Source organism: Nuphar pumila, chromosome 2 (assembly GCF_984573655.1).
Source record: "Nuphar pumila chromosome 2, dmNupPumi1.hap1.1, whole genome shotgun sequence".
Lineage (NCBI taxonomy): Eukaryota > Viridiplantae > Streptophyta > Magnoliopsida > Nymphaeales > Nymphaeaceae > Nuphar > Nuphar pumila.
The window spans coordinates 138653865-138775451 of NC_143250.1; the positions used below are offsets into that span (position 1 = coordinate 138653865).

General features: G+C 36.9%; 2 protein-coding genes across 3 annotated transcripts; both read left to right on the forward strand.

The window, feature by feature from the left end:
- Window positions 1-25094: 25094 nt before the first annotated feature.
- LOC149847303 (uncharacterized) lies at window positions 25095-35302 on the forward strand. Of its 2 annotated transcripts, XM_089996921.1 has the most exons (3): window positions 25095-25442; window positions 27795-27866; window positions 32885-35302. In XM_089996921.1, the coding sequence occupies exons 1-3, from the start codon at window positions 25433-25435 to the stop codon at window positions 35023-35025; spliced, it is 2223 nt and encodes a 740-aa protein (XP_089853047.1). In that variant the 5' UTR covers window positions 25095-25432; the 3' UTR covers window positions 35026-35302. The 2 variants fall into 2 exon arrangements, with proteins under 2 accessions (XP_089853047.1, XP_089853048.1); XM_089996922.1 differs by lacking the exon at window positions 27795-27866 and having other exon boundaries at window positions 25103-25442.
- A 9507-nt stretch (window positions 35303-44809) lies between these two features.
- LOC149847304 (putative alkaline/neutral invertase D) lies at window positions 44810-105557 on the forward strand. The gene is made up of 5 exons (XM_089996923.1): window positions 44810-44988; window positions 45336-45819; window positions 47805-48236; window positions 79229-79787; window positions 105071-105557. The coding sequence occupies exons 2-5, from the start codon at window positions 45403-45405 to the stop codon at window positions 105364-105366; spliced, it is 1704 nt and encodes a 567-aa protein (XP_089853049.1). The 5' UTR covers window positions 44810-44988; window positions 45336-45402; the 3' UTR covers window positions 105367-105557.
- The last annotated feature ends 16030 nt before the right edge of the window (window positions 105558-121587 follow it).

Below are 121587 nucleotides of genomic sequence, written 5' to 3' on the forward strand. Positions count from 1 at the left end.
TAATATGGAAGAGGAGAAGGCTGCAGCGATTGGCCCCTTGTTCTCACGTAAGTGAAGGGGATGTAAATATGGCAAACAAGATATGTTAGAGAGAATATGAAGAGAAAGAGATGTCTATGGGAACACAAGGGAGGGCCACTAAGAGAGATGACTCAATTGGAAGGTTTGGGACTTTACATTGCCAATGCTTGCAATCCTTTGCACTACCCAATACAACATTAATATTACATTTACACTTGCCAATACTGCATTAATACATTACTATGTAAAAGGACAAAAATACCCCTGTATGTGTAAAATGAGGAAGTGCCTTTGGTCTAACATTGGGCTCCTTTTGTCTAAGAAAATATATACTTATGCAATATATGTTTTGGAATGAGAAGGCATAAAATTAATCCATCACTGTACTCTCTCGTCTCTCTTTCCCTCTCTTCTTGCTCTTCTTCATCCCGACTTCTTTTCTTCCTTCTCTTGCTTATTTTCAGCATGAAACTAACCAGAATCTAATCCATTGATGGTTAAGAACCTGGTATCAAATGACTCGTTGGCTTCCCCCTTTAAGCAGTAACAGTCAACATTATATTTGAAATGATTGCTGGAACCTTGTCCAGAATCCAGATGGCACATTGATCTTAGGAGCATTTAATGTTTGGCTTAGAACTTGCTTCGAGGATAGCCTTGATTAAATGTTGCATTATGCTTTAGAACCAGTTAAGCCTAGCAACTTTATGCTAGGCATGCACCCTTTCAGTTGTTTTTGTTTAATATGTAAAAAAGAGAAGCTCTTGATTAGACATTCAATTATTTGGTAGATCGTGCAAGTGAAAAAGCAACTCTTAATTAGATATTCAATGGTTTGGTAGCTTGTGCGATGTTAGGGTACCATGGAATCATTCTATCGTGTCTGAGGTTCAGTGTAGGCAAATCAAGTACAACATAGGTGGAAATAAGAAAAGCAAAGGTAGATATCATAAAAGAGCAATGAAGCGATTTGAGATCACCTTTTAACTTGCAACTCTTTTTCCTATCCTAGCATTAGGTGCTTCTCATATGTAACAGATGATCTCAAATACTGCCAAGTTCTCCCTTGAACAACTTATCTGTTGTATATTTACTTGTCAATGCTAGATTTACAATAAGCTAAATTTTTATTGGTACCTGGGCTAATGCCACTGCCTGCATAGTTTGGGCGGTTGTAAGTACCCAGTAACATCTGATAGTATCTTAGGTAAGCAATTCTCAGGAGATTTTCTGATAAACCTGTGAACTTGGTTGTTCATATGGATAAGAAAAATGAATTGCTATCATTTTGTGGCTAATATGATTATGGGAAATTTTTGTATAAGCTGGTAAATATTTTTAAGTCTCCTATCATGCCGTCCTTTTTTTTTATGGTTCATGTTTTGTCTAGATTTTATTGACACCTTATGGTTGTTTGATGGATGCAGAGGCATAAGCAGATGAAGAAGGTATTTATTATTCTCCACGATGAGTTGAAGGTAACAATTTTAGCTTTGTTATCCATCATTCTCTGTTCAAATTTCAATTTGTCCACTTCATTTCCCACTTACTGTATTGTTACCTTCTGCAGCAGCAACTCAAAAAAAGAATAAAGGACTATGCAACAGTATATATGAGGGGTCCATCCCTGAAATAGTGTCTGCCTGTAATATTTCATTTCTCTCTTTTTTTATGCTTTTCTTTTCTTTGTTCATGTAAATTAATATTAATGTGTACATTGTCATTTTTGTTTTTATTTGCTTGTGCTTCTTCAATTTTTATCTTGAAGAAAGTCCACAAAAGTGAGCATTTTGTAGGCATCATGGCACTCCAATTGTAAATATCAATTTGTAATTTGTCATCCCATCATTAACAAAGTTCTAGTCAATGGTAATCGAACTAGTAGTCTCCCTACAAGATTATCAAGAAAAGTACAATCGACTAAATGACAGAATTCAGTTGGTGATTCTGTTAAATACTCATGGTAGTGGGTAATATTTTGGAAGATCTTGTTTGCAGTTATATTGAAAATTTGGTCGATCTTAAACAAATTCATTCGTGAGAATATTGCCATCTTACATGTTTGCAAGGAAATATTTGAAAAGGTTGAATTGCAAGGAATGAGAGAAAAATTCATGCATTTGGATCTGGGGTGCTCCCGTTTTCGGTGTTTTGCTAGTTATTGATATTTGGATCATGTTTTTTCAATAAAAAAATGTTTCAAGTCTTGAAGGTTATAAAGTTATGAACTGTTGATTTTGAAAATCTTAAAAAACCTATTATCGGTTGATACGAGAGCCAGCTCTCAAAAAAAGAAAGCATTGCCAAAAATGCCGAGGGCACATGGGTTCACGTTTACTGGTGCACATGATGATAACAATTGGTAATGGTGTCATGTTGCTTCTAAAAGTCACAGGTGCAGGTTGTTTTAACTCTAAAGAATCTCATAGTTGTATTCAACATGCTCCAACTGCCAGGGATTGGCTCTTGAATCATATCTTTTTGACAAAAAAACATGATATGAGTTCAACAAAATATCGCACATTGTCATTGATTTTTAAACCTTATATGAACATGTCTGCTTGTTGTAGTTGGATGATCCAAGAGCTGATTCCCACCAAGACAAACACATAGATCACATTTGTAAGATTAGTTTCATGAAAAACAAGAAAATTGAAAAAGTTAATAAATTTTTAAGCATTTATACATTATGGCCTCATGATGAAGTGCCGAAAATACCCAATGCACGCGCGCGCGCGTGTGTGTGTGTGTGTGTTTATTGGTGTTATTGAAGGCACTAAACTATTGAGATAGAAATCAAAGGTTCAAGCTTTATCGACTCAATCTGACTGAATATGTTTATTATGGTTTGTTTGCTAAGGATCAAACCTTGAACTGTGTTATTTTGATCTAAAAATATAATTCTTGAGTTGTGAAATTTAAGTGCATTGTAGGCTGTTGATTTTTTAAGCTCTTTGTTATAAACCCACACTAATGTCGATGGTTTGGACATGAATATGGTTCATATTGTAATAAGTGTTGAGTTTGGGATTTTTTGAATTTGATGTGTTTGGGTAGAGGTCCAAGTAGGATAATGGATTGGATTGTCAAGATCCAGATCCATTTAATTGAGAGGTGTCTCAATAAATAGTCCCATTGTAAAGAGAATTTAGAGTATTTCACCCATTTAGTTGAGAGGTTTCTAGTTGTAAAAGTCAATTGCCCATCATAGTAGGTCATGACCGCATCCCAGCAACTACAGTACGACTCATAGCAGTGTTTTCAGGGGTGCACCGAAACTGTGTAACAAATTGCCTCATACGAGGCCTGTTGCAGCAGAAATGTTAGCTAATAAACCTCTTCTATATGACCACCATATTCTTGATGGCCTAACTCTTTCAAAGCTAGATGACCCAAAAAATAGTCAAGGGTATGCACCAAACATGCTCAATCAAGTGGTGGCGTTCAGCAAATGAGGACACTCATGGCTGGAATATGAGAAAAGATATGATCAAATGTCTGCACACAAGCTATTGGATGCAATGCCTAGGAGTGGTATTGTGTCGTGGAGATCTGCCACTGCTGAGAGTATTATAATGGGTACTTGTTCATTTGTAAATTAGGCACCCATTTTCAAATCAGTAGCAAAAGGCAGAAGCCTGAAGTTCTGTGTAAAAAGCAAGATGGGAAATTGGAAGATGTTATTGTTACAGTACCCAGGTAGGTTATGCCAGCCACCTGGGGCAGTTACGGGAGGAGATCGGCGTTACCCTCTCCCACGAATGGAAAGAGGGGAGAGGGAAGGGGGAAACGGCTCCCTCATTAAGGAAAGAGAGGGGTAACGCTACCCCTCACCCATGGCTATAAAAGTCATGGGTCTCCTCTTCCTTTCCTTATTGTTTTTGGCAAAGAGGGGAGAGAAAGGGCACACCCAGAGGATAAGGCACGACAATGAGGGACGCCACCGCTGGCCTGGTAACTTCTTTTTTTCATGTCTTTGAAATAAAAAACAAAGGACATCGGCAACCACACGGTTGCCCATGATTTGCAGAAGCACAGGGACAGTGAGGATCTTGTGCCTGCCACTCACAGTAGTGGTGAAGGCAGGGAGGGTTCCCTCTGTCCTCGCCACTGACAACTGGCAAGTTGCTGACGACAGGAAAGAAAATGCGAAAATGGCAGGGGGGGGGGGGGGGATTGGTTTCCCTTGCAACAGCTGTAAGGTTGGTGGAGGCGACTGCAAAGCATAGACGAAGTAAACCCGAGCATCGGGCAAACTCGGTCTATGCTTAACAACAGATTGAGTCGGTCGTAACCCTCGGTCTAGGCATGACCCAGACCAAGCCACGTCAGCAGACGATCAGGTCAACTCGGTCTGGTAGATAAGATCTTATTTAATTCGGTAGACTGACTTGGTTTGAATAAACTGAGTCGGGTCTGATTTGCATTTGACAGACCGTCTCGGTCTTAACAGACCGAGTCAGGTCTGATTTGCTTTTGGCAAACCGAGTCAGGTCTATTTTAAACAGATCGACGTAATCCAGATCAAGTCGGGTCTGCGAATATGGACATGTACACAAAGAGGTGTCAAAATTGAGAAAGTGAAGACCTCGATTTTCTAATATGAGTCAGATATGAGTTTGGATCCAACAAATCGAATCGCGTGTATAGAAAGTAGATCCAAAACTAATTGGATCTAGTTGCATCTAGTCCAAATCTAAGTCTTTTTCATCGTTGATACCAGACTTATGCCAAACTATCATGAAAAGGTCTGGATCGAGCTCCAGTCAGGGTTATAGCTGAAAACTTAAATGATTTGCTTTGGAATAATAGTGGATTTGGATCCATAATTCAATTGCAAGATCCAGTTAGACTAAATCTGAATTGTAACGAATGTGAATTAGGTATAGTAAAGACAAAATAGATTGAAAAAAAATTACATAAATCCAAAAATAGTTGAAGAAATAAAAAGACCATTTTGCCCTTGATATGCTCAATTAGTAAACAAGACATAACTTTTCACCTCAATATCGGATTCAAATGATTTTTGAATCCTTGGATTCTTCTTTTCGAGTAGCATCCATTAGCATGGGATATAATGACAAACTCTGAAAGAACAGAGTCAGAGTTTGATTTTAAAGCCTAGGGGTATTTTCGTAATTTTTACAAAGACAAGATTTTAAATGATGATACAGGATATTCGTTTATTTCAAATCAAAACTTACGAGAAGACTAAGGTTATTCCTTAAAGTTCAAATTTAAGCATTTCAGGTAAGTGAACATTTGCAAATTTCTCCTTAGTTAAATAAAATACATGTTAGTTAGTTTAGGCATCCTTCAATGTGATTCCAGGTATTTTAAGTATGTTAGTTTTATCTTATTTTGAATAGAACAACAGTTTAACATGCTTAGGAATCCATAACCTTAATGTTCAATATGATGCTTACGATAATACATGTTATATGTTTCTTAATTTGTGACATGATTTAAATTATGAATGTATCTTGTGTAGAGAAAATCATGATATTATTATATGTAAAATATTGATGTATGATTTTGATAAACGTGTAGAGTTTCAAGATAGAATTTGTCCTGAGAATGTCACACTTATGCCTTGGGAGGGGCATTGTAGGTGTCATGATTTAATGAGTTGACTATGTGGTGGGTTGTTATCCTTAAATATATGATACATAAATACATGTTAAAAGTAGTTGGTGAATATACATTGATGATTATATAAGCCGCTAACTTTAAGAAATAAAAGTTTAATGAATAATGTGCATAGGATAACAATACAGAATATGATCAGGAACTTTACTAGTGAGGCATGGTCTAGGGCATCGTTTGAGGTGTGTATCTCGTTCATACCTTAGGAATTGCTCATAAATTCTTAGGTGACCCTTAGGGATTAAAACATTGCCCACTAGACTCATGTAGGATGTAGCATGAACCATAAAATCTTGGGGCAGGTATAACTCCTCGACACCTTGGGGGCAAGTATAGCTTCTTGAGTACCTTGGGGACAGGTATAGCCATCCAAACTCTTCAGCTAGCTATTGATGAGCACTTTGTGGCTCCCGACTTGCAACTGACGAGCAACTGCAGCTTTTGTATCTATATTCTGGGCCAGTTTAGACTATGTTGTTGTGAGCGTTTCGTATGTCTGAAAAATATCGTAAACTCATAGTTGTCTACACGTGTTGTTACACCCAAGGAGGCTATTACCAGAATAGCCTATTAGAGTAGAATATGAGTATCTACTTTGAGAATGATGATAGAGACACAATAAAGGGGGTAAAATTCATAAAGAATATGTGCTTAGTTAGCAAACTAAACTAAAATTAAGAGTTTAGAGTTCACTACAGTTGTAACGGTCATGTCTAATTTGTAAATGAAAACTTACTGAGTTATAGATTCACACTCGCTCTTCGTTACAACTGCAGGTTTAAGGACTGCAGCCAACAGGAAGAATTGACCATGGACTTTTGAGTGAGCTGCCACCGGACATCACAACATTTAAAGTATCATTCATTTTATATTTTTGATTTATTTATCTTATGTAATTATGATATTTTTATTTGGATGGAAATAGATATTATTAATGGATGTATGAACCTTTAATTATTATGATTTTTTTTTTGCATAGTTTTGAAGTTATTTTGATAAATTTTCTCTAGGAACTAAAATCCACAAAGCCAGGCTTGAGAGGCCCCAGTTTGGGCCATTGCAATTGGTATCAAAGCCAGATTTTGAAAAAAAAAAAAACAGATTTTGAAAAAGAAAAGAATGTGAAAAAATTAAATATTATGGATTAAGGATTATCAAGATTATAAGGTCCTATAAAAAGAACAATTTGAACCATCAAGTTAATCAGTGGCAATGAGTCATAAGAAAGTTCACGTAGTTGGTTAGATCCTAAACTTATTGAGTGTTTCGTGTTAGCAGGTATGGACACTAACAGTAGTAATAGCAATGGGAGCGACCGAAGGAGTGATAGGGATATAGGAATGAGTAGGCATCCTGAAGTTATTCACATAGACCAAATGGTCATTGTCCTCTCATTTTTTGTGACAGTCATTATGGATGTGATCAGGATAATCGAGAGTATGACGCCTTCCACTCCTCTCCCAGTTCCAATCGTGATTACAATCAATGATTGGGGGTAACGATTCAAAGTGGAAGGGGTAACACCACCCCAACCACCACTCTTTGAAGGATAACCAGCGTCACGGGGACGTCCTCCCTATAGGCATGTCAGGAGAGGAATAATGATAAACCATAGAGGTGGGGGTGCATCGGCTTGTTGTGCAGGTTGTGGTAGGCCCTGTTGTGGCCACTACAAGACAGGGTCAAGCAACGCTACACCTAACAGTAGCGGGAGAAGAAGTTAGGAGCAACACAGAACATCCTATCATGAGGATGTTAGGAGGATAATAGTGCAACAAGACAAGAACATTGTTGTCCCAAAATAGGGACAAGCAAGAGGACTATTGCAGTCTCTTCGGGGCATGTCTCTACCTAAGAGAGGTAGACGACATATCAATAGGCATGCCTACCTATGTGCTTTTAGAAACACATCAGCACCAACACATGTTAAGTTCCTTCAGACTTCGAGGACGAGGAGGAACCCACGTACACCTCGAGTATCCCTACCCCTTAAATAGGTTCTATGATAATCATTGAGTATTTTGTAGTCAGTTAATAAATGACTATTGTGGCTCAATTGTTAGTATGGATTCCAGGGTTGTATTACGAAAGAACTCATGAAAATATTGTAAAGATGTTGTTTAATAAAATAATAGTTTATATGTGATGAATGTGTCTACTTGCATAAATGTTAAATGACTAAATAAGAATAATTATTCAGTAGTTTACTCTACTCTTAATTGCAGTATGAGGACTTGTCAAAGTACGTCATACCAGTCCAGGGGCTCCCAAGCAAGCAGGAGTTGAGCTGGCCCTTATCAAGCAAGGCGAAAAGATAAGGGTTCTGTAAGAAGGGGTACTGAAAGCTCAAGTGGTACAGTGTCTCCACAAGCATCAAGAAGTCTGCCTCCACGGAGTATGGGAGCAGAAGGTGAAGGAGCTTCACCAACTTCACTCAGGCAAGAGCATGCTACAGTAGGGAATGGTGTGCCTCCTGACTATACTACAAAAAGAATTTTGTATGAGCTATTACAAAATTCACTGCAAAAGAGACAGAAGCAAATAGCATCTGGAAGCATTTCTTGGGCACAAAAGTTCATGAATATGAGAGTGCCCACCTTTGATGGAACTCCTAGAGGAGAGGCGGCAGAAAAGTGGATGATGTAAGCAAAAAAGGCACTAGATGCAATACAATGCCTGAGGACCAAAAAGATTGGGTGGTAGCATCCAACTTAGTTGGTTATATAGAGTACTGGTGGTGAACTATCAAATATGTCCTGGATAATGGAGAGTTTGTTCCCTGAATAACTTTCAGGAACATGTTATACATATAGTTTTTCCCCAAGATCAAGAGGACAAAAAAAGAAGAAGAGTTTAAGAAGTTGAAGCAAGGAAACATGAGTGTGGCGGCCTATACTGTCAAGTTTAATTCATTGTCTAGTTTCGCAAAGGTGTTAGTATCTACAGAGAAGTAGAAATGCAAGCTCTATAAGTGTGGACTAAAGTCCAAGATTTTGAGAATGGTGGGACCACTGCAAATTCGAAAGTTTGCCAAATTAGTGGAGATGGCATCTCGTTACGAGTTTTGAGATGCCTGAACAGCAAAGCTGAAGACAGAGGCGAAGCCAAAGCAAGTACAATGGGGATAGTTCAGTTCGTCGTCCCGTGATTTCTCTAAGAAGAGAAAAAACAACCACAATTTTCTGAAGGTGCAAGAAGGAAGCAGTAACAAAACAACAATAAGTAGAAGAAAAATAAGCTTGAACAACAAGAAGCAAAGAAGCCCCGGTACCAAGGGTTACTTTCCGAGAATAACAACAATTGTAGGACTTGCGGGTTCAAGCATGAAGGTTGTTGTGATGATAAGAATATCAAGTGCTATAATTACAGACAGATGTGACACATCGGTAGAAAGTGTCCTCAGCTAATGCAAGAAGATGAAGCAAAACTCAAAGACAAACCAGTTACTCCAGTTCGAGTTTATGCGGTGACTCTGCAGGAAGCTCTGGCTAACCTAGACGTGGTGGAATGTACACTTCTAAGTTTTGGTGTTAGTGCTCGTATTCTTTTCGACTAGGGTGCAACACATAGCTTCACTACCCCTAATTTTGCAGTATTATTACTTTTTTCACCTACATCTCTAAAGATAAAATATCAAGTAGACACACCAGTGAAAAAGACCGTTTGTCTAGATAAAGTTACCAAGGGATGCATAGTACAAATTGAAGAACGTCTATTGTCGGTAGACCTACTGATATTGGAATTTAATAGAGTAGATGTTATCTTGGGCATGGATTAGTTATCTAACCATCATGCGATGATCAATTATCAGAAAAAAAGTGTCAGTTTTTAACACCTTGAAGCCCCAATATTCACCTTTCGAGGTATTAAAAAGCTAGTAAAGCTAGCAATTATTTCATGTCTTCAAGCCAATCGTTACTTACAGAAGAGTTGTCTTGGGTATTTGGCTTATACGAAGATGAAAGTTGGTGATAACTTTTCTGTCGCAGAGGTAGATATTATGCAAGAGTTTATAGATGCTTTTTCTAAAGAACTTCTAGGACTTCCACCAGATAGAAAAGTCGAGTTCTAGGTCGATCTAGCTCCTATCACAACACCCATCTCTATTGCACCATATAGGATGGGACTTGCAGAACTTAAAGAACTCAAGGATCAGTCATAGGAATTGTTGGAGGTTAGATTTATTTGACCATCGGTGTCACCTTGGGGTGCACCGATCTTGTTCATAAAAAAAGATGGGTCAATGCGTACGTGCATCGACTACAAGAAATTGAATGCAGTGACAGTAAAGAATAAGTATCCACTGCTAAGGATAAATGATTTATTTAATCAACTCCAAGGGACAACCTCTTTTTCTAAGTTGGATCTACGTTCTGGGTATCACTAGTTAAAAATTTGTGAGGAAGACGTGGCCAAGACAACTTTTCTCTCAAGATATGAGCATTATGAATTCTTGGTCATGCCCTTCGGTCTGAAGAATGCCCTAACTTTATTCATGGATTTAATGAATTAGGTGTTCATACTATTTTTGGATAAGTTAGCAGTGGTATTCGTGGATGATATTCTCATTTATTCGGCCAATAAGAAATATCATGAAGAACACTTGAGAATAGTTTTGCAAATACATAGACAACATAAGCTATATGTTAAGTTCTCTAAATGTGCGTTCTAGCTAGATTAAGTCTCATTTTTTTAATATATTATCAGTAAAGAGGGAGTGATGGTTGACCCAGCAAAAGTGAAAGCGGTGACCAACTGGTCTACACCCAAGAAAGCCACAGAAATTCAAAGTTTCTTGGTTTTATCTAGATATTACAGGCACTTTTTTGAAGGATTTTCAATATTAGCAGTCTCAATGACCAAGCTGACAAAGAAGGATGCGAATTTTGAGTAGAACAAGAAGTGCGAGCAGAGTTTTAAAGAAATAAAGAAGCAATTAACCATTGTACCAGTGCTAGTTTTACCTTTTGACACTAACAGTTTTACCGTTTATAGTAATGTGTCACATGATGGATTGGGTTGTGTCCTGATGCAGCATGGCATGGTTATTACATATGCATATCGACAATTAAAGGTGCACAAGATGAATTACCTAACTAATGATCTGAAGTTAGTAGCAGTAGTGTTTGCACTCAAAAATTAGTGACACTACTTATATAGAGAACAATTTGAGGTCTATACTGACCATCAAAGTTTAAAATATTTGTCCTCCCAGAAGGAATTAATATGAAGCAGAGGCGATGACTTGAGCTACTCAAGGATTATGATTTTAAATTAAACTATCATCTAGAGAAAGCCAACGTGGTAGCTAATGCACTTAGTCGGAAAGCAGAAGCAGCCACAAGAATATCTGTGTCAAACCTATTGCTCAGCATTATGGAGCAAAAAGAAAAAGTGTAATGCCTACCAGGTCAATTGATGTTTGTGAAGACGACCTTAAGGTTTGAAATTTGGGACAAAATCAAGGAGAAACAACCCTTAGATCAAGAATTGGAACGAATAAGATCAACAATATCTAAAGGTGAAGATCTAGATTTCAAAGTTGACGACCAAGGTATTCTAAGATTTGTGAAGACGACCTTAAGGTTTGAAATTTGGGACAAAATCAAGGAGAAACAACCCTTAGATCAAGAATTAGAACGAATAAGATCAACAATATCTAAAGGTGAAGATCTAGATTTCAAAGTTGACGACCAAGGTATTCTAAGATTTTGAGATTGAGTATGTATTCCTAAGGATAAGGAACTTAGGAAACAACTTATGGACTAAGCACATCATGTCAGGTACTCCATTCACCCTAGCAGTATAAAGATGTACAGAGACTTGAAGGATAATTTTTGGTGGAATGGAATGAAGATGAACGTTGTTGATTTTGTCAGTAGATGCCTTATATGTCAGCAAGTAAAGATTGAACATCATAAGCTGAGTGGACTCTTGCAACCACTACCCATTCCTGTATGAAAGTAGGCGGATATAACAATAGATTTTGTCACAGGATTTTCAAAGACCAAGGAAGTATTGAATGTAATCTGGGTGATTGTCGATAAATTGACAAAGTATGTGAATTTTCTCGCATGCAAAACAATGTGTTTCTTTGAGCAGTTGGATCGCCTCTTTATTAGGGAGATAGTGAGATTGTACAAAGTGTCAGACTCTATTGTATCCAACAAAGATTTGAAATTCACTTTCAAGTTTTGGCAAAGTTTTCAAGAAGCAATGGAGACTCAATTGAAGATGAGTACAGTCTTTTATTCTACGACAGATGAACAGTCGAAAAGGACCACCCAAATGCTAGAGGATATGTCACGATCTTGTAAACTAGAGTATCATGACTCTTGGTACGAGATTCTGCCATTAATAGAATTTGCTTATAACAATAGTTTTCAGGCCAGCATTGGTATGGATCCCTACGAAGCTTTATATACGAGATATTGTAGAACGCCTCTGTGCTGGGACCGGGTAGGTGAAAGGAAGACTTTAGGACTTGAACTGGTTTGACAAATAGAAGAGCAGATCAAATTCATCTGTGAAAGACTTTTAACAGCTTAAAGTCATTAGAAAAGTTATGCAGATAAGAGGCGACATGGATTGGAGTTTGAGCAAAGTGACCACATTCTCTTGAAGATATCACATTTTAAAAGGGTAATGAGGTTTAGAAAGAATGACAAATTAAGTCCAAGATATATTGGATTTTTAGAAATTTTGAGAAAAATATGATCTACAATCTATCAGTTGGCATTACCCCCATCATTATCTAATATGCACAATGCATTTCACATATTCATGTTAAGGAAGTACATGTCAGATCCTTCACATATACTGGATACAGTAAAATCAATGTTGGATATCAAAGAAGACTTAAGTATTTATGAAGAACCAATCAAGATCGTAGAATTCAAAGAGCATAAATTGAGAAAGAAGGTTATTCTGAAGGTCCTGGTAAGATAGAAGCACCACAGTAAGAGTGAACCTACATGGTAGTGCATAATTTCTTCAGTTATTTCTGAGTAAGATTCGGGATAAACCTTCTTTTAAGGAGGGTGAAATTGTAACGCCACCCAAGTAGGTTACATCGACCACCTGGGGTGGTTACGGGAGGAGATCAACGTTACCCCCTCTCCCTCTCCCACGAATGAAAAGTGGGGAGAGGGAGGGAGGAAACAGCTCCCTCGTTAAGGAAAGAGGGGGGGGGTAATGCCTACCCCTCACCAATGGCCATAAAAACCATGGGTCTCCTCTCCCTTTCTCTATTGTTTTTGGCAAAGAGGGGAGAAAAAAGGGACACCCAGAGGAGAAGAGAAGAAGGCACAACGACAGTGAGGGATGCCACCGCTGGCCAAGTAAGTTCTATTTTCCCATATCTTTGAGAAAAAAAATAGAGGACACCAGCAACCCCGTTGTTGTTGGTGATTTGCAGAAGCGTAGTGACAGGCCGCTCATAGCAGTGACGAAGGTAGGTTGGGTTCCCTTTGTCCTCACCACTGGCAAGTTGTCGGCAAAGGAAAAGAAAAAGGGGAAACAACAAGGGTAGGGGGCGAACCCTGTCGCCTGCCGTTTGTGGTGAGGAGGCGCAGAGGAGTCCATCTCTCTGCCCTCATCGTCGGCTAGTGTTAGCAGCCTGAAACAACAAAAAAAAAAGCAAAATGCGACGGTGTCGCTACATTCAGATGGACAAAAGAAGGGGGGGGGGTCTCCTGCAGCAACCGTCGGCAACCATAAGGTTGCAGGAGGCGACTGCATAATAAAGATAGAGTCAAACCGGGCATTGGGCAGACTTGTGATATATATATATATATATATATATATATATATATATATATATATATATATATATATATATATATATATATATATATATATGTGTGTGTGTGTGTGTGTGTGTGTGTAGGGGAGGGGAATGGACATGTCCACGGAGAGAGGTAAAAATCAAGAAAGTGAAGACCTTTATTTTCCAATACGAGTCAGATCTGGGTTTGGATCAAAATTAGATCCAAACTCAAAACGAATCGCATATACAAGAAGTGGATCCAAATTTAATTGGATCCAATTGAGTTTAGTCCAAATCCAGGTCTTTTCCATCATTAATGTCAGATTTGTGCCAAACCACCACCAAAAGGTTTGGATCGGCCTCCAGTCAAGGTTATAGTTGAAAACTTAAATGATCCGCTTTGGAATAAGAGTGGATATAGATCTAAAACTCAATTGAAAGATCCAGTTAGATGTCCATGGAGAGAGGTAAAAAACAAGAAAGTGAAGACCTTTATTTTCCAACACGAGTCAGATCTGGGTTTGGATCGAAATTAGATCCGAACTCAAATTGAATCGCATATACAAAAAGTGGATCCAAAATTAATTGGATCCAATTGAGTTTAGTTCAAATCCAAGTCTTTTCCATCATTAATGTTAGACTTGTGCCAAACCACCACCAAAAGGTTTGGATCGGCCTCCAGTCAGGGTTATAGTTGAAAACTTAAATGATCCGCTTTGGAATAAGAGTGAATATAGATCTAAAACTCAATTGAAAGATCCAGTTAGACTAAATCTGAATTGTAATAAATATGAATTAGGTATGGTGTAAAGAAAAAATGGATTAAAAATTTTTACATGAACCCAGAAATGGTCGAAGAATAAAAAGACTATTTTGCCCTCGATATGTTCAATTAGTAAATGAGGCATAACTTTTCACCCCGATATCGGATTCAAGTGATTTTTGGATCCTTTGATTCTTCTCTTCAAATAGGATTCATTAGCAGGGGATATTATAGAAAACTCTAAAATATCAGAGTCAGAGTTTGGCATTAAAGCTTAGGGGTATTTTCATAATTTTTATAAAGATGAGACTTAAATAATGATACAAGATATTCATCTACTTCAGATAAAAACTTGTGAGAAGTCTAAGGTTATTCCTTAGAGTTGAAATTTATGCGTTCCAGGCAAGTAAATATTTACAAATTTCTCCTTAGTTAAATAAAATATATGCTAGTTAATTAAGGCATCCTTCAATGTGATTTCAGGTATTTTAAGTATGTTAGTTTTATCTTATTTTAAGTAGAACAACTATTTAGCATGCATAGAAATTCATAGCCTTGATGCTCAGTATGATTTTTAAATACGATGATACATGTTATATGTTTCTTGATTTATAACATAATTTAAATTATGAATGTATCATGTGTGGAGAAAATCATTATATTACTGCATGTAAAAGATTGATGTATGATTTTAAGAAATGAGTATAGAGTTTCAAAGTTTCGGGATAGGATTTGTCCTGAGAATGTCACGCTTATGCCTTAGAAGAGGCATTGTAAGTGTCGTAATTTAATGAGTTGACTCTGTGGTTGGTTGTTATCCTTAAATATATAACATGTGAATACTTGTTGAAGTAGTTAGTGAACATACATTAATTATTATATAATGTACTAACTTTAAGAAATTAAAGTTTAAAGAATAATATGCATAGAGTAACAATATAGAACATGATCAGGAACTCTACTAGGTGAGGCATGGTCTAGGGTATCGTTTGAGGTGTGTACCTTGTTAATACCTTGAGAATTGCTCATAAATTTTTAGGTGACCCTTAAGGGTTAAAATATTGCCCACTAGACTCATGTAGGATGTAGTATGAACCATAAAACCTTGAGGCAGGTATAGCTCCTCGACACCTTGAGGGCAGATATAGCTCCTTGAGTACCTTGGGGGTAGGTATAGCCACCCGAGCTCTTCGGCCAGCTACCGATAATCACTTTGTATCTTTTGGCTTACAACCGACGAGCAACTGCAATTTTTGTATCCATAGTCTGGGTCAATTTTGACTATATTGTTGTGAGTGGTTCATATGTCTGGCCAATGTCGTAGACTCTGAGTTATCTATAAGGGTTGCTACGTTCAAGAAGGTTATTTTTGAAATAGCCGTTTAGAGTAGAATATGAGTATCTACTTTGAGAATGATGATAGAGACACGGTAAATGGAGTAATCTATAAATAACATGTGTACTTAGTTAACAAACTAAACTAAGATTAAGAGTTTAGAGCTCACTACAGTTGTAACGATCGTGTTTATTTTGTACATGAAAACTTACTGAGTTGTAGACCTACCACTCTCTTGGTTACAACTCTAGGTTCAAGGACTACTGCCCATAGTCTTTTGACTCAGCTGTCACTAGACATCACAACATTTGAAACATCATTTATTTTACATTTTTTATTTGTTTTGCTTATATAATTACGACATTTTTATTTAGATAAAAATTGTTATTATTAGTGGATGTATGGACCTTGAGTTATGAAAAAAAGAATTTGGCATGGTTTTGAGGTTATTTTAGTAATTTTTTTCTAAAACTAACGTCCACGAACCCCAGCTCGAGAGGCCCCGGTTCGAGTCGTTGCAGTTATACATAATCTTCAGCACAGGTTGCAGTGATGGACTCTAGTTTAAACTCAATTGAGGTGATACAGTTACAGCTCAGTCTCAAAAGGGCTTTGACGAGGAAGGTTGTGCTGAAGACATGCTGCAAGTGTCTCTTCATAAGCAGAAAATGAGTGTGGATACTATCGTTGTTTTTGTTTTTGTTTTTGTTTGTGCAAGTCTCACGGTTGAGAATACTCATTCGGTTGAAGTTGTAGGTTCAAGTTCACAAGTACCTGTAGATGTCATGATGGTGATAACATCTTATGGAACCGTACTTGTGCAAGCTATGGATGCAAATTACTAAAATAACTATACAATGGAATAGCTATACAATGGAAGGACATGCCAACTGATTTAGGATGGTAAGGTGTAGTAATTATACCTTGCTGCAAGCAGCTCTGGTACAACAGAATAGATCAACTACAACAACAGCTAATACAGTATCAGAAATTAAGTTGTGGGTGATTTCGAACAGCAACAACATAGCCACTGGAAGGAATAGTCAGTTGAGTACTGTTGGGAATGTAGTACAAGGTGTTAGATTCCTGATGCAAGCCACAGCTCTAGATTTGAAGTTGAAAGATACCAACCTTTTAATTGAGTATGCCCAACTACAGCAACAACACATACAGATGCAGATGCATACACTCTTAAAGATAGCAGTCCCAATACAATAATCACAATCTTCACGAGCACAATAAAGTAGATGATGGTGGTGAGGCTAGAGTTGTCAGCTTGACGAGATGCTTCCAAAGAAATGATCAAACTGCTTGAGAGGGTCACAGTAGTGGAACAAAAAGGAAGCGTCTTATGCCATCTCCCAGTAGTGCTAGCAACTCGAAAATGACAAACACCAGCAGCCCATTGTCAAGCTCTGCTCCAAAGGTTGATCTCTAACAAATTGACTATGGTGAGCACGTCTGTTGGGTTCTATGTCCCAAAGACATGTGGATACGAGGACACGTTGCGGATACCAAATGAAAGTTTTTTTTTTTTTTATAATGGAACACAAGGGCATGGAATTTTTAAAATTTTAATTAATAAAAACTATTTTTAATATTTTAATGTTAAAAATATATTTTGATTGAAACAATACTTTAAAACATTAAAAATAATTAAACAATATTAAAATATGAACCATACATGCATGTCTGTTTCTGTGTCCACGTGTCCCAGCATGTCAGATCGTGGCACCAATGATGCACTACCAAAATGGTGTCCCGTGACATAGGTAGGGTTAGATTGAGTCAAAACCAGTGTTGTGAGAGGCGTACGCCTCAGTACCTGAAGCGTATGCCTCAGAGGCGAGGCGCACGCTCAAGGTACTGAGGCATTGTTGTGATGCGCTTAAAGTAAATATAAAAAGTTTCTAACCCAAATCTGGGATTTCTGGGTTAGAAGCAGCCATGTTCACCATAATAATGATGAAATGTTTCACTAGTGCGAGACGTTGAGTGTGATGCCACATATTTTTACGATATTTTAAATAATACCATGGAGTCTCATGTTGTGAGAGGCGTATGCCTCAGTACCTAAGGCGTACGCCTCAGAGGCGAAGCGCAGGCTCAATGCCTCGCTTTGCCTCATCGCATTTAACAACCTTGGTCAAAACAACTTACACATATGGGTTTCAACTCATTAATGCCTTATGCACATCAACACCAAAGACTTATCCTCTCTCTCTTTCTCTCTCTCTATATATATAGGAAAATAAAAAACCTAAAAAAAGGCACGGTGCTAAATAAAGTATGATATTAAATTTTATGTGTTCTTTTTTATTCTAACCGCACATATATGGTCTATATGTTTGTTTTTGTATTGGAATAAGTTCTTGAAGCATTTGGTTCTGATGCATGGATAAGTTCTTACAAGGTTTCAAAAATCAATTGCTTACAATTTTCATAAATTTTTTAGGCTTCAAATACCATTTTTCATAAAAAATGCATGATCCAAGTGTCGATTTCTAATAAGTCAATCATGCTAAACACATCTATATGTGGTCAGAATTTCTAAAAAAATATAAAAAATCCAATATCATATATGTTTCATTTAGCGCGTTGCTCATTTTGTAGATTTTCATTTCCATATATATATATATATAGATAGAGAGAGAGAGAGTACTAGTGGACGCCCTTCTGTCAAACTAATGTCGTACATGCTGGACACGTCCAATTTCTTCTTCTTTTTTCAAGATTTTGGGACTTTAGCTGATTTGGTGAGCAATCCAGCCATGGAACTTGTGACCATCTGGTCTCAAAGGTCAGAGTGAAGGAACAAGAAGGAAATGACAGCAGAGAAAGCAATTGGTCTAATCATTCATGGGGGGCTTGGGCAGGCTCTTCTGTCATCATGTCACCAACTTCTTTAACCTTGGGGACAGGTAAATGCCGGTACTCACATATATAGCTCTTTTCACTTTCAAGCGCGTGATTAGTGGTTCCGAGGTGCTAATTATCATCCTGTCTAATTTTTTAATACACTGTAAACTGCAAAAGATGATTAATTAAGCACAGTTGGCGAAAATCCGATTCACATTTTTCATACTTGTTTTTCATGATCGAGTCTACCCCACAGCTGCACTGCACTCAAACATGGAGGAGAAAAAGAAGAGAAGCAAACAGATTGGGAACCCGAGTGAGCTGTGATGGTTCCAGTGCTTCTAATCAAAGTTATGCTGTATCATCATGAGAATAAACATGATCACAAGCAATGTTGTCAGTATCGGTATCTGCCCTGTATCGTTTGGCCAATCGATTCACATGAATTGGCCGATACCTATACTCATCAAATGAATCGCTCTGAATCAGCCAAAAAATAATTAAAAAACATTGCGTGTCAATCAGAACGTGACATGTGTTAAAGAAAGTCATTAAAATATTATTAAAAGATAAGTTTAAGTATTTTTTATATTTATTAAAAAATAGCCGATTCAGGGGTGAAGAGTATTGATTTTCTACCGATACGATAAGTATTGGTCGATACAGGCCATTACCCACTGATACTGACAACATTGGTCACAAGTATTGGTGGGTGGGTCAGTGTTTCACGATGTGGTACCACTGTCCTGATGGAGATCAAGATAAATGTGATAAAAAAAAAAAAGTTGGATTGCCAACTACCATCTTTTAAGGGTGAGAACCGTAAGAGCCCACTAGGAGTTTACCTTGCAAGGAGCAGGCTCGTTAAGTGACCCGGTTCTCGGTGAGGGTTCCTCAATCGATCCCCATCATAAGAAAAAATGGTGGGAACCAAATGGAATCTGAGAGGTCAAAGGGAACAACTAAGAGCTAAGAATTGATAATTCTTGAAATATGTACAAACAAATGTGCACCTAGAAGGACTCATGCATGACTGTTTGTTTGGTATTACATTTGTGAAATAAATGGGAAATCTAAAATATCACATACGCTGCATAACGGGTGTTGTTGATACCCCCACATGAAATTCAAAAATCCATGAAAATTTCACAAAAAAAAAAATTCACAAATAAATTGAGAATTTTTTGAAAAATGTTAACAAATCAGAGATTTTCACATTTTTAGAATATTTTGAAGATTTTGTTATGAATTTTTGCAATTTTTTGTAATGTTCATAAATTGTTGGGGAACTTTTGAAATTTTCAATATTTTTTTTGTTATTTAATAGTATTTTTAAAAAATCTATAAAAAATTACTCGAAACTCACTTGGCCCATGCCAAATTAATCATATTTTTGGGCTGGAGCAATGAACCTATTTGAAATGACTCATTTCATGCGAGAGAATCTTATTTGTGGATCTTAGACCTATGAATAGGGATACTTTTGATAATCACAAAGAAAAAAGTAAGTGACTTAGACAAAATGATAAGTAATTAACTTGGATACAAAGGAATAAAGTGACTTAGAAAAATCTTACTTATTGATAACCTTGAATCAATCAATCAAATATTATTTAACACTAATTATGGGGTGCACCGGAAGCACCTACTTCCACCTAATAGAAGCTTTAGATTTTCAATTTTTTTGAACTTTTTGTGTCAGACCCTATAGATATGATCTATAACCCCTATTTAGTTGGTTTTTTAAGACATTTAAAAATCAATGGCTCACAATGTATCAAATTTTCATAACTTAAAAAATTCTATTTTTATGTCCAAAAAACATGATCCAAAGAATGTTTTCTATCAAATAAACTATGTTGAGTACATCCATGAGGTCTCATTGAGAAGATACAACCTACAACTATGATTTTTAGTATGTGGGAGTAGGCGCCCCGGGAGCACCTAGGCATTACTCATTAATTAATACATAATTAATCAAACACTACTTGAAAACAATTCTTTAGTTCAGAAACTAAATGCTCCTGAAAATTCTTGTGTGCTCTTTTATTTTGACATGCTTGACCACCATAATTGAATGAGATATGAGGCTCATGCATTGATACAAGTTATGCGTTGAGATGAAAGACAATTACGAATAAGCTTGGTGAGTCTTGCTCAAAGTTTTGGTGAAGGTCATATACTTGAACAAGGAGATCTAGCCTGAGTATCTCTAGAATTTATGGATTAAGGATTTTCTACAATTCTTTGTGAATTTTTGAAAAAGGTTTAAGAATTTATTAATATTTATGTGATTTTTTCTTAACACTTTTTAATGTTTTCATGAATTAAAAAAAATATGGATGTTTCAGAATTTTTGTGTTTTTTTAATTTTACAATTTTTGTAAATTTTCAAAAACTTCTATCAATTTTTAGACTTTTTATGAGTTTTTGTGATTTATCTAAAATTACCAATAAAATTGCAAAGAACTTTTGCAATTTTTACTTGAATTTTTTGAGTATTTTTCAAAAGTTCTATGAATTTTCAAAAACTTTTGCAGTTGTTTCCAGATTTTTCATAATGTTTATCTTTAAAAAAGCATAAACTTTTTTAGGATTTTTTAAAATTTTCATGATTTTTCAAAAAAATGTATGGATGCTTCATAATTTTTATGATTTTTTTGTGATTTTTCAAAAAAAAACCATGAACTTTTTGAGATTTTTTGAAATGTTCAATGGATTTTCAAATTAGCATTTTTGAAGAGAGTAGAGAAGAGGGACTCTTACCAACTGGGTGCTCCACTTTTTTGGTATGAGTTGCTAGTGCATGTCACCTTGTGTTGGGACATGCAGATTCAAAACTCAATGGTATAGTTGTGTAACTGGTAGAGGTCAGTCAGGCTAACTCCGGCCTGCCTTTAAAAAGAAAAAGAAAAAGAAAAATAAAAAAGACGGAGTAGGATCCCAGAAGTAAAAAGCCCAAAATACCCCGCTATGAGTGTCCAACAACAGAGACAAGAAGTCCAAAATACCCTTGAAATGATAAAAATAGTGATATTTTGAGGGGTAGTACAGTCAATGACTTAATATTTAGAAGCTTAAATTTCATTTTAACAAAAAACATAAATTTAAACTAGATTTTTATGTCATTTTTTCGTCATTTCTGTTGTTGGTCCTTACTCCTTTTTCTTCCTAATCAAACTTTAGGCTTTATGCATCCAAGCATTTCTTAAGGAGTAGCATTTTGTTGAAATTGCGCTCATTGGCTCCTCACTAGGGGTGGCAATCGGGTAGGGTTGGCGTGTCGGGTCGGTGGTTCAGCATACCTCAACACGTAAACGGGTCGGTTGTGGCAAACACAAACCCGACCCATTTATTAAATGGGTAACCCGACATGACACAGTTAACCTGTTTAATAAACGGGTTGGGTCGGGTAAATGGGTTGGTGGGTTAGCGGGCAGGTTGACAGGTCGGGTTCGGGTAAACGGGTTGGCGGGTCGAGTTCAAGTAAACGGGTTGGCAGGCGGGTCGGGTTCGAGTAAACAGATTGGTGGGTGGGTTGGCGGGTCAAGTTCGGGTAAATGGGTTGACCCGCCCGCCTAACCCGTTTATTAAATGGGTCAGCCGGGTAGGCGGGTTGGCATACCCCTAACCTGTTTAATAAACGGGTTAGGTGGGTTGACCCGTTTACGACACGAACCTGTTTAAGCCAAACCCGAACCCGCCTAAGAAGCGGGTTGGCGGGTTGTGTCAGATTTTGCCACCCCTACTCCTCACCTGTTTTTCTTTCATCACTGATTGCATATTGGCTGTCCTCAGGTTGGTAAAATCACCGTTGCCCACCAAGGAGTACCCTCAGCTTTGACCTTGCAGCAAGGGATGTCATCTATGGGTTTCGAACTTGTGACATCCTGTCAATTTGGTGACCTTGATAAGCTGTCCCTGCGAGATGAGTATGGGTGTCAATGGGTTGGGTTTACCTAGACCAAACCCGTAACAAACTCTATAGGATCTGGATATGATGATAAATAATACGATCTGATTAAGACCCGGGTACGAACCCGAAGGTCCGATTAATACATGGATCCGGGTATAGTTTGTGAAATTTTATACCAGACTCGGGCCCAGCCCGAGTTCCGATTAAAACCCACAAATTTTCAATGTAAAAATGACAAAAAATATTATTTTATCAGGTATGGCCCGGGTCCGTTTCATGTAGTTCATATCGGGTTTTGGTATGGTTTTTATTATGATGAGTCCGATTAAACTTGGGTCTAAACCTGATACCCTACCCAAAAATCGAGGCCAGGTCTGGTTCCACCTGGGTCCAAACCAAACTGGACCGGTTGACACCCCTATGATGAGTGAACCCTTGTGGGTCCTCACCTGTTTTTTCACTGTTAGTAACTATGGGTACAAGTACAACTGCCTAAAATCCAAAAAAAAAACAACTAAAAAGGTACCAATATCCTTTTGGTTGGCATGCACATGAAAAAAATTATATGTTCTCATCAGGACAAAGGAAAAGGCGGTGGGGATGGTAAGGAAAGAACCTTTATGGGTTGGCAACTGCATCAGGCAGTAGGGACCAATGCCCCCCACACTATTTGAGAGGTCAGTGGGTCCATTCCCACACACACACACACACCTTGTTTAATTATATTTCATTACAATAATGACTGATTAAATATAGATCACGACCCTACGACTCATTAGTCACATTGTCTGTGACCCACTTTATTTTCCAAGTGATGACTTATTGAGAAAAAATGTGCCCACAACAGTTTTTTTGATAAAAGGTATTATTTTTTAAGTTTTGAATATTTATAAAAATATTAGACAGTTAACCTTATAAAAAACCTGCTTGGATGCCCGAATAAGATGATCCAAGAGTCGGATTCCTACAAAATCAAGCGTGCAGAACACATCTCTATGATCAGATTTAAGGAAAACATGAAAAAGAACTTCCAAACGGTAAGCTAGAAAAGTGGTTGGCAGCTACCACCTACTCTCGTCATACATTAGGTTTAGGTAATTAAGTTTAAGATATTATATTTTAGGTCACTATTTAGGTAATTAAGTTTAGGGTTATTACCAACTTACCATTATAAAAGAAAATTGGTCTCTGGCTACGAACACACCCGTGTGCCAATGGGGTTTGATCGTTAGAAGTAGTATTCAATACTCGAACTGATTTTCTTGCTTTGCTTGGGGACTTCACTATTGCACAAGCAACTATTGTCAATTGACAATTAATTCTATCCTCACCCCAAATATATATATATATATATATATATTTATTTATTTATTTATTTATTTATTTATTGTCAATTAGTTACAATAAATATTAATTAACTGAAAACTATTAAATTAAGAAACCTAAGTCAAAACGCGTAAAACAAAAAAAAATGTGGAGGGAGCATGCTAGATGGGACCGCCAAGAAAGAGTAGCGAACAAATGAGAGCGACCCTCATGTAGCTTGGGTGAGCTCATTATTGGAGCCGTCCATCAATGCTCATACGTCATATGACACAAGCCACGCAGAAGAGACAAATGCTGTCGTGGGAAAGTGCTCTATTTACTGCACAAGAAATGCTGTTAATACAGACCAAGATATTATCGGAAAAAAAAAAATTATGAAAAGGGTCTCTCAGTCTTAGGGTTGCAGGCTTGCAGTATTATAAACGCCACACATATTTACTATATCTTGAAAATTTTGTCATTATACTTTAATATTTGTTATTAAGAACGTGATTTTTTGAGAAAAACCACTTATTTAGAAAATATTGTATTTTAATGTGAAATGAACGTATTAAAACTATTTTTTTTTTGTAATTTTGTATTAATTGTATGTTTATTATTTTATGGATTATATGTTTTTGACACCCTGTAACAAATATCGCGAGATTTATAAAAATCTTGTGATAATATCGCAAGAAATTGCGTGAAAGTTTAAAATGATAATTTCTAGCAAAAGTTTCAAACCGTGACAAATATCACGATATTTATGGTTTTAGCATATATTTATCCTAAGATTTTTTTTTTAAATGTGTTTTATTTATATTTTCTTATAAAAATGTTTTTTTATATTTTTTAATTTATTTTTTATTGCCAAGATTTTGCTGAAAAAACGTGAGATTTATGAAAATTTTCAAAATTTCTTTGTTCTCAGAAAAAAAGAAGATACTTTATAAGTTTCAACAAAAAAAAAATTGTAAGCATCGCAAGTTTTTTCTAGTGTTATCAAAATCGATCTGAATCAACTGTTTCAAATAGAATTGGCTCTTCGCCAAAAAAATAATACAGCAGTTTATTCGCCCCGATTCAAGAATCCACCATTTGTTGATTCAAAAAAATAATATAGAGTCGATTCTACATTAATTGATTCAGTTAAATGGCTTTGAAATATTTGTAAAAGAGTAAAATAAAATATTTTTTTTTTGAAAGGGCACTCCAAGATCTGTGGCTGACTGTGAATCATGATTGCAAGACGATTCGTACAAAGTAATAGAAGGGCAGATGGTATGGCTTTTCTGATTCCCAAGTACATGAGGAGTGTGCTCACGCAATCATGTCTCTTCAGCTGTAAACGAATTATGGTTTTGGCTTTAACGCTGTCTTTGTTCTTTTACCATATTCTACTTTGAAAAACAACAACTGATGAGGCGTCTTGCTCTCCCTTCTCCTCTTGACGGCCCAATTAGAGAACCTCCCACACAAAGAGAGAAGTAGGCAGAAACCCCCCTCATAAAAAGATATAAAAAAAAGTAAGTGGGGTGTGGGTGGTGGTGCAGCGGCAGTTGCATCGGAACGTGAGCGAGCGAAGGAGAAAGTGTTCAGCTTTTGGTCACCATGGTCGCCTCCTTTTGAGAGAGAGAGAGAGGAAGCAAAAGGAGCAGAAGATGTATAATGTTGCAAGATTAAGATCGATTGGGAGTGCCAAAATCGGGTATGGTTAGCGGGAAGTAGTAGCGCTTGGTTTCTGACTGATCGACTGCAGCTATTGGGTTCTGATGTTTAGGGTTCGGTCGGGCATTGTTTCTTGATCGAGGTTCCAGCATGAAATTAGGTCAGCTTTCGCCCTTTTTCCTAGTTTCCCATTTCGTTCGTTTCGATTTCGATCTGTTTTTCTTTCTATGTTGATGTTGGCATCCTTTATTGCGTCTGGTGTTTATGTTTTTTGGAGGATGGTGCTTTGTATTTGGAAGATATGAAACCCTTTATTGCGTCGAGTTGTTGATTTTTTGGAGGATGGATGCTTTCTATTTGGAAGACATGAAAACTTTTATTACGTCGACTGTTGATATTTTGGAGGATGGGTGCTTTATATTTGGAATACACGAAAATGATGAAACCCTTTATTACGTCTAATGTTGATTTTTTTTGGAAGGTGTTGATTTCTATTTAGAAGATATGAAACACCACTCCTCGAATTCTTCCTCTTCCGGATGTTTGGTGGGTGGTTACACTGCTTGGTGACCAAATGAGCGGTAGTTAGTTACTAGATTTAGTTACGACTTTGCTTTGTTTTTCGTTTCGCCCCTTTGGCTTCGTTTTTTGTGGCTCATTCGTGCATCCTTTTGAGAGGGGATGACCGTCACAGGAGGAGATAAGGGCAAATTTTTGTATGGGGATTCAAATTGATGATTTGGCACAAAAAACTGTGGAAGGCTTTGCGGCATCCCAGGGTTTTCCTTGTTTTTGGCCGTTAGACCATGCTAGAGAGGGCGTCTGGAAGTTGTCCAGTGGATGTATCAGGAAAAATCAGTAGTTGTTGCCACTTGGTTTTCATTTCTCCGTGTTCTGTAGGGACTATCTGCTGGAGTGAAAACGTCTATATTATCAGTTAGTCTCCTGAGTATTATTAAGAACTAAGATGAGTTCTGAAGTTGGGGATCCTTGCTGTCCTATAAAAATTACTTGAAATCTTGTTGCAACTGTCAGGTGATATGAGCTACCTTGCTGGATTCCTCCTAGTATAAACGTGCTGGTGCACTGCACCAAACTAAGAGAGAGAGAGAGAGAGAGGGGGATATCTATTTGTTGAAGTTCATTATTTGTATACATCAGCAACCATCGTAGGTAGAAACAGACCATGATAGAGACTCGTAGTCAACATTGTAAGAGAGAGAGAGAGAGAGGAATTCTAGAATAGAATTCTGTGGTAAAAATTATGATCATAATGTTTCAAAAAGGTTTAATTTTAAACATCTTTTTGCCAAAAAAATAGGAATAGGTTGATACAAGAAATTTGGCAGACTGTCCTTTTGAAAATCTAAAAGCACTGTTTGGCCACCAGTGCACAAAAAACAAAATTTTGTAATAATGATAACATCAAAAGAAATTAAAAATTCCCTAGCTAGTATGTTTGCTGAGATATGTTATTTCTAAAATGTTACAAGATTAACATTTGTTGCCATTGATGCCCCTGCTTCTACTGTAATAGAATGTGGGAAAAGAAAAAGGGAACATTATAGATGCCATCTAAATTATGTGGTTTGCTTTAAGCTTTCATTTGAAAACCGAAACTAAACGACACATAAACATGTAAAAAAGCATTAAAAACTTAAAATGAAGTTAAGAAATTTGTTGTCAAATATGGTAAAGAGGCACACTATCCAGGAAGAGTCATACCAATCAATTTATGGGGGGGAAATCTCGTTACTTTTGACCATGGTCATGAAACATGTAACAGTAACCATCATGTTGGAGAGAGAGAGAGAGAGACCAAACCAGAAAAATTGTTCTAGTTGGTAAACCTATTCTAACAAGCGTGTAGACCTTGCTTTGCTTTGGCATCAAAGGAAAAAGAAAAAAGAAAGGTGTAATAACCATACACATCATTATCATGAAATTAATTTCTTATGTATATAAGCAGCTTACCTTGTCTGCCAGTTCCATATGCTGTAGGAACTTGAAGTAACTGAGGGCCAATTAGATTAATGCAACGTAACTGGGTATCTCAGTTAAGTTGAATGGCTATTAATTGAAGTGGATCCTCCTTGGCTAGGTGAACAACTCAGAGAATACCTGTTTATTTTAGCAATTAGAGAGAGATTCGTAATTTCATTGTCAAATACAATCTAATGAGTTTTAGAGAAAACTGAATGTTTACATGCATCTATTGGTGAAATCATTCATGAGACATTTGTTGCATCAATAAATTTTCTTTATGAGAGCTATGATGTATCCATGAATTATGTTGGTTTATCTTTTTAAATGTAGACTTTCAGCAAATTATTCATCTTCAATTTTTGTTGGTTGATCTTTTCAAGTGTAGAGTTTCAGCAAATATTGTAGAATATCTGTTGATAAGAATAAGTGATTTGGTAGTTGTCATTGATATGTTGATAATGTAAGCTTCTAGTTTGATGTTTATATAATGCTTACAAATATAACTCGGTAATGTATATGTTTCTAGGATTCCGATCAAGAAAATTTGACTCATCCCCTGGGCAATATTTAGATGGGAGTTTTAGAAGATCTGAATCTGGTTAGTATGTCTTCACATTTATCTTTTACTACATGCTGGTGGCATCTTTTGAACACATTCAAAAGTGCATGTCTTAGAAAGAGTAAATTATTTCCTTCTGTGGGAATAGTAACTTGAACATGGAGAGTTCGTCAATGATGCACACAAGCATGTCCATTGGTTTGTCAATTCTGATTTTAAGATGCCCTTGCATAGTTATTAATTTGTTTTGTGATTTAGATATTTTTCTTTATGCATTCCTATCTATCAGAATAGGCTGCAACACCTTTTGCCTATAGGCGGAGAGTGAGAGTAAGTGTAAGTGAACCAAGGCTAATCAAATGATACTTTGGTCGGTCTATCTGGCAAAATTTTGCTGGCCTCCTTCCCTTACCCTTCATTAGTGCTTGCAATGGAGAGAGAGAGAGAGAGAGAGAGAGAGAGTTGAATGCATGCATTTGATTCCTTTTGCCTTCTAACTGGCTTCATTTCTAAAGATTTCATTCCCCAGTATCTGGTTGGATTTTTTATTTTTTTGCCTCACCTGTAGCAGGTATGCTGTGAGCAACAAACCACATGGAGTTGACCGTCTTACATCCTATTGGCTTTTAGATCCTATTCCACTATAGGAACCCAAAATCCTCGTTATAGTAATAGTTATGCCTGCATGTACTCCTATTAAGGTCAGTTTCCCTTGCTCAACTAGTAGCTAGCACCCCGCTTATATCTTGGGAGAATGATAAATACTGGATATTGGCTCCTATTTCCACCTCTATCAATCTGAAAAAAGAGTTTTCAGATCTCATTGGAAATGTTTTATGCTTCTTGGAGCTTTTTCTCATAACACCGAGTGTGACTCAAACCCATGTTTTGATTGAAAGTAAGATACTAATGCAGGTTGGTCCTTTCTAAATCAGATAGATTTATACGTGAAAGAGACTGACAGTGCTCATTTCTGATGGTGAATACACCAACTTTTATCAGCCATTAACTATTAATTTTTAATGTAGGTGGTTTTGGTCAAGGTAATTGTTCTTCTTAGCATCTGTTATTCTGGCACAAATCTTTTTGGTTCTTAAAAAAAAAGTTTGAGAAGGTTCAGTTGGGTGTTGGTTTTCTAGATCTACGGATTCCTCAACATCTTGCTGGCGAAAAAAGTTGATTTGTTTTTGGCAACCATGAGATCATGGAATAGATTGTTGGCTGATAGATTTTGATTCAAACATCGCAGTTGATCTGTGTCATTGTGGACTCGACCCGACATACTCTTGTTTACAAATGGATAAATACATAACCATCCAGGGTGAGGTGCCTAGGCAACTAGGAATTTCATTTATATAAGAAATCCCTTAATTGGACAATTACGATAATGTTGTGAATATACACTAATAATAATATGTCATCAATAAGTGACTTTTGGCCAATATAAAACATAAACATAAGTATTAGGATTGCGGCTCCTAGTTGGTGACATGAATAAGATGACAAAACTATGCTTGTAAAGAATTACAACTATCCATGCATGTATACCATAAAGCCTAGCTCTTCAAAACTTTGACTATGATAGGATGCCTTATTTAGAGATAGTAGTCAAGCTTTCTAGATGCTGGCATTTCCCGCTACTCTATATATAAATTCATTAAAATGATGGAACCCCTTTGTCATGTAGGTTGTTCTACCTTCACTCTCCCAAAGTCAAGCTAAGTGACTTCGTAATGTTTGTTTCATAGAATATGTCACAGGGGCATGCCATTTTTTTACCTGTCACCCATGACATGAATCGACACATTGTATGACATGGTTTGCCGCACAACACGTCAGGGACACATCTTTGACTATGTCAGACATGATCAAATGCATTTCACATCAGACACTTTAAAAGAAGTGTCAATAAATATTTTTGTCCAATTTCTTAAAGAATGAAAAGAAATGTTTTAATGTGATATATTGAATTTATTGATTAATTGTGTTTAACACAATAATATCACGACATTAAAGCTTCAACATATAATCACAGCAAAAATGTTGATTTGCGGTGCTTCATTTTTTTATCGAAAAAAATCAAAGTGAAGGTATTTTTGTGCCTTAAGAGGGAAGTGTGTTAGACCTCTTTTATAGGAAATAAGGTAGCTTCCCTTCTTTCTAGGACAAAAGTTCTTTTGCTTTATACATCTCTCTCTCATTAATCATTAATGTAACTCCCCCCCCCCCCCCCCCCCCCCCCCTCTTATTTATGTGGTTCCCACTCCCCTCTCCCCCTCTCATATTGATGGCATCTTCAATGTCGATTGGGACTGTCTCTTTTAATTTAATTTATTTTCTTTTTTAAAGTACTAATTATCATTAAATAAATTGTTATTACATAACATCCTGATTTAAATTAAAATACTTGATATTTTGAACTATTTTATGTAAAAATGATATTTCTTAAGAACAAAGACATATATACATGTCTCTTATCCTACTTTTTAGAAATGTGAATTTGTGTCCTGCCTACAAGTCACATACATGTACTTGTCTTTGTGACATAGGGCATAGTAGACTAAAAGATCTGTACCACTTGACTTCCATCCAACCAATTATAAGAACTCTTCTAAATTTCCAGATTTCCATGGGAAGGCAAACTTAGAAGGATTGCCATCATACATACTGATATTTATTGCATACGTGCTCTTATTTTTCTTTGGGAACTAGCAACCTTTCCTCCTTTGCTTTGATTAAAATGATGGCTTATAGGAATTGTTTACACCTGTAGGAGCCAAATCTTTTGTGCTTAACTCTTGGATTCACACAACATTTCTTTTATCTTTTCTTTGTAAAGTGTATATTGCTTCAAGGGGAAGGGCAGCTCATCCTACTCCTGATCTTAGCTTTTAAGATCTCATACTCTAGGTTCAATTCCGAGCAAGTAAAAGACCTTCATTTCCTCAAGTTTTTCTCCTTATTCCACAACATAATATATGCATTTAATATACTTATTACTTACAGAAATTTGGTTTGTTCTATAATTTTGAATCCACAATAATTATTACCAAGAAACCTATTTCCTTGTATGCACTTTCTAATTCAATCTGCCCACAAGGGCTCTGCTCATCTGGTATCAAAGCAAGAGGAGAAGAGATACACAAGAGAGGAAGGAGGCAAATTCAATGAAAAGTTAATTGGCTTGGAAAAGAAGAAAGATACATCCATATAGTGGGACGTCCTCTCATCCTACACTACAAGACAAAATTACATGGACAAAAATACCCCTAATAAGAAAGTAATATACAAGTAAATATACAAAAGAAAAGGGCAATACACATGTAGTAATACACTATTGTACATATCTCTTAACACTCTTCATCAAACTTAGGGTGATGTAATGGAATCATCCCAAGTTTGCAAAGTAAAGTATTAAACTGAGACAGAGCAAAACTTTTCATGAACACATATGCAATCTGGTCTTTTGAACTCACATGATCTAGAGCAATAACTCCTTCTTCATAGGCTTTCCTAGTATAGTGACAATCTATCTCAATATGCTTGGTTCTCTCATGAAACTCCGGATTCTTTGCTATATGAATAACACTCATAATGTCACATTACAAATAAGTCCTGTCAACAATGGGAACTTCCAACTCGCTCAATAGCCACCTTATCCAAACAATCTCAGTTGTGACTTGAGCCATAGTTATATATTTTGCTTCTATTGTAGATAAAATAACTTTCTATTGTTTCTTGCTTTTCCATGAGATTAGAGAGCTCCCAAGAAAGATACAAAATCCGGTGGTGGATAAGTGATCCTGAGTAGAACCTCCAAAATCTATATCGCAATAGGCTCTGAACACGGTAACAGATGATGATGAGAAAAAATTGCCATGGTGCATAGTGTTCCTCATATATCTAATAATCCTAGGTATCACAACCAGATAAAATGTCCTAAGAGCGCTCATAAATTGACTAACTCAATGAACTGCATAGGTAATATCTGGTCTGGATATAGTCAAATATATGAGGCTCCCAACTAACTGTCTATACACTAGTTTTGCTTTCATAAGTGAACTAACCTTCTCCAAGTCATCTCCTATCCTTGTCTTTACCAACAAATCTGTTGCATTCTTGTGTTGGGATAGTTACAATTCTCTTCATGAGTATGTTATCTCCAATCCAAGAAAATATTTCAGATGTTCCAGGTCTTTCATCTCAAACATGCTGGCCAACTTCTTCTTGGTATCCTCCAGTTTTTTCAATTCATCTCTTGTGATAATCATATCATCTACATAAATGAGTAGTATGCATTTGTCATGCACAGAGGAAGATACAAACAAGGTAGGATCATGATACCTTTTCTCAAAACCAAAAGATTTCACTGTTGAACTAAACTTCCCAAATCCTGTCCGTGGTGTATGTTTGAGAGCGTATAGTGCTCTCTGTAGCATGCAGACTCTGCCCTCTGGATCCGAGTACCCTTGTGGCAATTTTATATAAACCTCATCTGCCATATCTTTATTCAAAAAGACATTCTTGACATCTAGTTGTCACAGATTTCATTGTTGTGTTGCAGTTACAACAAGCAACATTCTTTTAGTAGTTATATGAGCTACTACAGCAAAGGTCTCATTGAAGTCAATTTCAAACGGTTGATTATAGCCTTTTGCTACTAACCTTGTCTTGTACCTTTCGATTAACCTATCTGCATTGGTCTTATCTTATAAAGTTTCTAACAATATTCTTTCCTCGTGGAGGCTTTACCAATTTACATGCATGCATCCTCTTAAGTGCATTCATTTCCTCAGCCATACCTCTTTGCCACCCCTCTTTTCCTACTGCTTCTGCATAAGACTCATACTCAACATAAGAATAAATCAATATCAGAAATGCATGTTGTTTAGGATTGAAATACTCTAGGTGATTGCTACTTGATCACACTACCTCCACTTTCTCCACTCAAATATTCATATCTATAAAATATCACTTTATTTTGTCCTTTGGTATGCATATATATGCAATGCATGGATTTGTATGATTACTATAACCATGATATCTGTATGGTGCAGTTGTCTCACCAACTAAGTCTGAGGATTCAAACACAAGCAAGTTTGTTCCTGCATCCAGAAGAGTGTTCAAGGTTCTTAAAGATTATGCAAAGAAAGCCATTGATGTTGAATCATTCACACACAATATTGAAGACTGGATTCTTGAGAGGGCAGGTGCCAATTCCAGTGACAGCGAGCTGTTGTTTAAACCCCCTTTTTTGGTTGATGAGTTGCGGAAGTTTGATTATGCGTTGGAGGGGGTTGTGTTTCAGCAACTGTTTAGGATGCCTTGTACAGCTTATGCTTCTGATGAACTGAAAGAAGACAAATTTCTTGCATTGGAAGATTTCCTTCATGCAATTGCTGATGGTCTATGGCGGACCTTTTGGAGTAAAAATGGGCCTTTGCCATTTTCTGTATGCTGTCCTCGGTACCCTGGATCAAAATTTTATACTGTTGAGAAGGCAGCCTCAAGGGGAAGGATCGGTTCATTGTGTGGAGCAGCTTTACTAGCTAAAACTGGTAGAAGTTCAGAGGCTCGCTGGGATCAAGTGGTAGAACTGGCACTATTCAAATCTGATATTGCACAGGGAGTTGAGTTGGGATTTTCAGCAGCAACCATAGCTGAAGCCTTATTTTATGGATTTCATTTGATCCTTTCAAGGAGCTTGAGCAAGTTTGATGCTGGTAGTAGCAATACTGTTTATTTGCTGGTCCTAGACTCAAAATTTGGAGGGGTGGTTAAAGTTGGGGGTGACCTTAGTAGCTTGGAAATTGGTACAAGCAACCCTTACAAAACAATTGCAGAATGGGTTAAAGACAATGCAGAAGTCAATGTTTCTCCTGTGGATCTCATTTGGAACAAGTTCGGAAATCCAAACTGGGGGGATCTTGGAACTCTGCAGTTGCTTCTGGCAACATTTTACTCCATTGTCCAGTGGAAAGGACCACCAAGGAAATCAGTTGCTACTTTAGTTGCAGATCACAATCTACGCCTCGAGAAACGTAGGATAGAGTATCGTCTACCTGAGAATGTCCATGCATCAATGTTTGGCCAACAAGATACCCAGGCAGGAGAGATTGTTGAACTTGAACGTGAAGAGATGCATAGTTTTGAGAAGAAAATAACACGATTAAGGCTCAACGCTGGCGATACTATTGTATTGGTGGATCCTCAAGGCCAGAAAAGTTTCCATATACAGGAGATCCTGGTCAGTGGGAATTACCTATCTTATAGTGCCATTTTTCTAGGACATCCAGGTGAACTATTAACCGTCTATGTAGGTTCACATCCATCACGGTTGAAGCCTTCATGGGAGGATATGAGCCTGTGGTATCAGGTGCAACGTCAGACTAAGGTCCTGAATATCATGAAGCAACAGGGTGTGTCAAGCAAGTTCTTGCCAGAGATTGTTGCCTCTGGTCGGATGCTACATCCTGGTCCGTGTCAGAAACAGGCTCCCAGTAGTCGGTGTGATCATCCCTGGTGTGGAACCCCTGTTCTTGTTACATTTCCTGTTGGGGAGCCGCTTTCATCTATTGTTGCACTTGATGGTCCATTTTCTTCTGAGGAGGCTTTACGCTGCTGCAGAGACTGCTTGTCTGCATTGAGAAGTGCTGCATCAGCTAACATTCAGCATGGTGACATCTGCCCTGAAAACATAATACGAGTTCATACTTCTAATGATGGTAGCAGATTTCGTTATGTACCTGTATCTTGGGGACATGCAGTTTTGGAGGACAGGGATAGCCCTGCTGTAAACTTGCAGTTTTCTTCCACTCATGCTCTTCAACAAGGAAAACTGTGCCCTGCATCAGATGCAGAAAGCCTTGTGTATCTCCTGTATTTTGTCTGTGGTGGTCTGATGCAGCAGCAGGATTCAATAGAGTCGGCACTGCAGTGGAGGGAGAGATGTTGGGCTAAACGGTCAATTCAGCAGCAGCTGGGTGAGGTTTCAGCACTGCTGAAAGCATTTGCTGACTATGTTGACAGCCTATGCGGCACTCCATATCCTGTAGATTATGATATATGGTTAAGGAGACTAAACAAAGTTGTGAATGGAGGAGCAGATAGAGGAAAATTGGTGGATACGACTTCGGCAGCAGCACCTAAACTGGAGGATGTAGCTGAGTCATCAGGGACATCTGGTGGACCTTGTTGATTTTAGCAGGAATTGCCTTTTCTAATGTCTCCTTGATTCTTTCTTTGTAACACAAGCTTCCTTTTCCTTTTTTCTTTTATATATCTGCATGTCTTGTGCGGCTGTGCCAAATATGTTTTCTGGTGTGCATTGATCTTCTGTTTACATTCTCCAATTGTTTTAAAATTGATGTATTGATTTAATTATTTGTTGCCATGGGAAAATTCCCAACCCAGATTCAAAGCTGGTCTGAACTTTCACCAAAAATTGGAAAATGTGTTAATCTCTTTCATTTGCATCCTTGGATGTTTTGGATGTTTCACTTGTTTAATGTATACTTGAGTATTGTCTTTCTTGTGGTGTTTATGAGTTTGGTAAGCATGCCAGCCATATGCATACATGTTACATTCAAATGATTCTCTTATAGATATACAAATCTATTGTAGCCAATGTGGACTGATTTTGGATCAACACGGCTAGGTCTCTGATCCTGAGGGTAGTTTCTCCATGTAAATATAAACAAAAAATGACACTTGCAGGTTTGGTTTAAGAAGAAGCAGTCTATGGTTGCCAAAAAATGAGATTGTAGAGATTTCTCGGGAGAAATTTCTCTTTAGCAGTGGGTCGTTGGCTGCAGTTCCAGCGGTGCCCGCATTTTTGGATAGTTTCTTTCTGAAATTTATTAATTCAGTTTTTTATAAAATAATCTGATTTTTATGTCAAAAAATAATCTGTTTTTTAATTTTCTAATACCTAATTTATCTGGATAAGTGTCTCTAACCAAACAGGCCCTTTTATGACAAAGATATTTGTTGAAAGGCCGTTAACCCACCCTTTTGAGGGCGGGCAGAGGCAAGCAACCCCTCAGCCCCTTTTTATTTTCGACAGAGCTGGGGTTAGGCAGACCACTACCAGTTATAAAACCGTACCATTTGGGATTCGAACTTGCAACATTCCAACACAAGGTGACGTGCACTAACTGCTTCTGCCAGACAAGCTAAGCCCTTGGTGACCCCTCAGCCCCTTTGTTTGTTCAGGAGTCCAGCTACCCTTCCTCCCCCCGCCTGCTAATTTCTTTTGTTTTATCGCATGTTTTGAACCAATTATTTCTCTCACTGGCTCGCTGATTGTTACAATGAACAAAGGCGATGATGAAAGGTGGTGATGCCTTATCAATAGTGGATGGTGATAAGGCTTATCACCTGATCTGCTTTCATTTCTTAACGAGCTGAACCAACTGTGATTGAAGTGTTCAAGCTTGGTTGATTATTGTGGCAAGCCAAGCCGAGTTTGAGCTCATAATGAGCTTGAGTTAAACTAGCTCGGTTCGAGCTTGCTTGTCCACAGAAAAATTACATTGGTTCAGAGCTATAAGAAATAGAATTACAAAAAAACATGTAAAATATATGTCAAATCTATTTTTTAACACCTAATCAGCTTGTACAAGTAGAGCCTAGTCAATTACTTATTGTTCATATTCAGCTTGCCGAGTTTATTTTTCGAGTTTGAGCAAGTGCTTTGCGAGCTAAACATGAACTGAGTGACGAGTGGCTTGCCTTGTTTCCCAGCCTTGCTGCCGACCACCATCATGTTTTTACATATTCGACCGCTGATCCAATGGGTTATGCAATGGGAACACGTGAGCTGTGGAGAGTCTCAAACCCGAGCCCGTTAAGAACCGGGTCGGGCCGAGCCGGCCCAATTCCCACCCCTAGTGGAGACACAATAAAAGGTTGGAACGGCTGATGTCTGCTTTTTTGGACCCAATTTGTGGATCCCCAATACACGCCATGACCCAAAAGTCTGGGAAGTGTTGGATAAGCCAAACAGGGCAACCAAGATTTGATGGTGAAAGATCAAGTTATGTCGGGATAATTATACCACCATAATGTGGAAAATAAATTTGGGCAGGACTTGTGGATCAGGTCATATTGTATGTAACCGATCCATTGATTATATTCAATCTTTGCCGTATATCTCACTTGACCGAGATGTGCATGGGCCTCATTCTCACTGCTCCTAAGTGAAATGCACGGTTTTCAAGTGAGATGTGCGGTGGAGATTAAATATTAACCATTGACTGATTATATACAATATTTATGCCCTCCTAACCAACCAAATACATGATTTTTAGTTATTTATCTCGGATCTCCATAGTCCAAGAGTCAAGGGAAGTGGAGTCCAATACACAATGTCCAAGAACACAACTGTTTGGCTGGGTCTCTATTCCTGGGGGTTGTTTCTCCATATACAACAACAACAACAACTATGCCTTCATTCCAAAACAATTGGGGTGGGTGATATGAACCAAAAAAGGAAATCATTCTGGGTCTTCCACATGAATCCTTCTCCTCTAATCATTTATATCCAATGTCATGTCCTTGGTGAGGTTCAAAGCATTCATATCATTTCCTATCATCTTCATCCAAGTCTTCTTAGCCCTACCCCGACCTCTTTTAACTAATATATTTTACCATTTCTCCATCCTTCTAACTGGAGCATCATTAGGCCTTCGTCGAATATGTCCAAACCACCGTAAACGATTTTCTCTCATCTTATTTTTAATGAATGCAATGCCTACCTTTTTACGTATCTCCTTGTTTCGAATCTTATCTTTTATTGTATTTTCACACATCCATATAAGCATACGCATCTCAGCTACACTCATTTTTTTAATATGATGTCTCTTGACAGCCCAACATTTCATACCATATAGTAAAGCGGGCCTAATTGTTGTCCTATAAAACTTTTCCTTCAACTGCAATGGCATTCTACGATCGCACAACACTCCAGTTGCACTTTTTCATTTCATCCACTCAGCCTTTATCCTATGATTTACATCTTCATCAATTTCTCCATACTTTTGAATGATAGATCCCAAATATTTGAAACAGTCATCCACCGGTATTTCTTGCTCAATAAGCTTGACTACACTCCCATCACTACTTCGTTGCTTACTAAACCGACATTTCATATATTTTGTCTTACTCTTACTCAACTTAAAACCTCTTGCTTCCAATGTCTGTCTCCATAATTCTAACTTAGCATTAACCCCAGCTCTAGACTCATCAATCAAAACAATATCATCAGCAAACAACATACACCACGGCACATTTTCTTGAATTGATCTCGCAAGCTCATCCATCACTATAGCAAATAGGAAAGGGCTTAATGCAGATCCTTGATGTAACCCAACCGTTATAGGAAAATTGGTTGTCACCCCTCCACAAGTCTGGACATTGGTTGCTACACCTTCATACATATCTTTAATTATACTAATGTACTTCAGAGAAACACCTTTTTTCATCATTGTTCACCAGAGAACATCCCTAGGTACTCTATCGTATGCCTTCTCTAAATCAATAAAAATATATGCAAATCTTTGTTCCTCTCTCTATATCTCTCAATAAGTTGTCTAAGAAGATATATAGCTTCCATAGTTGATCTTCCAGGCATAAAACCAAATTGATTCTCCGATATCATGACAACCTTCCTCAACCTATACTCAATCACCCTCTCCCAAAGTTTCATAGTATGACTCATGAGTTTTATACCATGATAGTTTGTGCAATCTTGTATATCACCCTTATTCTTATATAGAGGCACCAAAGTACTGTTCATCCACTCATTAGACATCTTATTTGCCCGCCAAATCTTGTTAAAAAGATTTGTCAACCATTCTAAACCTTTCTTACCCAAGCATTTCCAAGCCTCGATAGGCATACCATCTGGGTTAATTGCCCTTCTTGATTTTATTTTCTTTAAAGTCTCTGCAATTTCTTTCTTTTGAATCGAGACGGTTTCTCCATATAAATATAAAAAAGAATACAGTTGTTTGGCTTGATCAACTAGCAAGGAAAATTCTTAGCAGTAGCTATGTAAGTTTGGGCAATTGGGTTTAGGGTTTGGCAAGTTGAGAAGTCAGAAAAGCCAAGCCGACTGCCCACCATGAATCGGGTCTGTAACCGTGCTTTAAGCTCTAACTCGTTAGCTACCAGACCAAAACCTAGCCTGTTATATAATGAATCAAGCCCTAGTCAGCCCATGGGCTACTAGCCGACCTAGTGTGCCTAAGATACCTTTTTTTTGTGTAGCTTATGTTATATACATAGTGACTCATTTTTTTCGGCAAATATCTTGTTTTTCAAAAAACTTGCAAGAAATTAAAAAAAATCATAAATCTTGCAGTTTTTTGACAAAATCTCAGCGATAAAAAATAAATTAAAAAATATAAAACATGTTTTTTATAAGAAATTATTAATAAAAAATATTCAAAAATAAAAATACACAGTTTGTCATGATAAATATCTATTTAAAACGTAAACATTGCGTTTAAATCATGGTATTTATGTTTTTTCATAAATCTTGCAATATTTAAAAAATATTGCAAGAAATTGCCGTTTTAAACTTTCAAGCAATTTCTCTCGATATTATCACAAGATTCTCATAAATCTCACGGTATTTGTCGCTATGGTCATATAATGGGTAAAATTATGACAGACTGAAAAAATCGATAAGATGATTAATATTGACTCAAGGCTTCTTTACATAAATGAAAAAGCAGATCATCCTAATCAACATATTTTTTTTATTTCAGGATCAAGATCATCCAAATCAGACTTTTCTTTTATAAAATTCAAAGGAAAAGATCTCCCATCACCAACAGCGCATCGGCTGACCTTCAGTTGGTAAAACCTTTGAGGTCCTCGCAGCCTACTAGGAAGTACACCCAACTTTGACCTTATGACAAGGGCCCATAGGTTTTGAACTTGTGACTTCCTGTCAACTTGGTGGCATTCACAAGTCCCCCCAACCAGATGAGGAATCCAAATAATAACTAAAAGGGAAAATGTGCATTTTTTTAATTGGATAATGCAAATAAGAACTTGTAATTTGTCGCATAGTGTGGCTGTTGTAACATTGTCTTGTTTGGAATGGGCAATCAATTGAAACGAGGTCCTCAACTTGTATGAAGTGACAAATATCACTATTTTTTTCGAAAAATATCATGAAAATCTCGTGATATTTTGTCGGCCATATTTGGTCAAAATATCATGATATTTTGAAACTATCAAAATACCTTTTTCACTTTTATGCTTTTATTAGTTATATATATATATATAAAAAATGGTCTCTTGTGTTTTCTTATTCTATTATTTTTACATATGTTTTTTAATATGTTGAACTTATTATTTTCAGCTGATATTTTTTCGATAAAAATACAACAAATCACAGTCCGTTAAAACCTTTTTGTCGTTTATGCAAGTTGTCAGGTTCGGCTCCAAAAAAAATTAATGGATCTGAATGCTCCACATCATTTAAGAGGGCCAATGAGAATATTCTTTTTATTTTTATTTTTTCAACCTTTAGAATATTGTCCTCGTGCACGAGGCTCGAGCAATGCATTTTTCAATATGGCATTTTCTTATTCACGGTGAGCTGGCGAAATTGCAAGTGTTTTTTTATATATTTTTTAATACAAAATATGACTAATACGGCTTTAGTTAGACAACAAGATCTTACTCCGGGCGTACGTATCCACCTTCATTATTCCATCACGTGACCAGTATCTTCTTAAGCTATATTAATAAACAAATAATATATTTTATTAAAAACAAAAAAAGGAAAAGAAAAATTAGAAGGTAACGAGTTAACAATGGAAGAAAATCTTGTGCAGCAATGAGCTGTATATATAGAAAGAGAGAGAGAGAGAGGTGCTTCAACATTAGTTGCTTGTCATACGTGTTTGATGGTTTTTTTGTTTTTTCCATATTTTTTTTACAGTTTCAACCTTATATATGTATTGGGCATAGTCCATTTAGAGAGAGAGAGAATTGGGTAGGTGCCAAATTGATACATGCTAAATGAGTTTTTCTGCCTTTTCAGTGTTTTTTTTGTTACAATTCCAACCCCATAAATGTGTTGGGCATGATTGATTTACGAGGAATAGACACTTGGATCATGTGTTTTCGATGAAAAAAAATAATATTTGGACCCTAAAAAATTTACAAAGATTTTAGACCATTGTTTTTTTTTTAACCTTATAAAAACTCACCCATGTGTCATAATGGAACAGTAAATCCATCTCTCATATTGGTTAGTGCTTATACTTATAAAAACCCACACACACACACATATATATATATATAGAGAGAGAGAGAGAGTAATGTGGTCCTTACACTTCTTTTTTGTTAGGTCTCGTTAGATCCATTCAAAAGTCATAGCTTTAAGTGCTTTTTCTCACGTTTAACACCGTGATCTATAGGTTTTGTTTAGTAAGAACCAGCTTTTGGATTGCCAAAATCTGAACTGTATATAGGTTTTTTCGATGAACCAAGATCAATGGCTATGAAGTTACCAGTTTTCTCAGCTTAGAAAATTATGTTTTTTCGTCAAGAAAACATGATTAAGAGTCTATTCCCACTAAATCTATCTGAACACATCTAAAGGTTTAGATCTATCATAAAACACTTAAACCTATAGGGAAGAATGGGACATAACGAGAAATGAAGCCTAATATGTCCCGTTCTTATATATATATATATATATATATATATATATATATATATATATATATATATATATATATATATATATATATATATATATATATATATATAAATTTTATATTTCTCATGCTGCATACTAATCAAAATAACTTTCCTTTATATTCTTTAAAAAAAAAATAGTCAATTAGAGGATAGTCAAAGTAGGTAGGTGTGGTTCATGGACCAAACCAGGTCAAACATAACGGGCTAACAAAGCTAAGCCCGTACTCAACCTAAGTCTTGGTCAACTCTTTACATCAAGATATGGAAAAAGCCTTTTGAACAGTAGGCCCATCTCTTACATTGGTTAGTGCTTATACTTTCAAAGGGAAAACTTGCCCTCCATATGAATAGATCCAAAATGTCCAAGCACTTACAACGTTTTATTTTTTTAAAGGCAAGCTGGAGCTAGGCAGACCACAGTTATTATTCAACGTACCACTGGAATTTGAACCCGCAATGTCCCCAACAAGGGGACATGAATTGGCAGCTCCTATCAACCACGTGGTATGACAAAGGAACCTCACCAAGAGTCGGGAATGGGTCCACCTCCCTAGGATGAAACTCAAGATTGAGAACATGACCACCCAGCCTTCCGTGCCCCAACCTGTGTTAAAGCCACAGCAGTCACAATGTGCTAGTGAGATTCGATCCTGAGAAGAGCTTGACACTGTACCCTGCTGACCACATGGGTAACCGCCGTGGTGATATTACTATTATCATTATCATCATCAAGTTTTATCTTGTTTTATCATTTATTTTTATTTAAATTACACCTTGAATAATGTAGGCATCGGGTTTGTATCTGATACTTAACACGACCCAAACTTATAATTCCAAGTATAAGCATCAAAAGCGCTGACTTGAATAATATTTGAGTCGACCCAAACCTGGCTGGGTTTGGGTCACAACTTAAAGAGTATTCCCTCCTTTGCTTGGTCTATATTAATCTCTTAACGGTCAACAAGCAATTGCCAAGTACCTAACCCAACCTTGGTTTTTTCCCGAGTACCCAACCCAAACTGTAAATAAATTTCTAAAATTATGTAGGTCTGGATTCAGGATGCCATTTTTGTATCCGGGCAAAACCAGAACTCGACAATTTGTTATTTGGGTGGGCTCGGGTACTGACCTGTTGACAGTCTTAGATGGCTCAGATAGGGCACAAGTAAGATCTCAGTGGAGCCTGGCCTATTCATTAGTTAGACTTGAAGGGCCTATTCATTAGTTAGACTTGAAGGGCCCGACTCAACCCAACCCACCCAAGCCTCAGCATATAATACCTGTGCCCTGCCTGAACCGACAAGAGTCGGGTCGGGCTTCAGCCGGCCCAGGACTACGTCAAGCTTGTCGAGCCTTAACTGGGCTCAAGTTGGGCCAGACCGGACCAGCCCAATGCCCACCCATAACCTTGAATTACCTCACTTTCTTTCATGTTTCTCTTCACTATCTCTAGGGGTGTAGACAGATCAAATATGGGCCGGGTCTTGCTAGATATAAATTCTAATGCTAAATTCAAACAATAAATTCTAATTTGACTTTTGATGCAATTCATATCTTATTAGATAAGGTTGAATCCGTATCTGAAATAATGTGATAATACTGGATCCAGGGAAAAAAATGGTTGGAAACAAGTCCTTTACAATTTACATGTAAAAGAATGCAATCAGATCGGATTTTGTTCATAAACTGAACTAGATCTGCCCCAAAATACTAGTCTGAATCCTAAACAATTCATTTTAGCAAATCCAAATTCGATTTGAATGCATGTCCTGATCTTATTTAAGGGTCCGAATTTGGAATTGCAGCACTATATGTCTCCTTCCTAGCCTTCATAGTCTTCTTTCTATGTAGGGATGCAAACTGACCACTTTTATGATTTTTTTACTGTTCTGACCTGATTCAGATCCTACTTTTATATGTATTTAATTGATCCGGATCTGGTCCATCTACATCCCTATATCTGTTTTCTTTAATGGCTTTTACATCCATAGGAGTCATTTCTCACTTTCTAATATAGGTAAATATAATCTTGGTCTAATAGATTTATGTTGCTTTCACTACTTTTTCAAGAAGTATAAATGTTGGATCCAGCACGCGTGCACTTCATCAGCACTGAGGTCATATGCGTGTCCATAAATTCAGCATAAGGCAGAACCAGTGCAGTTAGGTCTCTGATCCAGGGCCGGTTTCTCCATGTAAATATAAAAAAGAAAGCAGATAAGATGAGACTTGAGGCACGGTAGGTGATTTGTATAAGCAGCCTAACATAAAAAGATAAACTGTGATAAAGTGAATAACTTTCTAATTTGCTAGAGATTCAAAATCACATGAGACCCACATGCTATTCTTAATCTCAAGCAAATTAGAAAGTGATTATAAAAATATGAAAACTAATGTGTGAGCCTCAATTTTTATGAATTTTTTTGTTCATTTTTCTTAAATGTAAGAGTACCGATGTGATTTACATGCTTTGGTTTTACGTGAATCAACTTTTGAATCATCTCATAATCTTCATAAATATTCAAGTATTCAAAAATCATAAATTTTCATAAAAAAATACACTGAAAATGTCTATATTTCTAGTTCTCATTTAACTCTCTCTCTCTCTCTCTCTATATATATATATAGGTGTTTTTTACACGGTTCCGACCCTATAAATATGTTGGGCATGGTTGATTTACTAAGAATCCACACCTGGATCATGTGTTTTTGATGGAAAAAATGATATTTGGAACCTTAAAAATTTATAAAGATTTTGGATGGTTGATTTTTTGAACTTTATAAAACCCAAAACCCACCCATGTGTTGGAATCAAATGCTTCAAGAACTGATCCCTATAAAATCAAGAAGATAGATCACATCTGTACTGTCAAAATTTAATAATAAAATGAAAAAAGCCTGAAAAAACTATTTAGCATGCGGTTTAGCACCGATTCGTTATTATATATATATATATATATATATATATATATATAGAGAGAGAGAGAGAGAGAGAGAGAGAGAGAGGTGTTGCAGGTAAGGCAGGCGTAATCAGCCAATCAAACGCAATAAAAACAAGTTTCCTTTAATTTAAATGCAAGGAAAGTTGTTGAGCTGGATCAAGCGAAGACAGGGAAACAAGAAGGTGGCAGATTATAATTGAATGAGAAAAAATAAAGGAGCCCTTTGACGGGGGGAAAAAGCCCCGAAGGGTCACACTTCCGGAGCTGGGCCCCACGGTTCGGCGCGAAATCGTTCCCCCATTCGTTGTCCGTGAGGCGAACCCCCACCGGCAACAGCCCGCTATAAATACGAGCTCCCATTACCTTTCTGACTTTTTTTCCTCCGCCATCTTTCTTCTTCCTCCTCTTCCTCTTTCTCCGTTTGGTTTCTGGCGAGTCGCCGGAATCTGGTTCAGGAGCTCTGTTTTCCGGCAGTCTGGGATCCCCCCGAGGTGAGTCTCTGCACGCGTTTATGCCTTTTTCCGTTTGTTTCTGCATCGTCTGAGTCCGTGTGCGGATCTCGCCTCTTTAACGAGAGATTCATCCGTTCCGAGTCCCAATTTGTTTATTGGATTCTTCTTCGAGCTGTAGCTCGTTGCTTTTGCGCGTTTCCGATCAGATTGGACGGAAGCGTGCGTCGAAGAGTTCTTGGATTGCTGAGTCTTTGATGACGCAGCGATTTCTACGCGATGACGCTAATGCGACTCCTTTTCGTTTTCTTGATCTTCTTTTGATGGAATTGATGTGTAGTCGAGGTGTAGAATGGATGTAATTTTGATCGGTTTGGTCGGTTTTGCAGGCCGGCTTCGGTTACTGCTCCGTGGATATTTTGAGAGGGGGCGGACGGGGGGACGCTTGCGCTTGTCATGGACGGGAGCCACGAAAACAATCTAAATCACGTAGATTCTCAGTGTACGATCTCGGATGCCGACGATTGCGATTTCTCACGCCTGCTCGACAAGCCAAGGCCGTTGAACATAGAGAGGAAGAGATCGTTCGATGAGAGGTCCCTTAATGAATTGTCCATGTGCTTGTCGCCTCGGATTTCTTCGAGAAATATAGATATCGGCCGCTGCTTGGAGAATTACGACAGTGTATACTCACCTGGGGTGAGGTCTGGGTTCAACACCCCGGCATCATCTGCCAGGAACTCTTTTGAGCCGCATCCTATAATCGCTGAGGCATGGGAGGCTCTGCGCAGATCGCTGGTGTTCTTCAGGGGGCAGCCTGTTGGCACCATTGCTGCCCTTGACCACACAGAAGAAGCTTTAAACTACAATCAGGTATATCATCTTCTGCTCTTTTCTTCTTAATGATTGATGGGGTGCGTTTGACCATAGATGCATACATCCAGGAAACACGTTCCTCTTCTTTGAATGATTCTTCCTCTTTCAGTTGCGTGTTCGTAATGTATGATTTGTATGTCTTCTTTCTTATTATACCAGGAATCTGTGGAGATTAATAAAAAGCCAAGATCTGTAGAAATTGGTGAGAGAAAATCAGGGTTGCCATCATTTCGGTGTTATCTTTTCTCAGACTTGGGAGGATCTTGCTTTGCAGGATAAACTCGAGTTCCAAGTTTAACTTACCAACTTGGACTAAACTAGAATTGAGGGAAACTAGTTAATTTGATGAACAAGTCTATTGCAGCTAAATTTTGAGTCAAACACCAGATCAGGAAAAATAATTTGAACATCAACTTTCCTTGTGGTTTCTTTGAAAAATTTGCCTTTGGATTTCCACAGAAATACACGATTGTCTCAAAGAAGTATAGATTCGTTTATAATTTTTAATGGTTTTGATGTTTCATACATGCACAAATGTAATAGCCTATGTTAATGTTTAGAAACAGATAATCAAGTTAGAATGTCATATTTCTAAATCTGCCTATTTTAATTATAAAGTTGGTGCTCGGGATTTTAGGTGAGGTATATACCTTAATGCATTTCTTAGCAAAAAATTGAAACAAGCATGAAGATAAGCCAGTAAATGAGTATGATTTGCACATGTGCTTGCGAAGCATGAACTATAAAATACATAGATAACTTCAAAACCTTGAGAGCCAACTATTCTCAAGTTAGGTGAATCAATTTGAAAAATATAATTTATGTCCCAAATTTACAGAAAAGTATTAAAGGACATTAACATTAAAAGAAATAAAATCCTCTTCACGGGGGCTCAAATTGAGATGCATGACCATAGTATGCCAGTTTCTGTTTGTGTCATCAGAAATGTTTTCTTTGAGCATCGTCAATGCCTCTCATGATCTCATCATATAGCTATGGACCTTGACCAAATATGCCTTAGTAAAAAGTAAAAAAATATTGTATTTACTTGAATAAATTTTGAATTAAATTATTCCAATTTCTGCATCTTATTCCTGTGTCCTAGGTTTCATCTAAAATGACTTCTTTAGCTTGAAGCATTTAGACTTTACTGAAGGTAGGCCAGAGCCTGCTCTCCTCTGGCAACATGTGGTGATGTCTCTACAAATCTTTTCCTTCCAAGTTCGAAATATTTTTCGCTCACTAAATGTCCCTTTCTTCTTTTGTAAGTTATATTCATTGCCTGTTCTATGTGGAAGTTTGAGCATATTGACCCCATTTCTACTGGTAACATTTGGCAACATTTCTATGGACCTTTGTTCTTCCAAAATATTGAATTTATTTGTGTTGTTTCTTCCATGTGAAATTTTAACATATTACTTGGCCTACCTCACCGAGGACATGACATTGGATAGAAATGATTGGAGGAGAAGGATTCATGTGGAAGACCCAGAATGATTTTCTTTTTTGGTTCATATCGCCGACCCCAATTGTTTTGGGATGAAGGCGTAGTTGTTGTTGTTGTTTTGTTGTTACTTGGCCTACTTCGTGTTTCATTTATCTTTTTCCTCTTTGATATCTCTTCTTGATGTTTCTACCCCTAATTATGACAGAGAACTGGTATGAGTCTGTAAATGATATTTTTTTCTTTCATTTATCTTTCCTAATATTGTTCCATATAACATCCTGTCTGTCGCTTAGCTAACTATGTAAAACTAACAAGCCTCTAAAGTTTGTTGATGCAAATGCTAATTCATGAAGCACTACTGTGGGAATGACATGCACTTAAATGAACTGTCTTCTTCACCTATTTTGTTACTTCAAAGGCTTTTAGGCCCTTTTTTTTATACATTGAGTTCGAAATATACTAACTTGTTGGTGTTGTAAACAAGAACAATGTAAGGATTTTTCTGTTTTCTGAGTATCCATTCCGTTATATCCAGGTCTTTGTTAGGGATTTTGTACCAAGCGCTCTTGCTTTCCTGATGAATGGTGAACCAGAGATAGTTAAAAACTTTATTTTGAAGACTCTTGTTCTCCAAGGTTGGGAGAAGAGAATAGACCGTTTCACACTAGGAGAAGGTGCAATGCCTGCTAGTTTCAAGGTGCTCCATGATCCAGTTCGAAATTCGGACACCATAATTGCTGATTTTGGTGAGAGTGCAATTGGCCGAGTTGCTCCTGTGGATTCTGGATTTTGGTGGATTATCCTACTCCGTGCCTACACAAAATCTACTGGGGACTTATCTCTTGCAGAAACTCCTGAGTGTCAAAGAGGAATGAGATTAATATTAAGTTTATGTCTTTCAGAGGGGTTTGACACATTTCCAACACTCTTATGTGCTGATGGCTGCTCCATGATTGATCGACGAATGGTAGTATCCTATTCTTTTGCAAGTAGGCAAACATTAGATTACCTATGATCACATTATCTCATAATTGTTGTATTTTAAATGTTAAAATCTATTCTGCTTAATATAACATTTGTGAGATTTTCTTCTGATGATAATGCATCATCTTTTTACTCAGCAGCGCTACAAGATGCATAGAATATCTTATATTCTTAGTATGATGAGAAATTAAGCATAGAATGCCTTACATGCTTAGTATGCTAAGCTCTACACTATTAAATGCAAACAATTATCCCTGACACAAATAAAAAAAGCATTGTAAACTTAATGAATTTCTCAATCATCAGTTCTTACTTTTTATTTTTTTCATTTTACTAAAAATTCATTTCATTGATGTTGTGGTTATGACACTTCTACAGTGCCCTTCCCAGGTGTGATGAAGTCAATTGGCCCTGCAGGTTTTACAAGATTCTGTTCTCACTCTTTGATATTTAGTACTCTATTTTCGTAAAATTCTCATCTTGCTTCTATATAACCATATCTTGGCAGTTGGAGGAAAGTGGGTGAGAAAATGGTTAGAATTATGTCATCTTAATTTCAGGGCTCTTGGATCAAACATATTTTGCTGGTCTGAGAAAATGGAAAAATAGATTAAACAAATCGATACATGCACTGGCGAAAGGTTACCAATTAGATCTGAAACTTTTATTTTTGTTCTGAATAATATATCTGCGAGATAAAATAAAAAAAGACGAAGTAAATAGAAGTTTGGTTACAATTATGTATGTGTTTGATGGAGCAAGTTGAAAATACCATGATTTTTTTTGTGGGCATCAGATGGCTGGGGTTTTCTTCTTTAATGCATGCACCTTGGATATGGTATATTTTTGAAGGGGCAAATACTTGAATGATCTGGAAATTTGGAAGAAAAAGGCAGGAGGCTGGATTGTGCTGTCAGGATGTGGAATGAAGCCCTAGGTGTGCTCGTTTCAGTGTGATGAAATAGTCAATGACCTTTCATGACAAACGGTTCACAACACTATGGAAGATATTCAAGAAAATGTGGGTGACCAAGAACAGGTTAGGGGAAGATGCACAATCAATATGCGGGTTAAAAATATGCGGGTTAAAACTTAAAAATATAGTCAGGTTTGTCTGGTTTCGTGAATCATGCTATTACTAACCGTTATCAAGGAGAAACAATAAAGCTATGATGATTAGAAGATGGTTCTCCAAATTAGAATTTCACGCATTAGAATCATCCAACCGACTATAGAACCATACCATTTTGTGAATTTGAAATTGAATGAAGCATGATTCTAACGACCCCAACTTATCTTCGTGAAAAGTGTTTTTTTTTTAAATTACGGAAACCAAAACTCAAGGATCCGAGGCCTCACAAACTTAACAAGTACCAAACCACAAAGGATCTTTACATTGAATCAACCAACAAATAACCAACTTTATTAATCAATAAAATGAATGTTATAGAACAGAAATAAAATAATGTATGCAATCCAGAGTCACATTATCAAGAATAACATAAATAAGTGATGTGATATCGCAAGCTCCATGTGGCAATCATCCCATCACTGAGCTTCAGGTCTTGAGAAAAACATTTGAAACACCGGGTAAGAACCAGAGATTCTTTGTATGAATTCCTCTAAAAATCCAAACAGAAAAGAAAAGAGTATAAATCAAATTCATGCAAAATATTTAGAAGAGTATAATAACAACAATCTCATAATGCATTTATCATTCGAGCCATTAAAAATAAGTGTCATGCACTAATAATTTCTCATATGAGACAGGGATAAGTAAGAATGCATGAACTAATGCAGAACATTAAAGATGCATGATTAAATGTACATGTATGAATACATTATTAAGTTATTATCAGAGTTCTCTTTTGCAAGCATATTCCTAATAAATGCTCACAAGTTTAGTTTCACTTTTCATTAAACCTGCATATACTTAAAATGGGTACAACAATTCTCGAAGTCCAAGATAGGTTCTCAGTTGTAGCTTAACACACAATTTGTATTTTATTACTGGGTTCCACACTTGTTCCTCGTCTGATATCAGGAATCAACACCATCCATCAGAACATTATAAATTGACATCTAATGTCGGGATATTAAAAAAATCAACATTCACTCTATGTCACATGGGTGCGGGGATACGACACTTCCAAAAAACTCGGGTGCGGGGGTGCGGCAAAAAAAAAAACATATACATATATATATAGGACTTATAACCAGTTTTTTTTTGCTGGTGTGTTTGTTTGAAGACTTGTTACCCACGTTTTGCTTGTGTACTTTGGTGCAACGGGACAAAATTGATGAACTGAAAGGATTGGCGACTGAAACTCCCTGGTCTTCACGAAAAAAAATATAAGTGAAAGGTTTAATGTGGTTTGTTGGAGAGAGAGTCTTCACGAGGCCTACGGCTCCACTGCCACGCCACTGCCTAGGGTTCTTCAAATTTCATTTTATATACAGTTGCACACAGATCTCCGGTCTGGACTTTGGATGACAACTAAAAGAAATTTATTAGATTTGACATGTGGAAAAGAGAGGTCTACACCAAGCTACGGCTAGAGCACCCATCTCGTCAGGAGAAAAGTGAATACTAATAGCCATCAAGGCTACCACCACCATTATCATTTATTATGGAGAGAGAAAATCCTTGATGAAGAAAGATCGGGATGCCAACAAAGCTCGTCAAATGTTGTGGACACAAGTGCCCCTTTATAAAACAAGAGTAGCAACAACAACAAGCAGGCATCCACGCTTCGACTGTTTCGTCCTTTCATTCTCTCATCACTACCTGCAGGGATCCAACAAGGGGTGGGGAGAGGTGAAGAATCTGGAAGTCCTCGTCAGAGAATAGACAAACTCTAAAGAGACCGAAGCTATCAAGGCCAAAATCAAAATCAAAATCCAGCAAGGGGCGGGTCCTGCTGCGTGGTCAGCTGTCAGCAGATTTTTTTTTAAAATTTCGCAACACATTTCACAGGGAAAATTAAAAAAAAAGACCAAAATGACCCTGGGTGTGGTCAACACACCCAAGGTCGGGTTGACCGCACCTGGTGCCGCACCCGCACCGCGTCGACACAAGTGCGGCACCTGTCTGGCCGAATTTCTGTGACATAACATTCACTTATGCTACTTTCTTGGTATACCCATAACAACAGTTGTGTTTACAACACTACTCTCAGGCAAAGTGACTGAAAACTCCCTAAAACTGTGGTCAGAAGGTAAACTACTATATCGGGTTTAGGGACACAAACGCATTCAGAGTTTTAGTATCTTCACGGTTTTCCCAAAACTGCTATCCAGGATTCTCACACTGCGGAAGAGACATTCAGAAAGAAAATTAATTACACTTTTGATCTCTTTTATCCTTTAACAAAAAATCAAGTTCTTTACACAAATATCGTTTTGCAAATCAACATGCAAAACGCAACACGGGATATGGCCTGCTACAATTTAACCGTGCAATTAAATTAGAAAGCCAATAATTTAAAAAATGAATTTTGCAATGCATAAAACAAATCTTAGAGCAACATATGCTCCTAGCCCACATGACTTACAATGGTTCACATCTAACTACCAATACATCTCATGCAAAATCCTTAGTGAGCATGCACACACAAAGTTGTTCAAAACATGCTCACAATGCACATCCATTCACACACATCAAGAATATACATATAAAACAAATTGCATATGCATATGAACAAATGCTTGTAACATACTTTTTCTTCATGATCCATTTTATGCATAAACTCTCAAATATGCACATGATCATACTCATGCATACAATAATCTTCACAATTTTCCATGCGTACGACATAAGCAATTGCCAACATAAAAAATCCAATGGATAGCATGTCCAATAAATACTTTGCCATTCATACAAAACAATACTGAGCATATTTACATTGTTCGAGAAGCATAACTTAACCACTGAGTCATAATTATGCTGCAGAACATGCACAAGACAATATTAGTATGATGTTGGCATCATGTTTCTCATGCAGCCACAAGCAGTTGATAGCGGACAATGTTGCATTATTCTGCCCTACCACAGCCCACTAAAATCACAGATAGAACACATTTAACAGCAGTAAAATAACTCATTTGGTAGCATTGAAAGTAAGTAAAATTCAGTATAAAATTTTGTTTTAACAATGTGCTTACATAACTCGACAAGCATAATTTCAAGGCTGGTTCAATGCTAACCTATGTAGCAGCATCTAACCAAAATAATGACAACTGTATCATAACTGAAAATGAACATACATAGACTAATCAATTCTACATAGCGATCAGTTTATGTAAATTAGTAAAATAAACAACGATTTATTGGAGATCAACACTATCGGTATAACCATTCATTTTTTTTCTACTTCTTTTCCCTGCATACAGCTGGCTGAGTATTTGAATGAAACTTTGGACAGGCCTTACACATGTAAGTGTAATGGCCAAGGCAGACTTCAATCTCACAAACTCAGTTTGTTTGTTTTTTGAAAACTGATCAACATAATCAGTTGGTCTAGAAGGACCTGGAAAGATCTGAACCGGATCTGTCTACAAAGTGTGAATCGGCAGATCTGCAGATCTGAACCGAAACTCCCACTACCCAAACAGCTGCAGATCTGTCAAGATTTATCTATATGCAGTTTGAAAGTTTCAAAAGAAAACACAAAACAGAATTTGCAGTAGCTCACGAGTCAATATTAAAACCAGTTTGATCAACCTAACTGCATCCAATGCAAATTTGATATAAAAATAATTTATAACAACCCTCAAAAAGCTGTAATATGACACCTTGATAGTGCTAGAAAATAAACTCACGCTGCTACACATCTTAACAGAAAATCGGCTCCACTTTGTGGTACAACCAGCAGATCTTTGGTGTTCGTAAAAATGTAAAAAAAACCAGTTTTACAAGCACATTCATTAACAATAACTATAAGAAAAAACAGCATGCTGGAAATTTGTGACAGATATGGTTTGGATCTAATCTGATCAAAACCATACCTCGCATGGTCAGTTCCCCCCCACACCCCCGACACACACACACACACGCACACACACACACACACACACACACACACATATATATATATATATATATGTGTGTGTGTGTGTGTGTGTGTGTGTGTGTGTGTGTGTGTCAGGGCCTGCGGCAAGCCTTGTTTGGGGTCATATCGGATCCCAAACCAAAACTGTGATGCAGCCTGCAAGGTCAGTGTATATGCATATTCTGCTATGTGCGTGAACAAAAAATTTCATAAAATATAAATCTGTCCACACGTATTTCCATTATCCCAAAACAGAAAATAAAATCAATATTGAATAAGTGTTTAATGTATATTCACATGCATACATAGAAAAGATCATTAACATGTAATAGTTCCACAACAAGAAAAAAAATCGACTACTATCAAGATCATACATATTTTCAGCAATGGATGCTTTAGGGAAATCGACATAACAAAAGGAAAATAAAAAATCGTCACTCTATATAAGAATATGTATATATCCTTTTTAAAACATATTTTCCTTTTTTTGATGAAAGATTTAAGCATAAATCGAGTTATACCCATTTCTTCCCCGTTTGAACCTAGAGAGGAACCCGTACCTTGGATCGGAAATGGAAAAAGACCAAAAAATCTTCATCGGACGATCAGAACAGAAGGGATCATTCTTTCCTTCTTCTTCTCCTTTACTTTGTCTTCTCTTTTTTTTCTCTTTCTCTCCCACGAGTTTCCTCTTCTCTCTCTCTCTCTCCCTCTCTCTCTCTCTCTTGCTAGAATAACGATTCTAGAGGGAAACAAAAACTCAGCCCTTTTTATAAGCTTCTATAGTTTTTTTTTTGTATTATATTAATAATGGGCTCCTCTAAAGGGTGACACCCCTCTAGAGTCCCTTTCTTATTAGGAGATAGAGTTCTACAAGTGTAAAACTCTATGTCCAACTACTACTCTCTTTTTAACCACTTTTTCTTTATCTATTTAATATTTATTATTTTTTTTCATTTAATTATCCTAACAACATTTGGGCCTTTCTAGAGGGTGGCACCCCCTCTAGAATATCCAAAAAAATTTTTTTGAAATGTATTAATTATTATTATTTTATTAAGTAATTAATTAATTAATTATTAAATAATAAGTTTTTAAGAATGTTTCGAAAGGTATCTCTCCCCTTTGGGAGTCTTTTTAACATGGAATTTTACTCAACTTAACCTTTTAATTGAATTTAAAACTTTAAATTGGTTAGACTTAGATTTCAGATCTGGAGATCCAAATCCATATGGATCCCAAACTGGACTAGATCCTAGTTAATATAGGTCTTGGATTGGGTCCAGATCCATATCAACATGGATCAATTAGATCCGATCCAATCCAATATAGAATTGGTTACATAGAGGTAGGTTATTTTTGAAAAAAAATGTGATTTTCGGGCCAATCGTAGCCTAAATTCAAAAAAAATGAAATATCAATGTTTTTAAAATTACGAGATGCATCTAATGATATACTATCTGATTTTCGCTTCCGAATTTTGTTTGAATTTAACTTGAATTTTGCTCGATTTTTACTTGATTTTAAAGGTAAAAAAACGAAATGTTTTACAAATCTTATTTGCCTCGTTTAGGTCTTGTCAACATGTCCTAGGCCACGCCCAGACTCAGCTCACACCACCTAAAATCGAAGATTTTATCAACTTTACAAAATACTTAACCAATTTTTCAAAACATTTTCAATTTAAACTTATAGAAAATCCCATGATATTACAATGATAGAGAGAGGTCCTGAGGACATGTTGGACATGCTTTTTAGAAGATGATGATCCATACCATCCAATTACTGATGGGGAAATCAAACGGTTTTCCTATGGTTTCTTGGTTCCTATCAAAAATTTGAAATATTGAAGGTAGAGATACAAATACCAAAAGAATTTTTTATAGAAAATTAGAAATGCTAGTTGACCTCCAACATAATCGATATCATATTCAAAGTGAAAAAAGAGGTAAGGTTGCCTTGATGGTCTGCTAGTTTGCCTTGAGGTCTTTCGCTTTTGTTGGTAAAACCATTATATATATAGGGTCACTAGAATATGTTAACCGAAAATATGTGAACCAGAGTGTGAACTAGGCATTTTTGATGGTTTTTTTTGTGTAAATGCATTTGGTCAACATCCATTTGCTAGGAAACGCCTATTGGATCATGTATTTTCGATGAAAAAATGTGATTTTTGGATGCTTGAATATTTATGAAAGTTATAAGCTCTTGATTTTCAAGCCTTAAGTGATCCTTCTTATGCATCGTAATCGGATGATCCAAGAGTCTCTTTCTATAAAACCAATCATCTAGGTCACATTCGTACGATGATATTTAAGAAAAGAAATAAAACAACCCATGAAAATCTCGTTTCATACTCCAATTCACATATTTCTAGTGTTATATATATATATATATATATATATATATAGTGATGTGTATCTTGTAATGAGATATTGCGGAAATATAAAGAGTGCTTATAAGCACTTACAACAATGAATAAAAGAGACAATATCACAAGTCCACTAAGGCACAATACAAACACAAGCCTTTAAGAAGGCAACAATATAAAAAGCCTCTTATTAAAAAAAGAGAGAGCTCTTAAGAATGCATACATACAAGGGGTTCACCCCTATTTATACAAGAGGGAGTGAAAGGAAAAGGAAGGCCAAGGGCCTCAAAAGAAGAGCCCAAAAGGGGGTTCTCATGGAGACGTTAGGAGCCCCCAACGGTCATATTGGTGACCGTTGGGGGCTTCAACGACTCTATGGTTGGAGCCCTTTTTGGTTTCTAAAAAATACAAAAAAAAGAAAACAAAAAATAAAAAAAGAAATTACATTTTAACAAAAAATAAAAATAGTTTTTTTCTAAAACAACTATGTGAAATTACAAAAATACCCCTATCGAGTATTGATGTAATATATATGGAGTACATTTTAACACCCCTCTCAAACTTTACGGGGAAATGACGGAAAATTTGCCAAGGAGAAACATGAAGCGGGGAGGGCTTTAGTAAAGAAGTCCGCCAACTGATATTCTGAAGTGACATACGGTAGAGCAATTGTTCTTCGTAAGTATTCATCACGAACATAGTGGCAATCCATTTCGATATGTTTGGTACGCTCATGGAAGTTATGATTGCTTGCAATATAGATGGCACTCTTGTTGTCGCAACATAGCTTTAAAGCTTCAGTAATATCAACCCCCATGTCTTTAAGCAGACTGCGAAGCCATACAAGTTCCATTGTTGTGGTTGCCATAGCCCGATACTCAACTTCAGTAGATGATAGTGAAATTTTCTGCTGCTTCTTGTATCGCCAGGCAATCAAAGAGTTCCCTAGAAAGACACGAAAACCAATAGTTGAGACTCGAACATTAGGATTACCTCTCCAATCTGCATCGGTATAAGCAAGAAGATTCAAAGAAGAAGAGGAGGATAGAAATAACCTTTTATTGATGGTGTTCCGAATGTAACGAATGATTCGGAGAACAACACTCATGTGCACAGTTGTAGGAGCATGCTGAAATTGACTAACTGAGTGAACCACATGAGTGATATCTGGTCTGGTGATGGTTAAGTAGGCGAGAGACCCAATGAGTTGTCTGTAGGGTGTGGGATCTTCCAGAAGAACCCTATCCTTCAATCGTAATTTGGCATTAATAACCTAGGGAGTCTCTATTTTTTATCATCTGAAATGCCAAACTTAGAACATATATCTGCAACAAGCTTTATCTGTGACAAAATATATTCTCGAGAAGAATATGCAACTTCAATTCCAAGAAAGTATCTAAGAAAACCTAAATCAGACATATCAAGATTATTTTTTAACATATTTTTATCAATAATACTATTTTGATCATTCCCAGTGATAATCATATCATCAACATAAAATAACAACATAACAATACTAGTACCTGTTTTTTTAACAAAAAGAGCAGTGTCAGTATAACAAGAGTGAAATCCTAATTTTATCATGATATCATTGAAACGATCATACCAAGCTTTAGGGGCTTGTTTAAGGCCATACAATGCTTTTAAAAGCCGAAGAGTTTGACCTTGCTCAATATTAATTCCAGGTGGTGGATCCATGTAAACTTCTTCATTTAAACTTTCATTCAAAAAAATATTTTTTACATCAAGTTGATAAATAGGCCATTTTTTGGTTGATGCGACAACTATTAAAGTCCTGACACTGGTCATTCGAGCTACGAGAGCGAATGCTTCTTTATAATCAATTTCATGTTCTTGTGAGTATTCCTTAGCGGCTAACCTAGCTTTATATCGTTCTAAAGATCCATCGCTTTTACTTTTGACTTTGAAAACCCAGCGACACCCAATAGGTTTTTTATGTGGGGGTAGATTAACTATTTTTCAAGTATTAGCCTTTTTTAGTGCATTTAGTTCAACTTGCATTGCTTCAACCCAATGTGGTATAGATTTAGCTTGATTATAGTGAGCAGGTTCAAAATAAGAATGTAGGGTTATTAAACATGCTTGATAGTTGGGTGTCAAAGAATCATAGGATACAAACCTATTTGGTGGTATTGATATTCTAGAAGAATGTCTAATTTGTGGTTCCTCTGTAGACTCAGAAATTTGAGAGTATTTTTCGAGGGCACTAATAGGGTTTTCTTGATTTCTTCTTGAGTATACATTCATATTTGCATCATTATCATTTGAGGGTATTATATCAAGGTTGAACACCTCACATGTATCTTCTATGCTTTCAAGAGAATCATTTTGTATGTCATCAATAAGATCATATAAAAATATGTAATCAATTTCATTTGTTTCTTCTATTTTATCAAAACCATTCTCATCTTCTAGAAATGTTACAGCTTTTGAAACATAAAGTTTAGCATTTTTAAAATCATAACATCTATACTCTTTTTTATTTTCACCATATCCAAGAAAAACACATTCAATTGCTTTTGGAGACAACTTATCTCTCTTATGCAATAGAACAAAGCATTTACAACAAAAAATACGAAGACGATTGAAATCGGCTAAAAATTTAAAGAGTTTTTCATAGGGAAAAACATTTTTTAACTTAGAAGATGGCATTCTATTGATTAGATAAGTTGCGGTTAGAACGACTTCGGCCCAAAACTTCTTTAGAATATTTTTAGAGACAAGTAATGTTCTAGCGGTTTCTATAATGTGCCTATGTTTCTTTTCCGCTAGGCCATTTTGTTGAAGGGTTCTAGGACATGATTTTTTATGACAAATTCCATTTTGAGTTAAATAGTTTTGAAATTCATGAGATAAATATTCACCACCGGAATCGGTTTTCAAAGTAGATATGTTATTTTGGAATTGATTTTGGATTTTTCTATGAAAATCTTTAAAGAAAGTAAATACTTCTGACTTATGACTAAAAAAATAAATCCAAACATACCGAGTAAAGTCATCAATAAAAGTAACATAATAAGAATAGCCCCCTTTAGACATGACCGGAGAAGGCCCCCAGACATCTGAATGCACCGATTCAAATGGTCTTGAAGAAAGAAAAGTTCTAGTTGGAAACGGAATAAACTTCATTTTTCCAAAAATATAATCTTTGCAATTAATTTCCTTTTCCTTACAAAATTTGTTTCCAAAGGAAAAAAGGTACATTTTGGAATAACTTGGATGATCAAGTCTTTTATGCCAAGTTTTCATATTTTTTTCTTGGACATAAGAACAAAAATAATTTGTGGGAAGGTCTAGATGATCCATGTAGTAGAGGTCTCCCTTCCTATGACCTTGCTCAATTCACTTCCCGGACCAGAGATCCTGCACAAAGCAATCATTAGATGATAAAGTTATTTCACATCCATGGTTGGCAATTTGGGAGACTGAAAAGAGATTTAAATTTAGTTTGGGAACAACTCTTACTTTTGAAACATAAAAATTTTGAGTCTTTAAAAGAGCCAATACTTGAAATTTTTAAAAAAGTTCCATCGGCCGTAGAGACACAAGAAGCCTTTGAATTGGTGCAAACATTAACAAGTGCATTTTCATGGGGGGTCATATGAAAAGAGGCTCCAGAGTCAAGGATCCAAGAATACGTACCGGGTGATGATGTAGAAGCAATAGCCGCACCCGATGTAGAGGAAGAAACTTTAAGAATTTGTTGAAGAGCAATAGATATTTGGCCAAGAGTTTCTTCGAGGTCACCATTCTTGCCTTCATCTTCTTTGGTGGTAGTTTCTTCAGGAGAGGCCACCTTAGGCTTGAAAGTTTCATTAAGCTTTGGGCAAGCGGGTTTGATGTGACCCGGCTCATAGCAATGATGACAAACAATCATTTTTCTTCCTCCATTATAGTTTCCTTGTTTCCCAAAGTGAGGAGGTTTATAGGTTCTTACATTGTTGCCGGGTTTGGATATGGCAAGCACTTTATCAATATGTTTACTCATGCCAAGCCTTGTCTCCTCTTGAGTGATTTCGGCAATGGCATCCTCAATTGGAGGAAAGATAGATCTATGGAGAAGTGAGGATTTCACTTGCTCAAATTCGGGATGTAGCCCAAAAAGAAATTGAAACAATCGTTCTTGTTCCATTTGTTTTTGTCTTAATTCAATATCTTCCATAGCAACCCATTTTGGCTCTAAAAGAGCCAATTAATCTTATAGTAGGTTTAAGACACTATAATAGTCTTGAATGCTAGAATCACCTTGTTTGGTGGTTCTAATCTTTTCTTGCAAAAAATATGCTCTTGCAAGATCCTTTTGGGTATGCATACCCTTCATAAAGAACCAAGCCTCATTGGCCCGACGAATTTTAGCTATATTAGCACATACCTTGAGTTCAACATTGTTCATAAACCACGCAAGGATTTTTGCGTGATTGCTTTCCCAATCTTCCACTTCTTTTTGATGATTTTCAATGGCCTTGAGGCGAGCATCTCCTTCAAGAGTTTTTTCTTAACCTCTTTCGTTCTTTGTGAGCATAAATTTAGGTTTCAGAACGGTACCCATGACAAAACCCCAAAGTTTCTTTCCTTTGAAGTTGTTTTCCATTGCCGATGCCCACATCATGTAATGCTTTCCATTGAGCTTGAAGAATAGGTCAATCTTTGCCTCCATGATGTTTCCAAGAAGTGAGAAGAGAAGAGATACACAAAATATGAAATATATGTACCACACTTTTCTTTCAAGAACCGAGTGGCTTTGATACCATGTAATGAGATATTGCGGAAATATAAAGAGTGCTTATAAGCACTTACAACAATGAATAAAAGAGACAATATCACAAGTCCACTAAGGGACAATACAAACACAAGCCTTTAAGAAGGCAACAATATAAAAAGCCTCTTATTGAAAAGAGAGAGAGCTCTCAAGAATGCATACATACAAGGGGTTCACCCCTATTTATACAAGAGGGAGTGGAAGGAAAAGGAAGACCAAGGGCCTCAAAAGAAGAGCTCAAAAGGGGGCTCCCATGGAGTCGTTGGGAGCGCCCAACGGTCACATTTTTTACCGTTGGGGGCTCCAACGACTCTATGGTTGGAGCCCCTTTTGGTTCCTAAAAAATACAAAAAATAAAAAAAGAAATTATATTTTAACAAAAAATAAAAATAGTTGTTTTCTAAAACAACTATGTGAAATTACAAAAATACACCTATCGGGTATTGATGTAATATATGGAGTACATTTTAACATATCTTCCAGACCATTTATCTCCCAGGCTGTCCGTGGCCCCTTAGAAAACTTACTTGCATGTGTTTTTTGTTTAACCTGAACCCATAGATGTGATCTTTGTGCTTTATTTATTAGAGGGCATGTATTAGTTTACGCATTTTTAATGTTTAGATGTATTTTTAGCTTAATGGAAAAAAATGGTATATATTGGACCAAAAACTTGATTAACTAAAAATCAAGAATTTTGGTTAAATTGATTCAATCCAAAACATGTTTTTTAGTAAATAAGCAATGATAATGTCACAAAATGAGTCTCCAAAACATAAATGTCCAATACGAATCCCAAATGGACATACACAAAAGTGAACTGCAAAGAGCACACTCACAATACCCATAATGGACACACACAAAGAACACTCTCAAATATAAAATAATATTTATTGATCTTTCCCATATGCTTGTAAAAGCATTACAAGAATGAGTGGATTCATCCCCTTTATATACACACACATGAGGGCCAAAATGGGCTCAAAAGAGAGCCCATTGTAGTCGTTGGAGCTCGTTCAATGGCTAGATTTCTAGCCGTTGGACTAGTCCCAACGGCTAGTCAAATAATGGCTAACCAAGCCCAAAAAAGGGAAAAGGTAAGAAGGAAAAATAATAAAAAGTTTAAAATACAATCTATAATATATATAAGTATATATATGTATATACGTATACATGTTGAGGCATGTATATATATAATATACATTATATGTACACTACATTTTAACACTCTCCCTCAAAGACAACCGAAAGTTTGCCTAAAAGAAAGTGAAATCTAGGAACTGAGAGAGACTTGGTGAAAAAGTTTGCCAATTAGTACTCTAATGTAATATATGACATATCAATGTTGCCTTATAAGTCATCATCTCATAAATAATGACAATCCATCTCGATATATTTGGTGCGCTCGTGAAATGTATGGTTGCTAGTAATATAAATCACACTTTTGTTGTCACAACACATTTTTGAAGCTTTTGTTTTTTGAATGTCCATTATATGTCCGTGGTCTTTTTAGCCAAACTACTTCTATTATAGTATCACCCATGGCTCGATACTTAGCATCTGTAAATGACAAAGAAACCTTTTGTTACTTCTTACATCATGAAATCAGAGTCACCTAAATGCTCACAAAAACCCGTGGTTGAGTGATGGTTGTTGGGATCGCCCCCAGTCAACATCAATATAAGCAAGTAAATTTAATGTAGACGAAGAAAACAAAAAGCGACCTCTAGAAATGAAAGTTTTAATATATCTAATAATTCGTAAAATACATTTCATATGAACATAAGTGAGAGCATGTTAAAATTGACTAACTATGTGTATAACATGTGCTATGTCAGATATAGTAATAGAGAGGTAAGAGAGTGCTTCAATAAGTTGTCTATAGGGAGTCAGATCTTCAAGAGGTTCTCCATCATCTATTCACATTTTGACATTTACCATATTCAAATTTTCTACTCTCATGTCATAAGTGATTTCAGACTTGAAAACAACATCAGAAGCAAACTTAGACTAAGACAACAAATACCCTTTAGGGGAATAAACAACTTCAATCCCTAAAAATTATCTTAAAAAACCCAAATCAATTATTTCAAAATTATTTTTAAGCAAATTTTTTTATATGAGCAACTCCATATCCTTCGGTGATGATCATGTCATCCACGTAGAAGAGGAGAACAACAATACATATTTTAGTTTTCTTAACAAATAGAGTTGTATTAGGCAAACAAGATATAAAACCAATATCAATCATAACTTTATTAAATCTACCATACCATGCTTTTGGTGCTTGTTTTAGATCATAGGGTCTTTTATGCAAACAAAGAGCTCTTCCCTTTGGAATAGGAACACTTAAAGGTGTTTTCATGGAAACTTCTTCAACTAAGGTTTCATTAAGGAAAATAATCTTGACATCTATTTGGTACGTGTAAGTTTCTAATAGAAGTTACAACTATTAATGTCCTAATTGAGGTCATCTTAGCGAAGAGAGCAAGGGTCTTCTCATAGTCAATGCCATATTCTTGAGAATAACTCTAGGCAACTAATTTAGCTTTATATCTTTCTAGAGTCCCATCACTCTTGGTTTTTACCTTTTATACTCATCTACAACTTATAGGTTTCTTATTCTATGGAATATCTTGGAGTGACCAAGTGTTAGCCTTTTATAAGGCATCAAACTCTATCCTCATGGCCTCTTCCCATTCGGAGAGTCCTTTGGCTTGGGCATAAGTAGAAGGTTCAACATAGGAATTGATTAGTGCAATACATGCCTTATATTTGGATGACAACGAGTCATATGTCACAAATTTTTTTGATGGTTTAGACGTTCTAGATGACTTTCTTGATTGCACTTCATGTTTTTGATATTAGAATATTTATCAAGTGCACATGAAGATCTAGGGTTACTGCGTCTAAAATACTGCAGGTAACTTTTGTCACTATGGGATTGCTCTTCATCACTTATAACAACATTATCATTGTCAATATCAAACTCACAATCACAATCACAATCATCATGCTTAAAAACAAAGTCAAGCAAAAAGGAGTACTTAGTTACTTCCTCATGTTTTTCATTATCAAATAAGTTTCTCTTTTCTAGAACTACTTATCATTTTTTTAATTGTAATATTTATAACCTTTTGGTTATCAGCATTGTTGAGAATAGGTGGTTTTAAGTTTTAAGCCTTTTTATATTAGAGGTTATTTGAAATTTTGTTTTAATAATGGGCTTAGATGTAATTTATTCTTTTTAGTCTCTCTCTATTTAACATAGAGAGAAGCCCTAATAATGTGAGTTAATGAGTTCCTTTTGTGCAACCGTCTCTCTCTCTCTCTCTCTCTCTCTCTCTCTCCCTCTACCCAGGTAACTGCGCATCACACCTTCCTTCTACATGGTATCAGAGCACCTTCGATCTGGGGAGCGTAATCAATATGGATTGATCTTCACCAACGAGAAAACTTCCCTGTTAATCAGGTTTGTTGTTCTTTCTGTCGTGGAAGATCTGATAACAGATCTAGGATGTGACCTAGATCTGTCATCAGATCTAAGGGAGCAGATGTGGAGTCGTAACCCTTGAGCTCCTGTCGCGATATTTTTTTGTGATTTCTGTCGTGATTTCTTGCTGATTGGGAGCAGCAGAAATTTCAATCTCCTGTGTTGTTGCGTGCTGTCGTGATTCCTGTGTTGTTGCGTGCTTATTGCGTGCTGCGTGCTGTTGCGTGCTATCGTGATTCCTTTCCTTTTGTGTGCTGCATGCTGTTGCGTGCTGTCGTGATTCCTGTGCTGTCTTGAGCTCCTGCCGTGATTCCTTTCCTGCCGTGACATTATTGGTTGTGATTTGTTTGGAGTAGCAATGGTGCTGTCGAGCCTTATATGTTTGGAGAGCAGCTGTTGTCGTGATTCCTTTTCTGTGTTTGCATATTATCGGTGGTTGTGATTTGTTTGGGAGCAGCAATGGTCGTGATTCCCTGGATTTTAGTTGGTTGTTTTATTTCAGAATATGGATTTCAGAAGTCGTGATTACCTGTTGTGTCATTTTTTTTTCATGCGTGCTGTGAAAGAAGCATGGTAGTTTCAGTTATCCTTCTGTCGTGGAAACAGCAGGCGTGATTCCCTGCTGTGTTGGAAAATTTCCTGTTTGTGGGTTGTTTTTTTTTTTTGGTGTCATAAACAGCAGGCGTGATTCCATGTTGTGGCTGTGTTGAGGAAAAAAAATTACATATTTGTGGGTTGTTGTTTTCTGTCGTGGAAACAACAGGTGTGATTCCCTGCTCTCTTCCTGTTCGTGGGCTGATGCTCTTTACTGGTTGTCACATTGCCTGACGCGTGATTATAACACTTGTTCAAGTGAGGGAATTTGATTTTTTTTTAATTACATCTTCAGTATGGCTGAAACTTCGAAATGTGATTCCAAAATTGAACATATTGGTGAGTATAAGGCTTTTGCCAATCCCTTCTCGTACGACTCTTCTATAAGGTTGAATGAAACCAACTATGCTAGATGGTCCAAAACTTTTATGATGTCGGTATCTGGACATCATCGAAAACACATTTTGTTGGAAGACGAACCCACTGAAAAATTGGGAAAATATGTTACTTGGGATGAAGATAATGACATAGTTATGTCATGGATCATGAATAGTGTCGAACCCCATATTGCAGATGGATTGATCTACTATAATACAGTCAAACTGATGTGGGACAATCTTCGTGATACATACTCACAAGAAACTAATGTGAGTCGTATCCTGCAAGTCGAACAGGAGATATATAATTTCCAGCAGGGAGATCAGACCTTGGCCCAGTACTATGCCTCTGACAAAGCTGCGTTTGAAAGACTTAATGCTCACAGGCCTCTTTGTTGCTCGAAGCAAAAGGATCATCAAGAACAATACATGGTTGCTCGCTTTCTTACAGGTCTCTCTTCAGAATTTTCTGTTGTAAAAGTTCAAATGTTGACTAGATCAGATGTTCCTACTCTTGCTGATGCATACAATCGTCTGAGTAGATTTGCGATCTCTCTTCCACAATCTCAGCCTTTGACTCAGTCATCTGCTCTTGTTGTCTCATCTGGTTATGGGCGTGGAAATATTCAGAATATCAGAGGACGAGGTCGTGAACGTGGTATGAGAGGCAGAGAAAAGCTTCAATGTACATTCTGTGGAAAATCTGGACATTTAGAAGATCGTTGTTGGGATAAGCATGGTCGGCCAACCTCTTCTTCATCAAAGTCATATGCTCCTAAAACAAATGTTACTACTATCGAGGCAACAAATGTACAGGATAATATCTCTGCAAGTGACAGTAGTATCACCCTCAGTCGTGCTGAATATGATGAGTTGATAGCTCTTCGTCCTTTGAGTTCCACTCCTCCTGTAACTGGTGTTGCCTACTCAACAAGAAATCATCTTCATCCGACTGACAGTAAGTGGATTATTGACTTTGGTGCATCCAGAGACTTGTGTGGAAATTCACTTGTTTTTTCAGATCTAAAGGATATTAGTGTTCATCGAGGAGTCTCATTAGCCGATGGGAGTTCCTCTCCAGTTGTTGGTCAGAGAAATATTTCTATATCCTGCTCCTTACAGTTGAAAAATGTTCTTCATTCTCCAAACTTTCCTCAAAGTTTACTATCTGTCAGTTGCCTTACAAAAGAACAAAATTGTAGACATCATCCAGTGGGTAATGTTCATGCTGCAGTGGAACACTCATTCAGTCTTGTTCAGTGGCATTGTCGTCTTGGTCATCCTTCATTGTCAAAGCTTCGGTCTATCTTTCCTCAAATTCCTTCCACTACATCATTTCAGTGTGAAGCATGTCAGCTGGGCAAGCATCATCGAAGTTCGTTTCCTTCGAGTCAGAGTCAGTCTAGTAATAAAGTTTTTGAACTTCTTCATGCAGATGTATGGGGTCCTAGTAAGATTCCTACTAGGACTCAGTGTCAATATTATCTTGTTATTATTGATGATTTCTCTAAGTTGTCATGGGTGTTTTTAATAAAAGAACGATCTAAAGTTCCAAGTATTATCAAATCCTTAATTCTTGAAATAAAAACTCAATTTGAATCTATTGTCAAGATTGTTCGCACTGATAATGCTCTTGAGTTTAAATCAAAAGTTTTGTTACAATTTTACCAAGATCATGACATCCAACCCCAAACTTCCTGTGCCTATTCATCTCAACAAAATGGGGTGGCTGAGCGAAAACATCGGCACCTGATTGATGTTGCCCGGACCATTATGATTCAATCCAATGTTCCTGCGTTATACTGGGGTGATGCGATTACCACTGCTTGCTATCTGATCAACCGCATGCCTTCGTCTTCTGTGGGTGATCAAATTCCATTACATATCCTAAAACCTAATGCCTCACTCTTTTCTTTCTCACCCAAAATATTTGGATGTGTTTGTTTTGTACACAAACTCGACCCTGACCGTGATAAATTAGCTGCTCAAGCTACAAAATGCATGTTTATACGTTATCCCAAAAATCAAAAGGGATATCGATGTTATGATCCTATTTCTCGCCGAGAGTATGTCAGTGCCGATGTATCTTTCTTGGAATCCACTCCATATTACTCTAGTACCGGTTCTCCGCTGCAGGTTGATCCAGCTGAGTCTTTTCCATTACCTACACCTCCTTTTCCTTTGGAATCTGTGCCCTCATTACCGAACCAAACTTCATCCTCTTCCAGATTCAATAATCCTCCATTGGTATATGTGTGTAGAGCTCCACCTCCACAAGTGCCTTCATCTTCTTCTTCCCCTGAGGTAAGTTCTACTGACAATAGTGATCTTCATGATGATGATAACAGGCTTATTGCTCTACGCAAGGGGACACGACAATGTACCTTATATCCCATATCTCATTTTGTCTCTGATGCTAGAATTGGAAATCAGATGAAAACTTTTATTTCAGCCTTATCTGCTGAAACTATTCCTCTGAACTATCAACAGGCAAAGCGTGATAACCGCTGGAAGCTGGCCATGCAAGAAGAAATAAATGCTTTAGTATCTCAGTATACATGGGATCTAGTTGATTCCTCAGCAGATGCCAACATTGTTGGATGTAAATGGGTATATACAATAAAGTACAAATCTGATGGTTCTATTGAAAGGTATAAGGCCATATTAGTAGCAAAAGGGTATACTCAGACATATGGTATTGATTTCTTTGAAACCTTTTCTCCTGTTGCACGGATGGGTACCATTCGTCTTGTTCTCTCAGTAGTTGTTCAGCATGGTTGGAGCTTGTATCAATTAGATGCGAAAAATGCATTTCTATATGGGGATCTATCTGAGACCGTTTACATGCAACAACCTCCAGGATTCGAGGTTAAGGGGGAGTGTCAGAAGGTGTGTAGATTGAGAAAGACCATTTATGGCTTGAAACAAAGTCCTCGTGCATGGTTTCAAAAGTTGTTTGAAGTGATGTCACACTTTGGCTTAAATAGGTCAGCAACAGATCATACCCTATTTATCAAGAAAACTAACTCTGGCATAGTTGTTATGGTGGTATATGTGGATGACATCATTCTTACAGGAGATGATGTGAAAGTTATTGAAGCCACAAAGGCTCATCTTCAAAAACACTTTGTTACAAAAGATCTTGGTTCACTTAGATATTTTCTGGGTATAGAAGTTGCCAGGAGCCGCGAAGGGATGGTTTTGTCTCAACGGAAGTATGTTCTTGACTTATTAAAGAAAACGAGAATGTTGGGAGCTAAACCAACTAATATTCTCATGGACCATAAAGTTCAGTTGTTTGAAGAAGGGTCAAAACCTGTTGATAGCAAAAGCTATCGCTCCCTAGTAGGGAAGCTACTGTATGTAACTGTGACCAGGCCAGATATTGCTTTAGCAGTAAGCAAAGTTAGCCAGTTTATGGACAAACCAACTAAGATACACTGGAATGCAGCTATAATGATTCTCAGATATCTAAAATCTTCTTCTGGAAATGGGTTATTGTTCAGGAAAGGTGAAACTCTGGAGATAGTGGCCTATTCTGATGCTGACTATGCAGGATCTGTAGTGGATAGAAAATCTACCACAGGATTCTGTGTATTTCTGGGAGACAACTTGATTTCTTGGAGAAGTAAGAAACAAAAATGTGGTTTCTAGGTTGAGTGCCGAATCAGAATATCGGGCTATGGCCCAAACAACTGCTGAATTGATGTGGGTTCGTACTGTTCTTCATGATCTTCAGGTGAAGGTTTCCTCTCCTATGACCATGATGTGTGATAACAAGGCTGCAACATATATAGCGAACAATCCTGTCTTTCATGAGAGAACAAAGCACATTGAGGTTGATTGCCACTATGTAAGAGATATGGTTCAAGTTGGTCATATCACTACCAAATATCTAAAGTCGGAAGACCAAGTTGCATATATGTTTACAAAGCCTCTTGCTAGACCAAATTTCTCAAAATGTTGTGACAAGCTGAGCATGATTGATATCTATGCTCCAGCTTGAGGGGGAGTGTTGAGAATAGGTGGTTTTAAGTTTTAAGTCTTTTTATATTAGAGGTTATTTGAAATTTTGTTTTAATAATGGGCTTAGATGTAATTTATTCTTTTTAGCCTCTCTCTATTTAACATAGAGAGAAACCCTAATAATGTGAGTTAACAAGTTCCTTTTGTGCAGCTCTCTCTCTCTCTCTCTCTACCCAGGTAACTGCTCATCACACCTTCCTTCTACAAGCATATCCAAAAATGGCACAAGGAACAACCCTAGGTGAAAATTTATCATTTTTGTTGTGGATAAAACAAAACATTAAAAACAAAAAATTCTCAATCTAGAGTAGTTTGGAGTAATTTTAAAAAGTTTCTCAACATGAGAGATATTTTGTAATGATGAGGATGGCATTCTGTTGATAAGATGCACCGTAGTTAAAGCTGCTTCTCCCCAAAAACTTTAGGCACATGACTAGCAATAAGTAAGGTTCTTGTAGTTTCTACAATGTGCCTATGTTTCCTTTTGGCAAGATTTTGTGGTGTGTGTGGGCAAGATCTTTGATGAATAATGCTATATAAAATGAGGTATTCTTTAAATTCTTTTGATAAAAATTCTTTCCTTGAGTCGGAATGAAAAATGGAAATCTTATTGCCAAACCTATTCTTTACTAAGTCATGAAAACTTCAGATTTATGTTTAAGAAATTAAATCCAAGTATATCTAGAGAAATCATCTACAAAAATCACATAATATGCATATCAACCTTTTGAAGTAACTGGTGTCTGACCCCAAACATCTAAATGAACTAACTCAAGTGGTCTAGTAGAGATAAAAGTTCTTTTCCAAAAAGGTAATTTCTTCATTTTACCAAGAATACAATCATCACAAGTAAATTCATTAATGTTACGAAAATTTTCTAAATTTAGAAAAATATGAAACTTTAGATACATGAGGATGTCCTAATTATGCCATAAGTCTAAATCTAACTTTTGGACATTACAACAAAAAGTATTTTTAGGTATCTTCAAAAGTCCATGTATTAGATGCCTTCTCTATGGCCTTGCCCATTCAGTTCCCTTGATTGGCGATCCTGCATCCAACAAATATTTGATGATAAGGAGATATCACAACCATGGTCTGATATTTGAGATTCGGATAAAATGTTTAAATTCAATTTGGAAATATATCTAATTTTTAGAATTGAAATCTTTTTTGAGTTTTGAAGATCCTTTTCAAAATTTCTTATTCCTCGAATTTCAAGAGATGCGCCATCAACAGTGAAAACATTAGACACATTTGAGTTAGTATGATATTCGAATGAGATATCAACATTTGAGGTCATGTGAAACGATGCACCAGAATCAAGGAGCCAAGGAAACTAACCGACATTGGAGAAGGATGAGACTGCAACTCCCATTGTAGAAGATGCTTCTTTGAGAAGAAGTTAAAGAACTTCTATTAATTATGGCAAGGACTTAGCAATGTCAATGGATGTATCTTGAGATGAGTTGTCCTTAGTTGCTCTTGAGTTAGTGATTCCTCAACCGAAGTCACTTGCTTGCCTTCCCTTCTTTTTAGTTTAGGACACATAGGCCTAACATGTCTTGATTCATGGCAATAATGACAAGTAACTTTTATCTTGCGATAATCATTGCCTTGTTTCCAATAAGATTTATCATGTTCATTACTTTGTTTCCAATGAAGTGGTTTGTAAGAACGAGTGTAGTAACTCAGCCTAGACACAGCCAAAACGGATTTTTTCTCATTTCTGGTTGAACATCTTTTCAACCTATTTTCCTTCATGCTTAATTCTTTGATAGTATCAACAATAGAGGGACCCTTACCTCTATGTAAAAGAGCCGACTTAGTGGCTCAAATTTGGGTCTTAGCCTATTTATGAATTGATAAAAATACTTCATATCAATTTGTCTTTATTAGAGCTCAGTATCTTGACGGCAATGCCACTTGGGTTCAAGGAGAGTCAATTCCTCCTAAAGTTCGGATAATTCATTGCAGTGTTCTCTAATATTCTTATTTCCTTGTGTCATAGTACGAACTTTATCTTGTAAATTGCACACATGTGCAATATCTTTAAAGAAATACATTTTCTTAAGATATTCTCATGCATTGTTGGCATGCTCAAACTTGGCGAGACTAGAGCATTTCTTAATATCTACACTATTAATGAGCCAAGACATTTGTAATGAAATGGATTGAATCCAATGAACATACAAGAGCACACTTTCAATCAAGTAGAATACTTGATTGAATCATCAAACCACCCACACAAGGGTCTAACGATTTGTTATTGCATAGAGTTACTCACAAAAAATGAGTTGAAAATACAAGGCCTAAGAATGCCTATTTATAACATTGGAGGAGGCACATGGGCAGCCCGATATGGCTGTTGGGACAGCTCCAACAAAGGACAAAATAAAAAGTGAAAAAGAACAAAAATACAAAATACAAAAAGTTAAAAGTAAAATACAAAAAGTTAAAAGTATCAACCCCTAATGGGTTGACGCCTATCTAGTGAAAAGATCGAAATACCCTTGATGGGTATTTTAGTTTACACATATTTATATATTCATATATGACTATATATGAATACTTATATCTTAACACCCCCCTCAAACTCATGGTGGGACAACCGAGGTGACGAAAGCTCTTTAGTGAAGAAATCTACTAGTTGGTATTCTGAGGGAACGTAAGGCAATGTGATGATCTTCTTCAGAAATTCTTTCTGAACATAATGGCAATCCATTTCAATATGCTTTGTCCTCTCATGAAATGTATGATTGCTTGCAATGTAGACCGCACTCTTGTTGCCATAGCATAGTCTGGAGGATTCTGCAATGTGAATTCCCAGATCCTCTAGAAGTTGCTGCACCCATACTAACTTAGATGTGATCGATTTCATGGCACGATACTCAGTTTCAGTGGAGGAGAGGGACACTTTCTGCTGTTTTTTTATATCGCCATGAAATTAATGAATCACTTACAAACATACATAAACTAGTGTTTGAGCGTCTATCATTTGCATCCCCTCCCCAGTCATAATCAGAATATGCAATGGTTTCTAACGAGGAAAAGGATGATAAAAATAGTTTGTGATTAATGGAATTTTTAATATATCTAACATTTCTCATTACAACACTCATACGTACTGTTGTGAGAGCATGTTGAAATTGGCTAACAGAATGAATAACATAAGAGATATCAGGATGAGTAATGAAAAGATAAGATAAAACTCCAATCATTCGTTTGTAGAGGGTTGGATCTTGTAGAGGCTCGCCATCATCTTTCTTCATTTTGGCATTTTTGACTTTCAGAGTATCAACCCGTTTTTCATCCGAGAGTCCTGATCTATCTATGATCTCTGTGAAAAAAAATAACCATGAGGTGAGTAGGCAACTTCTATTTTAAAAAAATAACGCAAAAAATAAAAATCTATCATATCAAAGTTGGCTTTAAGTACATCTTTGATATAATTAACTCCCTGTGTATCACCTCATATGATTATCATATCATCTACGTAAAGTAGTAAGATCTCCGTCCCTGCATTGGAAGACTTAACAAACAATGTGGTGTCAGTAAAACAAGTTTTAAAATGAAGTTGTGTCATTACATTGCTGAATCTATCATACCAAGCTTTGAGAGCTTGTTTCAAGCCATACAAGGCTTTGTGTAACTGAAGGGTTTTCCCATGTGCTAGGTCCAAACCTGGTGGGGGATCCATATAAACTTCTTCGTCTAGATTATCATTTAAAAATGCATTCTTTACATCCATTTGGAATATAAGCTATTTTTTAATTGAGGCTATAGCAATGAGAGTTCTAACAGTTGTTATTCAAGCAATTGGGGCAAATGTCTCATTGTAGTCAATTCCATATTCTTGACTATATCCCTTGGCTACTAACCTGGTTTTGTATCGCTCTAATGTTCCATCGCATTTGATTTTTATCTTGTAGACCCATCTACATCCTATAGTTTTTCTTCTTTAGGTAGTTTTGGATTTTCCAAGTTTTTTTTTTCCAAGACTTCTAATTCATCATTCATGACCTTAATCCATTCTAGATGATGTTTAGCCTCATGATAAGATTGTGGTTCGGAATATCAGTGTATAGCCATTAGGCATGACCTATACCTTGGTTCAAAGGAGTCATAGGCTACAAATCTACTAGGGGCTTTTGAAATTCTTATGGATTTTCTAAGACTAGAATAATCTACTTCTTGATTTTGAGAGTATCTTTCTAAAGCACATGGTGGATGATCTTCGGTACGTCGAACATAGGTTTGTATATCATTATGTGATGGGTTTATATCAATAAGACCCCCATTAACATTCTCACTTGCATTATTGATGTCTTCATTTCTACTCTCACGTGTGTCATGAATCACGTCGTTCATGTTCATTGACAAGGTCAAACAGAAACGAGTAGTCACAATTTTCTTGGATTTTTTCTTGCAAAAACCAATTTCATTTTTAAGAAAAGTGACATTTTGAGAAACATACAATTTGTTTCTTTCAATGTCATAACATCTATATCCCTTTTGGCTTTTGCCATAGCCTAAAAAAACACAAGGGATTGCTTTTAGAGAAAGTTTGTCATTTTTATTGGTAAGGACAAAGCATTTGCATCCAAAGACTCTTAACCTTTTATAATCGGAAGATGTTTTAAAAAGTTTTTCAATAGGAGAGATATTTTCAATGTTTTTGAAAGGCATTCTATTTATCAAATAGACTGTTGTAAGAGCGGCTTCGGCCCAAAAAGCTTTTGGAACATTTCTAGACACAAGAAGTGTTTTAGTGGTTTCAATAATGTGTCTATGTTTTCTCTCGGCTAGTCATTTTGTTGAGTGTATGAACACGATTTTTTGTGAGTAATCCCATTTAGGTCAAGATAGTTTTCGAACTCTTTTAATACAAATTCTCCCTCGTTATCGGTTCTAAAGATTTTAATATTAGTTTTAAATTGATTCTTAATATAACAATGAATTTTTTTAACACTCAAATACTTTCGATTTTTGTTTTAGAAAAAATATTCAAAAATGTCTACTATAGTCATCTACAAACACAACATAATAGGATACCCCTCCTTTGGATACGACTGGAGCCCATCCCCATACATCCGAATGTATTAACTCAAATGGGTTCTTAGTTATAAAATGTCTTGGTCTAAAGGGCGAAGATTTCATTTTGCCAAGAATGCAATCTTCACACACAAAATCTTTTTCTTTATAATTTGAAAGAAATGAAAACAAGTGTAATTTTGTTCCGTTAGGATGTCCTAGTCTTTTGTGCCAAATTTATATATCTTTCTTTTCCACAAAATTACAAAACCGTTGTTTTGGTAACTCAAGATTGTCCACGACATAGAGATTCCTCTTCTATGGCCTCGCCTAATCGGCTTCTCGAACTGGAAATCCTGTATTATACAATCATTAGATGAAAATAGTACTTTGCAACCATGGTCCGTAATTTGAGAAATTGATAAAAGATTTAAATTCAATTTTGGTACTACTCTAATATTTGGTATGTGAAAAATTGGATGTTTTTGAAAAATCCCAGGACTTTTGATTTTTAAGGACTTTCCATCGGCAATTGAAACATAAGAGTCATTTGGGTTAAACCTACATTCGGATAATATGGACTCATTTGATGTCATATGAAAGGAAGCACCTGAGTCAAGGATCCAAGAGGTCTTACCATGGTCACCACTTGTAGATATGACCGCTCTCGAAAAAGACAGAGCTTGAGTTTTAAGCATGGGTTGTAGCGCCTCCATTAGTTGAGCCAAAGAGAGCGAGCCAATGCACTTTGAGTCATCTATCTCACTCATTTCAACTGAAGCAACTCTTTCTTTATGATCATCCTTCTTTCTTTTGGGGCAAAAAGGCTTGATATGTCTCGGTTCGTAACAATGATAACAAATTATCTTTTCACCTTTTTTGTATCCATGATCACCCCTCTTCTCATTCCTCTCGTAGTTGTTGAGGTTTCTTCCATTCTCATTTTTTACAAAATTAGGAGGTTTGTAGCTTCTAATATGATTTTCGGGCTTTGACATGGCAAGCACAGATTCTTCATCTTTTAAAGCGAAAAGATTATTTAATGTATTCTCTTCCATAGTCAATTCTTTAATAGTTTTTACTATAGAAGAAATACCTCCTCTATGAAGGAAAGCCGACTTGGTTCTTTCAAATTCGGGTCCAAGCCCATTAATAAATTGGTAGAAATGCTCCGTTTTAATTTGATTTTTACAGAGTTCTACGTCTTGTGGGCAATGCTACTTTGGATCAAGAAGAGTCAATTCATCCCAAAGAAGAGAGAGTTTGTTGTATTATTCTCTAATGCTCATCTCTCCTTGAGTCATGGTTCTCACCTTGTTTTGAACATTGCATATGTGTGCAATATCTTTAAGACTATATATGTCTTTAAGATATTTTCACGCATCACTAGCGAAATCAAATTTCACCAAGCGAGAACATTAATAGATGTCTACACTATTGATAAGCCATCCAATTATTTTGGAATGGCCCATCCTCTATTCTTTCCATTTCTTTTCATGGTCAAAAACGGCTTTACTCATTTTCTCTCCTTGATGAACAACCTCCTTCCCATTCTCAATTTTTGTAAGAATGAGCTTAGGCTCTTTTTCGGTACCCTCCACCAAACCCCATAGTCTTTTTTTTCATATTTTGTGTTTTACTATGGATGCTCACATCACATAGTTTGTATTGTTTAGGCGTACAAGAATGTAGACTATAACTTCCTTCTCATTCTTCATTTCTTTACAGTGAAGAAGAGAAAAGGTAGAGAAAGAGAGAGTGGGGGGAAGAAGAGAGAGAGAAAAAGAAAGTAATACAAAACTTTCTTGACAGATGGCATGCTTCCCGATGCAACAATCCATGATTTGTTGTATTCGCCAAGCTCACGATCCTCTTGATATTGTCACGAACTTTCCTCTAAAATTGCTTTCGGACCACTAAAGCTATGATACCATGTAATGAAATGGATTGAATCCAATGAACATGCAAGAATACATTTTTGATAAAGTAGAATACTTGATTGAATCATCAAACCACCCACACAAGGGTCTAACAATTTGTTATTGCATACAATTACTCATAAAAAATGAGTTGAGAATACAAGGCCTATTTATAATACATGAGGAGGCATATGGGGCAGCCTCATATGGCTGTTGGGGCTGCACTAGGGGTGGCAATCGGGTCGGGTCGGCGGGTCAGCATACCTCAACACGAACCCGACCCGTTTATTAAACGGGTCGGCTGTGACAAACTGAAACCCGACCCATTTATTAAACGGGTAACCCGACACGATACGGTTAACCCGTTTAATAAACGGGTCGGGTTGGGTAAACGGGTTGGCGGGTTAGCGGGCGGGTTGGCGGGTCGGGTTCAGGGTTTTACATTGAAAAGTTTACGGGTTGGCGGGCGGGGTTAGCGGACGGGTTGGCGGGTCGAGTTCGGGTAAACGGGTTGACCCGCTTGCCTAACCCGTTTATTAAACGGGTTGGCATACCCCTAACACGAACCTGACCCGTTTAATAAACGGGTTAGGCGGGTTGACCCGTTTACGACACGAACCCATTTAAGACAAACCCGAACCCGGCTAAAAAGCGGGTTGTGTCAGAAATTGCCACCCCTAGGCTGCACCCAACAACTCCAACAGCTATATGGAGTTGTCCTTATCACAAAAGGACAATAAAAAAGTGAAAAAGAACAAAAATAAAAAATACAAAAAGCTAAAAGTATCAGCCCCTAATGGGCTGATGCCTATCTTGTGAAAAGACCAAAATACCCTTGATGGGTATTTCGGTTTATATATATTTATATATTCATATACGAGTATATGAATATATATGAATACACATATCTTAATAACATTATTTTGGCATATCACATTCTTCGCTCTTTTCATATTCAAATATAGCTTTGGTTTTTTCACCATCTAAAAGAGCTACTTCCTTTCCATTCTCTTCTTTAGTGAAGTTTAGTTTAGGTTCCGAATCAGATCCATCAACTAAGCCCCGCAATCCCTTGCCCCATATGTGATGCTTCATAGTAGAAGCCCACATAATGTAGTTGGTATCATTGAGTTTGATAGGCATGACAGTGACACTTTCCTTTTCATCCATGATTACAAAAAAGAATATAGGAGAGTGAGATAGAGAGAGAAAGGGAAGTGGTGAGAGAGAGTAAATAAAGAAATGGAGAATGAGCACGATCACTTGATCCCACGATCATGCAGCACAAACTTCTTTGGATAGTGTGTGCCAAAAGAACCAAATCTTCCAAGAAGGCAAATCATGATCTCATAAACACTTGAATGTCGAACAACAAAAAGAGCAACACACAATCACCAAAGCTCTGATACCATGTCATGAAATGAGAGTCTCCAAAACATAAATGTCCACCAATATAAATCCCAAATGGACATACACAAAAGTGAGCATAAAGAGCACACTCACAACACCCACAATGAGCATACACAGAACACTCTCAAATATAAAGTAATATTTATTGATCTTTCAAATATGCTTATAAAATCATTGCAAGAATGAGGGGATTCATCCCCTTTATATACATACACATACACATGAGGGCCAAAATGGGCTCAAAAGAGAGCCCATTGTAGCCGTTGGAGCTAGTCCAATGGCTAGATTTCTAGCCGTTGGACTAGTCCCAATGGCTATTCAACCTATGGTTGACCAAGCTCAAAAATGGAAAAAGTAAGAAAAAAAGGAATAAAAAGTTTAAAATACAATATAATATATATACAAGTATATATATGTATATACATATATATATATATATATATGTATATATGTATACATATACATATACATGTTAAGACATATATATATATATATATATATATATATATATATATATATATATATATATATATATATATACATTATAGGAAAAGGGTTAGGTGCCTGACCCTTTTTGTGCCTACTGCATGCCTACCAAGCTTGGATAAGAGTTTTCATGTTGTTTTTTAAAAATCTGACCCTACAGATGTGTTTTGCGTGATCGATTTACTAGGAAATCACACTTGGATCATGTTTTTTTGAGAAAAAAAAGTTTTTTTTGAGAAAAAAAATGTTTTTTTAAGCATTGATTATTTTTTAAAATTGTAGACTGTTGATTTTTTAATCTTATAAAAGCCTCACTTTGTGTTGGAATCGGACGATCCAAAAGTCGATTCTCACAAAATCAAACATGTAGATCATATCTGTATGGTCAGATTTTAGAAAAAATAGAAACAATCTTTCCAAAGCATCAGGCACCTACCCTTTACTCATACATTATGTGTAGGTATGTATATGGGTGGGTGGAGGTATGCTTGTGTGCATGCACATGCGTCTGTCTGTCACTGAATGTTTTAAAGAAATCGGGTTTTATTTTTCACATTTTTTTCTTAATGAATGTTTGCATCAGTTTTTTTTTTGTAATACATTTTGTGTTGCATCCTTAGCATCTTATTATAGTATAAGACTTTGTTTTGGTTGTGTATTTTTTATCAGGTTCTAATTCTTGTAGCTGCAGTTTGTTGTCTATGCTTGATTCTAGCTTTAGCCCTTGGTGTTTCTAAGCATGGAGTCTTTTATTTCTCTTTTGAATTGTTGGATGTGTCTCTAGATGCCACAGCTTCACTAAGGATTTCCACAATAGTAGAGCCAAAGATTGGTTATTTTTGCCCCTTCAATGAATGGGCACTTGATATTTTTTATCAAATATTTGGTCCCGAAAAAAGTAGAGAAAGGTTGGTTATGAAGGAACTGGATGTCAGCTATGTTGAATGTAAGATTAAACCAAAAGAGTGTTTTCAATGGTCACGTCACATAAATTCGCCTTTCTGTAGGATTGTTGAAATCATTATTCCTTTTTCTTTTCTCCTTTAGCATGCCATAGTTTATTATTTTCTTTTCTGTTCAGGTGTCTGCTTTGCTGAATTGCATGAATCAGTTACGTTAGATATTCATGGAATGAGACCATTGTTTCTATCATCCAATAATTTCATGTTAGTTCGAGTTCAGGAAACTAATTTTTTTTTCTTTCAATAAGACGGATGATATTTTATCTAATTCCCTATGTCAGTCACTCTGCTGTCATCTGTAGTCAGTTAATGACTGTTTTATAATTCCACATATTTCTGTTGGCACATATTCTGCATTTAACTTTTGAATTACGGCTGTATTTTCTTCCACAATATCATACTGAACATCAATGTTATTTTCTATTCTAAAGTTCTCAAAATGCATTTTTTGTTTTGCAATATTTTTTTTCAGGGTATATATGGTTATCCTATTGAAATTCAAGCACTCTTCTTCATGGCATTGAGGTGTGCTTTATCTATGCTTAAACATGACACAGAGGGTAAAGAATTTGTTGAACGAATTGTAAAACGGTTGCATGCCTTGAGCTACCATATGAGAAGTTACTTCTGGCTTGATTTCCAGCAACTGAATGACATATATCGCTATAAGACTGAGGAATATTCTCATACAGCTGTTAACAAGTTCAATGTTATACCTGATTCAATCCCAGACTGGGTATTTGACTTTATGCCAACTCGTGGAGGGTACTTTATTGGAAATGTTAGTCCCGCCAGGATGGACTTCCGGTGGTTTGCATTGGGAAATTGTGTTGCAATCCTATCATCTCTTGCAACACCGGAGCAATCTATGGCTATCATGGATCTTATAGAAGCACGTTGGCAAGAGCTAGTGGGAGAAATGCCTATGAAGATAGCATATCCAGCAATAGATAGTCATGAATGGCGAATAGTGACAGGCTGTGATCCAAAAAATACCCGGTGGAGCTATCACAATGGAGGAACTTGGCCAGGTTAGGAAAGTTAAGCAGTATTTACCACTTCTTTTGGTCATTCTGAGATTCATAACTGATTTATTTCTTTGCAATTAGTAGCTTATATGTAAATTAAGACATGAAAGTTATGACTCAGTTATGGCTTGAAAATGTTTAGATTTTGGAAGTACTTTTTGTGCTTCTTCTGTCCACAGAAATAAACAATAGTCGACTGCATCATTAAAATAGATATTGACATCTAGATCATATGATTTGAAACATGTCAGGTGCTAAGCATTTAGTCTGATTACATCAAAAAATCATCATGTACTTCTTGATGATTTATTAGTTTCCATTATACATGAATCATTTGATGCAATCTTTATTAATAAGCATGTCATCAGTGAGGGAGCGACCATGTGGGAGAAGAGAACCCTCTCTGATATGAGAATTATCAGATGTTCTGATCCCCTCTAGATTCCATTGGAAAATCATCATCAAGCCTTATCGTGACTACATGGCATTGATAATCTTGATATTTATTCATTCATCTTCAACGTATTTTTGTCTTCTTTCGCACTTTTAATAAATATGCAACTTATCCCTCAAAAAAGATTGCAACTTGTTCATGTTTCCAATGACCTTTTACTTTCCTCAACCTTAGGATATGTTGATTTTTCACTACTATCATGACCACATCTAAACCATGTTGGGACCTCAGATCAGTTTGCCACATTCATCACCTGTACTGGACCTGGTCCTTTAACCTTAAGCCTTATATATCCAGTCTCTAACATCCCTTTGGCCCCTCTAGGTTTCACTTGATACCTTCACAAGCTGGATCGGAATGTTGGGACCAAAGTTCCCTCTTCATGCCCCATTGCTCCCTTTCCATGCACCAATTCTCCTTTTGTACTCTGAATCAAGAATCTATGCCTTAGCATATGGAATAGAAATATTTTTCTTTTTCCCATAATTAATCCTCAGGAGACTGTTGTCTTCCTTTGCTCAAGTTTAAAGAGAGTTTCCTCCGGACCTGTTCCTCCTGCTTGTCCCACCCAAGGCAGTTGGGGACCCGTGCTGTTTGTTTCTATTTGCTAATACTATTACACTTATCATTGCAGGCAGCTGCTCATCGTGTCTCAAGATCACAACTACAAACAACCTCTGGTTGCCCCATTGTGGACTTTGATCTTGCTAGGGCTTTTGTCACAATGTTTATGCTTGGAATCACCATCCATGGAGATGCCACCCCATCATGAAATGGCCATTGAGAGAATCTTAAAAACAAAACTATGGTTGTTGGCTTGAAAGTGGCAGTGAGTATATTTGTGATTATTGATGGAATCAAATACGTATATTGAATCCATGAAAATTTGTCTTGTAAATCGAGTGAGTTATTGCCAACGAGTAAGGAGCTTGACAAAATCTCCGAGAAAAAGTTATGGCCATGGTAGAAAGTGACCCTTTACTCCTAACAATCTTGAATTAGGGAGTTGGGACATTCCATTACATTTAGCCAAGTCTAATATCTTATGCATTGTGAAAACAAGAATTGACCATGTAGATTGAGGCACTACGCTTTTGTTTAGATGGTTGCTAGTTTTATTGAGAGCATGCAATAGGTACATTTGCTCTACCTTTGCCTCAAGTATCAGAATCCATTGTCCCTAAGCCTCGTGGTCGGGGATCCTTAGATCCATATGACAAATGCCTCGCTCAATTGTTCCAAAAACTTCCCATGAGGTTGGTGCGTACTTGTTCACATCTGATAAGCTGGCTAAAACTATAAAAAACCAGGCGAGCATATCACATTTGATAAGCTGACTCAAACCATAAGAAAACCAAGCGAGCATAAGATATTTGAAAAACTAGCTTAAACCATACGAAAATCAAATGAGCATAATACATCTGACTAAAACTGAAAGAAAACCCGATGAGTATAACACATCTGATAAGCTGACTCAAACCATAGGAAAACCCGATGACCATAACACATCTGATAAGCTGACTCAAACCATGATAAAACTCAACGAGCATAACAATCATCCAGTGTAGCTTGTTATTAAATATTCATTCATTATGCATCATACCTTCGTGGTTAAAACAACCTGTAACGCCCCAAAATTTTCAACTTATAAATTTTGAAAACATTTATAAAAAACCTTTCAAATTTCAGGGTTTGGTTTTCAAGACATCTGCAAAAATAGTTTCTTTTTAGAAAGTAAAACAAGTTGACAATTTTGGGCACGTTAGCTTACAAACCAACCTTATCTACAAAAAATATCCAGGATGCCAACAGAAAGAGGGTGATCTCGAGCCATGTTGCATCGCGCCATCGGCTGTCTGTAAAGTCCTACTTGCCATCTGCTCATGAAATGGATCAGTTTTATAACAAACAGGTAGGTGCACAAATAGACAATGTAGAATAAATAAAGTAGAACGTTCATAAGATAAGCAATTTATTTCATCAAAGATAGTGGTAGCATTTGTAATTGCGAGAAATTAAATCTGAGCAACATATGCAAAGAACATCTAAACTGAAGGAAAGATACAACAAAAGATGTAAGCAACATTATGTGCAGTTAACTAGCATGAGTAGCTAATTATTACAAGTAAAGAACTACATAAGTAGTTTAACTAACAAGTGTAATGCCACAACAGGCATAAACAATTCGACTAACAATGAGAACAGATTAATTTTATGTTTCGATATTAGTTGGCCTTACGGGTACGCACAAGGCACGAATTGTGGAAACAACTGAGACTAGTTCAGAGGTCTATTATGCCATGTGTTTTTAATATCTCGAATAGCTAGTTGAGTCTGCTACTCCGCTTCTAAGGGGATGGTCGGTGACCGAGAGAGAATTCCCCAAATGCCACTTGTTCCTGTTAAAATATGCAATCTCATATAATATCTCATATGTAATCTCATAGACATGTAATGTTTTATCTCCTTTCTAGTTAGGATTTTTAGTTTAATTAGTCAAAAAGGTAAAGGCCAAATCAGTCCAATGAGGGGCTGGTTTGGCTAATCCTAGTTGTATTTCAACTAGAACTAATTAAACTAAAAAACCTAACTAGAAAGGAGATAAAACATTACATGTCTATGAGATTACATATTTTAACACTCCCCTCAAACTTATGATTGGATAAGAGGTTTAGATTAAGTTTAAGGATATATCTAATTTTTGGAACACAAAATCCTTTTGTGTTTTGAGAGTTATTTTCGAAATTTCCTATTCGTTTTATCTCAAGGATTGTTCCATTCGCAGTAAAAACACTCGATCCACTTGAGTTATAACAGTGCGACAGTAATTTTAAATTTGATGTCATGTGAAATGAAGCACCAGAGTCAAGAAGCCATAGGGGTTTACCTGGATCGGAGATGCCAACAGAAGAAACAGCAGCTCCAGCAGAGGAAGAAGTGTGAAAACTGCTGCAAGGATTGAGAAATGAGAAGAGAAAAAGAAGAAAGATAACTCGGGTACCTGTTAAGAATCGGCCGCCACACTGATCTCTCTATTCTGCTGTTTAAGTTTAATAGGGTTACAACTTCTTTTGCATGGACAAAACTGCCCTGCATTAGTAATACAAAATACATAAATATACATGTGATATGGATCCTTCAATGGATCCATATCCGATCCATATTCTAATACCCTCCCTCAAGTTGTGCATGCGATTGAACCATGTGCAACTTGTTCTTCAGATACCAAAAACGATTACTTGTGAGGCCTTTTGTGAACATATCGGCGACTTGGTCTTCTGAAGTCACATAAACTGGTTCAATCTCTTTGTCTGCTATCTTTTGTCTGATGAAATGCTGGTCAATCTCAATATGCTTAGTCCGACTGTGATGAACATGATTGAACGCAATTTGTATAGCACTTCTATTATCACACATAAGAGTCGAACTTGAGATATTCTCTCCCATCTCTGTAAGTAGATGTCTAATCCAGGTCACTTCTGCTGTGGTAGCTGCCATAGATCTATACTCTGCCTCTGTACTAGATCGTGCCACAGCCTTCTGTTTCCTGCTACTCCATGAGGCTAGATTTCTTCCGATAAAAACACAGTATCCTGAAACAGACCTTCTCTCATTTGGGTCCCCTGCCCAGTCTGCATCTGTGTAAGCCACTATGTCATGTTTCGGTGTCCCCCATGAAGATTGTACATATGTGAGTCCATCACCTACTGTGCCTTTTAGGTAACGAAGAATACGTTTAACAGCATCCATGTGACCAGTCTTTGGCTCATGCATGAATTGGGATACCTGGTTTACAAAATATACAATGTCTGGTCTAGTAAAAGTAAGATATTGTAACATGCCCACTAAACTGCGATACTTGCTTGCATCATGGTATAACTCACCATCACAAATACTGAGCTTTTGACTGACAACACTAGGTGTAGGTAGAGGTTTGCAATCTATCATTCCTGCTTTGGTAAGAAGATCAAGAGTATATTTGTGTTGGGTTAATGACATTTTTCCATCCTGTCTGTTCACCTCTACACCAAGGAAATATCTCAGTTCTCCAAGATCTTTCATCCTGAATCGCATACTCAGCAAATCTTTAATTCGTCTAATATGGTCTGGAGCATTACCAGTGATCACGATATCATCAACATATATAAGTAAGAAAACTATATTGGATCCATCTCTGTATATAAATAGCGAATGATCTAGTTGGGAGCGGAGGAAACCGTGGTTCTGAATCTCTAAGGAGAAGCTTTCAAACCACGACCTGGAGGCTTGCTTTAAGCCATACAAAGCTCTGCTCAATTTGCATACATATTCTTTTGGGTCTCCCTCTGCATAGCCTTGAGGTTGTTCCATGTAGACCTCTTCCTTTAAATCCCCATGAAGGAATGCATTTTTAACATCAAGCTGACTAAGAGTCCACCCATGTTCAATGGCCAGGCCAAGAATAATACGAATGGTTCCCATTTTCACTACTGGGCTAAATGTCTCATCATAATCTTGACCGTATTCTTGAGTGAAACCTTTGGCAACAAGACGTGCCTTGTATCGTTCAATGCTACCATCAGGTTTATATTTAATCTTATATACCCATTTTAAACCAACAACATTTTTATCTGGGGGACGACCAACTATCTCCCATGTTTGACACTCATGAAGTGCCTCAATTTCCTCATTCATTGCTTCAATCCATTTGTTGGATTGAATAGCTTGACGAAATCCAAGTGGTTCCTCGTGTTTTTCAATCTTGGATAGAAAAAGCTGAAAATCCATAGAGAAGTTATCATAACTCACCCATTTCTCAATGGGGTGTCTTATCCTGCCTGATCTTCTTGGTCCCTCTCTGTTACTGGACAATGCCACCCGTCCTTCTGTAGGTACATCAGTTTGTTCTCTGGGCCTCCTGGTATAGACATTTCCTCTATATCTTTGACATTCTGTTCCTGATGCCTCATCTAAAACTATCTCATCGTTTATGCTTCCAGGAGCCAAAGTAGTATGTTCTGCAGCATGTGAGATGAGTTCAGCACTTAGCCATGGATCATACCAATTGACAGATGCGTCAATATGTTCATAATCATGATCTGCTTTATTTTTCAGAAAACTATTTTCATCAAAAATAACATTTCTAGAGATTCTGATCTTCTTGTTGGCAGGGTCATAACACTTGTATCCCTTGTGTTCATCTGCATAACCTACAAATTGGCATATAGAAGCTTTGTCCTGAAATTTAGTTCTCACGGATTTATCAATATGTACATAACACATGCAGCCAAAAACTCGTAACTCATCATAATCTGGATGTACTCCAAAGAGAACATAATAAGGAGACTGATTCTCAAGAATAGGCATAGGGAGACGATTTATCACATGAGTGGCAATATGAAAAGCTTCTGTCCAAAGACTAATGGGCACGTTAGAGCCATGCATCATGCTCATTGCACTCTCCACGATATGTCTATGTTTACGCTCAGCAACTCCATTTTGCTGTGGAGTGTATGGGCAAGAAACTCTACGATGTATCCCATTATCTTGAAGAAAATCTAAAAATTCTTTGGAGGAATACTCACCACCCCCATCACATTGGAGAATTTGAATATTTTGAGAGAATTGGGTATTAACGTAGGCATGAAAATGACGAAGGATAAGGGAAACCTCTGATTTGTGTTTCATAAAGAATATCCAGGTAAAGCGAGAAAAGTTGTCAATAAAAGATACGTAATATTTACTTCCAGAAGAAGAAGGATTGGGGGCTGGGCCCCAAACATCAGAACATATTATCTCAAAAGGCATGGAGGCTCTTTTATTTATTTGATGAAAGGGAAGTACATGACTTTTGCAAACCTGACAACTGGAACACATCTTATTCTTCAACGAAGGTGGAACAGACTCTGGAAGAAATCCATTGGACACTAATTTTTCAATAAAGACTTGACTACAATGACCAAGACGAGAATGCCAAATTTCTGGCTTATTACATTGAGATATACTTAAAACACTTCTAGAGACGTGATCAGAGTTGGAAGGCTTCAGAACATTGGAGGCTGGATCTTCATTGAAGATATACATGTTTCCACGTCGCTCTCCTTTAGCGAACGTCTTCTTCGTTTGAAGATCCTTGACAAAGACAGAAGTAGGAGTAAATTCAACAGATGAATTGGTAGAATCAACAAGCTTGGAAACAGAGACTATATTTTTCTTTATATTTGGTGCATGCACAACATCAGATAAAGGAGTGGACAAAGATTCAGACAAAGGAATGAAGACGTTGCCTACGTTTGAGATAGAGTGGTGAGTTCCATCTCCAGTTACAATATTAGATTTTCCAAAATAAGGGATTAAGGTAGAGAACTTACCTGCATTGCCAGTGACATGAGCAGCTGCCCCAGAGTCGACATACCATATTCCATCATCGTTCTGCTTCAGGTTCAAGTTAGCCATAGCTGACAAGAGAAGATCCTTAGCATCATCACTGACACAAAAGGTACCCGCAGATCCTGATGTAGCAACATTTCTATTGTTTTGTATTCTATTGCGATTTTGAGGATTCTGAGGATTGAACCAACAATTGGCTTTGATGTGGCCACGTTTGTTGCACTGGTAACACGTGAGAACATTCCTTGTCAGACTGGGAGTGACATTTGGTGTAGGTAGCAACCCACGTCCACCCTGGATTTGTACTCCCCTACCTCTGTTGCCACGCCCTCCTCGTGTACGATCAGCAGTCATCCCGGTGGCAAGAACATCATGCATAGATGATTGCCCTGTTGAAGCATCAGAAATGCTTTTCAAGGACATCTCATATTGGAACAGTTTAGCACGCAAATCTTCAAAACTAGGTAACATAGGCAAGCACAGTAAGGAAGTCACAAGGACATGATACTCTGATCCCAAGGCATTCAGGGTCTGCTGCACTTTTTCTTTATCGAACACTGGATATCCAACAATGGCTAGTTGATCTGTGATGCTTTTGACTTGATTTAAGAACTCAATAATAGTCATTGTCCCTTTTTTTAAAAGCTGGAATTCGCGCTTGAGAAACAACACCTTAGCCTCTGATATTTGAGCATAAGTCTGAGCTAGATTCTCCCACAATTCTTTAGATGTACAATCATCAGGAATAGAAACAAGTACTTCTTGTGTCAGTGTAGAAGTAATGTACGCGACGAGAGCTTGATCACGCTTCATCCAAATAACAAAGGTAGGATCACGAACAATGTTTGGTAAGTTTCCATCTTCTTTTGCTTCTTGTGGAATAAATTTTGGAGGCATTGGAGTAGAGCCATCCAAGTGGCCTGAAAGATCTTGGCTTCGGATGAAGGGAGTGATTTGACGTTTCCAGGTCAAATAATTATTGGTATTCAATTTTTCAGAAACTAGCTGTCCAAGAAAATTGGAGGAAAGCCCCGAGCTGACTGAATTGTCCATTTGCAAACTTATGATAGAGAACAGTTTTGTGGTAGGGCCCGGCACACAGAGGAGATTATGTCACTAGTCACGACAGAGTAATGGAGAATCAAGAAAGAGGAAAACAACTTTAAGTCAGCAAATCTGCGTAGGGTTCAGATCTGACTCAATCAATGAGAAATGCAAACAATGATAGATAACAGTGGATAAAAGAAAAGGAATGTAAAGACTCTATTGCTGCGTGCTTGAGCAAATCTGTATAGGGTTCAGATTAGACTCAATCAATGAGTTGCGTGGACCAAGAAGATGTGAAAACAAAAAAAAAATACGAATGACGTGAACAGGAGGTGTTCACGTGACCAGGGTGTTTAAGTGACCAGAGCTGAGTTGCGTGGACCAAAGCAAAAAAATAAAAATAAAAGGGACTTGTGTGACCAGACTTTACCAGGTGTCACGTGAGATGAGGAATCAAAACTGTTCCAGGGCAGCTTTATTCAGATGAGACAGAAATGATGAGACAAGAAGAATAAAGGAGTAAAACCTGACAAGAAAAAAGAGGGTGCAACCTTATTCAGATGAGACAAGAAATAAAGGAGTAAAACCTGATGGCTAGAAAACCAAGACAAAAGTGCAGCTTTATTCAGTCAGCAGCCTTGTGTGAGACAAACTGGAAGACACGAAGTTGGAGAACACAGCAGCTTTATTCAGAGAGCAGCCTTGCGTGAGACAAACTGGAAGACACGAAGTTGGAGAACACAGCTTTGATGAGAAGGTGAACACAACTTTTCTCGGTCCCGATGAAAGCCCTTTTTATTCCCAGAGGGGTCGATGCTCTGATACCATGTGAAAACTGCTGCAAGGATTGAGAAATGAGAAGAGAAAAAGAAGAAAGATAACTCGGGTACCTGTTAAGAATCGGCCGCCACACTGATCTCTCTATTCTGCTGTTTAAGTTTAATAGGGTTACAACTTCTTTTGCATGGACAAAACTGCTCTGTATTAGTAATACAAAATACATAAATATACATGTGATATGGATCCTTCAATGGATCCATATCCGATCCATATTCTAATAAGAAGTTCCTTTAAGAAGAGGCTGTAGAGCCTCTACCAGCTGAGTTAGAGACATGTTTCCAATGGATGTCTCATTTGATTCTTTCGTTGATTCCACAATAGCTACCTTCTTCTCATAAGGTTTTTTCAACTTTGGAGAGTAAGTTTTAACGTGTCCTGATTCATGACATTAATAACAAATAACTTTTCTTCTTTCAAAATTACCTCCTTGTCTTTCATTATTTATCCTTCCAACATGTGGCGGTTTGTATGTGCGAATGTGATTGCCTGGTCTTGATACAGCTAGAACTGTATCATCATCACTCTTGGCGAATCGTTTCTTGAGTCTATTTTCTTCCATACTTAGCTCTTCAATTGTATCTTCAATAGAGGGAACCTTTCCCCGATGTAGGAGAGCGGACTTGGTTGTTTCAAATTCGGGTCTCAACCCATTGATAAATTGAAAGAAATGCTCCGCATTTACTTGATTTTGGCGAAGCTCAATATCTTGTGGGCAATGCCACTTTGGTTCAAGAAGAGTCAACTCTTCTCATAGCTCAGATAAGCTATTATAGTACTCCCCAGTGTTATTAAAAGCGCGCCTCAAGGCGCAAAAAGCGTGCCTCACCTCAAGGCGAGGGGCTTTGTGCCTTGAGGCGCATGCATAAGACTTGATTTTGGCGAAGCTCAATATCTTGTGGGCAATGCCACTTTGGTTCAAGAAGAGCCAACTCTTCCCATAGCTCAGATAAGCTATTATAGTACTCCCCAGTGTTATTAAAAGCGCGCCTCAAGGCACAAAAAGCATGCCTCACCTCAAGGCGAGGGGCTTTGTGCCTTGAGGTGCATGCCTCATACGCCTTGAGGCGCACGTCTCATACGCTTTGAGGCGAACGCCTCAAGGTGAGGCGTACGCGCCTCACCATGTTTTGGTCAAATGGGGTCGCTATCCAAATCTACTGCATCAGCGAGCTTCGAAATGTCAACACCATAGGAAACATCGGCAATGGCCTCATTATTTCGAGTGTAGGGAATGATATACGGATCTAGGCGATAGCTTCACCTCAAAATTAGAAAAAAAAATAAGAAAAAACAGAAAAAGAGAGGGAGCGAAACACTCACCTTGATCGTCAGGAAGTTTCGCGGCCTTGGACCCAAAATTTTCCGACGAATTCGCCGCAAAGAGGAAGAGGAGGAGGAGGAGGATGAAGGAAGCAAATAAGAGTCTGGAGAAAGAGTGATCGTCGATTCCCTCCATTTCCTTCACCTACTCCCGGCCTTTTTCATGCGAATCGAGCAACAGAGAGAAGGAAAAAACTTTCTTCCTTTTTTTATCTTGCTTTGGAGATCAGAAGGGAGAACAACGAACTCGGTATGGGCGAAGAGACTACAGAAGGATAGGGATTTGAGATTTGGGATTGTTATAAAGAATGAAGAAAACAAGATTAAATAATGGAAATTAGGGATTGGAAGCCTTCGGATTGCAAACAAAATCTGTTTATAAAATTTTCAGTCAGAGGAAGAAAGCGTACGTAACCATGAGTTATGGTGATGGAGACGTTGCGGTCCACAGGAAAGGGGGGTAGATCAGGTCATGCTGAACATGTGCGTTTTTGCTCATGCGGACATCGTGGTTGTCTGTTTGCATTTTGGATGAATGCCACATGGTTTTGTTGACTTTTGAGCTTTTTAAAATGCAAATCGGATGGCCACGATGTCGGCATGAGAAAAAACGCTCATGTTCAGCATGACCCGATCTGCTCCCCTTATTAGACTATCCAGTTAAGCGGGTTTGGTTTATAATGGATCCAAGGTCCAACCAGATATAAGTTAATCGGGTCCATGTCCAAGTCCAGGCACAAATGAAATATATACATGAGGGAAAATGTTTGCTATCCTTTGTTGGTTCCAAACCCCTTAGTTGAAGCTTATACGACAAAGGTCGTGTTGGCCAAATATGATTCCATGGATGTGTTCAACATAGTCAAAATAATAAGAATAGACTCTTATATATTATATTTTAATGTAAAAATTATGATTTAAAAAAAAAAATTGAGGCTTACGCCTCGCTACGCCTCAACGCTTTTCACAACACTGGTACTCCCTAATACTCTTCTCCCCTTGTACCATATTCCGAACTTTTTCTTGCAAATTACAAATGTGAGCAATATCTTTAAGAGAATACATTCTTTTAAGATACTCCCATGCATCATTGGCGTGTTCAAATGTTGCGAGACTTGAACACTTCTTTATATCCACACTAGAGATTAGCCAAGACATGATCTTGGCGTGACCCATTCTCCATTCTTTCTAATTTTTCTCATACGTGGAGATATCCTTATTTTTTTCAACTTTCGAAAGAGGTACTTCTTTACCTCTTTCTTTGGTGAGAGTTAGTTGAGGTTCCTCATCGGTTCCATCAACTAAGCCCCATAGACCTTTTCCTCAGATGAGGTGCTTCATGATAGAAGCCCATGTTACATAATTTAAATCATTTAATTTTATGGGCTTAATGGTGACATTATCATTGTCATCCATTTTACAATCTTGAGAAAGAAAGGGGAAAAAAGAAACAAATAAGAAAAGGCAGTACTTTTACCATGAAAACAAGAGTGGGTAGCCTTCCAAGCTTTTCACGGCTACACACAATCAATCCTTCAAAGAGTCTTCACTTTCTTGAAGAAATACTTGAATGACACGCTTCCCAATGCATGTCTACCAATGGCTTTGATACCATGTAAGAAAGTGAAAAATGCACTACAACAAATGTCTTTCAACAAGTTCTCACAAATACACCACAAGAACCACATGGGTTCACAAAGAGAATTCAAGAATACATACTACCCGAAAAGGGTATACAACATGAAAAATAAATAACTTTATTGAGTTGGGATAAAAATCCCACACAAGAGATGGATTTACAAGGGAAATAGCCCCATATTTATAGAGAGGTAGAGAAGAGCCTCTAATAGAGCTGTTGGGGAGTCCAACAGCGCCCTTAAGGCTCTTCTCTACCTCTCTATAAATATGGGGCTATTCCCCTTGTAAATCCATATCTTGTGTGGAATTTTTATCTCAACTCAATAAAGTTATTTATTTTTCATGTTGTATACCCTTTTCGGGTAGTGTGTATTCTTGAATTCTCTTTGTGAACCCTTGTGGTTCTTGTGGTGTATTTGTGAGAACTTGTTGAGAGACATTTGTTGTAGTGCATTTTTCACTTTCTTACAGTTCCAAAGGATGCATCCAACTTCTGCAAAAGTGTCTAAAGCTACCTTTTGTAGCCCATTTTTCCTAACTCCGATAGCTGGGGAATTGGAGTCTTTTGCCCGTAATTGCCATTAAAGTACTTGTCCATCGGAGTTTTTGTACCTTCACGTCCTCTCTTTGGACGGGAGTCAACGGTTTGAATGGGTGCATCAGGTGTTAATTAAATGAAGACCCATTCTGCTTGCTCTGGTCTTTCAACCAACTCGAGCATCTTGCCTGTGAAGGCAAATGATCACCATCTATGTGACCTCAACATTGTGTTATTTGCACGTTTCGAGGTTGCCACAACCCCATCATCCAATCATCGTAACACAATCCAAATGTACCTGTTCAAAGGTACGGTTGTACCTGTCAAAGGTACGACTACGATAAAAGGGTAACATTCAATATGTTGCAATTCATTTGGTTCAATCTTGACATGCACAACTCTTTGAGCATTTGGCCGGTGGAGGCGAACATCATTATCTTTATTTATTTCAACAGAGTGCTTATTGCACAGCTCGAGGTACCCAACGACCTCTCATACTACTCATTGTAGTGAACATACAGTACATGTCAAAAAGGTTCGACGATAACAGTAGATCATGAGTTTCACGGATAACTCCAACATTGTGTTTCGTATGACATAAAATCAATAATATAACTTGGCATGCACAATCACTACGAAACATGGAAATCTCAACCAAGTCTTGGGATCGTCGTGAATTCAATCCTTCCTTCTGAGTAATCGACTCGGGGTATAATTAGTTGCATCTAGCAACACATAAATCGAACACAAGCTTTATAAGCAGGATTTTGTTCTCGAGAAGTCGACCTTGTGCAAGGAAGCGCCTCCTCTCGAGCTTTTAGCGCTTGTATACAATTTTGCACCTTTTCAAAAGGCACGAAATATGGTACGCGCACCTGCACACCCTGCGAGGCTTGCCTGAGGGCGACATCAAGAACAAAATGTGATAGCCAATCTAAACATATGCAATATGACGTCAATAAGAAGCAAGTAGAGAAGATTACTAACAGTAAACTAACAGCATAACTCATACTATGCATACAAGACATAGCGACTACAGGAAACACATAATTTCTGATAAATAAAGTCAAGTAAAGAGCATATCATCACAAGTCATTTTCATCCATATTTACGCGTGCATGAAAATATGCCAGTTATTCTTATCTCATGATTCAATTACTTTATTTAATTCATCCAAAGTCCTCGTGCAACTTTCCCCTACATCGGGAGGTTGTGTCGCTGCGTGCGTCTACGAGTGTAGGTGATGTAGGGCTCGAGTCGCAGTGCACGAGCGGGATCTGTTGCATAAATCTGCAAAAATGTGAAAACTTAGAAAACTATAGTCATTCTAAAGAACAGAAAGGGACAGTGGTACAACCTCTATCAGCCTATCAATAATTAGCGAAGGGATAAGGGCGCAACCCCTGCTCACCACTCTAATTGCAACTAAAAAGGAAAGGGGGCAGGGGCGTTGCCCCTACCCGCAACAAAGGCAGGGGTAGGGGCAACGTGCCCTTGCCAGCCTAAGGACAACAAAGGGAAGGCGGCAGGGATACACCCCCTGCCGACAAGACAAACAAAGGCAGGGGTTGCACCCCTGCTTTCAGAAATATGACAGAGGAAGGGGACTACAACCCTGCCTTCTGAAAGTTAAGCACCGGCAAGGGCCTCGACCCTGCCTACGAGGAACATACGACAACAGGGGTGTGCCCTTGCTTGCAGGGAAGAGCCATGGCATATGGGAAGTTGAGCCCTTGCTTGTCCGAAACAAGGGCAGCAGGGGAGCCACCGACCTCCTGCCGCCCCCCGGCCATACACAGAAGACAGGGGGAGAGCGCGATAGGGGTCGCCGGCCTCCTGCCGTCTTTTCGCCAACCCCAGAGGAAGAGGGAGGGCACAACAGGGGGTCGCCGACCTCCCGACGAGCTAATCGAGGGAGAGGGAGGGTGCGGCAGGGGGCTGTCGGATTCCTGTCGGCCTCCCTGCAAGCTAACAGGGGGAGAGGGAGGGAACGACAGTGGGCCGCAGGCCTCCTGCCGGCCTCCCGGCAAGTCAACAGAGGGAGAGGGAGGGCGCGGCAGGTTCGGCTCCCCGATGAGCTAACAGAGGAAGGAGAGAAAGAAGAGGTAGAAGAAGGAGAAGAACAGAGGAAAAAGAAGAAAAAGGGAGAACACACCTGGGAGGTCGCCGACGGCGATAGCGGGACGAGAGGGAGGCGGCACTGTTGTCAATCGGCGTCGCACGCAAAGAGAGAGAGAGAGAGAGGAGATGCGGTGTCGGCTCAGTCGCTTGCAGGGAGGGGGGAGCCGAGAGGGAGGCGAGAGAGGAGGAGCACCCTTGCGTTCTTTTAAAGGCACGGGAGGGGGGGTGCGTGATTTGGGAAACCCAAAAGGGGTTTCCTTTTCCTTGCAGAGGGGGAAAGGGAGAGCGGCGTGGGGGAGGAAGATGGTTTTAAAAAAAAACTCACCCCCCTGCGTCGGGTGTTATAACCCTAATGGGTTATCGGATCCGGGTCGGGTCCAAATCTGACCCGAGTCCGAAAAGGATTTTTTTAAGTGGGTTTTACACAACTCGAGTCAACGCTTCACGTAGTACGCAGTGTACCATTATGGTATCAATATCTTGGCCAAGACACAACTACCATCACGAAAATGACATATAGCCAATAGAACAAGTGCACCCTCTAGGTCCTGGCACCCAAGGCCAAAACTCGCAGTACCCCTCTGGTACGAGCTACAAGGACCAAACGTCCAAAGTCCACGTATGACAATATGTAGACCTTTAATACAAGGTTCTCCACTTTAAGTTGCACCCAAAAACTTTTGATTCACTGTTTAGAGCCCAGCAAAGGTAAGTTTAAATTATTGCACCTAGCATACTGTGTGGTCTGTGGGCTTTGGCAGCCAACCTTCAACCCATGACCTTGTTGACATGACATGGATCAATTACCTTACAAGTAAAGGACAGATTTTGGAAAGAACTAGAGAAGACTTATGAGGAGTACAAACTCTTTTCCGCATTTATGGGGGACTTTACATTGTGTTGAAAGACAATAATAAAAATAACAAAGGCAATATTATGGCTCTTTGCAATGGTTTTATGGTTAAAAATAATTTTGGATGACCATATTCATGGTCCAACAAACAAAAAGCCATTTTCTTAATAGTTACCATATTTAGATTCAGAAATTGGTGGTTTAAGAAATGTCATTGGAAGCAGAATATAGAATGTCTTGAGCGAGTGGCAAGAAGCAAAGGGAAGCATTTGGAAAGCTTCTGCAAAGTAAAAAAAAAAATTAAATTTTTTAAATGATAAAATGGATACAAAAAATAACTCTTTGGTCTTAACTAGTTCTATCCAAAGTCTTGGGGTGGCCTCAATTACTCAAATGAATAGCGCATGGCTGATTCTCAAAGCCTTTGCTATGGTGTTTTTCTCCTACCATTAATGAGGAAAAGTGTGTCCTTTCTGTGTTTAATGCTGAGCATGAAGTGGAGGAAGCTGCAGAACACTTTTTTGGTTGTAAGAGCAGTGATTTGCCTCTAAAATATTTGGGATCACTCTCGATAGTTGTTTGTGGACATCAAAATGGGTCATAGTGGACGATGACATATCCAAGAGTCTTCAACCTTGGATCGCAAGATACTTTTCTTTGACGGGTAGAAATACCCTAGTTAAGCACATATCAGTTAGCATGCCATCATACTTAATGCCTATTTTTTAGATTTCCAGAAAGACTAACCAGAGGCTGACGAAATTGATGGGGAAACAAAAAAGAAAAAAGGAAAAAATAAAATAAAAAGAAAGGTTACAAGCATATTCCAAAATGGAATATGCGTAAAACAGGAATTTACAGAAATACCCTTTTTCGGGTGGATAAGAAAATATATATATATATATATATATATGAGATTACAAATATCGATACATAATTTAACACCCCCCCTCAAACTTAGGGCATGATGACCGAAAGTTTGCCAAGGAGAAAGTTGAATCTTTGTGCACATAAGGCTTTGGTGAAAAAATCTGCCAACTGATATTCTGAAGTAACATAAGGTAGATCAATGACTCCTTTCAAGTAGGCTTCACGAATATAGTGACAGTTCATTTCAATGTGCTTAGTCCGCTCTTGGAAAGTATGATTTTTTGCAATGTAAATTGCACTCTTGTTATCACAGCACAACTTAGTAGGCCCTTCAATAGTGATTCCCATGTCTTTAAGCAGCTTATGAATCCATACAATTTTCATGGTAGTAGTTGTCATGGCACGATATTCAACTTCAGTTGAAGATAGAGAAACTTTTTGTTGTTTCTTACATCTCCACGAGATTAGTGAATCACCTAAGAACACACAAAAACCAGTGGTGGAGTGACAGTTATTTGGGTCACCTCCCCAATCAGAGTCAGTATAAACAATTAATTTTAACTCAGAAGAGGATGACAGAAAAACTCCCTTATTTAGAGTACCCTTTAGGTATCTTACGTCTCGTAAGACGGCACTCATGTGAACAAAAGTAGGTGCATGCTGAAACTGACTTGTCGTATGAACTGCATGTGAGATATCTGGTCTGGTAATACTCAGGTACATCAATGATCCTACAAGTTGTCTCTAGGGGGTAGGATCGGAGAGAGGAACACCATCATCAATTTTCATTTTAGCTCCTACTATAGCAGGAGTTTCACAAACCCTCTATGAGAGTATGCTACTTCAATACCCAAAAAATAAGTTAGAAATCCCAAGTCAGACATTTCTAACATATTCTTTAAAATTGATTTTATGCTTTTAACTCCTTTAGAATCGCTTTCGATTATAAGCATGTCATCCACATATAGAAGTAAAATAACAATCCCTGCATTGGATTTTTTAACAAGCAAAGCAGTATCAGTAAAACAGGATGAAAAACCATTTTCTAACATTACGGAATTAAACCTATCATACCAAGCCTTGGGGGCTTGTTTCAGACCATAAAGTGTTTTACGAAGGCGAAGCGCCTTTTCTTTAGCAGACTCCATTCCAGGAGGAGCATCCATATACACTTCTTCATTTAGATCTCCGTTTAGAAATGCATTCTTAACATCCATTTGATAGATGTTTCATTTGTTGATTGATGCAACAGTTATAAGACATCGGACAATGACCATTCGAGCTACCGGGGCAAAGGTCTCTTCATAATCAATCTCATATTCTTGACTATATCCTTTTGCCACCAAACGGGCCTTGTATCTCTCGAGGGTCCTATCACTCTTAGTCTTAACCTTAAATACCCATCTACACCCTATTACTTTCTTACCTTTAGGAAGGTCTTGAAATACCCATGTCTTGGCTCTTCTCAGAGCTTCGAGTTTATTATCCATTGCGGCTACCCATTCAGGACATTTTTGTGCTTGCTCGAAGTTTCTAGGTTTTATGTAAGAATGAATGACGCGTAAACAGACTCTATGTTTAGGTGAAAAAGACTCATATGAGATGAACCTAGAAGGGGTTTTTCTATGTCTTTCGGTCCTACGAAGGTTTTCCTCACTTTGAGGAGCAGTCCTATCATCATATCTTTCAAGGGCACTTCTAAAAGTATTTCTATCTCTATGAGTATAGGTTATGGGATCTCTATGCAGTTCCTCATTGACATGTTGATGAAATGAAGAGGACACAGGACTGGTTTCATTATTACTTGAGTCATTCTGATTTGACTCATCATCACTAGTTTCATCACTTTCAGTTAAAAGATCAAATAAAAAAGAATAGTCTACATTCTCGTCATTAGATTCAAGTTTTTCAAAACCACTGAGATTTTCCAAAAAACTTATATTTCTAGAAACATATAGTTTATCATTTTTAATATCATAACACCGAAAACCCTTTTGAGTTTCGGAATAACCAAGAAAGGCACAAGGAATGGCCTTGAGGGAGAGTTTATCATTTTTGTCAGTAAGGACAAAACATTTACATCCAAAAACCCGTAACCTGCTATAATCGGGTTCTTTTTTATACAATCGTTCAAATGGGGAAACCTTGTTCAATTTTTTTGATGGGAGTCTATTTATGAGATAGACCGATGTAAGGGCTGCTTCAACTCAGAGTCTTTTCGGAATATTCTGAGAGATGAGCAAGGTTCTAGTTGTTTCAACGATATGCCTTTGTTTTCGTTCAGCCAACCCATTTTGTTGTGGGGTTTTTGGACAAGATTTTTTATGGAGAATACCATAACTATCAAGATAACTTTTGAATTCATTTGAAAGATATACTCCACCGAAGTCGGTTTTAAGAATTTTTAAACTTCCATTGAATTGATTTAAAATCATCATATGAAATGTTTTAAAAATTGAAAAAACTTCATGTTTATGTTTAAGAAAATATATCCAACAAAATCTAGTGAAATTGTCCACAAAAATAGCATAGCATGCGAAACCTCCTTTAGATATCACAGGAGCCGGACCGCGCACATTGGAGTGAACAATTTCAAAAGATTTTGTTGTAAACATAGATCTTTGAGTAAACGATAGATTTTTCATTTTCCCAAGAATACATTCATTACATACAAAATTCTCATTACAAAGATGCTTAATAAAAGGCAAATAAGAGATTTTAACAATGTTGGGATGCCCCAGTCTCTTATGCCATACATGAATATCTTTGTTTTGAGCAACATTACAAAACTGGTTCTTGGGGATTTGGAGAAAATCAACATAGTAAAGGTCTCCTCTCCTAAAGCCTTACCCAATCAACTTTCCGGACTGGCGATCCTGTATCCAACATTTATTAGAAGAGAATTTTATATCGCAACAATAGTCCGAGAGTTGAGAGACAGAAAGTAGGTTTAAGTTAAGTTTTGGTATAAGACGAATTTTTGGAATAAAGAAGTCTTGTTTTTCAAAATTGTCTATTCCTTTAATTTCAAGAGGTGTTTCATCCGCCGTTAAGACAAAAGATGGAAGAGAATTTTTAGAAAAATTGGAAAGAGAACAAGCACTTGGAGTCATGTGAAAAGATGCACCGGAATCTAAGAGCCAAGATATTTTACCGAGAGATGAGGAGCATGTCATAGTGGCTCCGGAAATGCCTCTCTTGAGAAGAGTTTGTAGAGCATCCACAATTTGTTGAAGGGAAAGCGGCTCATTTGATAAAGATGGTCGTTCCTCTGGTTGGGATGCCATAGCCGCAGCAAGGATTTTCTTCCATTTGGGGCAAATGGGTTTGATATGCCTAGGTTCTTTACAAAAATGGCAAGTTAATTTGCTATAGTCTCTTTTGTCATATCGATCATTTCCTCCTTGTCCTTGATTTTTGAAATGAGGAGGTTTGTAAGCCTTCATATTGTTCTCGGGTCTTGACATGACATTAACCCCTTCACAATCATCTTGAGAAGATGTAGCAAGGATGCTAGGATTATTTTTACTAATCCCCATACGAGTCTCCTCACCATTAAGCTTAGTGATTACATCTTCAATAGAGGGAGATGTAAAGGCGGATAGAAGAGAGGACCGAATTTGTTCAAATTCGGGTCTAAGTCCGTTTAGAAAATTGAAGAATCGATCTTCCTCTAGTTGTTTGTGTCTTAACTTAATTGCTTCTCCGCTCCATTTTGGTTCGAGCATAGCAAGCTCATCCCAAATAGACGATAGTTCGGCAAAATATTCCTGAATAGACAAATTGTTTTGTTGAAGGGTCAAAGTCTTCTTTTGGAGGTAATACTTGTGTGATAAGTCCCTTGAAGTATACATTTTTTCAAGGTACAACCAAGCTTCAGAGGCCTTTTTGAACTTAATGATGTTGGCGTTGATCTTGGTTTCTACGGACGAAAAAATCCAAGACAAGATCTTGAAGTTCTTCATCTCCCACTCATCATGCCATTTTGAATAATCTTCTAGAGCTTTTTGTCTATCTTTCCCCTCAAGAATCTTAATATCCCCTTTTTCAATGATTATAAGTTTGGGTTCGGGTTCCGGTATTGAACCTTGAACGTACCCCCAAAGACCCTTTCCTTTGATATGGGCTTTTATATTGCCGGCCCAAACATGATAGTTTGAACTAATAAGTTTAAAACCAAGGGAAAAGTGAGAGTCTTTTTCGCCCATTAGAGAGAGTAGAAGATAAAAAATAACACGTACCTCAAAAGATTTTTAAGTCTTTCTTGATAAAAGAGGCTTCTAAAAAATTGCCCGAAGAAGATGATCCACTTCAAACTCCAATAGCTTGAAGGCACGTTTTTTGAGGCAATTCAAAAATGAAGAGATGCATGATTTTCCTTCTTCAACGAGGCTCTGATACCATGTAAAAGTATCTCCAACAAGATACTAAGATCAAGACCTTAATATTCTTGATAATAAACTTGGCACACATGCACAATAAGAACACTTTAGAACACTTGTGCACAAAAGCAGAACTCACAAAATCTCACAAATGCACAACGGCATAAAAAATATTGGAATCACTTTATTGAGCACTTGGGCTTTGACTCAAAGCCATGAGAATACAAGAGGGGGAATCCCCTATTTATAAGAAAGCAAAGCTCCCACATAGGGAGCTCCCAAGAGAGTCGTTGGGATCCCCCAACGGTCACATATGTGACCATTGGACGCTCCCCAACGACTCTTTGGGGAGCCTCCCTATGTGGCACGAAATACAAAAAAACAAAAAAGAAAAAAGGAAAAAATAAAATAAAGAGAAAGGTTACAAGCATATTCCAAAATGGAATATGCGTAAAACAGGAATTTACAGAAATACCCTTTTCGGGTGGATAAGAATATATATATATATATATATATATATGAGATTACAAATATCGATACATAATTTAACACTTTCTATGGAGGGGAGTTGATAATGCACGAGGACATGATACACTGCCTATTTAAGCTGGAGGTTTGGGAAACTAGAAGACTAAACCCAGTAAACATAGCATTGTTAACCAAGTGATGGTGGGCTTTATGTGTTGAAAATAGGCCGTTCATTGGTTCAATTGAAAATAAAAATGATTTATATAGCTGGCAGTGGAAGTGGACCTATTCCAATAAATTGGGAGTTTGGAGGGGCTGGGTATACATCTTCAATGATTTTAAATAGCATGTTATAACTAAATTGGGGGCTGATGTTTTTCTGGAAAGATAAAAGTGTGGAAAGGAAATATTGACTGACAATTCAGGATTGCATAGCTGCTATACTGCTATATCGACCATTATTGGAATCAAGGGGAAGGATGGACTGTTTATTTAGAAGTTAAGGACAATAAGTTTGAGAAATTGTTTGCTCCTTATAAAATTATTTTTGGACTATAAACCAATTGAGGAGGTAGACAAAATCTGGTGGCAATGTGACAGGTCTGGTATGTTTTTTGTTGCCACCTTTTGCAGGCTTTGTTAGAGCCAAGCACTGCCCTATTTCTGAAGAAAATCATTTAGGTTGTAGGCCTTAGCCAAGGGCCAAAATAATTTTTTTGGCTCCTGTCCAAAGAAAAAGTAAATGCACTAGATAACCTAAAAAAGTGTGTGCAATTAGCCAACAGGTTTACAATATGTTGCAGGGCAGAAGGATTTGCTGATAATCTTTTTAGTCTCGACATCATAGTTTTAAAACCTAGTGACTCGTCACTCGGCCGAGTAAACCCAGTGACTTGGCCGAGTCATGTTAACTTTATATTTTGTATAAAATATGTAAATATATGTACATACTATGTATATTTTATGGCATATTACTAATATATTGTATATAATGTCCAGTATATGATATTTTTATAGTATGTTTAATGTATAATTTTATTAATATATGTATAACCATCTTTATATATATATATATATATATATGACTCGGTCAAGTCATGATAAAACTTGGCCGAGTCATGCTAAAACTCGACTGACTCGGTCGAGTCAGCCCATGGCTCACCAAGTTTTGTTCATTTTTCGGGTCATTCGTTGGTTTGACCCAGTAAATGACCGAGTCACTGGGTTGACTCAGCGAGTTTTTAAACAATGCCTGACAATATGTTTCAAAAGCTTATTACTAGAATGAGTTGGCCAAGCCTTAAGACTAACAACATCCAATCAGAATCAGGAATAAGAGGCTTAACTTGCAATGACCTCTATTGAGAGAACTAGGCAATCAACCTTGTGATCACTAACAACATTGTGGGCTATACATATCAAGAAAAATAGTAGAATATTTAGGGGACGTTTGAATTGATGGAACATAGCATCCGTAGGATGCTTGCCGTGTTGGCCCCTTGCACGCCTGTGCACCCACGCAAACGAGGGATGCACGGGCCACACATCCCGCAATGTTCCGCCTCTACCCATGGAACGGTGTAGGATAGGATGGGACGGGACAAACAAAAAAAAAATGAAAGGAGAAAAACAAAGGTGTCGAGATTGGGAGGTATACCCTGACACCTCCCCTCAAACCACCCACCCCATCCCCCATCGACTCTCTCTCTCTCCCCCACTGCTTTCGCTCTCGGCGTTGGCTCACCAAAGTCTCCTCTTTAGCGTCCTCTCTCTGATGTGGCCACATCAAGGAGGTGCTCTCTCTCTCTCTCTCTCTCTCTCTCTCTCTCTCTCGACTTCTCTCTCTCAGTGAACCCTAATTCGATTTTAGGGTTAGGGTTTGCTAAATAATCATTTTTTCTGTATATATTTTTAGGGTTTTGGCTTTTTAATGCCTATTTTTGCAATTGATTGTGTGAATGCATGTTAAATCCAAATTTCTTTTTCGGGTATGCTTGCAATTTAGGGTTTTTTTATTTTAATCTCTTTTTTGCAATTTATTGGATGAATGCATGTTAAATCAGATTTTTTTTTTCTGGTATGCTTAGATTTTTTAGGGGGTTTTGTATTTTAATCCATATTACTGCAATTACTTTAGTGAATTCATTCTAAATCCAATTTTTTTTTCTTTGGGTATGGTTAGACTTTAGGTGTTTTGCATTTTAATCCATATTTTTGCAATTTTTTGGATGCATTCTAAATCTGATTTTTGTTTTTTATGTTTAGGTTTTAGGGGATTTGTATTTTAATCCCTATTATTGCAATTTATTGAATGAATGAATGCTAAATCCATTTTTTTCAGGTATGGCTAGATTTTAGGAGTTTTGCATTTTAATCCATATTTTTGCAATTTATTGGATGAATGCATGCTAAATCCGATTTTTTTTTTGGGTATGCTTAGATTTTAGGGAATTTGTATTTTAGTCTGTATTTTTCCAATTTATTGGTTGAATGCATGCTAAATTCGTTTTTCTTATCCAAATATGCTTTAGGTTTTAAGGGTTTAATATTTGAATCCCTATCTTTACAATTTATTGAGTGAATGATGCTAAATCCATTTTTTTTGGTATGCTTTAGATTTTAAGGGTTTTGTATTTTAATCTCTATTTTTATTATTTACTGAGTGAATATATGTTAAATCGTCTGTTTTTTTATTCTATGCTTAGATTTTTAGGGGTTTTGTATTTTAATACCTATTTTTGTAATTTGGTGAGATAATATATGCTAAATCTGATTTTTTTTCCGGTATGCTTAGATTTTAAGGGTTTTGTATTTTAATATCTACTTTTGCAATTTATTGAATGTATTTTAGTCCATATTTTTGCAATTTATTGAGTGAATGCATGCTATCCAAATTTCTTTTTTTATACTTAGAATATGAATTTCGCTGACCCCAATTGTTTTGGGATGAAGGCGTAGTTGTTGTTGTTGTTGTTGTTGTATACTTAGAATATGAATTTCCTTTTTTTATCAAAATAAGTTTTTTTAAACATTTGTGTCCAAGTTGTCCATGATGATAAATCAAATACGGGGCACATGGACAGTAACATTCTAATGGGTTCGATGCAAACGCTAGATAAGGACACCATTCAACTGTCCTGGACAGAACATAGTGTCCTTGTCCAGCGCTGTCAGTGATTCAAACGCCCACTTAAGTAACTATACATTGAAGTTTATTTCTGTTTTGTGTGCATTCCTTTATATGTTGGAATCAGGCATTTATGGATACATAGAAATCTAAAACACAGGTTCTGATATGACCATCCAAAAAGAAAACTTTTCTCTGGCATTCGACCTCTCAATTGTACTTTGTGAACATAAATTTCACCTGTACCAAGAAAAGTAGAAATGAAGAACACCACAACCTTAACAAATTATGATTCAAATTACTCTGAGCATATTCCAATTACCGGTTGGGAAGATTTGGATGCCACCTGCCTTCTAACACTATTAATGATGCTTCTGGTTTCCTACCTAGTCTTGCTTTACAAAGGCAAATAATACATTCATCACTTGGAAAGATATATGCCTTTAGTACTTTTTCATTCATCCTTTTTCTTAGGCTACGTGCATAATTTAATTATTCCCACAATTTTTCGTGAGGGCCTGTTTGAAACAAAAAACTTGGATCCCTTGCAGTAACCAGTGCTCCCTGTGGCCTGTATTCTCTATCTACTGAGTCTGTTCCTTTCTTGCGCTTCCACATGGAGCAGGCACTCGTGTTGAAGCAAGTGAAGATATGATTAAAACAATCCCTCAACAAACTATACCAAGAAATTATGCGATTTTTGACGATCAACATGATTGAAGATGACAGTTTTGAAGTCGATCAAAATTACATCGTGCCTGGACCACTAGGAGAGAAATTTAAACATGATGAAGAGTGTGGAGTATGGAGAAATTTAAACATGAAAACATGGTTTAGAGAGAGAGAGAGAGAGAGAAGGGTGGGGGTGGTGGGGGGGGGGAGGGAGGACACTAGTAGGGGAATAGGCTTAGAGAAATTATCAGCTCTTGATATCTGAAGTTCCATTGTTAGATATCTTTCTGAGTTCCTATTAGTGCACACTATTGCATCAAGCGTATGATATTCAATAATGTCTTCACTCTTACATGGTTGTCTGTCCACTAATTTATTAAAACTCGTGTTCATTAGATCTGTTAACATGTTAATCCATGTGTCTGCAGAACCTGTTTGTTATTTCCAGGGATGAAGTTTAAGCAATTTAACTTCAAATATTTCCTAGATGAACCGTTTCTCTTTCATAGTATCAACATAATGCATTTTACTCTTAAAGTCACTGACACTTAACATATGTTCCAAAATTGCTGCACAATCCCTTGCAGTGCTATTGTGGATGCTCACTGCTGCATGCATAAAAACGGGGAGGCCACAGATTGCTCGACGAGCTATCGAGCTGGCAGAAAGCAGGCTTCTCAAAGATAATTGGCCGGAATATTATGATGGAAAACTTGGAAGATACATAGGAAAACAAGCTCGGAAGTTTCAGACATGGTCGATTGCAGGGTATTTGGTGGCGAAGATGATGTTGGAGGATCCTTCTCACTTGGGGATGATCTCTCTTGAAGAGGACAAGCAAATGAAGCCTCTCATCAAGAGATCCACGTCCTGGACATGCTGAGTACGGGTTCAGTGATTAGATAATTGTTGTTGTTTTTCTAGATGAGGCCTAAGATTCATGATTTTCCATTACAGTCTGTAATGTAACATTCTCCAATAAGTATTTAAAAAAATTATTCCATGGTGGACGTTCTTATGAATTTTACCTTGATCTGCTAATGGAAATCCAAGTATTTGTAGTTTGCAGAGTGATATTGGAAGCGAGCGTGGAAACTGTGTTCAGTTGGGCTAACAACCGGGAACCGGAGTTACCTGCTGCTTGGCTTTTTTAGGCATGTGGGGATAAGGTGTGCATTGTTCCGGGCCGACCTGAACCAGGCCTGATAAGGGGCAGCCCACTGGGCTGTCACTTGACACTCCATTTTGGTGGCGTGTCCATCATGTCATGGACACTGACGTGTACTGTGATATTTTAATATTATTTTTAATACTTTTAAGTATTATTTCAATAAAAAATCCATTTTTAATATTAAAATATCAAAAATGTTTTTATTGATTAAAAAATAAAAAATGTCTTCGTGTCCTGTTTTTTTTAAAAAAAATGAACTTGTGAGTCTAATCTGTGTCTTGCGCATTGTGACAAATCTCGCGAGATTTATAAAAATATCACGAGAAATTACCCAAAAGTTAAAAGCGGTAATTTCTTGATAGTTTTTTTGTCAAAATGATAAATATTGTGTTTCAAACATGATATTTATGTTTTTATCGGATATTTATCATGAAAAAACTGTGTGGTTTTTATTTTTGAATATTTTTATTTATACTTATTTGTAAAAAAATTATATTTTTATTGTCGAGATTTTGCAAAAAAATTGTGAGATTTTAAAAAAAAAAAAATCAATTTCTCACGAGTTTTTGCCTGCCAACGTTTTTAACTTTTGTCATTATGGTCCTGCATCCTCGTGTCTTTGTGATGTAGCCACTGGGTGATCTCTCTAGTAAGTGTGTTAACGTGTTAGGTTTGACCCGGACACGACCTGTACTAAATCCTATTAAGATCAGGATTTGGTAATAAAGGAGGCCCGATTAGAATCAGGGTCAGGGTCGGATTCAAAGGGTCGGATTAGTATAAGGAGCCAGATATGGTTTGTGAAATTTCATACCAGACCTGGATCTGGCCTGAGTTCCTATTAAAATCCGTGATTTTTCAATGTTAAAAAGTTAAAAAATATTATTTTACGAGGTCTGGTCCATGTAATCTTTATAAGATCTGGGTATGGTTTTTCTTATGGTAATCCCAATTGGACCCGGGTCTGGATCCAGCACCAGCACTTCAATGTCAGATCTGGGTTTAGACCTACCTAATTTTGAATCAGATCTGGCCCGTCTGACACCCCCTACTCTCCAGTATGGGCTTGTTATTGAGAGAGAAGAGAGATGAAAATGACCGGTGCAAAAAGACATCTTGGCAGTTTTTTTTTCTAATTTTGACCCTGTCGATGTATTTCTAATTTTCTGATGCATTGGATTGAATTATTTCAATAGAAAATCAGACTTCTTGCAAGTTTGTTAACGTTTGACTTTTTAGATTTTATTAAAACATTGTCTAAGCAGAATAAATTTTAATTTGGTGCTTTTTTTAGTTAACTATAGATATCACTTTTATATCTTATTGCCATAAAATTTATTTTTGATGAAGAAAAGTAATCTCTCCATGCCCTTACGAAGCCCACCAGTGAAGGAAGAGGATTGTGAGCTGTTGATTATTGCCATAAAATTTAAAGTGATTCATTTAATCAGTTTTGGTACATTGTGAGCTGTTGGTTATTGAAAATCCTAAAAAACCAATACGTAGGCCATAATCACAAAACTTATTTTTCACTAAATAATGATTGTAGATTATATTTATAAGGTCTGATCAACTAAAAAAACTCAAAAAATCGAAGCTTTTATTAAGTAGGAATAGGCGATTTGAGAGCACCCTATCATTACTACTAAATCATTTCTTCTCACATGCATTAGCAAATTGATTCCATGTAGGGTGCGTTTGACTCCAGCTTGCCTAAGTGCAGCTGTCAATTCTCAGATTGGTCATAAATAACCATTGGAGAAGAGATTTTGAACTAATTAAATTATAGGTTCTAAAATTTCTCCACCTTTTTTGTTACAAGAAACGTTTCTCTGTTTTTCACTGGGGTAATACCTGTAACTTTTTTTATTTTTTTACTCGAAAAAACTACCCCAAAATCATAGACCTAATCGCATTGGCTCTGCCTGACGTACTTACGGTCGCTGTCCTGGCAGCATAAAACTGGGAGGATTATACGTTTATAACATGCATATGACTTTGTGGGCTAAGCTGCCACCCGGGTTTTACTATGGCAGGCTCTTTTAGACAGGTTCCTTGTCAAACAAAAAAATAAAAAAGACATTTTCATCCTTAAAATTTGTTGGCCTACAATGGACTTGGTCACATCCGACTTCCAAACCAGTGTTCTCAGTGTCGTTTCCGCCAATTCTTATAGTACAACAACAACAACAACAACTACGCCTTCATCCCAAAACAATTGGGGTCAGCGATATGAACCAAAAAAGAAATTCATTTTGGGTCTTCCACATGAATCCTTTTCCTCCAATCATTTCTATCCAACGCCATGTCCTCGGTGAGGTTCAAAGCATTCATATCCGTTCCTATCATCTCCATCCAAGTCTTCCTAGGCCTACCCCGACCTCTTTTAACTAATATATTTTCCCATTTCTCCAACCTTCTAACTGGAGCATCATTAGGCCTTCGCCGAATATGTCCAAACCACCGTAAACGATTCTCTCGCATCTTATTTTCAATGGGTGCAACACCTACCTTCTTACGTATCTCTTCGTTCCGAATCTTATCTTTTATTGTATTTCCACACATCCATCTAAGCATCCGCATCTCAGCTACACTCATTTTTTGAATATGATGTCTCTTGGCAGCCCAACATTCCGTACCATATAGTAAAGCGGGTCTAATAGTCGTCCTATAAAACTTTCCCTTCAACCGCAATGGCATTCTACGATCGCACAGCACTCCAGTAGCACTTTTCCATTTCATCCACCCAACCTTTATCCTATGATTTACATCTCCATCAATTTCTCCATACTTTTGAATGATGGATCCCAAATATTTGAAATAATCATTCACCGGTATATCTTGCTCACCAAGCTTCACTACACTCCCATCACTACTTCGTTGCTTACTAAACCGACATTCCATATATTCAGTCTTACTCTTACTCAACTTAAAACCTCTAGCTTCCAATGTCTGTCTCCATAATTCTAACTTAGCATTAACCCCAGCTCTAGACTCATCAATCAAAACAATATCATCAGCAAACAACATACACCACGGTACATTTTCTTGAATTGATCTCGTAAGCTCATCCATCACTATCGCAAATAGGAAAGGGCTTAAAGCAGATCCTTGATGTAACCCAACCGTTATCGGAAAATCGGTTGTCACCCCTCCACAAGTGCGGACATTGGTTACTACTCCTTCATACATATCTTTAATTATACTAATGTACTTGAGAGAAACACCTTTCTTCATCATTGTCCACCAGAGAACGACCCTAGGTACTCTATCGTATGCCTTCTCTAAATCAATAAAAACCATATGCAAATCTTTGTTCCTCTCTCTATATCTTTCAATAAGTTGTCTAAGAAGATGTATAGCTTCCATAGTTGATCTTCCAGGCATAAAACCAAATTGATTCTCCGATATCATGACAACCTTCCTCAACCTAGACTCAATCACCCTCTCCCAAAGTTTCATAGTATGACTCATGAGTTTTATACCACGATAGTTTGTGCAATCTTGTATATCACCCTTATTCTTATATAAAGGCACCAAAGTACTCTTCCTCCACTCATTAGGCATCTTATTTGTTCGCCAAATCAAGTTAAAAAGATTTGTCAACCATTCTAAACCTTTCTCTCCCAAGCATTTCCAAGCCTCGATAGGTATACCATCTGGGCCAACTGCCCTTCTTGATTTCATTTTCTTCAAAGCCTCTGCAATTTCTTTCTTTTGAATCTTGCGCATGAAGTCACGATTTATCTCATGAAAAGGAATGGAGAAGTCTCCAAGATCTTGAGCATGACTATCATTAAATAGCTTATCAAAATAATCTTTTCATCTCTCCTTAATCTCCTCATCTTTGACTAAAACCCTTTGCGTTTCATCTTTGATACATCTAACCATACCCAAATCCTTCGATTTCCTATCTCTCATCTTTGCAAGCCTATAAATATCCTTCTCGCCTTCTTTGGTATCCAACTTGTCATAAACCTCCTTATATACCTTAGCCCTCGCGTTTCGAACAACTTTTTTAGCTTCCTTCTTTGCTATCATATACTTCTCCAAATTCTCATTATCACGACTCTTACTTAGATTTCTATAACACTCTCTTTTAACCTTAATAGCTAATTTGACATCCTCGTTCCACCATGATGTATCCTTACCTAGTGGTGCACCGCCTTTAGACTCACCCAATACCTCCTTAGCTACTTTTCTCATACCACCCGCTATCTTATTCCACATTGATTCTGAATCCTCCTCGAGACACCAATCAACTTCCTTAACTACCTGCTCTACAAACATTCCTTGTTTAGCTCCTTTCAGTGCCCACCACTTAATTCTAGGATCTATCCTATGTCTATCCCTTTTGCGGCATTGTCTAATTCTAAGATCTAAAATTAAGACTCTATGTTATGTAGCTACACTTTCTCCTGGTATAACCTTACAATCGATGCAACAACCCCTATCTCTCTTTCTAAGTAGGAAAAAATCTATCTGACTCGTATTAACCCCACTTTTAAATGTTACTAGGTGAGACTCCCTCTTCCTAAACCAAGTGTTTGCTAAGATCATATCATAGGACAAACAAAAATCTAAAATCCTTTCTCCACTTTCATTTCTTTCTCCTATACCATAGCCTCCATGGATATTCTCAAATCCATCCCTACTAATGCCTACATGTCCATTAAGGTCACCGCCGATGAAAAGCTTTTCTCCATAAGATGTCTCTTGTACTACTCCATCTAAATCTTCCCAAAATTGATGCTTAATGGAATCATCTAAACCTACTTGAGGTGCATAAACACTAATAATATTAATAATATTCGTACCTAATACTAATTTAATAAGTAAAATTCTATCACCCTTCCTACGGACCTCAACTACATTATCTATAAACTGACGACTCATAACAATCCCTACTCCATTCCTATTCCTATTTATTCCTGTATACCAAATCTTATATCCCCAAGGTTCTATCACTTTAGCTTTCTCACTTACCCATTTGGTCTCTTGAAGACATAAAATATCAATCTTTCTCCTACACATAACATCTACTAACTCTACCAACTTACCAGTTAAAGACCCTATGTTCCAAGTGGCTAACCTAATTTTATGGTCTTGGACTAACTTCTTTACCCCCACCCGTCCAACAAAGTGAGGGAACCCTTGCCTATTTGACACCACACCCGGGCGCCGGTGTGACGCGTCGCTTCTGGGCGACGACCTAGCAACCCTTGCACATTTATCACTGCCTCCGGGCCTAGAGAGTACAGCGTGTCGCTCAGTAGGGAACGCCCCAACGAAATTCTCATATTGGTTCATTTTCATAGGATATGACAAAGTTTTTATGCTGGCTGTCACAGGCCTACCGCAACCCTCCTCCTTTATCCGGGCTTGGGACCGGCAGTGTATAACTACACACCGCCAATTCTTATAGTATTGATAAAAAATTGGTACAAAACTGAGCTGATTTGGCTTGTTTTTAAATATTTTTTAAAAATAGTTTAAATTATTTTTAATAATTTTAATATTTTTGTGACACGTCATTTGCTCGTTAAAAATTGGCCAATTCAGCTTGATTCAGTTCAGAATCGGAATCAGCTGATTCCCTGAATCATTTTGAAAATCAATTAAGGGTCCCATAAGATTCTGACAAAGTTGTTTCAAAACATTAACTTTAGCATTGGATCATTGTACATATACATCACCATTGCCATAACTCTCCCTTGTATGACAAAAATGACTTCTATTAATCTGAAATCTTTCTCTCTCTCTCTCTCTCTCTCTCTCTCTCTCTCTTTCTATATATATATATATATATATATATATATATATAAGGGAATGAAAACCTCCTCACGAGAAAACCTACCAAACTCACCCACTAAAAAACATTTTATGAGACTTTTGGTATTTTTCAAAATTCTGACCTTACAGATGTGATCTGTGTACTTGTTTTTATAGGAATCAGTTCTTGGAGCATTTAATTCCGATGCATATATAGGTTTTTATAAGGTTTCAAAAATCAATGGTGTACAATTTTCATAAAACTTTGAGGCTCCAAATACTTTTTTTTTCATCCAAAATGCATGATCCAAGTGTCAACTTCTAGTAAATCAATCATGTTGAACACATTTGTAAAGTCAGAATTTAAAAAAAAACACCAAAAAAAATAATAAAATATTTCTCAATGGGCCCTGCTCTCTCTCTCTCTTCTTCTCTCTGGTTAAGGTTTTGATTAGGGCTCTAGGGCTTTGAATAAAGATCTGAATAAGAAATTTCTTTGATTAGAGTTTTGTTTAGAGTTTTTTATTTGATTAGGACTTTTTCTTTGATTTTCTAGTCAATTTGATTAGGACTTTTCTTTGATTTGATTAGTGTTTTTTATTTTATTTGATTAGGGTTTTGAATCAAAATTCTTAAATTAAGAGTTTTCATAGTTAATTTGATTAGATTTTTTATTTGATGTTCTTTGATTAGGTCTTTTAATCGTTTTTTAAAATTAAGGTTTTTTATAGTTAATTTTATTAGGATTTTTTTATTTGATTGGGGTTTTTTCTTTGATCAGGGCTTCAAATCAAATTGTTTAAATTAGAGTTTTTTATAGTTAATTTGATTAGGGCTTTCTTTGATTTGATTAGAGTTTTTTTCTTTGATTTTCTTTAATTAGGGCTTTGAATCAAATTTTTTTAATTAAGATTTTTTATAGTTAATTTGATTAAGGCTTTTCTTGTATTTGATTAGGGATATTTTTTTTTATTTTCTTTGATTAGGTTTGAATTAAAGCTTTTTTATTTGATTTTATGCTTTATTTTTCTTGTAGTTTATGTTTTTTGTTTATTTATGACTTATTTTCTTGTATTTTAGGTATTTATGATTTATTTATGGTTTTTCATTTATATATAAAAATATCAATCTTATTTTTTATCAAATTATCCAAATTTTAAATCTTTTGTGGTACTTGGATCCAGTCTGAGATCCATATTCGAGGCTAAAATCCATAAATTTTTTACAAATTTTCATAATTCGATCTAGTATGACACTGATTAAAGTATTTATATATCAACAAATATCAATTCTTATTTTTTCTCAAATTACACAAATTTTAAATATTTTTTTTGGTATTTTGATCCAGTTCCATATCCATGGCTAAAATTCATAATATAGATGTTAAAACACTCATATGCAAATCGAGTTGTATGAACCAAAACGAAGTTATCTGGCATATTATCCATATATGTTCAAGTTGTCTGCACAATGTAAAAATCAAATACTCAAAACAAGGAACACAACTTCTTGTTCAATCGAAACAAACATTACAAACATAACATGTGCTTTGTCTGTTGTGTTTTGTTGTTTCATTCAATCTTGCACGCGTCATCAAACATACCCTTATGAAATTTTTTTATTAAGGTTTTGTTTAGAGTTTTTAATTCAATGAGGATTTTTCTTTGATTTTTTAGTTAATTTGACTAAGACATTTCTTATTTTATTTGATTAGGGTTTTGAATCAAAATTCTTAAATTAAGGCTTTTTATAATTAATTTGATTAGTTTTTTATTTGATATACTTTGTTTAGGTTTTTGAATTATTTTTGTAAATTAGGGTTTTTATAGTTAATTTGATTAGGAATTTTTTTTTATTTTGATTTTATTAGGGTTTTTTCTTTGATTAGGGCTTCAAATCAAATTGTTTAAATTAGAGTTTTTATAGTTAATTTGATTAGAGATTTCTTTGATTTGATTAGAGGTTTCTTCCTTGATTTTCTTTAATTAGGGCTTTGAATCAAAAAAAATTAATTAAGGCTTTTTATAGTTAATTGATTAAGGCTTTTCTTGTATTTAATTAGGGGTATTTTTATTTTATTTGATTAGGGTTTGAATTAAAGCTTTTTTATTTAATTTTATGGTTTATTTTTCTTGTAGTTTATGTTTTTTTGTTTATTTATGATTTATTTTCTTGTATTTTAGGTATTTATGATTTACTTAGGTTTTTCATTTATATATAAAAAATATGAATCTTATTTTTTTATCAAATTACCCAAATTTTAATTATTTTTTGGTACTTGGATCCAGTTTGAGATCCATATTCAGGGCTAAAATCCATAAATTTTTTATAAATTTCCATAATTAGATCTAATATGATAATGATTAAAGCCTTTATATATCAACAAAAATCAATTTTTATTTTTCTCAAATTACTCAAATTTTAAACATCTTTTTTGGTATTTAGATCCAATCTGAGTTTCGTATTCGTGGCTAAAATCCATAATATACATGATAAAACACTCATATGGTTGGGCAAATCGATCCAAAATGAAGTTATCCGACATATTATCCATATATGTTCAAGTTGTCCGCACAATGTAAAAATCAAATACTCAAAACAAGAAACACAACTTCTTGTTCAATCAAAACAAAAGTTACAAACATAACATGTGCTTTGTTTGTTATGTTTTGTTGTTCCATTCAATCTTGGACGCACCATCAAACATACTCTTATGGATCATATATATCCACCTAAAATACTTTCCATGGGGTCAAATATCCAATCCAGATCCATCTCACCTCTAATCAAGCTACTTATCCACAACTAGGGCTAGTAAACAAGCCAAATGAGTCACGCTTAGGGTATTCAAACTTCTCCCATCCTTATGACAAGCGGAGCCTGAACACAAAACTCATGAGCAGGTCAAGCTATACAAGCCAATCCCATGTTGACTTGTTTATGAAAAATTACAGTCTCAAAGCTGCAAGTAATATAATTTGGGCTCTAGACCATCGAAGTCGATCAACCTTTTTTCATACGGATGGAGAAACCACCTTCACGTTGGACTTCAGTCTCACACCAGATCAGATCACGTTGATCTTCGGTGGGCCCACATGCCTCCTGTGAAACCTCTGCTAGAGACTCATCACACGGTTTTGGATAAGGCAAAGATGAGGACTCTCCAGAAGGATATCCAAACTGAATCCTAATCTCCTCAACCTCCCAATGATATCCAGACTCTTCTGGATTCTGATGTATATCCAAATCATAAAGGTTCCCCTCCAAATCGTGTAACCTGCATATGATTAGGGATGGCAGTGGACTGGGGGAAAGCGGGGCCCCGCCCCGCCTTGCCCCGTTTGGACCGGGGATGAAGGGTATGAAACGGGGATGGAGGTGGGGACGAAGGTTAAAATCCATCCCCGTCCGGGGGTGGAGGCGGGGATGGACGTGCACTTTTCCCCGCCCCGCCCCGACCAGTTTTCCCCACAATATCCCCACCCCGCCCCGCCTCATCCCCGTTTGAACCGGGGATGGAGGACATGAAACGGGGATGAAGGTGGGGATGGAGGATAAAATCCATTCCCCGCCGGGGATGGAGGCGGGGGTGGAGGATAAAATCTTGAGGCGGGGCAGGGGTGGAGACCTTGTCCCCCGCCCCGCCCCGCCCCACTGCCATCCCTACATATGATTATAAATGGAACATTGGCTATCTCATCTCACATCAAGAGAAATACCGAGACAGTGAGAGAGAGCAAGCCAGCAATGGATGTAAATCTTGGTATTCAAGATCGAACCACGTTGGAAACATCATGTTTCATTTTTATGTGTTTGGCGTGCGTTACAGCAAGTCTGCTACCTTTTGATGGTATCAGAGTCGTGACCATCTGCATCGTGTTTTGGGTCTTTTTCGAGTTTCATGGAGAACACATCAAGCAAAAGTGGTGAGTCGAGCCCTGTCTCCTTTCTTCCAATTGATCTCATATGATCTACACGGGTACATTGATATGTCAAAACCCAAACCAGCTGAATGGATTACCGAGGAAGGGAAGTAGGTCCCTAATCCTTCCTTCCTTCCTATATATATATATATATATATATATATATATATATATATTGGCTACTAAAGAAGGTACAAAACTAATGAGTAGAAATCATTTTTTTCTTCAAAAATGTTTAATTTTTTGTAGATCAAATACTACGGATGTGATCTACATGGGTTGTTTAGGAGGAAAACTTGTTTTGAATCATGTGATTAATTATTGCGAGTAATTCAGTTTTTAAAGGGGTCCAAAAAATTAATAGCCCACATTCAAAATTTCATAACTCAAAAGATCGTATTTGTATATCAGAAAAGCAAGCACAATCCAAGGCTTAATCCTTAGAAAACAAACCATTATTAACATATTTGTGTGGTTAGATTGAGTTGATACAACTTGCACCTATCATTTATAGTTCATTAGTTTTGTACCTTCATTAGTAGCCAATATTAACAGTAGGGGTAGAATGAGATAGTTGATCGGTTAGGTCGTCCTGACATAACTGAAGGGTCCAAGGTGCGAATCCAATGACAAAAGTGTCTAATTATTTTTAGACGTAGAATGAGGAAAAACAAAAAAGTCAAATAAAGGTCTTAAAAGTAACAAAAAGTATTTTTATAATTTTATTTTGAAAAAAACGGATTTTTCTTTTTACTGTGAAAAGTACCTCCATATTTTCATAACTACAACCACTTTCGAGAGGATTTTTGTTATCTGAATCAATTAGCCACTGTTAACATTAATATAAACTAAAAGGTAGTTTAATGAATTTATTTAATTCTTATATATAAGATATGTGGAAAAAATATTAGCATATACTTATAGATTCTGAGCCTCCTAACTGAAACTCATATGGCCTGGTCGGATTGACCAAATATAACCCCATACATATGTTCAACATTGTCCAAACAGTAGGTAATGATTCTTGGATGACACTTTTTTTCAAGCTAAAGAAACGCTTTTTTGTTTTGAATAATGAAAATTTAGTAGATTGCACACTATTGAATTCTCAACTTTCATAAACCTTGCATACATGTTGGAAAAACATGATCCAAAGGTTAATTCCTACAAAACCATATATATTTATATATACCCATATATATAGAGAGAGAGATGGGTAAATATTGGCTACTAATGAGTAGAAATCACTATTTTCTTCAAAAAAAATTATTTTTTTGTAGATCAAATGTTACAGATGTGATCTGCATGGTTTGTTTAGTAGGAAACTTATTTTGAATCTTGTGATTATGACAAGTAATTAGGTTTTTAAAGGGATCCAAAAATCAATGGTCCATAATGTGCCAAAATTTCATAACTCAAAAGGTCAGATTTTTGCAACAGAAAAGCATGATCCAAGGATTGATCCTTAGGAAACGAACCATGCTAAATACAACTATGTAGTTAAATTGAGTCATGCAACTTGCACGTATGAATTTTAGCTCATCAGATCCTTACCATCATTAGTAGCAAATATTTTTCCTATATATACAAAAATTCATAGTTGCCCAATCTTTAGGTGCACTTAGGTGAATGAAATCACGCTGGGTGTTCATCGTGCGCTTTATAGACAGCCAGCACGCGAAATGGCACAAAAACACTATTTTTTAGCATTTTGTGCATAATTTTTGGCTTTAGCAGCAGTTCTGCCCCTTAGGGGATGCGCCCAGCATTAAACAAAAGGGGTTTTAATGGTTGTCCCGAACCGTGCTAAAGCCCAAAAGTGCATGATTTTGATGTTTTTTTCAGCATTTTTGCAGAAAAAACGTTGACCGTTCATCACACGCATGATGGACGCTCAACAACATCCAATTTTCATTGCGCCCCTATGGATTGCGATGCTACATCTCTCTCTCTCTCTCTCTCTCTCTCTATATATATATATATATATATATATATATATATATATATATATATATACCCTAGAGTATACTCTAGTTACTCATAGGTACAAGCTTTATTTGGCCAATTTGACCCGATGAATGCATTCAGCATAGACCATTTACTTGGAAATATTTCTTACTGTTCACAGGTTACATTGATATATATTATCTCTTTTTTTTTGAAGAAGTATATGAATTTTCTTTTATCATAGAATGATCCAGACCCAGTTTGATGCCAACATCAAGGTATTGAGGTCTTACAATGGGGGGAGTCTTTTCTAGGAATCTTCCGTTGTATTAACAGAAAAACGGAATTGAGTCACAAACGTCTTGTCCCTAGACCCCCCAACAGAATGGAGTTGCTGAGAGAAAGGAAGAATCGTCATCTCTTGGAAGTCACCAGGGCCCTTATCACCTCTATTAAGGTGCCAAAGAAATATTGGTCTGATGCTCTTTGTACAACTTTTGTTTATGGTATGCCTACTGGTGTTCTTGGTGGACCCTATCACATTCTCAAACCTGATTTTCCTCCTTACTCTCTTGTACCGTTAGTCTTTGGTTGTGTGTGTAAGGTTCCTCTGTTGGATGTAAAAAGGGATAATTGATCATACTTCTGTGAAATGCGCGTTTATTGGCCGCCACCGGGCTTTCTAAATGTTACAACCCCCTAAAAAAAAGAATGTCTCTAAAGAATTGGGTGGTGTTTGTAGAAAATAAAATTTTTAATATTAAAAATTTGAAGCATTGTAAACCATTGAATTTGAGCCCTTAGAAAAACTGCTTATACAGCACAAACTGATATTTTAAAGTATATGTTTTTGTTTAGGCAAACCATATAGATCATATCTACCAGGCTTGATTCACAAAAAAACACTAAGAAAATGTGAATCAATGGTTGGTTTCTATTAGAAAGTACGATACATTTGAGGGTAGTCAATATTTTCCCTAGATATACATATACATACATATATATGTGTGTGAATTTGTTTTTGCTACAAGCCACTGTACATACAATTGAGTTGGAACCTCATGATGTGAGTTGTTCTGATACAATCCAACCACATAGATGTGTTCAACATGCTTGACATAATAGAAATTGGCTCTTGGATCATGCCTTTTGGATGAAAAAACATGTTTTTATGAGTTGAGAAAATTTGATGCATTTATAACTGTTGATTTTTTTAATCGCCAAAAAACCTGTATACAGGTAGGATTCCAAAGATCTAAAAGCCAGTTCCCACTAACTAAATGTAGATCACATCTGCCGTGTTAGACGTGGGAAAAAAAGGTTATGTGATTTTGCTAAGTCAATTGTAGCAAGTATATTCCCTATATGTTGACCAGTTCACTCGTAAGAGTATTCCAAGATACTGCACTATATATATATATATATATATATATATATATACAAGACAACACCATTTGTTTCAACCTTTTTATAATTATTTTTTGTGGATTTGACCTTATACATGCAATGTACATAGTTTCTTTAGTGTATTCCTTACCAAACAAAACATGTTGAACACATAGATTGAGTGGATAAAGTTTGCACCTATGATTTTTCACACACACACACATATATATATATATATATAAGTTTGCCTACCAAGAGCGAAAGGGGGTTTTCATGGTGTTTTTCAAAAATCTAACCGCACATGCATTGAACATGGTCGATTTGCCAGAAAACTATGCTTGGATATTTTTTTTATGAAAAATATGAATTTTTAAGCTTGAATATTTTATGAAAATTGTATACCGATTCAAGCCTTATAAAAACTTGCCCATATGTCATAATTGGACAATCTAATAAGTCTATCCCTAACAAACCAATCTTGTAGGACATGTATGTACAGTTAGATTCAAGATAAACACAAAAAAGAAAACCTTAAGCCCCATAGGCTACAGTAGGCACAAATCAAAGTAGGCAGTCTCTCTCTCTCTCTCTCTCTCTATATATATATATATATATTTAGAAATATGTTTACTAGGTATTTTCAACATTTTCTCGTAAATCCAACCTTACAGATGAGTTGAAAACGGTCTATTTGTTAGGAATCAAATGTTGGATCATGTATTTTTATGTAAAAAAATTAAGTTTTAGATACTCAAATATTTACAAGAATATTAATTCATCAATTTTCAAGCCTTAAAAGATCATATGCTTATGTGTTGTAATAGGACAATTCGAGAGTCAGTCCCCATAAAAGCAAGCATGTAGATTTCATCCATACCATGAGATAAAAAATAGAAAATGATCGTATTGTACGACAAAAATGACATGTTTTCTAAAATATTTTATAATTTTTTGTTTTAAAATGACCATTTTACCTTTCACACAAGCAAATTTCTTCAAGTACGTGTGATATATTGGTACACACCTCAGGTATCGCAAACTCTCACTAAAAGGTAAATTCACACTTTTTTTGCGGACCTCACGATGTTTGCATGACCAAACTTGCAAACTTTCTATAACTGAAACCTATCATAATGTTGCAAATATTTCACTAAATTTGCATATATTGTACGAACTTAGCATAACCAAATCTATGAACTTTTTATAATTGAAACCTCTTGAAACTTCGGAAACTAACTTTACATACATAGTATGAAGTTCACATAACCAAATCTACAAAATTTCTACAACTGAAACCTAGAAACTTGACAAATTTTTTGTTTTAAAAGCACCTTTTTACCCTTAGTACAAACAAATTTCCTTTAGATATGCAATTTTCTCTGAATCACTCGATATATATGAACATTTCATTTTTTAATGAATGAAATGAATTATTGTATGAACATGTTATTTTCATGGGGATCTTGCAAGTCTCGAAGATGGACATCTGCAAATATTTGACCAGGTTCACACATTCTGATGTGTGAATTTGGTCCAATTGATAAGGTTAACTCCTTATGTTCGAATGTGGTGAAATTATGGTGAGGTTTGTAACTCTAATGTGTATTTATATTCATACATTTAGTACACGAATGTAAGAAAATTCACATGCCAAAAAAATTGCATATTTATAATATGAACTTACGTATTTTTATGTATAATTGGTTGAGATTGAGCTCAATAGAATTGTCAAATCCACATGAATGTAAGAAAAATCTCATACCAAAAATTTATGCAAATCACCCCATATTTGTGGATATCCTTGAGGATCAGTTACAAAGGAGATTTGCACGGTTATATGCAAACTTCGTACTATATGTTTTTCTCACCCAGCTGAAACCTTCACTCTCGCTTTTTCTTTTCTTTTAGTTGAACCGAGCACCCTCAACTTCTTCTATCATTTCTTTTGGGATTTATGCCCAAACAATTTCTCTTGGGATTTGCGTAGCTGCAATAATCTTTCATTTTCCTCGTTCCCCCTAGGGATTAACACTCTTGGTAAGTTCTTTATTTTTTCCTTTAATCTTCTTCTTCTTCCTTGTTTAGATAGAATCGATCTCTCTCTTTTTTTCTCAAATAGTTGAACCTCTTGTTCTTGCTCTTGGGATTTGTGCACAACATCCCCACCTTGGAATTCGTTCCATTTGAAGCAGCTCTAACCGTGGATTTAATGCCAAGGCCTGGTCCATCATCTTTTTTGAGTTATTCCTTCTTAGCTTATTTCCCCAAAGAAATTGATTTTTCCTTGGGAATTGTGTTTCTTAGGAACATGCAACCTAGGGATTTGTGCTACAACGTGGAGGTTACCTGAGAGTGTGTGCATATCAGTGGATGAGTGCCTAGCTCATGAGGAACATTAGCCGACCAAACCTCTCTATCGGTTTTAGGGAAAATCACCTACCTGATTTCCCTTTTGTGTGTCAATTTTTGAGGAGATTATATCACAACCATCTTCTTGAATTTCGTGCAGCCATGTAGCATTTTCATTAGTGTGAGAGCGCCCCAACTGAACCCTACGGTGTTGTTCTTCTTGGTGTTGCACGCGCACGTCAAGTGCTTGAAATATTTGCCATAGTCATGGTGCGTTGCGAATTTTGTGAAATCCCTTAATCTTTTGGGGTTTGCAACATTTATTTACTGGATATATAAGGGTAGGAACCTTTAACTGAATTTATAAAATACTTGTCTAGGTTGTTTGGTCACAATTATATGTGAATTATTTCTAAATTAATATGCATGTAACGTAGTATAATTTTAACAAAATTAGGTTTTGTATATGTCGAATCGCTAAAAAATGCTAATGTTAGATTAATTAGTGAATAAAAATGTAATTAGAATTGTTTAATTAACACATTAAATTCTGTTT

Excerpts from the sequence above, each read along its gene's own strand:
- LOC149847304 (XM_089996923.1), top strand. The coding sequence starts at position 45,403 with ATGGACGGGAGCCACGAAAACAATCTAAATCACGTAGATTCTCAGTGT. Across the intron at positions 45,820-47,804 it reads AAGCTTTAAACTACAATCAG|GTCTTTGTTAGGGATTTTGT; the intron begins GTATATCATCTT and ends CGTTATATCCAG. Across the intron at positions 79,788-105,070 it reads CAATGGAGGAACTTGGCCAG|TGCTATTGTGGATGCTCACT; the intron begins GTTAGGAAAGTT and ends AATCCCTTGCAG.
- LOC149847303 (XM_089996921.1), top strand. Across the intron at positions 27,867-32,884 it reads TTTTAGAAGATCTGAATCTG|TTGTCTCACCAACTAAGTCT; the intron begins GTTAGTATGTCT and ends TGTATGGTGCAG.